This window comes from Labeo rohita, chromosome 13, assembly GCF_022985175.1.
Source record: "Labeo rohita strain BAU-BD-2019 chromosome 13, IGBB_LRoh.1.0, whole genome shotgun sequence".
Classification (NCBI taxonomy): Eukaryota; Metazoa; Chordata; class Actinopteri; order Cypriniformes; family Cyprinidae; genus Labeo; species Labeo rohita.
In genome coordinates, this window is record NC_066881.1 from 5864070 (window position 1) to 5971790 (window position 107721).

At 36.5% G+C, this 107721-nt stretch overlaps 3 protein-coding genes across 7 annotated transcripts; 2 read left to right on the forward strand and 1 right to left on the reverse strand.

The window, feature by feature from the left end:
* Positions 1-3284: 3284 nt before the first annotated feature.
* LOC127174877 (cullin-9) lies at positions 3285-62486 on the forward strand. 3 transcript variants are annotated; one of them, XM_051125507.1, is made up of 42 exons: positions 3285-3454; positions 7931-8593; positions 18857-19011; positions 21527-22108; positions 25267-25408; positions 26112-26302; positions 26441-26852; positions 29780-29972; positions 31100-31301; positions 32407-32597; positions 32685-32881; positions 33130-33367; positions 34766-34871; positions 34956-35183; positions 35452-35542; positions 35933-36104; positions 37141-37246; positions 37342-37437; positions 37540-37715; positions 37807-37940; positions 38147-38332; positions 38566-38592; positions 39578-39708; positions 40705-40887; positions 41021-41178; positions 41399-41597; positions 43206-43377; positions 43508-43653; positions 43735-43864; positions 45972-46174; positions 46620-46882; positions 51601-51973; positions 54080-54220; positions 54299-54463; positions 54596-54759; positions 54992-55085; positions 57166-57240; positions 57328-57438; positions 57532-57649; positions 60827-60960; positions 61040-61131; positions 61212-62486. In XM_051125507.1, the coding sequence occupies exons 2-42, from the start codon at positions 7936-7938 to the stop codon at positions 61429-61431; spliced, it is 7755 nt and encodes a 2584-aa protein (XP_050981464.1). In that variant the 5' UTR covers positions 3285-3454; positions 7931-7935; the 3' UTR covers positions 61432-62486. The 3 variants fall into 3 exon arrangements, with proteins under 3 accessions (XP_050981464.1, XP_050981465.1, XP_050981463.1); XM_051125506.1 differs by having other exon boundaries at positions 3286-3454; positions 38563-38592; XM_051125508.1 differs by lacking the exon at positions 38566-38592.
* A 2954-nt stretch (positions 62487-65440) lies between these two features.
* tuba4l (tubulin, alpha 4 like) lies at positions 65441-68398 on the reverse strand. 2 transcript variants are annotated; one of them, XM_051126772.1, is made up of 4 exons: positions 68366-68398; positions 67933-68152; positions 67134-67282; positions 65441-66470 (listed from the first exon to the last, which is right to left on the reverse strand). In XM_051126772.1, the coding sequence occupies exons 1-4, from the start codon at positions 68381-68383 to the stop codon at positions 65493-65495; spliced, it is 1365 nt and encodes a 454-aa protein (XP_050982729.1). In that variant the 5' UTR covers positions 68384-68398; the 3' UTR covers positions 65441-65492. The 2 variants fall into 2 exon arrangements, with proteins under 2 accessions (XP_050982729.1, XP_050982730.1); XM_051126773.1 differs by having other exon boundaries at positions 68258-68380.
* A 937-nt stretch (positions 68399-69335) lies between these two features.
* Positions 69336-99291, forward strand: si:dkeyp-121d4.3 (serine/arginine repetitive matrix protein 2). 2 transcript variants are annotated; one of them, XM_051126767.1, is made up of 19 exons: positions 69336-70169; positions 72394-72498; positions 74147-74265; positions 74387-74429; positions 74664-74789; positions 74895-74993; positions 78885-79103; positions 84488-84625; positions 84731-84868; positions 84984-85097; positions 85432-85659; positions 87868-88005; positions 88197-88301; positions 88789-88883; positions 92049-92736; positions 92821-93261; positions 93918-95990; positions 96256-96346; positions 98370-99291. In XM_051126767.1, exons 1-19 carry the CDS (start codon positions 69615-69617, stop codon positions 98993-98995), a joined length of 6141 nt encoding a protein of 2046 aa, XP_050982724.1. In that variant the 5' UTR covers positions 69336-69614; the 3' UTR covers positions 98996-99291. The 2 variants fall into 2 exon arrangements, with proteins under 2 accessions (XP_050982724.1, XP_050982725.1); XM_051126768.1 differs by having other exon boundaries at positions 98224-98513.
* Positions 99292-107721: the final 8430 nt, after the last annotated feature.

The window sequence follows — 107721 nt, forward strand, 5'->3', positions numbered from 1 at the left end:
AATTGTAAAGAAAATCCAGCACGACGTCTCTCTTATACTGTGATTGTTTTAGAGCAGCCTAATGAGATGTTTCTCATCACACTGTGTGAAAATACAGACTGGATGGCCACTCAAAACAACAAACCACTGCTTGAGCACACAATCCTCATATAGTATGGCAAGCCAGGTTAACATTTTATCTATAAACAATACTAGTATCTATTTTTATGGTACTATACTTTATGGTACTATTTTTATGGTACTATTCAAACAGGTAGGCATTTATAAATTTTGCAATGAAAATTAACGGTCATAAGGGTCACAGTTGACATGAACAGGTTTCACAGACCTGGCAACCTGCTTTCATTGCTGTCCTGCAGAGACCTATGTATGGCAAGCTGTTTAAACATTTAATCTATAAGCCGTATTAGTATTTATTTTCATGCTACTAGTACTTATTTTTTTGGACACTTGCATCTTTTCCATCAAGTACTAGTACATATTCATTAGCTACTAGTGCTTAGTCATTAGGGACTAGTGCTTATCCTTTAGGTACCAGTACCTTTTTCAGGGTTCCCCAATGCACTGCAGAGTTTAGCTCCAACCCTGATCAAGCTCACCTACCTATGATTTTCTAATGATCCTGAAGATAGTGATTAGCATTCTCAGGTGTGTTTGATTAGGATTAGAGCTAAACTCTGCTGGAAAGTAGATCTCATGGGTCAGATTTGAGGATTCCTGTACTAGTACTTATTCATTAGCTTCTAGTACTTATTCATTGTACAGAGGGTGTACAGGGGTGGCCAACGTCGGTCCTGGAGAGTCACAGTCCTGCTGAGTTTTACTCCAACCTTAATAAAAACTCACCTGCCTGTAGCTTCTAGTAACCCTTAGACTTTGATTAGCTTGTTCAGGTTTGTTTGATTAGGGTTGGAGCAAAACTCTGCAGGACTATAAAAAATAGATACTAGTATTGTTTATAGATTAAATGTTAACCCGGCTTGCCATACTATATGAGGATCATGTGGTCAAGCAGCGGTTCGTTGTTTTGAGTCGCCATCCAGTCTGTATTTTCACACAGTGTGATGAGAAACATCTTATTAGGCTGCTCTAAAACAATCACAGTATAAGAGAGACGTCGTGCTGGATTTTCTTTACAATTGTGCTGTTTTGGACTGACTGTAGAAATGCATTCTTTTACCTATAAATGCATTTTCTTTTACCACTGACCACCTTGAACATCTCACTAGATTTTACGAAGACCTTGCAAGACACAAAGTCATTCAATATGTTAGTTTTTAGAGCACAGATTAAGGTTTACAAAAATGCAAGTTAACTTTAACAGTCATGTAACGATGAGAAGCTATTGATTGTGGAAGAGACGTGGTGAAGTAAAAAACGTACCTTAGAAAAAAAGCTGATATCTTCAGACTGGAAAAGCGCATGTTCTTCAAATTTCCCACGATTGAAGAGGGTGCTAATATGCATGTGTGAAGCAAATATCACAGATCAGACTTGTTGCAGACGCAAGTTATTTAGATGTTTCAAATGTACCCCTGTACCAACTGTACCCAGTCTACCCTACTAGTTCTTATTTATTAGATAATAGTGCTTAATCCAATAGTGACTAGTATCTATGTATTATTGTGTACTAAAAAGTATGTAGCTACTAGTCACAACTGGAATATATACTAGTCAAAACTGAATAGTTGATATCTTAATGACAGATCCCAATAGAAATCAATTGCAAAAATGTTACATTTGTTACTACTAATAATAGTTAGCCTACTATTAAAATAATATCTAGTATCTAATAAATAAGTACTAGTACTAAGTAACGAATAAGTAGTAGTATCTAACGAATAAGTTGTTAGATATTATTATCTAATAATAAGTACTAGTATAAGTACGAGTACAGGAGTGGCCAACAGAGCCACAGTCCTGCAGAGTTTTGCTCCAACCCTAATCAAACACACCTGAACAAGCCAATCAAAGTCTAAGGGTTACTTGAAAGCTACAGGCAGGTGAGTTTTTATTAGGGTTGGAGCAAAACTCAGCAGAACTGTGGCTCTCCAGGACAGACGCTGGCCACCCCTGTACACCCTCTGTACAATGAGTAAGCACTAGTACAGGAATCCTCAAATCTGACCCATGAGATCTACTTTCCAGCAGAGTTTAGCTCTAACCCTAATCAAACACACCTGAGAATGCTAATCACTATCTTCAGGATCATTAGAAAATCATAGGTAGGTGAGCTTGATCAGGGTTGGAGCTAAACCCTGAAAAAGGTACTGGTACCTAAAGGATAAGCACTAGTCCCTAATGACTAAGCACTAGTAGCTAATGAATATGTACTAGTACTTGATGGAAAAAATGCCAGTGTCTAAAAAATAAGTACTAGTAGCATGAAAATAAATACTAGTACAGTTGATAGATTAAATGTTTAAACAGCTTGCCATACATAGGTCTCTGCAGGACAGTGATGGAAGCAGGTTGCCAGGTCTGTGAAACAAAACCAGCTCAATTGCTATGAAAAACTAGCCTAAAACTAGCCCAGTCAAGTTTTTTCGCTCGTTTTTTCCCTCCATAGAAAGCCCCCTCTGTCGAAATCGTGTTCCGGGGGTGGGGGTAGAGTAAAAGTAGTCCAATTCTTGGCAACATTCAATGGGAGTTACCAAATGGATGTATGGGGCCTGAGGGAAGCTTCGACCACATTACCTGAATTGATTTGCTCATGTCAACTGTGACCCTTATGACCGTTCATTTTCATTGCAAAATGTATAAATGCCCACCTGTTTGAAAACAGCCACTTTTGTTTTTGTTTTGAGACAGTTAATATGATACGCAAACTCTCAGCTGGATAAAGCAAACCAGTGTCACGCTAAATGTTTTGGTGGATGACTATATACACAACATATACACAATTATGTAGATTAAGTGCATACAAGATGTATAAAATTAAAACAATAACCTTTATGTTCACTTCAACATAAGATGTTGCATTGTTATTTTGATGATTTTTCATCACTACTTTTTTATTTTGGTCAAATCAACTTAATAATAATACACTGACCTTCTGTTGATTAAACCTAAATTTAGTTAAATTTTAGTCACTCAAAATTTTAAGGCAAATAAGGTTACATACTTTTTTTAAACCAACAATCTTTTTTACAGCATGTACATGTATTAACAAACGAAACACAAAAAAACTGAAAAATCATTGCACAACATGCACATTAGCGCTACTGTAGTTCCTCCACGCCTGTAGATGGCAGTAACGTGTTGCGGCACCCAGACATTGGCGCACAGGCGAGCTCATACCTGTTCCACAGGAAGCAGGATTGGACTACACTTAACTATACAACAGGCAGCAAAAACGACTTCAGGCTGGGCAACGATACGCTACCACGGAGAAGAAAACTCCATCCACCCAGGGGGAAAGTCGAGAGGGAGAGGAGACCCTGCAACACCGGAGGTGAGTCCAAACGGAGTTCTGGAGCTCAGTGAAGCCTTTTTTTGTGTTTTTGATACAGAGGCCGCACTGACAGCTAGTTACAGCATATGTACCCTGCTAGCGACGCGACGCAACTTAACTAGAACGCTCTCGAAGACGCACGACGCTAGTTCGCGCGGCTTTTAGTTTACAGAGTTTTGTTTTTTAAACACGTTACGGTTTGACGCGTCACGTCACGTTGCCCGCTAGCAGTGTTGACGTTAGCGCTAATACGCACTTGCACAGCTCAGCTCTTTTAACGCATCTCAGGAGAAAAAGCAGCGCGGCTGGAAGGATTTAAACGCCGTTAGATGAGAGCACAGAGCGGGGTGATGTTAGTGAAACCTCCGGGGACCGCGAATCAAACACGCATGAAGACGTCAGGCCCGTATGGCGCTATTTAGCAGCATCGCTAGCGGACTGACAGCAGCTGTGAGAAGTAATAGACTTAACCGTAAGTTTAACCGTGGGGTGACATGTAAGCTGTGTACATACGTAAGATTTCTGTATAAACTTTAAACTTCCTTAGCGAAAATAACAGTTGATGTTCTGTTGATATTAGCAAACTAACGTGTCACGAAACGAAATGAACCAAAATGAAACATCTGTTATTTTTTTTACTTCCCGCGTGTCATGACTGAGTCATGGTGAGGTGCGAGATTGAATGACTAATATCCAAGACTTGAATATAAAAATTAGGTACTTTTGGACCTTTGCAGCATTGGCCACCTTGAATTTCTTTTAAGTTTCTCTTATGGAAAAATAACAGGTTGTGGGATTGGGGGACAATAATAAACTGAGTAATCAATGGCAGAAATTTAATTTTAGTGTTAAGTATCTCTTTAATATGATACTTGATTGATTTCAGTCCTGTTTTATATAGCTTGAAATTTTCAGATATAATAGTTCACACTATATTTGAAAAAATATACGCTACCAGTCAAAAGTTTTTGAACGGTAAGATTTTTAATGTTTTTTAAAGAAGTTTCTTCTGCTCACCAGGCATTTATTTGATCTGAAGTACAACCAAAAACCCTGTAAAATTTTTAAATATTTTTACTGTTTAAAACAACTCTTTTCTATTTGAATATATTGTATAAGGAATACATTTACATTTTAAAGTATATTTAAATAGAAAACAGTTATTTTAAATAGTAAAAATATTTTTGCTGTATTTTGGATCAAAGAAATGCAGGCCTGGTGAGCAGAAGAAAAAAAAAAAACAAACAGAAAATATTACTGTTCAAAACCTTTTGACTGGTAGTGTATTTTTAATAAATCATAAAAAAATCCTTCTGTGCCTCTATTTAAAGTCAGTTCAACCATAACCTTGCTGTCATCATTTACTCACTTACTTACTTATGTTGTTTCAAAGCCATAATACTTGTGTTTATCTTAAACACAAATGAAGATATGTTTATTCAAACCTGAGAGCCACTGAAAGCCTAAAACTTTAGTTCATCAAGATGTTCATAAGACATTGTTCCTCTTCGAAACACAAATGCAAATTTTTTTAAACTGAAGCTCAAATGTGTGTTGGTGTGCAAAAACCTAACACTTCAAAAAGTTCATAGGCATCATAAAACCACATCAAATATGGTAAACAAAAACTCAGACATGCTTGTTGAAATGCGAGAACCAGTGAGGTTTCTTATTGCACGTCAAGCAAGTACAGTTAAGCTTTTGTTTGCCAACAGTGCATTGATTGTTTATATATGAATAAAAGCCTACATTAAATCTGTTTGTCATATAACGTGATCGTGTCTTTTTAAAAGACTGATTAAATTGCTCAACGTTTTGAAGCATCAGTGGTTTTAACAGTATGAGGGTGAGTTAATGATGACAAAAGCTTCATTTTGGTGTGAAGTTTCCATATAGTATTATGACCTTCAATGCTGCAACCTGTAATATTTAAATTAAAATTAATATATTTTAATGAAAAGCCTAAATTAAATCTGTTCATTATATTTACAGTTGAGGTCATAAGTTTACACACACCTTGCAGAATCTGCTAAATGTTAATTATTTTACCAAAATACCAAAATAAGAGGGATCATACAAAATGCATGTTATTTTTTTATTTAGTACTGACCTGAATAAGATATTTCTCATAAAAGATGTTTGCATATAGTCCACAAGAGAAAATAATATTTTACGTACACTTTATTCTTAGTGTTTTTGACTGAATGATCCACAGCTGTTTATTTTTAGGGATGGGCATTTTGGGAAATTTCTCATTTCGATCATCAATAGGTTTCAGAAACGATTAACCGAGTAATTGAAGGCGCGTCTTGCGTGGATGGCGGGGCATGGCTATAATGAATATAATGAAAAAAACTCTGAAGACTGTTAAGAAAATTAATGTTAAAAATAAAAATATGACATGAAAACATGAGCACTTGATTAGGACACAGTTAGATTATGATTATGATGCAGTAATGTTATTAATAAAGAAGCATCTAAAAAGGAATAGCTGCCTGAGGTGAAGTAACTTCATGCCAGTAAACTGAAGCCTACACTGTGACGCATCCTATGATATTAATCATATAACTTGGTAACATTACAACTTGTATCTGCACAAAAGAATGCAAATGCCAGTGAACTTTAAGTTACGCGCTAGAGAGAGTGAGCGAGCGAGCTCCCGCCGTGATGCGTTTTCACAACAGTGCGCTGAAACACGGGCAAGGATAGAATTTACTATAGGTTTCTATAAAGTTAACCCTTATAAATGTTTATGGCAAATTTGTGCTATATTTTCATCTACATCATTAAGTGATTCCATAAATCGCCTGTGTGTTTTCGAAACCATAGGAATTGAATTATGCCTATTGTTGAAAAAGTATGACGGAAAAAGCTCTGCTGCATTACTATAACATCAGTATTAAAAAGAAAGAAAGAAACGTCTAAAAGCAATATGATAATCTCAAATAACTCGTCAATATCGGCCATTGCATTTGAGCGTGAAACTGATGTGCAGCGCATTCAGCATGTAATATCCCAACACATCCCAAGAGTGACTTTATACCAAGTCTGTTCTATGACATATACTATGATATTAATCAGATAACTTCGTAATATATAACATAAACGTAACATTACAACTATCTGCACAAAAAATGCCAGTGAACTTTCTGTTACACACTTTAGAGAGAGAGAGAGAGAGAGAGAGAGAGCGCTGTGTGTTGCGCTTTTGTGAAAGCAGATATAATTTACTAGATTTCACATTCTATAAAGTTCTAATTAGAATGCTGTGTTCATGAAATGCCAGTGAACTTTAAGGTACGCGTTATAGCGAGAGAGAGCGAGAACAAGCGAGCTCTGTGATGCGCTTTTATAGCAATACGAATTCCGAAAACAACTGACATTGAAGTATGCATACTGTTGAACAAATATGACTAAAAAAAGCAGTGCTGCATTATTTTAATATCAGGTTTTTGTTTTTTTGTTTTTTTTGTTTTAAAAAGGAACATCTAAAAGCAATATGACCGTCTCAAACTCAGTCAGTATCGGGTATTGCATTTGAGCATTAAACTAAACACTGGTAATATGCTGCGCATTCAGCATGTTAAATGTTAATATTCCAACGCATTATAATGGATAAAGCTAAATATGCATGTAGCTAACCCAGACATCACTACGTGACTTTGAAGCCATGCATGCATCTCTCTCTTCTCACGTCGATGTTTTGGACGGCATGCTAAAAAATTATAGTTCAGGGTGCTGCCAAAAGTGCTACTACTACTTAAAAAAAAAAAAAAAAAATCCACGATCATCGTTTTCATGATCAATCATCGCTGTCACGGCTGAGTACTCGATCGCTGTTGCACATCCCTATTTATTTCTTATTTATTTTTTGTTTAGTGATAGTTGTCCATGAGTCCTTTGTTTGTCCTGAACCGTTAAACTGCCTGCTGTTCTTCAGAAAAATCCTTTAGGTCCCACAGATTCTTTGGTTTTTCAGCGTTTTTGCATATTTGAATCCTTTCCAACAATGACTGTATGATTTTGAGATGCATCTTTTCACACTGAGGACAACTGAGGGACTCATATGCAACCATTATAGAAAGGTTCAAATGCTCACTGATGCTCCAAAAGGAAAATCGATGCATTAAGAGCCAAGGGTGAAAACTTTTGAACAGAATGAAGATGTGTGCATTTTTCTTATTTTGCCTAAATACCATATTTTTTTTTTATTTAGTTCTGCCCTTCAGAATCTACAGAAGATATTTACATGTTTCCCAGAAGACAAAATAAGTTAAATTTACCCTGATGTTTAAATTCAAGAAGTTTTCACCCCCTGCCTCTTAATGCATCGTTTTTCCTTTTTTCCATTTGAAGCTTCTGTAATAGTTGCATACGAGTCCCTCAGTTGTCCTTAGTGTGAAAATATGGATCTTAAAACCATACAGTCATTGTTAAATCTTTTTATCTTCATTATCTTGCTCTTTATATCCTCAGCTACCATGGTGGGTGAGCGCCGCAACGGTAACCTGCTGGTTCAGCTGGGTCCGAAGCTGCAGGCTTACCCAGAGGAGCTTATCCGTCAGAGGAGGACCCACGACGGCCAGACGGAGTATCTGATTCGCTGGAGCCTGCTGGCTGTAGATGATAGCAGCAGTTCAGGCTGCAGCAATGAGGCAAGCGGCGGCGGTAGCAGCAGCTCTGGAGTTGGAGGCTCTAGTGGCTCCACCTCAGGAGAGAGCAAGACCGAGAGCATCCTCATGTGGATGTCCACAGAAGACGTCTACGCCAACTGCCCCACTCTGCTAGGCAAGCGCAAGGCTGACTCCCAGAGGCCTCTGCTGGAGGAAGAGGAGCGGTCCAGCGGCCAGTTCCCCACGGATGTCACCTTTGACGAGGGAGAGCTGTCGGATATGAAAGATGACGTGAAGAATCTCGTGTGCCGTGCCAGGAAACAAATGGCCAAGAACAGCGACTTCGGGATAAGCATCACACACACCATCCACGTGCTGAGCGCCTACGCCAGTATCGGTTCTCTGGTAGGAGTCTTCAAGGAGACCGGCGCTCTTGACCTGCTCATGGAGCTGCTCTGCAACAAGGAACGACAGACCAGACGCAGCGCTGGCAAGATGTTGCGAGCCCTGGCTTCTCACGATGCGGGTAAGTCTGGCTATATGCAGTCTGGTTTCTATCTATTTCATGGTTATTTTGTTTGACAACCTCTAAATGATCACAGGTCGATAGGCTGTGATCTTTTAAAACTCTTCGGGTGCTGTATTAGAGCTGTTGCTTCCAGTGGTTCAAAGTAAAATTCTCACTTCCTAGGGTATTTCCCTTGAATGAAAAGAGAAACTAAAGTATCTTTCCTTGAAATCTGTTGGTAATACTGCCAAATACTTGTATATAATTAAAGCCTTAAAAAAACTTGATCTTAATTGATACACTAAAATGAAAAACAGACGCACAGTTTTGAATGGCTGTATATTTGAGAATAACTTTCTCTTATTATTATTCTTATTATTATTATACTGTCTAATATTGCATTATTTGCATGACCATTGCATTATGCTCATTGCATTTCTTCAAACTGCATTTCTTGCATTTCTTTAAATATAGTTTTAATTTTTTTTTTTTTTTTTTTTAACAGCTGTATGTAAAAACAAAGCAAGTGTGCATGTGTTTAATATTGACTTAAACTATGTTCCAAACAAAGATAATAATACAATTGAAAAATCACAATATCACTAAGTTAACACAAAAAAAGTGTTTGCCTTTGCCCTTAATGTGTAAATTCGTTTATAATGTAGTTTATGCACATGCAAGGATATAATGTGGATTATGTAACTTGAAATAAATCTTTTGATTTACGTCTAAATTATACATAAACCTTTTGAAACAAATTAATCACAAAAAAAAAACCCACAAAACACACACACTTATGTGATAGTATAAAAATACTGGAATTTGCATAACTTTATTTATTTATTTGTCTGGCTATTCATGTTGTAAATAATGTGGCTATGTAATACCTGTTTTTGTGGCATTGGAGGTGTCACTGGATTTTAAGTATGTAAAATTATTAATTGCTTATAAAATTATAAGCATCTGAAATATTTTTTTGTTTAATATGTATTTTTTGTTAATGAATATGATAAACAGGACATGAGGTTTTAATAAATAATATATATTAGTGCTGTCAGTTAATTAAAAAAAAAAAATTAATCATACATTTTTCTGAAATTAATCGCAATTAATCCAACCTTACATTAAAGTTTTTTAATATACTTTGATAGTGCAATCATTTCACATTCAGTCTTTAAATTAATATAGAAAAAAACATAAAGAGAGTATATTTTCAATATTTATTAAATGTTTTATAATATGACTGAAGGTATCACTGATGCCTCTAGGAAATTGTTCTTTTTTCCTAATATTTAACCATTGACTATAGCCATTCAACATTACAGTATAATTGAGAGCTATCCATTTTAACATTCATTAGACTTTAAAAAATAAAAACTTCTAATTTAACACAAGCTTAAAACAATCTTCACATAAACCTATTATTTACCTGTGCCCTTCAGCAAGTAAGAAATATACAGAATTTGAATAAAGTTGTCAAACAGTAAATACTAAATTAAATACAGATGAATCCTTAAAGCTACAAAAGGTATTGATTTCCTCATTTTTTCTTTTATTCTTTGATTAACAGACATCACAGCAGCTGGGTTATTAGGTTATTTCAGGGGTTTTCAAACTTTTGGGAGCGAGGATTACAGGGGAGAGGATTTTCCAAGGACCCCCTCATTATTATAACATTGTCCACAGGAACAGAAGTCCACTTCCAAAATAAAGATTTACAAGTAATGTTCTCACCCCCTTGTCATCCAAGATGTTCATATCTTTCTTTCTTCAGTCGTAAAGAAATTGTTTTTTTGAGGAAAACATTTCAGAATTTTTCTCCATATAATGGACTGATATGGTGCCCCGATTTTGAACTTCCAAAATGCAGTTTAAATGGAGCTTCAAACGATCCCAAATGCGATTGTAAACGATCCCAGCCGAGGAAGAAGGGTCTTATTTATCGAAATGATATTATTTTCATTAAAAAAAAAATAAAATTTAAATACTTTTTAATCTCAAATGCTCGTCTTGTCTTGCTCTGCCTGAACTTTGTGTATTCTGACTCAAGACAGTTAGGGTATGTCGAAAAACTCCAATCATATTTTCTCCCTCAACTTCGAAAATCATTTCAAAATCATCCTACATCGCTGCAGAGGTACCGACCCAGTCTTTGAAAAGTGAACATGCAAAGAAGATCAAATATCCTCACAAAAAAGGGAAAACAGCGATATAGGATGATTTTAAAGTTGAGGGAGTTTTTCGGCATACCCTAGCTGTCACGAACAGGAAAAAAACAGTCCAGACAGAGTAAGACAAGACGAGCGTTTGGCATTAAAAAGTATAAAAATTATATTATTTTTTCATTAAAATAACTGATTGTTACACTAGATAAGACCCTTCTTTCTTGGCTGGGATCGTTTACAACTGGATTTGGGATCGTTTGAAGCCACCTTTAGGCTATATTCACACTTGCCGTTCACACTGCCAGTGTCTGTTTAACATTAAAATCCTATGGAGTAAACCGTGTTTTCAAAAAAAGTCCTGAGCACTTTTTTAAATGCCACCGCCGGCGTCTTTTTCTGCAGCTCAGAGCGTCTTTTCAAGTTGAAAAAAAGATAAACTTTTCTGAAAGAAAAGCGTAGCCTTAAACTGCCTTTTGGAAGTTGAAAATCGGGGCACTATATCAGTCCATTATATGAAGAAAAATGCAGAAATGTTTTCTTCAAAAAAATAATTTCTTTACGACTGAAGAAAGAAAGACATGAACATCTTTGATGACAAGGGGGTGAGTACCTTATATGTGAATTTTTGTTTCAGAAATGGACTTCTCCATTAACGCTGTTACACTGGAAAAGTGATTTGCCTGTTAACACACTAATTTTGACAAGCACTAATAAATATGAAATTATTATAGTTGTAATATGTTACATTTTTAGAAAATTGTAATAGGCTTAAATTTAGATATACTTATACTTACATTTTGTTTGGTTGTCAGCTAAGATGTTGTACTGATGTTTAGATCCTCTATTGGTCTTATGTCTACAAATTTGAAAATTTTACATGTATGCTTTCGTAGCTGTTCTCTCAGTCATGTGCATGTAGTTGTAGTGAATGAAGCACGAAGCCTGACGTGAACCTTAAGTAAAGACTCCCTGTATTGGCTTTAGACCACGGCGCGAGCTTGCTGAAGCTGTCAGATTCCCGCCAGTGTGCTGTGAGGCATCGGGTAATGTGAGTCATCATTGAGAGGGCTGTGTCATAGCATTCTAGCATTGGGAGTTGGCATTGTCTCAAGATTGTACCGATGCTTTAGGACCCTATAGGACTAGATGAGATAACACTGTGCATTTTTCAGCCTATGCTCTTTTTTTTTTGGAGCTATGTCTAAAATTAGAATAAAAAAGTTGTGACCATTAACAGATGTTACTTTTACTATGATTGTTCATGTTTTCTTTTTTTGAAAGGGAAAATGGACTCCTTACGAAGGGGGGCTTGAAGTTCCTCCTCTCATTCTTTTCAGTCTTATTCATACTCTTTCACAGGATGTACTTATTCATCTCTAGCTCCTCTGAATAGGCTGAGGCATTCGTGTCATTTACAGACCACAGGCATGTGGCTCATGTTAAGCCGCCCAAGGGATACTGTGCATGTGATTTAGGAATGTTATGCTCTTGACATATTTATGATATATCGCTATATAATAGATTAATATTAGAGGCAATATTAAATCAAGTAACACTGTTAAATTGTTCATAGAAGAAAGGTAAAATAAAAAAAAAATGAATAAGAAATGTTTTTGCTGACAATTTAAATCAAGCAACATTGTTAAATATTCATAAAGAAAAGTTCAGTGGTTACTCATTTCAATGCAGATATAAAAGTATTGAGATATTTGAATATTCAAACAAAAAAAACTGCCACTTTGCAAACAGATTGTGATTATTTTGGAACAGGTTTTCTTTCTGCCGTTGATTGTAAAAAGGTAATCCTACCTCGAACTCGAGGCCAGTGGTTGAGGCAGAATTTGGCATGACCATACGCTCAGACAAACAGAGCAATGTTTAGATAGCACCACCGTGTTTGCGCTCCTTATAGGTGACACTGCGTGTTAAGCTGGTTTAAGAGATAGTATTTTAACATCCAAATTATTATGATCAGTTGTAAGTAGTAGAACTTTAAGGAAGTAGCGTAACTACAGTAGTCTGGGCTGTACTGATACTTTGCACACTTCAGCAGAAAGCACATGAATGTTCTTTGGATGAGTTTGCAGAAAGTTGTTTCTAAGAATAGTGAAGAATCATTGCAATACTTCGTTGCTGCTGGTCAATGCATTTTGTTGTGAGTGAGATGTGGATGTTTTTCCCCATATTTGTTTCACTAATATGTTTTGTGTCATTTATCCCATTGCTTAACACTAGTCAAACAATCAAGCCTTTTTAAGAATTGTTAATAGTTAGTATTAAACATGCCTAACAGTTGTTTCACCAACAGTGGTGAAATCTTAATGGATTCGCTCATCTTAAAGGAGAAGTCCGTTTCCAGAACAAAAATTGACAGATAATGTACTCACTCCCTTGTCATCCAAGATGTTCATGTCTTTCTTTCTTCAGTCGTAAAAAAAAATTGTTTTTTGAAGAAAACATTTCAGGATTTTTCTCCATATAATGGACTGATATGGTTCCCCGATTTTGAACTTCCAAAATGCAGTTGAAATGCGGCTTCAAATGATCCCAAATGCGGTTGTAAACGATCAGTTATTTTAATAAAAATAATACAATTCAAATACTTTTTAATCTCAAATGCTCGTCTGGTCTTACTCTCCCTTAACTCTGTATATTCTGGCTCAAGACAGTTTGGGTATGTTTAAAAACTCCAATCGTATTTTCTCCCTCAACTTCAAAAATGATTTCAAGATCATCCTGCATCACTGCAGAAGTACCGACGCAGTCTTTGCAGAGTGAACATGCAAAGAAGATCAAACACCCTCAACAAAAAAGGTAAAACAGCGATATAAGACGATTTTGAAGTTGAGGGAGAACATGAGTTGGGAGTTTTTCGACATACACTAACTGTCATGAACTGGAACAAAAACAGTCCAGGCAGAGTAAGACAAGACAAGCATTTGAGATTAAAAGAATATATGAATTGTATATTATTAAAATAACCAATCGTTTTGCTAGATAAGACCCTTCTTCCTCAGCTTGGATTGTTTACAACTGCATTTGGGATCGTTTGAAGCCACATTTAGGGTGTTTTCGCACCTGTAGATCGGTTGTTTTGTTCCAAAACGGGGATTAAAATTATTACAATGTTGCATTTTATTCTTGGTGCAGTTTGCTTTCACACAGCAAAGTTTCTAAACAAGCCGAATGTGTTCATACAAGTCACGCGCGACTAAACTGTCCTGTCATTAGTCAGAGTTCCATGGTTTATTTTCCAGGGTTCCGCTCAGCTGTCATCCATCAGGATGGAAAAACAACAGCTTTGCAGGCTTATTGTTGCAATTTTTTTTGTAGCTGTCGTTATATTAATTTATAATTTTAAGCAGGAGTCCAGGATTCGTTGCAAAAACATTTTTAAAATACACAAAGAGAGCAATAAGACGGCATTATAAAATGAAAATGCGCGCTTTGATGTTAAATGGCGAAGACGTGCCCACACAGACATTCACAGGTTTATTTTAAGAGGTATTAGCAAAACAACAAAGCTACTGCTGTTCACGGAACTGTAATTACCCATTATACAATGTGATGTAGCCTGGTTCATTGGTCCATTGGATCGGACTGTTTTCTCACTACAACCGAACCGCTCCAGAGTTCGTTTTCAGTCGAGCTGAGACCACCTAGTTCAGGCGATCTCAGACCTACTGTTTTGGCGCGGATCCGAGCGCGATTGCCTAAACGAACCGAGCTAAGGGTGGAAACGCGCCAGGTTTCGAAACAAAGTGCCAGGTGTAAACTGCATTTTGGAAGTTCAATCTCGGGGCACCATGGAAGTCCACTATATGGAGAAAAATGCTGAAATGTTTTCCTCAAAATACATAATTTCTTTACGACTGAAGAAAGACATGAACATCTTGGATGACAAGGGGGTGAGAACTAGTGTTGTCACGGTACCAAAATTTCAGTATTCGGTACCAATACCAGTGAAAATCCACGGTTCTCGGTACCAATTTCGGTACCAAATCAAAACACAAAAACATGACAAATTGCTGTATTTTTTACAGCAAAATTATACAGAAACTTACCGTTTTGCCGTTTTACAACTTATTGCTGTAATTTGCAATGCATTATGGGTTGTACAGGGTTTTACAAGTGTTAACTGTATATTTCACTGTTAGCTGTAATTAATTTACAGGTAGGAGGTGCTTTCACTGTATCTTAAATGTTACAAGAATTTACTGCGCTGTGGCATTATGGTATTGCGCGGGCTGATATGGTTTGAAATCTGTTGGACTGAAGCACAGCGACAACAGCTGAAGATAAATGGCAATCATTTTTTTGGTAAGTTCAATTAAATTTACTTCCATATGTATTAATTATTTCTTTTAATGTTAAGTAATTCATATATATAACGTTATATAAGGTTTATCAGGACATTTATCTTGGAGGGATGTAACGTAAAAGTTCTTGATTACAGTGATATTCCCCCTAAACGTTATGTTTAGCTATTTTGTACAGGGATGTGTAGTTAACTTTATTTATCTGTTGCTTCAGGCAAGGAGGAGAAATGCGTTGCGCGCCATTTCAGAAAGCAGCCTAAGCTAAAAGGTAAATCGTTATCGTCATGTTAATGTTGATATATGCTGCAGTTTGTTAGCTTTATTTGCCTTTGCTTTCTAGAGAGTATTTGTAGTTTGGCAGGCACAGCATTGCTATCAAAGTGCGTGTGAGACAAAACGTGAATATTAACATCATTGGATGAGTTTCTCTGAAACGTTAAGTATATTTTGTAAAGGAATGTGTCGTTAACTTATTTTATTTATTTATTTATTTATTTATTTTTTTGTCAGGCAAGCCGAAACATCACGGAGCTAAAAGGTACACAGTAAGTTACACAGTATTGTTTATGTATTCATTCATATTATCACAGAAATATTTGGATCAAAGTTAATATTTAAGATATAAACAGTGATATCTATGCTAGCGATCAAAATAGATCTTTTGAAAGTGTCCTGGCGCTTCAAATAACGCTTGTGTCGATTTTATTGTTTCGCCACTAGGTGGGGTTAAGTGTCTGCTAAAAAATGTATTTGTGATTGAATCGAGATTCATTCAAAACCGCTGATTCATCCAGTAATGAAACAAGTGAAGTATTCAGGAGTGAGACATTAAATCATTCATTCAAACCACTTTTTGATAATTTACTATTAACAAATGGGGCAAAATATATTATAAATCCATATTAATTAAAATGTTCAATAATTCAAATTCAAATTAAGTTATTCTGAAAATTGTGGCTGCATTGCCCAAATCTGTTTTTTTTTTTTTTTTTTTTTTTTTTTTGGATGAATTATTCCTTTGTAATGCATTACTGTAGTTCAGCAAATGCTTTTGAACTATTGAACTAGTTTTATTAAATTCTGCACATGCTTATGTTTGTCTGACTGATGTTTGTGCAGATGTTTTGTTGTAATCAACCCACACACCGGCACCAAGACAGGCACATCAAAGGTTGGAGCAAAAAAAAGTGGCAAGGTACAAAAAATGTTAAAGAATGTTAAATGTTTAAAAAAAATGGCTAAATGTTTGTTAGAGTATTCTAGGTTTAATGAATCAGCACAGTCAGTAGCATTTGTGACAGTGTTAAACATTTATTTTTTAAGCAGAAATACTGTATGACTTGCTGTGAGTTTTAACTTAAGTCAGATTCGTTTTCATACCAAAATGCCATTCTGTTGTTTGAGCTTAAAGGGATTGCCATCATTTACTCACCTTCGGTTGTTCCAAAATTCTGAGTTTCTTTCTTGTTTTAAGATATTTGAAAATGTTGGTAATCAGACAGTTGACAGTAGCCATTGACTTCCATATTTTTGCCCTATTATGGAAGTCAATGGCTACCATTACTTGTCTGGTTATAAACTTCATTAAAATATAATCTTTTGTATTCAACACAATAAAGAAACTTATAGTTTCGGAATAACTTAAGGGAGAGTAAATAATGACCATTTTTATTTTTAGGCAAACAGTCCCTTTAACTTTTATTTAACTACTGCTTTATGCTTTAATCTTGAGTTGTTTGTAGTTGTTTTGTAACAGCTGATTTTTGATCAGTTTTTCTGTAGTTGCAAAAGTAAAATTATGTTACCAGTGACAGTGCTGAAGTGTTGTCAGGTGTCAGCTTTAATAAAGTTTTCGTACAACAGCTTTGAATTTGAGTGATTATTTTTTTTAAATCTTTGTTTTAATGCATTCACATCAGTACAAGAGCACAGTACAGTTCACGGTTAAAATAGTTATTTACAGGAATTTCATAGTAAAAATGTTACAGCTACATCTTGGCTTTTGTTGAATTCACAGGATTTTATTGGCAACTTTTGTTGCCAGGTAAGTACTGTAATTTAGCGTAATTACAAAAAAAACCTGTAATGCATTTTTACAAGTTTAATTTTATAATCCTGTAAAAAAAACTAAAAAATACTGTATATTGTAAACATCAATTTATTGTAAATTGCTTAGCAGTATTATACTGTAATTCATTTTACAGCAATTAGCGGCTACTTTACAGGATTTTATTGGCAACTTTTTTGCCAGTAAATTATTGTAAATTCTACAGTGTGTTCTTTACAGTGTATAACTTTTCAGTAAATAACAAACCTCAGCTTTTTATAACAAAGTTAGATAAGATTACTTATATTGAGTGGAAGATATCAATGTTACACAGACGGAAACTGTCGTATTAAAAACACTTTACAAAAAGACCCCATTTAACATGACTTAATAAACAAGTGTTACATAGCAATTATTCTCTTAATTTCAAATTGTATTAATTTATTTTAAATTAAAAGTTGTATCTGTTAACATTATTTCACGCACAGTGAACAAACATGAACGATCAAATGTTTGTATAAAACAACATTCACACACATTAATTAATGTTCACTCATCAAACTGCGCAAACTATATTTCATAGCCTAGAACTGCTTTTCTGATGGACCGATTTTAAGGCTATAAACATTAACCATACATTTGTACATTTGTTCTCTAACACACATATTTTAGCTACACAGGTCATTTAAAAGCCTCAGGTGTGTAAAAATACCACACTATCATGTCCTGTTTTTTTTCTTTATTTTTTTTTTTTTTTTTTTTTTTTTTTTTTTTAATAAACGCTATAAGAGCATTAAACACTTAATAAAGAAGTTTATTCTAATTCTCGCGTTAGCATTAGCCGCGCTTATGCTAACGATTAACTAAGCAAATGGCGATGTTTATTTAAGGTATAATTTTTATAACAAAAGCTCTAAATATAAAGTTAAATGAAAACTTACCTGCTTGAACTCTTTCATTAAATCTTGGTGTCGGTCTTTGAGGTGTTTTATTAAGTTCGATGTATTTCCTCCTTTTGAGAGAGAACTTCGATGACACCGTTTGCAAATGGGTTTCTGATGATCTATGATGTTGCCCTTGTCATCAGCCGCAAATACAAAATATTTCCACACGTGGCTCCTTGCTCCTTTCTTTACAACAAGCGGATTCAGAGCAGCCGCATCAGCAGCACCACCGGTCGCCGTGTCTCTGTGGTTTTATGAAGAAGACGCAACTGCGCAGTGCGCACTTTTCGCATAGCGCAGTAAGAACCAGGTTGACCGGGTGCTCGGTACCACCGGTACTTAAGAAAACCTGGCACCGTAACATTTAATTTTTTTTAGTACCGACTTGGTACCGAAGTACCGGGTCTTTTGACAACACTAGTGAGAACATTATATATAAATCTTTGTTCTGGAAGTGGACTTTTCCTTTAAGAAACAGCCCAGCCGTGTGTCAAGTATTCCAGCTGTTTTTCTTTTTACACATGAATATATGTAAATTCAAGCTTTCTATTTGGTTTTAAATGGTAAAAAAGTTTGAAATACAGCCATACCAATGTGGAAAACCCAGATTTTCAAATGCACTGATACTGCTTTCTTTTGTCTTTGGCACTTGTTTCTCTTGATGTGCTGATGTTCTTTTTAACATCCCTTGATTAATAGCATAACTCTATGAAGTAAATGTGTGGTGGAAGTAAATGAATACAGGAAATAAAATAGGCCTGTAAAAATAGTCAGTGTGGATAAGGCTGATGTTGTTTGTGTTTCAGGGAGTCGTGCCTATGTGCTGCTGTCCCTCAGCCAGCAGGATGGCATCGAGCAGCACATGGACTTTGATAACCGTTACACCCTGCTGGAGCTTTTTGCGGAGACCACCTCCTCTGAGGAGCACGGCATCTCCTTTGAGGGCATCCATCTTCCACAGGTACTCCTCTTCATTTCCAATCTAGTCAAAATAACTGTCCAAAACCTAGTTTGGTATCTTGTTGTTTACTGTCTACAACTTCCCTCTAAGGCAGCATTCCAACCCAAAATGAATCACGTAAGTGATGATTTATGACCGTTCTCATTGTAAACTGCTCATGGCATGTGACACATCAAGTGCTACTGAAGTATGAGATGCAATACACATTTGATTTGATGATTAAAAAAAAAAAAATGAGCTGGGTAAATAAGCTCAGACCACTCATTTGCGTACCAACGTGGTTGGCAGCTGTTAATGCACAATCATCGTTTTAGATTGACTAACTGCAATACTGTATAAGCTTGACTTTTGAACCAAACGCATAAATGTAGGCTATGCGCTGCCAGTTTCAGAGTGGAATGCAAAACGGAGACATTTCTTTCACTGACACTCTTCACTTGGCAGTGCTAAAACCAGCAGCGCATATACATACTTGCCAGCAACCCGCCAAAATAAAAGCTTGCTGATTTTAGGTTTGAAAATGTTGAAAATTCATATAAAAAGAAAAAAGAAAATGTAATTATTAGCATTGCTTTTTAGTATAAAATAATTGTATTTTTATTTAATACAATTTTTTTTATTTATAAGTGTAATAGTATTAGGGCTGTCACTAACGATTATTTTGGTAATTGAGTCATTGAGTCGATTATTCTGACAATTAATTGAGTAGTCAGATAATTATAATAATTTTTTTGTAGCAATAAAATAGTCCTAAGTGAACTGTTAAAACTGTTTTAAACAACAATGTATTATAAACCATGGAGCTAATGTACATTACGCATTATAACAAATGCCTTGCAAATCTGATGAAATGGCACATTTTGCATTACCAGATGAACGTTATAATAAATCCAAACTCATAACACGCAAAGATGGAGTTTAAGATGCTCCACACATGGAAATGATATCAGTTTGTGTAGCAGCATTTACTGTGAACGGAGCCGCTTTGAGACGCACGTTCAAAACCTACAAGCATGTAAATAATTAAAGCACATATATTAAACCTACATTGCATATATTTATTTAATTCAATCGTAGCATTTGCGAATTCTAAATAGCATTTTGCTTTATGTGGAATGGCTCACTTAAGGTATTTTGCTGATTAGTCGACACGGGCAAAATGCAGTTGATGATTATTTCTATATATATATTTTTATTTTATTTTATTTTTTTAAAATCGAATATTCAAATAGAATCGAGGAATCATATTTTAAAAAATAATTAAAAGTGCTGTAGTAGTAGTATTAATATTATTAAAAAAAAATTTTATTGTTGTATTTAATGGGTCACACCACTGTATGTGCAGGGTGAGCACCAAACCAAATCACCAGGTGCTCTCATGAGAACCAGACTGAAAAAATTATGTGTACCCCTGCTTATAAGCTTTCATATTGGGTGTGCACCTGTGCTGCCTTAGTAGGCAATTTGCTAGGTTTTGGAACAGATCATTTTTGCTTGCAGATGGTAGACTTATATGTGACCCTGGACCACAAAACCAATCATAAATTTATATATCATCTGAAAACTGAATAAATAAGCTTTGCATTGATGTGTGGTTCCAATCCAAATATTGAGAAAATCACCTTTTAAAGTTGTCCAAATGAAGTTCTTAGCAATGCACATTACTAATCAAAAATTAAGTTTTGATATATTTACAGTAGGAAATTTACAAAATGTCTTCATGGAACATCATCTTTACTTAATAACCTAATGATTCTTGGCATAAAAGAACAATCGATAAATTTGACCCATACAAGGTATTTTTGGCTATTGCTAACTGGTCTTATGGTCCAGGGTCACATATTGTTGAGCTTGTGAGCTAGTGACATGAAGCTAGCTAGTTATTATTCTTTAATCTAGTAATTTTTATTTATTTATTTATTTATATAACACTACTTAAAGCTTGCAATTCATGCATACATTCCTTAATAAATTGTATTTTAGAAATTTAAAAACATGAGGTATAATTTTTGCCCTGATATTATAAGTAAAGAAAAAGCTTCTGTGTGAAGAAATTAAAAGCAGTTTGGCATCATGTTTCATTAATATTTCTTAAGGGAAAAAGAAACAGTGAAGTAGTTTTGTTTAAATATTATAAATAGTTGAATCAATCTTGAATCAATTCTAATTTGAATTTCTCATTTTCATTTAGTTTAACTTCATGTTAAAATAACTAAAACTAAAACTGAAGTAATATTAATTTATATTAATTAATAATAACAATGACAAAAACACAGCAAAATTATTAGCTAAAATGAAAATGGAAAATACAAAAAAAAACAAGTGATACTGAAATCATACTTTGTTTTGGGGGAGTTTTTTGGTATTTATTTATTAATTATTTATGCATTTAAAAAAAAAAAATTTCTTCTGAAATTTGTGTCCAAAGATTGCATTTCTAATAACTGTTTGGTCCTTTTTTTCCAGGTTCTCTGTACAAATGTTTTTGTGTAAGAATTTGCTTTGTTTGCTGTAGATTCCAGGCAAGCTGCTGTTCTCTCTGGTGAAGCGTTACTTGTGCGTCACTTCATTGATGGACAAGCTGAACACGGCGGGGGTTGAGTCCACCTCTGAGCGTCAGGATGTCGGCCCTTCCTCCTCCTCGGCAGCCTACCAATCAGAGCACGCTCGTGTGCAGCGGGAGTTTGAGTTCACCATGGCCATGGCCAACCTCATCTCAGAGCTGGTGCGTGTCATGGGCTGGGACCGCAACCGGCAGCCGCCCCTCACCTCCATAAGTGCAAGCAGAGGGATTGAAGCAATGAATAACGAAATCCAGAAACACCCCATCCGCTCCATCTTTCAGCCGCGCTTCTCCGCTTCGTCTTCCGTCATGGCTGCTACAGCTATGGCTGCGGTCACACCACCAAAGAAGAAGAAAACGGCAAATGGTTTCAAGACGCGTTCAGACTTCACGTCACGTTCAGCTTATGTGGAGTATGTGCAGGATAATCTGAAGAGTGGCATGATGGTCCGTATGCTGGAGGACTATGAGGAGGTCAGCGCTGGGGATGAAGGAGAGTTTCGCTACAGTAACGACGGCTCACCACCGGTGCAGGTTAGTACTGTGTGAATGCATGAAGCGCAGTATCTAACACTTCATATGCTACTCGCTTTCAGTGTAGACACCGAAAAGCTTCAGGTTATGTGTGGTTTGCAAGCACTGTCGAATTTGGCAGTAATTCCACGGGAGATATTTGCATGTCACTCTGCTGTCATATCAATAAATTAGATTTTATTAAATAAATATAGCCTGAAGATTAAAATAGTAACAATAGCCTTTGTTTTAGTTAATTTTGTAATGGATACAAGTCATTTAAGGATAAGAAAAAAATTTTTATGGTTTGTTAAACTGTCCTTTTGAATTGCATTCGTAGCAAAATGTATGAATATAGAAACCAGGCAGACGTGGTGTCATCTCTTTTCTTCTCTTACTTGCACAAAACCACGGAAATGCACAATGGAAAACAATACATTTTATACAAACATAATATATAATACGTCAACAATGCAAACCTACTCTTTGGATTGAATTCTCACTTAATCTGTTAGTTAAAGTTCATTAAAAGTAAGGCCACTAATTTGCGTTTTTATTCATTCATCTGGAATTTGCTTCATTCAGTTTGTTGTTGGTGTAAAAACAATTACAATAGTTTTGGAAGGTCATGGTAATGCATCATATGTTTCCATTTTATCTTACAATATTTTACTGCTGAGCTGTTTTTGCATATGTACATTTGATTATTCGTTGAACATTGACCTGTGAATGAGCTCTTTAATAGACAGGACTTTGCAACATGTGACCAATAATGAATTTTTTCTTACTTTAAGTAATTTTATAGTATTTTTTTTATTTTTTATTTTTAAGAATATCTTTCCAACTATTGAAAAGCACTGACTGCCACTGTTTGAAAATGCCTGGAAAAGTGATTGAATTTCACTCTCAAAAATCTGCACAATTCCTGCGTTTGAATAGGAAGTATACTTATGCCTATTAAATAAAATGGGTAAATTCAGCATTCAAAATGAGGTGGCTTATCACAGGCAGAAGGTAAACAAACAAAAAGCATTCTTATTATTCAAATGGAAAACAAAAACAAGGGGAAAAAAACAGGTTTTACTTTACATGTCTGGTTTGTTCAGCGATGTTAAGTTTGATATAGTGTTTGGATGCTAGATGGTAAGATGCTTGTCAGGCATACCGACAGCGGTATCACCATTTTACCCTTACTAGTGAAGAGTGTGTCAGCATTTCGTAATAAACAATATCATAATTAACAAATTATTTGTTTGATAGCAAGGAAAGACAACTAACACTGTGAAATTACTAGATGACTTTGTTTTCTGTTTATGATTAGAGTTTTGATTGAGTACATTGTTTGTTTTTGGCAAATATATTTTAAGCAAAATACAAAAATGGTCCAGACTTCAAGAAGAAACCATGAACAGTATCTTTTCTCAGTCACATGGCCTTCTGCCATACATACGCTACCAGTCAAATGTTTTTGAACAGTACAATTTTTAATGTTAATATAAAAAAGTCTCTTCTGCTCACCAAGCCTGCATTTATTTCACCCAAAGTAAAGCAAAAACAGTAAAATTCTGAAATATTTATACTATTTAACATACCTGTTTTCTATTTAAGTATATTTTAAAATGTAATTCATTTCTGTGATTTCGAAGCGGAATTTTTAGCATCATTACTCCAGTCACATGATCCTTCAGAAATCATTCTAATATTCTGATTTGCTGCTCAAAAAAACATTTATTTTTAATTATTATTATTAGCATTTAAAACAGTTGAATACATTATTATTATTTTTTTTTTTTTTTTTTTTCCAGGATTCAAAAGATCCAAAGATGAAATCTGAAGCTTTTGTAACATACACTATAACAAAAGCTTGGAGTCAGTATAATTTTTATTTTTTTATTTATTTAAATTAATACTTCTATTTAGCGAGGATGTTTTAAATTCATCAGAAGTGATGATAAAGGCATTTATAATGTTACAAAAGATTTCTGTTGCAGATAAATGCTGTTCTTCTGAACTTTCTGTTTATCAAAGAAACCTGAAAAAATTCTACTCGGCTGTTTTCAGCATAATAATAATAATAATAATAATAAATGTTTGAGCAGCAAATCAGAATATTAGAATGATTTCTGAAGGATCATGTGACTGGAGTAATGACGCTGAAAATTTGGCTTTGAAATCACAGAAATAAATTACATCTTAAAATATATTCATAATTTTAAATAGTAAAAATGAGGTAGTGATAGTTGGGTTATTGGTACCCGAAGTGTCAGTCTGTATTCAGAAAGGCACGGAAAACAAATAACGTGTTCTAACAAATAACGCAAGCTACTAAAGGGACGTGGTTGGCCACAAATGATTGCCTGTTTCATTAAAGTACATTACATTTCACTTACCACATAAAAAGAGTAAGGAGAGATGACTGAGGATGATTGAAAATGATTTGCAAATCCTGAGCACAACTGACCAGCATCTAATCTTGTAAACTGTGTGGTAACAGGTACTGCCGCTTTAGTGTACACAGAGCATGTGCGATCACAAATCTCAAAAGTGAAAGCAATGGGCGATGGGATCATGATACCCCCTCAACATTGTCATGTCTATCAGCCATTGGCGATGGACGATGGCATTGTCTATCGGCCCAACACTATTATCCAGACCTCCGCTGAGAGGGAAATATAGAGACCAGACCTCTTCGAATAGCACTAACATAAATGCATCTTGGAATGCAATACAGTTCGCTTTATGTAAAAACATCTGCAAAATATACAAATGTAAATAGGAAATATAAGTTCATCAATCCAACATTTAATCCCAAGCTAGCTAGCATCTACTCGCTGGCAGCTTAATTTAGGATGCATTTGCAACCTTTTGTTACCCATTCTGTCATAGTTTTTCCCCCTAGTTTACTATTGGTGTTTATAATGTTTATTGCATAGTGAAAATTGCAATCATGCACGTCAGTCTTTTAAACTGTATGTTGAGATGTCCACATGTTTGGTAACAGAATTGCAAAAATTGCAAATAGAAAATAAAACGACCTCTTGAGTTTGGCAGGTAGTGATATGTGAATGTGATGCACCTCCTTTCACTACACATTTGTTGAAAACTAAAAGACATTCAGGCCCTTTTTACACTGTTTATAGAAATTCCTGTACAATCCTGTCATGTTCTGGCTTTCGCAGGTGTACTGGAACTCCCTGTCCAGGACCTACTGGGTGCACTGGCACATGATTGAAATTCTGGGAAATGGCAGTGGAGGACAGGCTGAGAAGGAGACTCAAGAAAAGGCCTCATCCCTCACAGAGACACTCAAACTCACTACTGGTAAGACAACATTCATGAAGAGCTCTCACATTCAAACACACGATCGTGCTTGTTTTATACAGTACCAGTCAAAAGCTTTTGAACAGTAACATTTTTTTATGTTTTTTTTTTGAAGAAGAAGAAGAAGTCTCTTCTGCTCACTAAGTCTGCATTTATTTGATCCAAAGTACAGCAAATATTTTTACTATTTAAAATAACTGTTTTTCTGTTTGAATATATTTTAAAATGTAATTTATTCCTGATTTCAAAGCTGAATTTTTACTATCATTACTCCAGTCACATGATCCTTCAGAAATCATTCTAATATTCTGATTTGCTGCTCAAAAAACATTTATTATTATATTATGTTGAGAATTTTTTCAGAATAGAAAGAATAGAAAGTTCAAAAGAGCAGCATTTATCTGCAGTGGAAATAACACTGGAGTAATGATCCTGAAAATTCAGCTTTGATCACAGGAATAAATTGCATTTTAAAATCTATTCAAATAGAAAGCAGTTATTTTAAACAGTAAAAATATTTTGTGGTAATACTACTTTTGCTGTATTTTAGATCAAATAAATGCAGGCTTAGTGAGCAGATGAGAATTCTTTAAAAAAAACATTAAAATCTTACTGTTCAAAAACGTTTGACTTGTAGTGTATATGCATCCATCAGTTTATATGAAACCAACAGTGTTGTCTTCTGTGTTTGTGAACGTGGCAGTGAGTCAGACGTTCTTCTCAAAGCCCCCCGGTGGGCTGTACACATTGCCTTACCTGATGGAGGGCTCTCAGGATGACGCAGGCATCCTGAGCCGTGCTGAATGGTGGGAAGTGCTGTTTTTCATCAAGAAGTTGGAACCCAAACAGCAGCAGGAGATCAACAACATCCTGCGTCAGAGTCTCGATGAACCGGTACTCACCATCTCCATCTTCCTACGCTCTTCACATAGGGTAGATTAGGAATTAGGAGGCAATGTCAATCTGAAGTAACCTGTTTGGATTATTCATGCTTTTTTTTGTTTATTCCTGCTGTCTCCTGGTATCTTTCAGATGGTAGAGCTTGATGAGTCGACTCTCATCCAGCTGTCCCTCACGAGTGAGGTGGCAAGGAAAGTCCTCCACTACCTGAAACAGAATTTGCAGGCGTCTTGTCTGGGTGACCTGCTCTGCTCCCACACTTTCATCAAGCACTATCTGAACTGTGGAGGTGCCGGCCTCGAGGATGAGGAAATGCTGATGGATAGCTCGCTCGGAGGACAAGGAGCTTCATCTTCTTCATCGCTGTCTTCAGCCACAGCGTCGTCCTCTTCATCATCCTCTTCCTGCACCATGGGCTCTGTGTCCAAGAAAGCTAAGAAAGAGATCCCAGCAGACACAGGCAGCTGTGGCAGTGAAACAGAAAGTGAACTTCCCACTGAAGACGACACCAAGTATCCTGATGACCTCGAGGAGAAGATGAAAGGTAAGGCTTTGTTTTATGCATGCTGTGGCTCTGCTGTGGATGTCACTGCTAGTGGAAACTCTTGCTTTGTTCATAATGATATGTGACCCTGGACCACAAAACCAGCCTAAAGGTGCGTTCACACTAGCATTTCACCAGTGGCTGGCAACGAGGTTGCTAGTTGGGCGTTCTCACTACTGGTTGCCTTGGCAGCGAATTAGGTTTCTTGCCGCTAAATACAAACATTTTGGAGGCAAAAGACTAAATATAATATAAATATAAATTAAATCTGTACTTACAAACAAAAACAAATGAGAAGCAGAGCCTAATTTTTTTCCATTGAGTATGTTTATCTATGGCTGAGAGGAGAATGATCATATGAGCTATTCCGTCTTCTTTCCTATTGGCTGTCGCTCCAGTAAGTCGCTCTTCATTTGCATAAAGTTGAGGAATTCTGAGCTTTGTCGCGTCGCTGGACGCGCCCCATCCGGTTGCCAACGGTCGCTGTAGCTTGATCGCTCTTGTCGCCGGAAATCGCCAGCTCTCTATTGAAATGAATGGGATCGTGTCGCTTTGTAGTGTGAATGGGGCTTAAAGGAGAACGGGTATATTTGTAGCAATAGCCAAAAATTCATTATATGGGTCAAAATTATAATTTTTTTTTTTTTTATGCCAAAAAGCATTAGGATATTAACTAAAAATTATGTTCCATTAATATTTTGTGAATTTTCTACCGTAAATATATCAAAACTTAATTTTTTTATTAGTAATATGCATTGCCAAGAACTTCATTTGAACAACTTCAAAGGTGATCTTTCTCAATATTTTGATTTTGATTTTTTTTTTTTTTTTTTTTTTTTTTTTTCTTCAGATGATGTATAAATCTCAGTTTAAAAAAAAAGACTGGTTTTGTGGTGCAGGGTCACAGATATTTTCTCAAAGCACACAAGGATGTGCCATTGAAAGGATGTTAGACGCAACACAAATGATGTTAGTATTAATGTAAAATTGCTGCATAAATAATACAGAGTTCAGCTGATTGCCATCACTGGTGTGCATATATGAAGAGTTCAGATGCAAAACCAGCTAAAAGCCATCTTGTCAAAAATGAGGATGATACTGAGTGAATGCTCCTGACACACATATGTGTGTGTGTATATATATAAATCTATAAATCTATAAATATATATATATATATATATATATATATATATATATATATATATATATATGTGTGTATGTATATATGTATATATATATACATATATACATATATATGTATATATATGTGTATGTGTAGGGCTGTACACATCAGATCAAGATACGGACTAGTGTGTGTCAACATTAAACCGCTGCTATTTAAATATGAAATCTGCATTTATATGTGAACGAGTGGCACAGTTTTGTCTACTGCACATAAAACAGCATGCATGGTGTTCTTAACATTTTCAGACAATTTTCACACAATTTATAGTTTTTAATTTAAGCAGTAAAACAAATTGGGCAGTGCTTTGTTTTCCAACAATCAAAGGAATAGTTTAAATTTGATACATTTGTATTAAATAATTCAACTAAATCAAGAAAAAATATAACGTAATTTGGGAGAAAATAAACAAGATTTTATAGTGTCTTAAGGCCCGTTCACACCAAGAATGATAACGATAACTCTAATAAGATTGATAGCTATATTTGCGTCCACACCAGTGAACGATCTGGTTTTGTTGCATTTACAACACTTCAACCAGTAGATGCCCTCAGCATGCACATTTCAAGCGCATCTATCTGATCTCTAATGTAGTAAATGTAATGGAGTAAAAACAAAACTATTTTCTACTGCAACTTTAGAGGAGGCGAGACAATGTTTTCCAATTAGCTCTGAATTCCTGAGGTGATTTTATGTTTTAAGTTTCTCTGTTTGTAGTTTCTAGCTGTCAGTGTTTTATCATTAATCAGCTGTTAAAAAAAAAAAAAGTGATCCCAACGATATCGTCCCCCTGTATCGTTATCGTCATAGTTGTGGTGTGAACTTTGAAACTATTTTTAGGACATTATCTTTATAGTTATAGTTAGCGTAATCATTCTTGGTGTGAACAGGCCTTTACTTTTGCTATTTTACAGTGACTCATCCATTTTGCACAAGTATATGTACATTAATTCATTTAACAGATGCTTTTATTCAACATGACTTTTGCTGAATGGCATGATTATTGGTGTATTTTTCTAGTATTTTTCCCTCTGCAACAGAAAATGATGCATTTCACAGAATGTGTTCAGAGCATTAGGCAGCAAAAGTTGCTAGCTGATAACAGTTTATAGTGTATAACAGTTTATAGTGTAGCTAGTATATATATATATATATATATATATATATATATATATATATATATATATATATTTTTTTTTTTTTTTTTGTATATGGGGTGCTTGAATCCTCCACTGGGCTACGTTGCAGTTCTCAGAATTTGATTTCCATTGACTTGAGGATGACTTTGTTGTGATATTTGCATACTGAATTGTAAATGGTCCATCTTCCTTAAATAAGGTTAACCATTTGCAACTGCCTGTACACTTTAAAGTAAGAAAGTGTTGCATTTAATGAAAAAGCTGTAATAGATCCATCTTGACCAGTGCTGAGAATAGTAACAAGTACTGTGACAATGCCTCCATGTGCAAATTCAGCAGATGCCTAGCAGATGATTTATAAGACATGACAAATCCTTAAAAATACTGAATAAGTGGATTATGTAGACCTGCTGTACCTGACCTTTTAAAGACAAATTGCTGTTTTGAGTGTTGTAAAATACTATGAATATAATACAGCCACATGCAGCAACATGTATCTCATCAATCCATTGGTTTGTGTCAAATGATTCATTGGATGAAAACAGTGTTTGGAGCAATTAGATGTATGTTTCTTCCTCTAAGCAAGTGTTTTCTGTTCTCTGCAGTGTTCAACAGTCCAAAGGTGCAGGGAAAGAAGAGCTCCCTAGAGAAGATGGGGGAGGTGGTGGACATCATGAAGAAGAGCGCGTCAGACTCGGGACTGCAGCTGGCTGGCATGAAAGTCATCAGTAAGATTCTGGAGGAGGAGGGACCTCAGGAGAGGAGCACCCTCCGATCAGACTCGGCACAAACCGTCCGGTGAGACTCAGAGACCATAAACACTGTCTGCTCTAAGCTCTGTTTTCTTATTCTGAACTTTAATTTAAACATCATTATTAAAAGTGCTAAGAAAATGCTGCCTTGCATTACTTCATATAATGTGGAATTATTAACTTATTTAAAATTTAACATTAGTCAAAATACATTCTGTGGAAGGGACAGCCTTGTATAGTCATATCTGAGTATAACAAATAGTTTTCCCCCTCACATAGTAACAAAGATCAATCATTGATCACTCTGCTTTTAATAAAATGGACCCTTTTCACATTTCTGGGTGTCTCAGAAGCAGTAGTAGTAAATAATATAACATAAAACGTGGTGTTATGGTATTATGATATATGATATATGGTATTATGTGTATACAATTTCAATAACTTTGTTTATAAACGGACTGTGAAAAGGGTTCTTTGTCTACATGCAATGCATAATATATTACACACTATAAAAAGTAATGTAAAGCTACGTGATTACTAGCTTTGTGACGAAAACGGTAGGGCTGCGCGATGAATCGTATTTTAATAGTGATCATGATTTTATTTGCCCGCTGGTTATTATCCTAAAATGTTTAATTTTAATTTGCCATTTGCATTATCTTGTATTGGTAACAAGTTAAGCTTTTGTGGTTGCGGTTGCCAGATTTTAAGCGTTTAAATCCCCCAATCAGAGCTTTTTTTTTTTTTTCCAATTTCTGCCCAGTGGTTTACTTACTCTTCCTATACTGGACATAGACTATCACTACATTATGGAAAAAGCACAGATGAGAGGAAAACGCCAGCAAACATGTGGTTTAGAGTTCGTTATTGATATATTCATAAAAGTATAACACAGCCAGTCTGTTTCTTTCATGCTGTCATTTGAGTTGTTAGCTGACTAAATCTGTGAGCAAACCATGCGAGTCTCTTGCTTTGTGCTTATGTTAAAGTGTAATCATTTTGATTAAAATGTGCAAAAAATGAAAAATACAGTTTATTGTGATTTTATTTTAGAGCAGAATAATCATGATCTCCCATTTAACCCTTATTGTGTGGCCCTTATGTACCGTGAAGTAATATGATTTGTAGTTTATGTTGTAAATAGTTTTAAAATAACTTTCTTGTCTTTTTTAGTGACAAAGTCTTAAAGATGTTGGTGGAGATGATTGGCAGTCAGCCCAAGCAGAACGCTGTCACTGCACTGCTGCTGACCCGCAGTCTAATGCTGAAATACGAGTGGAGGGTCTCATTTGCCACCGAGGGCGGTGTTAAAGCCATCCTGTGCTGCATGCAGGAGTATCCTGCCTGTATACAGGTGCAGCAGATTGCGCTGGCGGTGAGTGAGGATTCTTGTGACCTATATATTCTTTGTCTTCAAGGGCATATTGTATATAGGAGTTCTCTTTTTAACATTTGGTTGGCATGTCATTATGGGAACGGCTTCCGAAAATCTTTGAGAATGACGAGACGGCAGGTAGCTGAGGTTTATATACAGGGAGGCGGGACTTCGTGATCGCTTCAGCGATTGGTCTGCTGTGATTGGCATATGTAGTGTCTTTGGTGCGTCCGCAATCAGTTACGCCTGGTGCGTTCCTATTGTGAGATTCCTTACTTGTTATCAGAGAACCGGGGTTATGGTAGTAATCTAAAGTTTCTCCTGTCCTGAATTTCACTGGTCATCCGGTCATGCAAAACCATTGTTACTGATACAGTGTAATTAAAACATAATGAATGTTACAGTTGTTTTTGGTTATGTAGGATGGTTGCTGTTTAAAAAAACAATGGTGGCGTAATGTGCACAAACATTAGGCATTTAAAGGGTTAAAATTTTGAAAATTAAAGGGGTCATCGGATGCTAAGTTCACTTTTACATGTTTGAACATTAATGTGTGTTGGCAGTGTATGTACAAATCTACCCTATAATGATAAAAATACATGCAGTGGTTTTTAATTAATCTGTAAAAATAATATCCCCTTTTTGAAATCGAGCCATGTGAGTAAAGTATGAAGTGAGTATAAGGTTTTTTTGTTTTTTTTTAATGCATCTTTGCGATCGACTTTCCTAATAACACGCTAGTTAGCAAGTTTAGCGAGTAAAATGGAAAAATGTTAAAAGTAAAACACATTTTGAAGCCTTGCTAACGGTATGAAATCCTATTAAGAATGCATGATTTTTTGCTTAAATGACACTGAGATTAAATATTGTGGTTTTAATGGGGATGTTTTTGTACTTAATGTCCTGAGTGTAAATGTTTTTGTGACTAATGTAAAATAGATTTATGAAAGCAAATGAGGGTGGGACATTTCAGACAAAATAGATGTTGTTTGTATTACCACAGCCAAATTGTTAACTGGAATTGGAGCCAGAATCATTTTATTCTTTACAATGCTCTAAGTTAGTTACTGAAAAGTGTTTAACAAAAGTGCATTGTTTTCTCCAGACTCTAAAGGTCATCACAGGTGCCAGTAAACATGACCCTCGCAGTGTGGGTGGCTGTCTGCCCCTTTCTGAGTCTGGCACTCAGATGATGCTAGAGATTTTTGCAAGCATCGGCTCTGCTACACCCGAAGGCTCCAAAGGGCTCCTGTTTGCCATCCCGTCTGCAATTGACCTCATGCTCAGCACACCAAGGTAAGAGCTTTGAAGCCTGCTTTAGATATAGCATATTTGACTTTGTTTGCTGAATTCACATTCATTTTTCTCCTGTGGTTTATGCAGTTGTGGTTTGTCGGTGCGGAACGGGCTGCTGGTCATCATCATGCTGATTTCCAGCCACAAGAGCCTGGCAGAGCAGCTAGTCGCCTGCAATGTCAGTGCCACGCTAAAGAAGTGCCTTTCTGCTCAGAATCAACACAGCATGCTGGCTATTATCGCCCTCAACCACATCTCCATGGTTCACAAACTGGAGAAAAAAGGTATCATCATGCATTATTTTAACTGCTTGTCAAATTGCTTTTAGGTGCTTTTAAAAAGCCGCCTTAGCAAACAACTAATTACCATCATATTATGGTTTGAGCAGTGGGCTAAATGCACTAAAATACATGGTCGTCTCCAACACGATGATTTGTCATAATCAGTATGTTAATAAAGCAATGCACATTCATTCTTGACTTGGATTACCAATGTTTGTGCATCATTTAAAGTTCCATGTTTGCCTCTGTAGAGTCTCAAGATGAACATGACTTTAAGGACACAGAGCTGAAGATGTTGGTGGTGAGTCTGAAGGAAATGCCGGCCACTAAAGAGGTTATACTGACCCTGGAGCAGCTGCTCTGTGACGACGCCTCCCAGCTGGAGGACGAGAGAAACGAGGTAACGCGCAGCAGAGACACCTTCCAGGACCTCATCCGCCTCATGGACCAGCACAGAGTGGATCGGGCTGTACAGCTGTCCATCCTGAGGTGAGAGCTTGACTAATTTAGGTAATAAATGGGTAAAAGCTATTTCAAACTGCTTCAAGGTAGTTGCACTCACAAAGACATGTCTAGGTCACATTTTAAAAAATGTTTTCCATTAAGAAAATGCTTTTCATTATTGTCATTGTAACTTCTGGAATACTTCATTTTTTTTAAATTCTTTTTTTTTTAAAAAAAAATAAATACATAAATAAAATTATAAAAAATAAATGGCTTAAGGGCAGTACCCTTATTATCATGACCTATGTACAAGTACTTCATACATTTTTAAATAATATATTATTTCCTTTACATTACTCTTTTGACATTATGAAATTAAGTCCTGTACAATACGCTTTTTATTTTAATTACTGCTGTCAAATTGATTAATCGCATCCAAAATAAAAGGTTGTTTACATACTGTATATGTGTATTATGTATTTTTATATCTATAAATAAGTACACACATACATGTATATATTTACATTAGTGCTGATTAATCGCGATTAATCGCTTTCAAAATACATTTTTTGTTTACAGAATATCTGTACTGTGTATATTTATGTATATGAATACACATGCATGAATATATTCAAGAAAAATGTTTATTAATTAAATATGTTTATATATAATATTAATAATATTAATAAAAATGTATACATGTAAATACATGTAAATATTTTCAAATATATGCTATAAGTGTGTATAATTATACATAATAAATTTACACGGTACACATATAATATTTAAACAAACTTTTATTTTGGATGTGATTAATTGCGATTAATCGTTTGACAGCACTAATTTACATGTGCATGTATGTATTCATATTTATATACAATTTATAATATATATTAGTATAGTACATTTATTAAATGTATACATGTATACTTGTGCACATAGAAATACACACAGTACAGACGCATATTATGTAAACACAACCTTTTTTTTGGATGTAATTTAATCGAATTGACAGCACTCATTTTAATATATTTTATTCATATTTATTTATTTATTTATTATTTTTTTGGATAACATTTTAGTTACCATTCATATTTGTGTTTTGCGTCATAAAAAATGCTTTTAAGGACAAAACTGTGCAACCTTAATTTATGGCAGTGTTGTATATATTCAGCAATTTATTTTAAGAAATAGTTCAAAATAATTCTGTCATTATATGCTAACCTTGCCTATGCATTGCATAAATTACGTGACAGAGTCAAAAGGATATTTAAAATAAATAAAAAAAAATATGTTCCACACAAGAAAGTAATTTGGAAGTGTTTGAAGGCATTTCTTTAATCTACTTAAGGTCTTAGTTTCAATATTGTATTGTTGATTTCTTGACTGTATTGATGGTATTGCTTTATTTGCTAATGATATATTAACTTTCATGCTCCACAGGATTTTAAACAAGTTCTTGGATAACTACCAGGAGGATCTGCTGCCGTGGCATGAGAGTATTGAGCCTTGCCTGTCATCTATGACGGCCTTTGTCAGTGACAGAGAGGTACTGTCTCTTCTTATAAATTTAGCTTTATAAGATCATGGTTTCATAATAGAAGTATTTCAATGCCTCTTTATCTCCACTTAGGTCGTGCAGCAGTTCATCCGCTTCTTGTATCGACTTGCATCTCTGAATAAAGACTATGCTGTTGTGATGTGTCGGCTGGGCACCAAAGAGGCTCTTATCAAAGCCGTGGACAAACATAGCACCAGCCTGCTCATGGTCACGGAGCTGCGGGACCTGATCAATGACTGTGAGAAGTACGCCAGCCTCTACAAGAAAATGACCACCAGTGTGCTGGCGGGATGTATACAGGTAAAGCCTAGTCAAAGTAGATATTTTCAAAATCAACTAGTCTGAGTTCTCTAAGTTGTCTGAACAAGTCTTATATAATTAGGCTGGTTTCTGGGTCACCTGACCTCGAACAGGCTTGTTTCCTACAAGTTTTTAATGATTTAGATGGAGCGTAACAAGCAGGTTTTAATGGATGGTCCATTCCTAGAATGTTTAATGGTTTGTTAGACTATCAGGATAATTAATATACATGTTCACTTAATAACACACTCCATATTTGTATTTTTAGATGGTCCTTGGTCAGATCGAAGAGCATCGCCGCAGCCATCAGCCCATCAATATTCCCTTCTTTGATGTGTTCCTGCGGAACTTGTGCCAAGGTCTGTTACTAAAACGCTTGATGTAAAACGTATAATCATTAAAGCCATAAATCACCCCAAAATGAAATGCATTATTCGCTCGTTTGAATCTTATGTCTCTCTTTCTTTCTTCCATGAAACACACAAGTTAGAAAGTCTGAGCTGCACTTTCAAAATAGATTGCAAGCTCGCATTCATTTTTAAGTGCAACAGCCAATTGATACATTGCTGTATGGAAAAGAAAATCTCCTTTTCTACTTACTAAAGCTAAATAGTAAAACTAAAATTTTAAATATTCATTTAAAGCCTTTGCTTAAAAATAACTGTGGTATGTTACTAGTAATGGTTTAGGTATAACTTTAACAGTTATTTGAGTGTGTGATGTTTATTTACTTGTATGGTGTTCCCCAGGCTCCAGTGTGGAACTGAAAGAGGACAAATGCTGGGAGAAGGTGGAGGTCTCCTCCAATCACCATCGAGCTAACAAGCTGACAGACAAAAACCCCAAAACCTACTGGGAATCCAATGGCTGTACCGGCTCCCATTTTATCAACATTTACATGCATAAAGGAGTGGTCATCAGGTATGCTGACCTGGCTATTCTTTATTTAGTAAATGCTGCTAAAAGAAACCCTAGACTTTTATGATCAATTTTAGTTATAAATAGTAACAGTAAAAGTGAATGATTCAGCTATTATGGATGTTCAAGCAACCCATTCATAAAAAAGTCACTTGCTTTGTTCTGGTGGATTTCTGTATTCAGTATTGCACATCATTGTTCATTCAGTTGTAACTGCGCATCATGTCTTACATTTATTTAATAAGTTTTCATTAGGGCTGATTAGGTCGATTATTCTGCCGATTAATCAAGTAATCGGATAATTATAATTATTTTTTTGAGGTAATAAAAATAGACCTGAGCAAGCAATAGCCTTTAAAATGACTTACAATACATATATAATAGCAATGATGCAATAATAATTGGTTCAAATAAAGTATCAAAAGCAAATAATTGTATGGTTTTATTCAACAGACGGTTTAAACAGTTAGCGTATTGAGAAAGATATTAATGTATTCTCCTGTGTTTGCATAGGTTTATAAATGATTTACCTTACAAATCTGATTAAATGGCGCATGCTGCGTTCCCAGGTGAACATTACAATAAACCCAAACTCCCAAGCTTCTCTGAGACTCATTTAACCTACACATAAACAATTAAAGCGCGTATATTATATCTGCATCGCTTATATTATTTAACTGAATCGTAGTGTTTGTGAATTCACAATAGTATTATGATTTGTTATAATTTTTAAATGGGTTTAATATATCATGCAGTCTTACAAAAAAGGTCTAATGCATTTCATAGATGCTCGTCCATAGAACGCGTCACTTCCGGTATTTTGACATGGTTACTTGACACGGGCAATCAAGGATTTTTTTTTTCATAATCAAGTACTCAAATCAAGGAATCATGACAGCCCTAGTTTTGATAAATAAATTGGCCTTATAAAGTTACAAATTGGTTCTAGATATCAGTTGAAGAGGGCAAAAATTGTCCCTTAATGGAAAAATGTATTTCCGTCACCGCAACTGATGAAAATCCTTTTCTTCATTCACAGGCAGTTGACTGTGCTTGTAGCCAGTGAGGACTCGAGTTACATGCCAGCTCGTATTGTGGTTCTCGGAGGAGATGATCCCACAAACATCAATACTGAACTCAACACTGTGAGAAAACCCTTCTCATTCATTTTACAGAGGTGATGACTGCACATTGAACTTTAAGGTGATACTTTCTTTTCTTTTTTGTGTGTGTTGAACAGGTAAATGTGGCACCTTCCGCCAGCCATGTGGTTTTGCTGGAGAATATGACCCGCTTCTGGCCCATCATTCAAATCAGAGTCAAAAGATGTCAACAGGTCAGACCTATTGAATAAAATGTGGCAGAACTTGCCTGAAGTTCTACATAAAGCCTAAGATTTCCTTTTTCTAGTACAAATTGTGTTTCTTCCTGTCCACAGGGCGGCATTGACACACGAGTGCACGGGTTTGAGGTTCTGGGGCCAAAGCCCACATTCTGGCCCGTGTTTAAGGAGCAGCTGTGCTGCCGCACTTATCTCTTCTATACAACAAAAGCTCACACCTGGTGCCAGGAGATCCTGGAGGACAAGAACCAGCTGCTGCAGCTTTTTAACAAGTGAGACCTTCTGCTAACGCTGTAGAGCAGGATTAAGAGGCTGGGAGGTGTTATTGCTGCTGATATTTATGTGCGTCTCTCTGGGCTTTAGGTTAAACACTGCCCTAAAACACGAGCAGATGTTTGCTGACCGTTTCCTGCCCGATGCCGAGGCCGCAGAGGCTTTAGGCCGGACCTGCTGGGAAGCTCTCATCACCCCCATCGTCCAGAGCATCACTATTTCAGGTAACCAGCACTTGCCTGACTGAAGTCTGGTCCACTTTCCAGCTTCTTTTGGCCGAATACCACCAACTTAAGAGAAGGGACCATCTGATGAATACATAAACAGTTTTTAGTGCTTATATCTATTCAGTATCTTCAGATTTATGTGCAGTATAAACTGTTGGTGGTCCATGTGATTTGGATTGAATTTCTGACCTTCTTTATTACAGAGACTTCTACTCTCAGCCCTCTGTCCTGGTTGATGAAAGAGTATTTGGAGAATGCCGATTCCTCCAAGAGATGTAAGAGCTCAGCCGCCATCTTCAACTCTCGTGTGCGCCGTCTCACTCACTTGCTTGTCCATGTTGACACGAGCACAGTTGATACAGAAGAGCTCAAACCTCCCATCAAATCCAGTGAGTGCCTTTAAAACAATTAAAACTACATTACTTCATTCTAGAGACTGGAGCACCACTACTGTGGGTTACTTTTTATTTATGTGTGAGATGTATTTGTTAGTTTTATGGTGGTCCTATCTAAGTCTTTTCTGGTACCCCAGAGAACAAGTGTGCTATTTTTAAACCACCTTTTGTAGATTGTGTTAAATGAAGGCTTCTGTATTTCAAGGTATTTTTCTTGTTTTCAGAAGGTATCAACAGAAGCAGAGATTTGAAGAGTAAGTAATAGTGTAGATGCTAATGTTATTTTATTTTGACTTCATTTTTGTGTATTTTTTTTCAGCACCCCATCCATCTGCTCAGCTCAACTCCAGACTAACAATGATAAAATGCCTTTTAATTATTTATTTTTTAAATTTATTTTTATTAAATTCCGCTGTCTTTATAATTATTTTTTGAATCACTCCGGCTTCCCATTTAAATTGCTGGTAGGGCTGCATGTTTATGTTAATAAGTGTGTTAAAAACTGCTAATTGTTAATTATTAATGCCCTTTTATCTCCAACATGAAGTGTTGGACATGTTGTCCTACCAGAACAAACAGTTCACACTTGAACCATTGTTACAAGAGCTAATCATGTGCTTCAAAATCAAATGCAGTGAAAATTAACTTTGCATTTACACTGAAGACAATAAGTGAATTTCTATCTGGTTCACTGTTTATTTATTTTTTGTTCCCTAGTTAAGTTGAAATGTATATATATTTTTTGTAATGTTATATAATATAGGATTTTTATCATTGCTACATTTAATATTTTAATATTATTTTGCATTTGAAAATTTTTTTTTTTTTTTTAAATAGAAAGCCTTGTATGCTTGTTATTATTATTATTATTATTATTATTATTATTATTTATTATTATTATTTTTATTATTATTATTATTATTTTTATTATTATTATTTTTTTTTTTTTTTTTTTTTTTTTCGTCCATTTTTCCAAACATGGTGAAATGCTTTTTTGCACCCTGGTGCCATTGCTTTACATTAAATTTGTGGAATTAAAAATAAATGCTGAAATTCTTTTGTTCATAATGCATGTTAGAAGTTAACCACAGATTTAAAGGAAACCAAAATTTTGATAAATTGTGCAGCCCTAATTGCTGGCACATTGTTTTTGTTGATGTTTTGTTTGGTAACCATATGTGTGATTGTTTTTGACACCTTGTCAAGGGTCTTTATTTGTGTGCCTTTGTTTTTTCACAGATGGTAAAGAGGGAAAGAATAAGGAAACGACTACAGTAAGCTCATCTTCATCCTCGAGCAAACCGAAAGTGAAGAATACTAGCAGCATTGCAGGCATCGCTTTATGCTGGCAAGGTGTCGTTCAGCGACAGGTTAGACATTAGTTTTAGTTTTGGTGAAATGTGTTAAAGAAGAAGTCCACTTCCAGAACAAAGATTTACAGATAATGTACTCACCCCCTTGTCATCCAAAATGTTCATGTCTTTCTTTCTTCAGTTGTGAAGAAATTGTTTTTTGAGGAAAACATTTCAGCATTTTCTCCATATAGTGGACTGCCCCGATTCGGAACTTCCAAAATGCAGTTTAAATGCGGCTTCCAACGATTACAAATGCAGTTGTAAAAGATCCCAGCTGAGGAAAAACGCTCTTATCTAGCAAAACAGTCAGTTGTTTTCATAAAAATAATACAATTTATATACTTTTTAATCTCAAATGCTCGTCTTGTCTTGCTCTCCCTGAACTCATGACAGTTAGTGTATGTCGAAAAACTTCCATCTCTTGTTCTCCCTCAACTTTAAAATCGCCCTATATCGCTGTTTTACCTTTTTTGTTGAGGGTGTTTGATTTTCTTTGCATGTTCACTTTGCAAAGACTGTGTCGGTACTTCTGCAGCGATGTAGGATGATTTTGAAATCATTTTTGAGGTTGAGGGAGAAAATACAATTGAAGTTTTTCGACATAACTGTCTTGAGTCAGAATACACAGAGTTCAGGCAAAGCAAGACAAGACGAGCATTTGAGATTAAAAAGTTTCCTTGACTGGGGTCATTTACAACTGCATTTGGGATCGTTTTAAGCTGCATTTAAACTGCATTTTGGAAGTTCAAACTCGGGGCACCATATCAGTCCATTATATGGAGAAAAATCCTAAAATGTTTTTCTGAAAAAACATAATTTTTTTACGACTGAAGAAAGAAAGACATGAACATCTTGGATGACAAGGGGGTGAGTACATCATCTGTACATTTTTGGGATGGAAGTGGACTACTACACTCTGCATGTCTCAGCCTAAAATGAACTGTACTAATGCAAAATTACATTTATCAATTCCTATAATTCTGGAATAATTTTTGGCTTGGCTTTCTCCAGGTAAAGAGTTTCCTAGATTCGACATGCAGCCTCTCTGACTTCGTAGAGCGTTACAGGGGTCTGTTCCTCCGACTAAAGAATGCCATGGAGGAGCTTTTTGGCCAGCACACTGCCTTTGTGCTTGCGCTCCGTCAAGGCTTTTCTGCCGCCTTGCTCCAGCTCTCCATCCTCACCGCCATGCATGTGAGTCAACAGGGAATACTTCATTATAATGCATTATAATTAAAATTAGTTTTTGGACCATTAGGATATTTTTGAATTGAAACTAATTTAAAAGTAATTTTTTTGTATTTATTTTTCAATAACTCACTTGCAGGTGAGTGAACGTTTTGCACAGTACATAGACAAGATGATCCAGGAAAGTGGGGTGGACTCTGGAAGTGTGGACACATTGAACCAGCTTCAGCAATTCCTGGAGCCCATGCTGTTCCTCTCCGGTCTGGAGCTGGCCAACACCTTTGAGCACTTTTACAGGTATGAGAACAGCTGCTTCTAACTAGGGTTGAGTGATATTTCAGAAACTATCATTTCTATTTATGTATTTGTTCTGAAAAGATGTGGTGATCAACTTATTTTACCATTGAAGGAGCCAGTATTAAAGCATGACACAAGAAACTTCACTTTGGAAGACACTAGCTGTTTATATGGTTCTGTACACTCTGTTTTTCACATTGTCATCTCTTCCTGTGTTCAGGTACTATCTGGGTGATCGGCTGTTGGGTCAGGGGAAGGTGTGGTTGGAGAGCGCTGTGGTTGAGCAGATCGGTACCTGCTTCCCAAACCGGTTTCCCCAGCAGATGCTGACCAACCTCAGTGAATCTGAGGAGCTTCAACAGGAGTTTCATCTTTACCGTCTACAGCAGCTGGACAAAAATCTGGAGAACTTTGAGGAGGTGAGAGTGATTGACATTTTATGTAAGAGCTGCTTCAATTTTTATCACTGGAGGTCATATGCGTATGAGTAATGCATCATCAAAGTGTAGCTAGTTTAAATTTGTTGTGAAATCTAGTCTTTAATACTGACTGCTAGACTTTTTTTTTTTTTTTTTTTTTTTTTTTTTTTTTTTTTTTTTTTGCAAGTGATGAAATCAGATCAATTTGTTCAGTGTTGTCAGTATCCATTATTATGGATGTAACAATTCATTGATATGAATCAATACTAATTTTTCAGATGTATCTTATTGCCAAAGATGAGCTGTCATCAAATAATTGATATGTGCAACTTTTTTTAGTATTATTTTTCTCTGTTAATTTTTTTAATGTTAGTTGTTGTTGTAGTGTAACTATGTAAAATGTAACTATGTAAAATAAGCATGTCATAATAAGCATCGAATAAGAATCAAATGTCATAATACTGATATATATTGATCAAAGGCCCCTATTGAATTTGAAATTGAGATGTATGCATCATCTGAAAGCTGAATAAATAAGTTTCCATTGATGTATGTTATGATAGGACAATATTTGGTCAAGATACAACTATTTGAAAATCTGTAATCTGAGGGTGCAAAAAAAAAATCAAAATACTGAGAAAATCACCTTTAAAGTTGTCCAAATAAAGTTCTTAGCTATGCATATTACTAATCAAAAATTACGTTTTGATATATTTTATGGTAGTCAGTTTACAAAATATCTTAATGGAGCATGAATTTTACTTGATATCCTAATGATTTTTGGCATAAAAGAAAAATCAATAATTTTGACCCATACAATATGTTTTTGGCTATTGCTACAAATATACCCGTGCTACTTAAGACTGGTTTTGTGGTCCAGGGTCACATATCGTAATCATCGTATCATGGCAGGTTTTGAGGTAAGGTTGAAGTCAAACGTTTACATACACCTTGCAGAATCTACAAAATGTTAATTATTTTACCAAAATAAAAGGGATCATAAAAAAAGCATGTTTTTTTTTTTTTTTTTTTTTTTTTTTTTTTTTTTTTGTACTAACCTAAATAAGGTACTTCACATAAATAACGTTTACATATAGTCCACAAGAGAAATGAATAGTTGCATTTTAAAAATAACCCTGTTCAAAAGTTTACATACACTTGATTCTTAATACTGTGTTGTTACCTGAATGATCCACAGCTGTGTTTTTGTTTTGTTTAGTGATAGTTGTTCATGAGTCCCTTGTTTGTCCTGAACAGTTAAACTGCCCGCTGTTAAAAAATCCTTCAGGTCCCAGTCAAACACTCGTTTGAACCTTCTGTAATAGTTGCATATGAGTCCCTCAGTTGTTCTCAGTGTGAAAACTAAATAAAAAATAACATGCATTTTGCATGATCCTTCTTATTTTAATGAAATTAACATTTTGCTGATTCTGTAAAGTGTATGTAAACTTTTGAGCTAAAAAAATAGCTAAAAAAATCAATGTCAGATTGTATCATAATGAAATGTCTGATTGCATCCTTATGCATTATGTCTATAGTGTTGTGATGATGTAAATGTTTAAATGCTAATGCTGTCCATTTTGTTGTTCATCATGTGTTTTTGATCAGATGATGGATGAGGATGTGTCTGAACCTGAGGAAGAGAGTGACGTAAAAGTGCTGGTGTTGTCCCCGCGCTGCTGGGTTGTGTCGGCTCCCTGCTATCTCGAGAACCCCAGGAAACACTTCCCTGTTCAACTCTGCAATTACCTGGCTGAATTCACAGAGTTTTACGCCAACAGTTAGTTGAAAAATCCATTATTTATGCCAGTGAAAAAATGCCTACATGCCTACAGCCTAGTAACACATATTCTCTCTGGTGGTTCTGTTGTAGTTTGAAGTTAATCTGTATGTGTGTATCTGTCCTGTAGGTCAGCGCATGTATAGTTTGACCCACAGTAAGCCTCGACGGCTGCAGTGGACATGGCTCGGCCATGCAGAGCTTCAGTATGGCTCCTGTACTCTCTACGTCTCTACACTCCAGATGTACATCCTGCTACAGTTCAACAAACATGAGGTACTATCTGGAGAACAGAAATCTGGGCATGATATGAAGTTTTTATATGTCAGAATTGTTCACTTTTGTCATCTTCTACAGGATGTGAGTGTGGAGATGCTGCAGCAGGCCACAGGTCTCTCTCCAGCCATGCTGAGCCATGCCCTCAAACCTCTCACAGTAGAGAAGGGGATTCTCACTCAGACCGGCTCCAGTCAGGACCCCATGAAAGGTGAGAAATGATGCCTGTTTTCTTGATGCTTCGATTTTAAAAAAAAAAAATTAAAAAAATCAGTGCTTCAATGTAAACAATAGGGGTGTAGCGTTACATGTATGAGTCCCGAACTATCACAGTTCAGTTCGTGCTGTCAGATGACAAATACGGTCAAAGCCAGGGGCGATAAATCTACAAGAGGTAATGCAATGCTTTTGATTTTTACAATCTCAACAGTAAAAAAAAAAGTCGTAGAAGTGGTGCACCAACTTGCACCACTATGCACTATGCACCAACTTAAAACAAGAAGGAGAGTTCAGATGACACGCAAGAGCTCAAAGAAATGCCTGCTTGTTTTAAATCAGCAGTGTGGGAAAGTTTTGGGTTCTAGAGATGCTACCTTCCAATCATTTTCCAAAATGTAATTTGCATGGAGTTTTTATGAAGTCTGTGAAGAGGAGAAAATACTTTATCATGCCGATCAAGCTTGCTGTTTACAATGCTTGAAATGTAGGAAAACAAATATATGGGAGTTCATATGAATGTATCTCTGATAGGAACTGACTGTCTTCAGAAATATTTCAGTGGCATTTTCTGTTCCACTTACCTCCATGTAATGCATATTAAAGTAGTGTTTATAAGCTGAGCTGCTTTGTTTACAGCGGTAACCAAGAAAACGCTATATTATTGCTGTTCCATAAGCACTTCCTGCTGTCAGTGCTGAAAATTAGCATTTTCATTCAGTCCGTCTGTGTTTTGTGTGTGTGTGTGCAGGTGTCTTATATAGCATAATTTCACAAATCTAGTGTCAGACCATTCTGTTTTTGCTTTTAAATCTTGAAATTATACAATCCAATGCAAATCAGAAACAACTGCTCATGCTACATGTTTGTAGCACTACTGTCTGTTCCTGTTGTACCAAACTCGTATCAAACCGTGGCCCCAAAACTGAAGTGTGTACTGGAATGTGACTTCTGTGTACTAATACACCCCAAGTAAACAATATGGGAAGTATTTTAAAGGAGAAGTCCACTTCCCCCTTGTCATCCAATATGTTCATGTCTTTCTTTCTTCAGTCGTAAAGAAATTGTTTTTTGAGGGGTAACATTTCAGGATTTTTCTCCATATAATGGACTGATATGGTGCCCCGAGTTTGAACTTCCAAATAACCGATCGTTTCGCTAGATAAGACCCCTCTTCCTCGGCTGGGAACGTTTGAAGCTTCATTTTGGAAGTTCAAAATTGGGGCACTATATCAGTCCATTATATGGAGAAAAATCCTGAAATGTTTCCCTCATAAAACAATTTTTTTATGGCTGAAGAAAAAAAAAACATGAATATCTTGGATGACAAGGGGGTGAGTAAATTATCTGTACATTTTTGTTCTGGAAGTGAACTTCTCCTTTAAGAATCAAATATACTACTGGTCAAAAGTTTTGAATAATTAAGAGCTTTATTTTAAATGTTTTTTAAAGTCTCTTATGGTCACCAAGGCTGCAGTTATTTGATCAAAAATACAGTAAAACAGTGATTAAATATAATTACAGTTAAAAAAAAAAATTTTTATATATATATAAAAATCATTAAAAGCTGTCACTCTGATTGGCTGAGCGGATGTATCGCATTTTGCAGAAAAGGGAGACTGGCGTTTGTCGCGGTTTGGAAAAAAAGGGAGAAAACATGACAGAATAACACGGCGGATATCACATTTTGCGTAAAATTAAAAACTGCAATACTGATTTTGGCAGGAACTCAATTTTGTAAAAAATGGTGTTTGAAAAAAAAAGAGCTCTTTTATCTTCAGTAATCATTAAACCGCAATAACTGGGCTTCAGATCAATTTGTGACACTGAAGACTGAAGTAATGATGCTCAAAAAATTTAGTTTTGCATCACAGATAAAAATACATTTTAAAATGGATTAAAATAGAAAACTATTATTTTAAATTCTTATATTTCACAATTACAGTACAATTATAGTACAATTTTCACAATATCAAATAAATGCTGTCTTGGTGAACAGAAGAGACTTTCAGAATAAATGATTCCAAACTTTTGACCTGTGGTGTATATGCATGTAAAAAGTGGAAACAAATCCATTTGAAAACCATTGATGAATTTTTCAGGGGTCCTGAGACTGAACAAGAAGGCCCTCTCACAGAGCTCAGACAGACACGGTTACCATTATCTGCTTCCCAAGCAGACCTACCTGAATGTAGATGAAGATGCTGCGCTCACACTGGAGAGGAAGAGGAACTACATCTACTGTCTCATCGTGCAGATCATGAAGATTGAGAAAGAGATGCATATTGACAATTTAGTTTTCAAGGTAAAGTTTGGATCATTTTGCATGAGGCTTATTTTTTATTCATTTATTTGTTTTATTTTGAAATGATTTTTATGACGTTTAAGCAGATCTCATAAAAAAAACTCATCATTGTAATAAGAAAATAAAATAAAGGTAAATTATAGAAGGTTTATGTATTTGAAACGTGAAAAACATTTCCTGTACTGCTTTTGATACTGATTTTTACTTTGTAAAAACCCACTATATGTAAATTTGCTTGTAATTTTAAAAATTCAAATCAAATAGTCCTGAAAGTAGACTTTATTTTCTTTATGGAAAATATTATTTTGTATGTATGTATTTCTTTTTCTTTTGATTTAGTGTTAATTATGAACAAAAGTGATGGAAAATGGCTAGAAAATGGCTAGAAACCACATGTTACAAAAGATGAGTTTTGTGCTTTTTGCCATTCCCCGTACCGTTGCAGGTGTTGGACCGGTGTCAGAAGCAGGAGGCGAGCCGGACTCACGCCTCGGTTCGCTTCAGCTGCAGCACTACAGACGTGCTGTCCTGCATCATGCACGTCATCAACAAAGGCTACCTCCGCCGCAACGAGGAAAGCCCGCACATCGTGGAATTTGTGATGGAGGACCCGTCCACACCCCGAAAGGGCCAGGCGCAGTTCTCCTTCAAGATGGATGCGAAAAAAAGCTCCGCAAGCAGCAGCGACGGCGGCAAAGCCGACACCAGGTGTGCTGATGACCCTTAACCCTTGATCCCTAGACACCCCGTGCAAGAAAGGAGGCACAGATTGTGGCTTTCACTGATGTTTTTTTTTTTCTCCCCTCTCAGGGCTTTTCTTTTTTTCTGAAACAAGAGATGCACTGATATCAAACAGGTGCACTCGTCGGGGCGAGTAGCTTGTCTATCCTGTTTCTTTTTTTGTTGTAAGCTCTTTTCTCTGTTTCAAAACCAAGCTGGCTGCCAACCTAGGTGCATATAAAAGAAATGCAGCATGAACATATTATGTTTGTGTGACAGTTTGTTAAATTATGTTAGAATCTCTAGGAATCACTTTTGAGTTGAGTATCCCATGCAGAGAGCTGTATGTAGGATATATGGAGTTGCTGCTCATGTAGAGCATTTCAAATCATTCACCTTAGAAAACAACTGTCTGTGTCAGCAGTAGACAGGGAAGCAGCTCACTAGGTTTTGAAATATAGGCAAATGCAGCTTTGCTGCTTGTTTTTACCTTTTTATCTGTTTTGATCTGGTTTAAAGGAGAAGTCCACTTCCAAAACAAAGATTCACGTATAATGTACTCACCCCCTTGTCATCCAAGATGTTCATGTCTTTCTTTTTTCAGTCATAAAGAAATTGTTTTTTAAAGGAAAACATTTCTGCATTTTTCTCCATAAAATGGACTGATATGGTGCCCCGATTTTGAACTTCCAAAATGCAGTTTAAATGCGGCTTCAAATGATCCCAGCCGAGGAAGAAGGGTCTTATCTAGCGAAACGATTGATAATTTTCATTAAAAAATACAATTTAAATACTGTTTAATCTAAAATGCTCATCTTGACTTTCTCTCCCTGAACTCTGTATATTCTGACTGAAGACAGTTAGTGTATGTCGAAAAACTCCAATCGTATTTTCTCCCTCAACTTCAAAAATCATTTCAAAATCATCCTACATCACTGCAAAAGTACAGACCCAGTCTTTGCAATGTGAACATGCAAAGAAGATCAAACACCCTCAACAAAAAAGGTAAAACGGCGATATAGGAGCTGAGGGAGAACATGAGATGGGAGTTTTTCGACATACCCTAACTGTCATGAACCGGAACAAAAACAGTCCAGGCAGAGTAAGACAAGACATGCGTTTGGCATTAAAAATTATATAAATTTTATTATTTTTATGAAAATAACCAATCGTTACGCTAGATACGCCCTTCTTTCTCGGCTGGGATCATTTACAAATGCATTTGTGATCGTTTGAAGCTGCATTTAAACTGCATTTTGGAAGTTCAAACTCGGGGCACCATATCAGTCCATTATATGGAGAAAAATGCTGAAATGTTTTCCTCAAAAAACCTAATTTATTTACGACTGAAAAAAGAAAGACATAAACATCTTGGATGACAAGTGGGTGAATACATCATATGTGAATCTTTGTTTTGGAAGTGGACTTCTCCTTTAACGTCTGCAGTTGCACTATGACCTACGCAAGGGCGGAGCTAGTCCATTCCTCATTGGTCAGGATGAATATTGGCGTCGCCTTACGAGATGCTCTTTTTCTTATATTGCAGGATTTGTAAATAGCACTAAAGTTTGTAATCAACAGTAGACTGAAATTCAGTCCTGTTATTAAATGAAGGCTGCTCAGTTCCTGTCTGTGCAGGAAGGGGATAGTTCACCTGTAAATGAAAAGTGTCATCATTTAGTCACCCACATTTGTTCCAAACCCATAATGCTTTTGTTTGTCTTCAGAATGCAAATGAAAGTATTTTAATGTCTGTTTGTTTTTCCCCCTCATCCTTTTTGTCAATTTTTGTCCAAAACTTTAAAAAAAGACATTGTAAAAGTCATTTATATGAATCGGGTGGTTTAATACAAGTCTTCTAAAGAGACACAAACAGATTTAATTTGGTCTTTTATTCACATAACACACATACATGGAGCACATCAAATATGGTCAATTGCAGCTCAAACATTCTTGCCTGATTGGCAAAAACCAACGTTATTGGTTGTTGCTTGTCAAGCAAGCACAGTTATGCTTCCGTTTATCATATGTGTGCCGTTTGTGCGTTAATTAGTGTTTATATATGAATAAAAGGCTAAATTAAAACTGTTCAGATTAGTGCTGTCAAATGATTAATTGCAATTGATCACTTCCAAAATAAGTTTTTGTTTATATGTGTGTGTACTGTGTATATTTATTATGCATTTATGTAAGAAAAATGTTGTTTATACATTAAAAATATGTTACATAATATCAGTTATGTGAATAGAAATATATACATGTAAATACATGTCGATATTTTCTAAATATATACTGTATGTGTGTGTGTATTTATATATACATAATAAATATACGCAGTATACACACCAGGGCTTGGGGAAAAAAAAATAAAAATCAGTCGGTTCACTCAGAGCAGAATCGATATTTTAACATTTCTGTTTTTGCGTTCCTTTGTGTTATTAATGTTCTGAAACTGGTTTGAGTAGAAAAAATAGTTTAATAACTTTTTTTTTTTTTTTTTTTTTGCCTGTAGTAACAATGATAATGAAGTACAGTGTTTTCTTTACTCAAAAAAAATAATAATTTGGCCAACTGAACAAAAGAAAGAAAAAATCTGTTTAAGTATTTTTTTTAAATATTTAAAAATGTTTGCTGCATTGTTTAAAAAAAAAATGTTACTTGTATAAAATTAAAACATAAGTCATGTAGGCTTACGTTGCATTTTATTTTTACATTCAGAAATAATGTAGGCTAAAATGCAGGTGAAACAAAATATTTACAGTAGTTAGAAAGACGGTTATTAGTTTCCTTCTCTCCACAACAAATCCCCTAAAGTTAAGGCTATGCGTTTGGGCTATAAAAACGTCAATCCAAAAACTGATTAATTTAAGGTGATGCCTACCTCTCTAATTGAGCACGAGTCCAAATGTTTCCATACTTGCGATATATCTGGATACTAAAATATTATTTATTATGTAGGCTAATAGGCTGTGTACTTCGCTTGCATCGATGTAAAACATCATCCTTCACATCAGCTATATTAGCACAGTGAGGCGGTGGTCATGCTGAACGCAACCAGTTGTAGAACAGAGCAGTGTAACTTATATTTCACTTTGATAATGAACAGGCTGCAATGGCGCAAAAATATGTTGAGTCTGTGTGCACATGAGGTGCTGGTGTGATGGTCATACCTATGCTGGTTGGTCAAACAGATGCAAGACATCATTCAAAACTTTCAAGCTTTTGCAAAATAAATAAAACTGTAAAGCTTTTGTAAAATAAAGAAAACTAGCCTGCTTTCCGCCGTCTCGTTTTCCTTTCCGTGAACTTTGGATCGTGTCACAATTAACCGAAACACATTCAGCGCATTTCTTTCTTTCTTTTTGTTAATCTATCAATGATTTCAGTGAAATATTTTATGTATAGGCCTATATATTCCTTTTATGTATTTGTTTTGTCTGTTCACAGAAGCACTACGTGTGTGTGATCTGAATCCATCTTACAGTATCCTCAGATAAACTCTAATGCAGAATTACCAGTGCTGATCGCGGGCATTTCATTTGTTGGATGCGTCAGCTCACATTTGCATTGGCCATACTACTTAAATTTGTGATTGGCTGACGGCAAATTTAAAATATTAAATGGATCGATAAAATAACATTATTAACCGATTAATGGCTATTTCAAATTTTCGATTCTGTTCAGAACTGTAAAATTTCATTTTGTTTTTGGTTCTGTTCCTGTCAAAATTTCGTTCATTTCTGGTTTTCGTTCCTTGAGCCGATTCAGAGCCCTGATACACACGTATATTATATAAACAAAAACATTTATTTTGATTGCGATTAATTGCAATTAATCGTTTGACAGCACTAGTTCAGATATCTTGAAGAAAACTCTTAAGTTGAAACAACATCAGAGTGCGTAAATGACAATTTTCATTTTTGGGTGAACTGCCACTTGAACTGATTTGTTTTTGTCCACTTTTTAAAAATCTAGTACTTATGTTTCTTCAGCACAGAATTTTAGCGTAAACATGCTAGATATTTTGAAACAAGGCAACTTATGTTTACCACTTTAAAAAAAAAATAAAGGCATTTTAAATTTTGAATCATGTTTGTTGCTCATTTGTTCTATGTAAATAGAATCATTTTATTTCTAAGTATTTTTTAGCTACATGGTTTAGTATCTTGTCAAACATTCATACTTGTCAAAAAGAGGAGTTTCATCCCTAAATTTATTCAGAATGTGCAAATTAAACTTTTAAAACTTTTAAAAGTGATACACTTTTTTTTTTTTTTCAAAATTAACAAATTATATTTTAAGCAATGCAGAGAAATAATTCTGTTATTGCCTTATTCAAAATGGTGCATATCAGGAAGTTAAAATCTGTTTAACCAGGATAAGTTTAGTATGGTAATACATGTTGATGAGCAAGTCCACATGGAACAGCAATGCAGAGTTCCACACAATTAGAAGATTAGATAAAGTTTTTTGTTTGTTTATTAAATATTTTGGCTAATTTGATCATTCTCTCAGCTACCAATGAAGGTGTAGTATATGTTAATTTTACCACAGATTTTCCCAAATAAACAGCTCTGCAAATGTGGAATGTCTGCAGACTCTGTCTGGGCCTGCTGTTAAGAATCAAAATGCCCGTCCCTCAAAGTCACCTATCTCCCAATCCGCATCTACATAATGACGCTTTGTGTATATGTCTCCCTCTGCAGCCTGGGAGGCCTTATAGTTCCCCCGCAGCATCCAGAGGACGGCGTGCTGGAGGCCGTGCTGTTCTCCATGGGTCGCACAATGACTCAAGAGGAGGTCAAGCAGCTGATGCAGCGCACCGTCCAGCAGGTGGCAGGAACCCTGAGCCTGGATCTGGACCGGGCCGAGCACCTGCTCATTCACTGCAAATGGAACGTGGACTTGTTGATCCAGCGCTACACAGACGACCCAGACGCCCTGGTCCTGGCTGCCGGCCTCAAGATCCGCAACCCCCAGCCGGCCCCAGGCCCCGTGGCCCACTGTCCCGTGTGCCTTTCCCAGTCCAAAGAGAGTGACCCCCCTCCCATGCTCTGCTGCATGCATTACTGCTGCAGGGTGAGTGTAGGGCTAAAACCTTTCAGAGTTAAAAACTGTTGATGTGTGTCCTATCCACCTTTTTCTTTAACGTAGAAGTAAGCCTATGGGCGAGACTTATGGTTCATTAGCTGCTTTAGGGAACGAGAAGAATAACAACGGTAAGTAAACGGCAAAACTGCACAAACCATTGTGTTCGTAGTTAAGATATTACATTAAAATAATATGGTAGGACAGACCAGTTTGCAATATCAAGCAGCAAATCAAGCTGTTTTGCACAGCTAAAAATAGCTGGACGCGGATTAAACCGGAAGCTGGAGGCATAAGATTTACAAATGGCTGTGCCGACTCTTACAGGAAGAAAAAGGTGGATAGAAACTGCAATTTTAGGGCATATTTAAAGGCTTGGCTCTTTTAGCACTGTTTAAGAAAAGAAATTTTTTAGTAGGTCTCTTAAATATGTACTTGTGTCCAAAATTTTTGGTGCAATGTACTTATTCTGATCAAATTGCATATCACTTGTGCTGCTATTGAGGTAGGATATGGTTGTGGTTGGAGTCAGATTTGGTGCTATAGTTAGGTAAGTGGGTTATGGGATGGGGTAGGACCAACAGTATAGATGTAACTTCTGAAATTAAAAACAGATATAATTAAAAAAACTACATTTTTAAATATAATTATGATGTAAAAACACGTGCATGATTGCTTTTATTCAGAAAGGATTCATTAAACTGATCAAATGTGACAGTAAAGACATAACATTGATACAAATATTTCTATTTCAAATAAAACATCCTGAAAAGAATTTATTGTTTCCACAAAAATATTAAGCTTTCAACACTGTTTTCAACACATTAAGTTTTCAACACTGATGCTAATGGGAAATGACACTGACTAGAGTAATGGCTGCTTAACAGTTCAGCTGTCATCACAGCAATACATTTTATAGAATTTATTTTAAGAATATGTTTTAAAATATGTTAAAATTGAAAAGTTTTTTATAAATTAATAGACATTTAGAAATTAATACTTTTATTTAGCAAGGGTGTTTTAAACTGATCAAACATGATGATAAAGATATTTATAATGTTACAAAAAGTTGTATTTCAGATAAATGCTGTTCTTTTGAACTTTTTATTCATCAAAGAAACCTGAAGAAATTATAATCACTGTTTTCAACAACAACAATAATAATAATAATAATAATAATAAATGTTTTTTAAACAGAAAATCAGAATATTACAATGATTTCTGAAGGTAGATGATTGCTAAAAATGTAGCTTTAAAATCACATGAATAAATTACATTTTAAAATATATTCAAATAGAAAACAGTTATTTAAAATAGTAAAAATATTTCAAAATTGTACTGTTTTTGCCTGTAAAATCAAACTTTGGATCAAACAGTACTGTAAATCAGTACAAAAAAAATAGTTTAGCGCAAGAGGATCCAAAATAGTTTTATTCCATTTTCATGGAAGAGAAAAAGTATTTATGTGCTCTGATTTAATTTAGTATTTATTATTATTATTATTATTTGTCATATTGTATTATATCAGTGGCCCAGGGCTAAGAAACTAAAAGCTCAATTTTGATTTCACTTTACAAGTGCAATTATAGGCTACACGTGTAATATGTCTGTATTCATTGGCCAGATTTACTAAACAGAATTAGCATAAGACCGCAATCCCACAAAAGCATTAAATAAACATCCATAAACATTAAATTTTATGTAGTGATCTACTGACAATGTGGCAATTAAAGAACACAGGTGCACCCGAATCATTTCTTAATTAGCATAGAGTCGCAAAAATTAAATATTAACAAGTCTGAAATGTATTAAAACATGTTTTTTTGTGGGGTGTTTGCATGAAGAATTTCAGTACTCTTCTCCCATAAATTTGTTGTCTGAAAGAGAAACTCCTACAAATGCATATCTCCTACAAATGTCAACCTCAAAATGCCTTTTCAATACTTTTCACTGCGTGAATCCTGACAGTAGTTTTAAGAGAGGGTTTATGCTGTCGCAAGCTGTTAGTAAATCTGGCTAAGGTTTAGATGTTAAACGTTTATGTGAAGTTATGTTAAACTTTGTGCTTTTTGTCATGCTATTTCTGTTTCCCCTTAGTCCTGCTGGCAGGAGTACCTCACTGCTCGTATCGAACAGAATCTGGTTATGAACTGCGACTGTCCGATCACAGACTGCCGCGCTCAGCCCACCTCCAAGTTCTTTCACAACATCCTTACCGATAAGGACACCATTGCCAAAGTATGTGCCAATCAACACACATACACCGTGGGTTGAAGGAGCAGAGAATGAGTTTGTATCCTGTGCTTTCTCCTGCAGTATGACAGTGCCCTTCTGCGAGGGTTCGTGGAGTGCTGCTCCAACCTGACCTGGTGTACCAACCCTCAGGGCTGTGACCAGATCCTGTGCAAGGAGAACATTGGTAGCATGGGCACCTGCTCCAAGTGCTGCTGGTCTTCCTGTTTCAGCTGCAACTTCCCAGAGGTAATCTGGTCATTTATTTGACCATAATACAGTACTGCAGTAGTGTTGTGAGATACACACAATAAACTTTACCATTAAGCCTTGGTTTTCTAAAATGACTCATTCAGAAATGATTTACACCTGTGTAATCAGGCGCACTACCCAGCCAGCTGCAGTCACATGTCTCAGTGGATGGATGATGGAGGCTATTATGAGGGAATGAGTATGGAAGCGCAGAGTAAACATCTGGCCAAACTTATATCCAAACGATGCCCTAGCTGCCAGGCCCAGATTGAGAAAAACGAGGGTTGTCTACAGTAAGTGTACAAGCACAAATGTCTCATTTTTTCCTTTTTTTTTTTTTTTTAACTACAATGCATTTTGTTTTACCCTTAAAGTTGCATGTTTTGTTTCTAAAGAAGACCAGAGACCCAAAAAGGGTTTATTATTTATCTAATATTTATTATTAAATTGACAAGCTGTGTAACAGTTGACTTATGTGTTCCTCAGTTGACTAAATGTGTGCCTTATATCTTTTTCTCTGTGTAGTATGACGTGTGCCAAATGTAATCATGGATTTTGCTGGAGATGTCTGAAGCCATGGAAGCCAACGCATAAAGATTATTACAACTGCTCAGCCATGGTAAGAATCTTTAAAAGATGCGATGGCTTCTGTGAGAAATTACTCTTGAAGTCTTGAGGTTTTGATGCCAGAAAATAGACTTTATTATGAGAGATGATGAAGCTGAGACGCTTCTAAGGCGTTCAATACATTTCATACATGTTGTTATTGTTTATCAACTTTTTTACTTTTTTGGCTGTGACTCTAATCTGTTTTCAGGAACTAGACAGGAGGCCTTAATTTATATTAAGTGGAACAGGGAGACCTCATTATACATTTTAATCTAATGTTTAAATAGGAGGTGCAGCTTCACCATATATTTTTTTGTAATGGCTGCGCATTCCATTGTCTTCGAGGCCTCTATACATACAGGCAAATACATGATTATAACAGTAGAATAACTTGATGCCTCAATGTGACACTGGATCACAAAACCAGTCTTAAGAAGCACGGGTATATTTGTAGCAGTAGCCAACAATACATTGTATTGGTCAAAATGATCGATTTTTCTTTTATGCCGAAAATAATTAGGATACTAAGTAAAGATCATGTTCAATAAAGATATTTTGTAAGTTTCTTACCGTAAATATATCAAAATGTAATTTTTGATTAGCGTTGCTAAGAACTTCATTTGGACAACTTTAAAGGTGAATTTCTCAGTATTTTGATTTTTTTTTTTTTTTTTTTTTTACACCCTCAGATTCCAGACTTTCAAATAGTTGTATCTCAACCAAATATTGTCCTGTCATAACAAACCATACAACAATTATGACTGGTTTTGTGGTCCAGGGTCACAAATATTTTGATTAATACAAAATTTCTACAAAGACAGATTACAGTATCACTCTATTTCCAACACCTTCATTTGCTAAATAATCACAAGGATGAATGATTTTCTTTTTATATGCACTAATATAAATGCATAGTAATAAACAGCAATATTTACCAATCTATTTTTATTTAAATGTAATACACAAACAGCACCACACAAGTTTTCCATAAACATTCAGATTGCTGAAAGACTGGAGTTTTGCCTCGATTTATTCATTATGAAAAACTGATTTGCAATAATGAATTAAACTTTCGAGTTCTTACGGTTTTACCACCTACATTTAAAACCTAAAACACTGATTTTAAATAATTGCATGTTGTAATTTGTAAATATTCAAACATTTTGTCCAGCCTTAAAAGTCCAGTATATTAAAGGGGTCTTGACATGGATTTTTAAAATTATTTTAAAACATTCCTTGAGGTTTACTTATAATGTTAATAGTTTTTTGCACAAAAAAGCAAATAAATATGTGGAAAAATTATTATTTTTGACCCTTATTCTGACCCTTTGTCTGAAACGAGCTTTTTTAAGGGGCGGGTCCTTTAATGCTTGTCAGTAATCGGTCACTGTTATGACTGACTAACGTCGTTGCGTAGGAAACAGTATAAACACCCCTTGCTATTGTATGTGAGTGTTTTTACAACATGATAAAAAAAAGGCCATTTCCAGACAAAGCATTATGAAATCATTTACTTACAGTTTGTGATGCAGCTGCAGTCAGATCTAGTACCGCTTCATCTTTTAACAAGTGTTTCCTTGTGAACTCCACATGACGCTGTGCCAAAGCAACTATTCTTTCACTCCATTTGTCCTACTAATGAAAGACTTAAGTGCATGGACTCTGTCAGAAAGTGATTTCGCATCTGTATACTGTATCCAGTGTTGACAAGATAGCGCCAGTGATTATAATTTCTATTTGCTTTTGATGCAACGCGACACTCACATTCAGCATATTCAAGTGATCCGCTTTTAAGCTACTGAACGCCAGTGGGCGGTGCCTGTGGTGAGAAGATCACTATTCGTCGATGTCTTGCACTGGAGGCGGTGTTTATGCAAATGACTGCACCTGGGTGATGTCACCCTGGCACCTCAGATCCAAACAAGTCATTTTTTATGAAGCTTGATTAAATAAATGCTTTGTTTATAATGAGGACGTTTCAAGCTATGAAACTTGCAGGATGTTTTAATGGTTTAAAGACCTCTAATATGCCAAAAGTGCAAGGCAAATTTGATTACTCATGTCATCACCATTTTAAAATGCTATTACAGGTCAGTAAAGCTGCAAGGCAAGAGAAGAAGTTCCAAGACTACAATGAGAGATGCACATTTCATAACCAAGCCAAGGTTTGTCAGAGACATTCGTCACATTAATTTCCAAATTTTTTAAGTTCTTTACACGCTCAATATGTAAGTGTCTGTTGCTTTCCTCAGGACTTTGCAATCAATCTGGAGAACAAGGTGTTTTCTATTAATGAAGCTTTACAGATGAAGTCTTTGACGTTTGTGATTGACGCCTGCAAGATTCTTGCCCAAGCTCGAAAGGTGGGAATATTAAATGGCTTCAGTTTTTATTTTCGATATTTCCTGTTATTTTCTTTATTCTTATCATTTGTATTTGTGTTATTTGTTATGTAGGTGCTGGCGTACTCGTGTGTTTACAGCTATTACAACCAGGACACTGAGAAGATGGATGTGATGGAGCAACAGACAGAAGCTCTGGATCTTCATACCAACGCCCTGCAGATCCTGCTTGGTTAGTGTTAGGGAAAACTCACTCTGCACACTGCCAATTAGTCATTCTCCATTGCTTTTGGGAATGTTTTACAAGAAACTTTAAAAACATTTAGCAATACAGTACAACAGTGACCACAAACTTTGTTTTAATAGCCTCTGTTCTGGAAGATTTTTCTTTCTTATTCACAATTTCCATAGGGAAAGTAAATAGTTCTAGACTTCAAGCCAAACCAAACCAAAAAGCTCTGTTAATCTATTGTTTACAAATCATCCATGTATGCGTTTTTTTTTGTTGTTTGTTTTTTTTGGTGACATTGTAATGTTTAGTCTAAATGTCATAACTCAGTCATCCCAATGAAATGGCAGACTTTTCTCTGGAAACATATACAGGACTTCCCCAATCATTTAAAGCCTGACTGCACAGTTGACTACACTTGTGTCGAGGTGAAAGGGGGAAGATCTTCAAATGAGTATTCCCCGCTGGGTGCCTTTATAAATCTCCCTGGAGATTGGTCCTGCACAGACAGATACCAACACACATGCATAGAGAAGTGCTTATCTACTTCAAGGTTGAATAGCTAGGCTCTTATTCTTATCAGGTACTGTTCCTAAAACACAGACATTGAGTTATGGGTAAGAGTTGATTACGTAGAAGAGAAGCCCTGATGTGACCTCTTTGGTCTATGCACTGGCAGTGAACCTGAAAGGAGTAAACCTAAGCTTTAATCAATCAACTCAAGAATAAGAGATTAAATACTGATTAATAACTTGATTTATAATTACTCAGTAAGGATATAGAAAATATCTATGGGCCATTCTACAGTATTGGTTCAAAGTCAGAGTTGGAAACGTCTTTTTCCACAAACTTTGTATATATGCAAATTGTATAATATCCAAGGTATACATTTCTAGTAATTTGCAGTTAATTTTCGTATTGTATTTTCAGAAAGTTTTGGAATATGTCCTCTCCCTAAATTTGTCACTACTGAAACAGGAATATATAATTTAATAAAAATGGTTATGTTGACCTGTTAAAATTTTGTTTACATCTACCTTGTAAATATAATTTTTATTTTATTTAAAAAAAAAAATAACATTTACAATTTTAACAGTATTTCAAGTGTGATTTATGAGATTTGTTTGTTTTGAATCCAATTTTTCTTTGGAAAAGGCAAAAGGTTGGTCATACTGATATGGTCATACATATATTGAACACTATCATAGCATCTTAGATGATAATTCAGTATACTTTATTTTTGACAAAACGTCCCATGTTTTGATAGTGACCACAACACATTATAGAATTTTAACCCACATACTAAAACACTAAAACATACTTAAATACAAAAAAAATGCATAACTGTAGTAAAATTGTGTTTATTTCCCCCTAAATAAAGGATTATGCTCTTTTGTCCCTACCAAAACAATGATGACATGTTTTGATCATGACTTAGTGACAATTTAATGGGATAACACCCCAAAAAACAATGATGTCACTACAAGAACTTCACCAAATGTTTTAGTCGTAACCGTTTCAGTAGTGACAGTTTTATGGGATAACACCTCAAAAAACAAAGATGTCACTACTGAAACTTCACCCAAATATTTTGGTTGTGACCGTAATGGTAGTGACAGTTTTATGGGATAACGCCCTAAACAACAAAGATGCAACAAAGACTGTTTTGGCAGTGACAATTTAATGGTTTAACGCCCAATAAAAAAAAAGATGTCACTACTGAAACTTCACCATATGTTTTAGTCATAACCATTACGGTAGTGACAATTTTATGGAATAACACCTCAAAAAACCAAAGACATCACTACCGAAACTTCACCAAATGTTTGTTTTGGTTGTGACCATTACAATAGTAGTGACATTTTTATGGGATAACACCCAAAAAAAAACAATGATGTCACTACCGAAACTTCACCAAATGTTTCGGTCGTAACCGTTTCGGTTGTGACAATTTTATGGAATAACACCCTATAAAACAAAGGAATCACTACCGAAACTTTACCAAATGTTTCAGTCGTTTTGGTAGTGACAATTTTATGGGATAACACCCAAAAACAAAGACATCACTGCCAAAACGTCACCAAATGTTTCAGTCATGACTGTTTTGGTAGTGACAATTTTATGGGATAAAGGCCAAAAAAACCAATGATGTCACTACCAAAACTTCACCATATGTTTTGGTCATGACCGTTTCGGTAGTGATCATTTTATTGGATAACACCCAAAAAAAAAAGCAAAGATGTCACTACCAAAACTTCAACAGATTTTCAGTCGTGACTCTTCGGTTGTGACCATTACAATAGTAGAGACATTTTTATGGGATAACACCCAAGATGTCATTACCAAAACTTCACCAAATGTTTTGGTCGTGACAATTTGAGATACTTTTGGACCTAGCTCAAAGATGCTAATCAGCACATGGTTAGCTAGCACAGTTCTGAACAGTTGTACACACATAAAAACTAAATGTTATGGAATAACTCCCAAAAATGTGTGTTTAATTTTAGAACAATGGTGTTCGGCAGTTCTTTAAAGTTACACACAGATTTTTCATACTTTTGAACACATGTACCTCAAAATGATTTAGCTATGAGAGAGTGAAACAAATATTTCCTGATCATAAATGTAGGGGTCTAGTTAAAATCAGTCTCAGCCACTGTTTCGGTAGTGACATGAAAATGCGGGCCACACCTTTTTACATAAAGTTTCATAATTTACAAAGAAAATATAAATATTTATTTTGAACCTTTTTTTTTTTTTTATTAAAAAGAGTTTTAAAAAACAAGAATGGTATAAAATGCAAAAATTATTTCAAAAGCATTTTCATAAGTTAAAATTTAGGGTTTAGGGTTCGGGACAGCCACTCCCCAATTGCAGGTACCCAATAAATGATGATTAAGCTTACTGATATTTTAAATATTATTGTGAGTTTCAATAGATAATAAAAGGATTTTAGTAAACATCTAAGATTTCAATACTTAAATGCTTTTTTTGGTGGAGGGACAGCAGTTTGCACCAATTCTGTAGAATGTCCCATATATTAAGATCTGGGTGGATCCAGTATTTCACTCCTTCAGTACATTGAATTGGATTTTTTTTTATTCAATGATTTTACTCCCAAAACCTGTTGACTGTTGATTGGGTGTATGATGACAAAACTGGTTGTGCTTGTGGTTTCAGAGGAGACGCTGCTGCAGTGCACTGATCTTGCATCCTGTGTCCGACTCCTAAAACCTGAACACCTAAATACTGGCCTGGAGCTCATTCGCCGAATTCAGGAGCGTCTTGTGGCCATCCTCCAGCACTCCACTCAGGTAAATATACTCCTGTATTATTGTTTCAGGGTTTATTAAAAGCCTTCAAAGCACACATTTGACCATGTCTTTTTGGCAGGACTTCCGTGTAGGATATCAGTCCAAGACTGGACCAGACCAGGAAACTGCACAGGCCTCTAATTTGGCTAACCACACAGACACCAACAAAGAGTGAGCCACCACTCATTTACAGAGAAACACAACTGACTTTTGCTCAAGTACAAGCTTGACCTTTTTATGTTTATTTTCAGGTCCAAATCTGATGGAGGCTCAGAGTCTGGAGACTCTGACAACAACAACTACGCCGGCGAGGACCCCGGCGATGAAGCAGAGGAGGATGACGAGTACGACGATGAATACGTTCCCGAATGGCACGAGGATTACGATGAGGAAGACATCGATGACGATGACTTCTTTTCTGATGATGACGAATCGGAAAACTTAGAGAGGGACTTCAGCCCTTTTGACTAAATGATGCTGAGAGTGATACACAGTGCTTACACGATGCCTACCAATGTAAAAGTAGACAGTACGAATATCACACCCATATAGGAACGAAAAAAAGTTATGGGAATCCAGAGTTCGGAGTAAGTTTTTCTGTAACGTGGTCTTTGCTTCGCACTTAGCACCTACTTTGAGCCCTAGCGTAAATTCATGTTACACCAAAAGTGGTATTTCACGTTTATTTAGGTTTATACTGCAGTTTCATTAACTTACGAAATTGTAACTTGGTTCATGGCTGATGAGAGCGTACTTTAAGTTCAATGAAGGATCTTAATTATTGATGTTAGAGGTATTATGTTTTTGAAACTGTCCATAGTTTTGTTATTAACAAATTACTTTTTTTGGTGACACATTGAAAAAGAAGGGATGTGTAAACATTTAGAAAGCGGATTTTTTTTTTTTTTTATCTGGTCAAAGGTGTCGGCATTGTGTATTTAGTTCGAATACCAAAAGCACTTGCCTTTATTCCATTTTAAATTCCTTTAAATGCCTTCGTATATGGCGTTACGTTGGTGGATCACCATTTGAATGATTGTAAGCATTTGGAAATATTTGCAAAGATCGTGAGAAGAGAAAAACATCAGCATCCGTGTTTAAGGGCTGCATAAAAAATGACTTCAGTCCATGAAGAGGACGGTGCTTTAATGACCTGCTGGTTGTGTCAGGCACCGTAATCCTACAAACTCAAACATTTTACTTTAGCCTGTCTCATTAAGATGTAATGGCAATAAATATTTAAAAGTATTGTAGCTCGTCACATTATTTGCTAAGCAAAACATACCTTAATCGCTTCGTTCAGTTTCTTCCTCAAAACAGACAAAAAAAAGTTTTAATTCTTTTTTGGACATGTTTATGTTCAATTGTATAGAGATGGAGATATAAAATATCTTCCAAAGTCCAGTTTTGAATTGAGATACCTATATATTCATATACTGTCCATCTTCTGAAATGTTTTGTCTGTTCAACTTAAAAAGTTAAGAAGTTGCTCAACTTCAGCTCACAAAATAAATGCTTTTCTTCAAGTTCGGTGTACATGGGTTTTTATTTGTTGTTTGAATCTGTGTGCAACAGTAGCCAAAGAAAAGCTCCCAAAAATCAAGTAGAGATGGGGGAAAAAAACTTTTTGAATTGCTTTTAACATTAGAAAGCATGCTTGGTGAATGTCCCCTTAGTGCTGTAGTTCAGAAACTTGTTCATTTTATACCAGGGAGCATTAACACGTGTACTAGCCTGAAAAGGCTAGATTGAGCAAGGAGGTGTGTAATATCTGGAGAAAGCTTTTCATTAGCGTTTCCATTCTTCTCAATGCCAGTTTACACCCAGAAGTACAAGATTTTAAGTCTGGCATCTTTGCCATGTAGGCACTCTGCTGCAAAGTTGTTTTGTGCCAATCACCCAGTCTGTAAATGTCATGTCACTAATCACTGTGGAGCTGCAGAATATAAGTGATTTCCTTTTCCAGCAGGACTTTAGCACCTGCCCACAGTGCCAAAACCACTTCCAAGTGGTTTGCTGACCGTGATATTACTGTGCTTTATTGGCCAGCCAACATGCCTGAGCTGAACCCCATAGAGAATCTATGGGATATTTTCAAGAGAAAGATAAGAAACATTCGATTTAGCAATATACAGATGATCTGAAGGCTCAATAGTGCCTCAGCAGTGCCACAGGCTGATCACTTACATGCCATACTTCACTGATGCTGTAATTTGTGCCGCTGACCAAGTAATGAGTGCATAAATGAACATACTTTAAAAAACTTGAACTTTTCTGTTTTGCAAATCCATTTTTTGATTTATCTTAGGAAATATTCTATATATTTTACATATTCAATATTCTATATATTCAAATATTTTGAGATACTGGATTTTTGACTTTCATGAGCTGTAAGCTCTAATCGTCAAAATTAAAAAAACTTTAGAAATGTTTTACTTTACATGTAATGAATCTAGAATATATGAAAGTTTTCGAAATACCTTACAAACAAAAATGAACAAAAAAATGAACTTTTTCACAATATTTTTTTTAGAACAACCACCTAAATCAATGATTGAATTTTTTTTTTTCTCAAATACAGGCAATTTGTCATAGACATATATTTTTAATGTTTATGACTGTTATAGCTCCACTTGTGGTCCGATCTAGTTAAAACTTTGCATGCTTGTTTAGAATTTAGACCTGTGGCATGTGCTCACCAGGTTTAATGAAGTTTTGAGTTTTCCTTCAGGCTCTATCCACCTTATTTTTCAGTGCGGAAGTAAGCTGTTTTCTGGTAATGTGTTAGACGTCCGGCAGAAGTCACGTGACGAAAATGATGTGAAATGACTGGTGGCAGATCCAAATGCGCATGATAACTTTAAAGAGGTCATCGGATGCTAAGTTCACTTTTACATGTTGTTTGAACATTAATGTGTGTTGGCAGTGTATGTACAAATCTACACTATAATGATAAAAATCCATGCAGTGATTTTTAATTAATCTGTAAAAATAATATCCCCTTTTTCAAATTGAGCCGTTCTCAGATGCCTGTCGGTGTGGCATCACACCCACAGAGGACGCTCCAGCGATAGTTGATTGACATGAGCGTCTTACCTCAGATCAGTTGTAACTGTCCAACCTCCATGTTTTGATACTGGAGCAGGGATGTAAGTTAGACAAGAATTGAGCGATTGAGGTGTTGTGTTGCTGGATGTAATAATGATCTTTGTTTTGTCTGTCATATGAACAGCTGTATCTGAGGCAGCAAGTGCATCGCATTATGTGATTTCATCAACGTACAGCCCAGCTAACAATTTTTGGTTCCCAGAGAACGTTCCCTGTTGGTTTGCCAGGAAAGTTTTCTTAATGTAAATAAAACCTAAAGGGAACGTTCTATTTATGTTCCTAGAAGGTTCCCAGAACGTTCTGCTAACCTCTAAGGAGCATTAAATGAGATTGAATTATCCTTTAATATGTTATATTTTTCTTATTCGAAGATGGTACCATAATCCAGATTTTTATTTTTTTTAAAGCACCAAATAACGACTTCAACAAAATACTGGATTTTAAAAATGTGAATTTTATTTTTACAGACATTAAATATAAGTCTTACAAATCTGAGAAGGTTAAGTCTATAGAAGGTCTAGCCTATGAGCTATGTAACAGCGTATATGAAAAAGGTCAGTGGTGACTATATGATCTTGTGATGTCTGAAAAACAGAATAATCATACCCTGTGGTTTTCACCCCTCATGGGTACGGGAGGGACAAAGAGTTCATATATCTAAAAAAAGGCTTCTGAAACTCAGATGTGCAGCTTCTCATTTTAAAATAACAGCCCTATGCACAAGGAACGTATACTGGGCCGGAATTAAGCCTAGACATATCTAACCACAAGGGACATAGGCCGAGTATAGACTGTACATCACAAAAAGCTCACCATGTTCAGTACATCTAGTATATGATTCTTATGAGTTGTTAATACAGAATAATATAAGAATAATTCATGAACATTTGCATAGTCAGTTCATAATGGATAACTTCTATCGCAACAATTTACAGATAACTTACTCCCCACCCTATTCACTAGACAAGACCCTTCTTCCTCGGCTGGGATCTTTTAGAGCCTTTGAAGCTGCATTTAAACTACATTTTAGAAGTTCATAATATGGGGCACAATTGAAGTCCGTTATATGACGAAAAATCCTGAAATGTTTCCCTCAAAAACCATAATTTCTTTATAGCTGAAGAAAGACAGACACGAACATCTTGGATGACTAGGGGGTGAGTAAATTATTTGTAAACTGTTGTTCTGGAAGTGAACTAACAATTCTAACAGGGTTGCAGTGCAAAAAATAAATAAAATAGAGTAAAAAATAAAATGAATTAAAGTGCTGTAAATAAGCCAGTGAGGTGCAATGGGTGTGTTTGTCCATCGTTTTCTCAAGCAAACACATTGCAAATTAACTATGACCAAAGAACAAATGAAAAGGCAAAACTAGTTCACATGCTTTTAAGTTTATTTACTCAATATACAAACACTTTACATAATTAATACTCCTCTTCATCCTCCACACCTTCCTCAGTAGAATCAGCACCAACTTCCTCATAGTCCTTCTCCAGGGCAGCCATGTCTTCTCGCGCCTCTGAGAACTCTCCTTCCTCCATTCCTTCACCCACATACCAGTGCACAAAAGCCCTCTTCGCATACATCAGGTCAAACTTGTGGTCCAGTCGGCCCCACGCTTCTGCAATGGCAGTGGTGTTGCTCAACATGCAGACGGCCCTCTGCACCTTGGCCAGATCCCCACCTGGGACGACGGTGGGTGGCTGGTAGTTGATTCCAACCTTGAACCCCGTGGGACACCAGTCTACGAACTGGATGGATCGACGCGTCTTGATGTTGGCTATGGCGGCGTTCACGTCTTTCGGAACCACGTCACCACGGTATAGCAAACAGCAGGCCATGTATTTTCCACGGCGAGGGTCGCACTTCACCATCTGGTTTGCCGGCTCAAAGCAGGCGTTGGTGATCTCCGGTACGGAGAGCTGCTCGTGGTAAGCCTTCTCAGCTGAAATGATTGGAGAGTAGGTGACCAGCGGGAAGTGGATGCGTGGGTACGGGACCAGGTTTGTCTGGAACTCGGTGAGGTCTACGTTCAGGGCTCCGTCGAAACGCAACGATGCCGTGATGGAGGATACGATCTGGGCGATGAGCCTGTTCAGGTTGGTGTAGGAAGGACGCTCGATATCAAGGTTTCGCTTACAGATGTCAAAGATGGCTTCGTTATCCACCATGAAGGAGCAGTCGGAGTGCTCGAGAGTAGTGTGGGTTGTAAGGATCGAGTTGTAGGGCTCGACCACAGCAGTGCTGACTTGCGGTGCAGGATATACGGAGAATTCCAACTTCGACTTTTTACCGTAGTCGACAGACAGTCGCTCCATTAGTAGAGATGTGAAACCAGAGCCTGTTCCGCCACCAAAACTGTGAAAGATAAGGAAACCCTGGAGACCGGTGCACTGGTCTGCCTAGAGAGAAAAGGGAGAGGAAAATTCAAATCCAGCCCGGAATTCTGCAAGATCAGGGGTGTCCAAACTTGGTTCTGGAAGGCCTGTGTCCTGCAGAGTTTAGCTCCAACTTGCCTCAGCACACCTGCTGGGAAGTTGCCTAGTAAGAGCTTGATTATCTGGTTTAGGGGTGTCTAATTGGGGTTCGAACTAAACTCTGCAGGACACCGGCCCCCCAGGGACCGAGTTTGAGCATCCCTGTAGAAGCCGCTTTAAAGCAGGGCTGGGCAACTTTGGTCCTGGAGGGCCACTGTCCTGCAGAGTTTAGCTTCAACAATAAAAAAAAAAAAAAAAAACCAAGCTCATCAGCATCTTCAAAAATCACTAGAAAGCTACAGGTAGGACTGTTTGATTAGGGTTGGAGCCAAACTCTGCAGGACAGTGGCCCTCCAGAACCAAAGTTGCCCAGCCCTACTTTAAAAAGTCACTACACTCAAAATAAGTGTTCCCCGTGTGCAGTTCCCCAAAAGAACTCAGTGAAAAGTTCTTAAAAAGAACCATTTCCTAATGAAGAACTTTTCTCCACTTCAAGCATTTTGCACAGTGTAAAGGTTCCACAGATGTTAAGGGTTCTTCAGTGAACTCTAGATGCCAATTGAAAACCGTTCTAAAGCATAAACTCACCATTTTGCGCATCCGGTCGAGCACGGAGTCTACGATCTCTTTGCCGATGGTATAGTGACCGCGAGCATAATTATTGGCTGCGTCCTCCTTGCCACTGATGAGCTGCTCAGGGTGGTACAGCTGTCGATAGTGTCCATTTCGGATCTCATCTGCAAACAAAAACACGAATAGCATTTTCACAACGCATCATTAATCTGCCATATTGGCAGACTACGCCACTAAACCGAACAAAACTTGCATATGTTGTGGATGACTGCTGCTGAAAAGAGTCAGTTATTGTCATGGTTTAGACTATTAAGTCAGAGGGGGTAGAAAAAGAAATATTTGGAGTACTATAGACTGCTAAAGTTATAACAAGTCAAGGAGAAGAGTGCAAACCACGATTTCCAGGGCAAGAATCTTGACAACATTCAGGTTTGTTCTTATTTCTGGTCAGGTAGGTGAAATATTAGGCTAATATCCCAAAACTGCTGGTACCCATCTTTACCACAGATTAACTAAAGTTTGTCAAAATATTGCACCCTCTCCTGCTTAAGTCATTCTGTATATGATTTAGCAGCCTCCACACATTTTGTCCATTGTTTAGACAGCATAAATTAGCAGAGCATTATATTCAATAGTGCATTAACCGTGCAACCTAAGTGGTTGTTTATGTCAGAGTACACCAACATGGCTGTGCATCTGGGTAACTGACCAAATCGTGACAAGCGCAAAGCCTCTATATTAAAAGCTACACCAGAAGCACATGGATACAGTTCTTTAAAAAAAAAACATAAGCCTGAATAGGGTTCAGTCTTACCAACAACTGTCGGCTCCAGATCAATGAAAACTGCACGAGGAACGTACTTCCCAGCACCAGTTTCACTGAAGAAAGTGCCAAAAGAGGAATCAGCCAGTGAGCTGCCATCACCAACAATGGTTCCATCTGGCTGGAAGCCATGCTCCAAACAATACAACTCCCAGCAGGAGTTACCCATCTGGATACCTGCTTGACCAATATGTATAGAGATACACTCCCTCTGGTTTAGAGAAGATGGAACACAAACAAACACAAAAGTCACAACTGCATTTAAGTGCTAAAGTAGTATTAATAATCCAGTGAAAAAGACAATCTGTAATCTCACCATTTTGCTCAAATATCACAATAAATGAACTAAATCTGAGCCTGTAACTCCTGAAAATATAAAAGACACATTCAAGCCAACCTTAGCTCCCAAAGTTAGCGTATTTACCTTTTTAAAAGAAACCATCTTACCTCCACAGCTATGCCAAAACACTCACCTGATCTTGATTTATATTGGCTTCAAATTAGAGGGGTGTGGCTTATAATCAACTTTACCTGAGATAAAGGCCTTGTGGATTCAAAACAGAATAAGCTTTATTGCACCTAAAAACTCCTTTATTCTAGTTTTAAAAAATGGAGTGGTATTACAAGCAAATCCTCAAAGGGCTTGCTTAATTTAATATTTAGGCTGTCTGTATATGTGACCCTGGACCACAAAACTATATTTGTAGCAATAGCCAAAAATACATTGTATGGGTCAAGATTATTGATTTTATGCCAAAAATCATTAGGATATTAAGATCATGTTCCATGAAAATATTTTGTAAATTTCCTAGCATAAATGTATCAAAACTTAATTTTTAATTAGTAATATGTATTTCTAAGAACTTCATTTGGACAACTTTATTTATTTTTTTGCACCCTCAGATTCCGGATTTTCAAAGAGTTGTATCTCGACCAAATAATGTCCTAACAGTCCATACATCAATGAATGGAAAGTTTATTTGTTCAGCTTTATAAATGTATAAATCTCATTTTTTTTATTTGTTTATTTTTTTTTAAAATTGACCCTTATGACTGGTTTTGAGGTCCAGGGTTACATGTGTTTTGCAAGATAAAAATGTGATTACAACCTCTCATTCACTCAAACGGTGAACATCACAAACAGATTTAATTTGGATGAATCTAAAATGACACGAATGAGTCCAAGACCACCAATCATTAAACATCTGTCTACTAAATTATCTATTATGAATTATCTATTTTCTCTAAAAAAAATTTAAAAAAATTATGCTACATTCTTATTCATTCATTCATTCATTCATTCATTCAGACTACATAATATAAAAAACAGGCACCGTGCTACTTTTTCTGCACTCTTATTTTGAATCTATTACGTCACATCCGCTGGCCATTTGTATATCTTAAATACTTGTGTTGCTCTTGCTGAATTAGCGTTGAGTTCGAGAAGTGGACGTTGGTGTCCGTTAGTTTGCGTCAAGTGAATGGCACACAACCTAAATATAAATGTATTATAACAGTTTTAATATTTTATGTTTGCGTTGATGATGTAAACAGTACTACATCTGCATGGTTGTACGCGCACATTAACGTGGTCGTGGCACGGTTAGTCCGGCCCGCTAGCTGTTTACTGAACAACCTGAGGCCACTGACCAGTAGCAAACTGGGGAAAGAAAATGGGGAAAAACCGCAAGCGCAAGACAGCAGCTCAACCTCCAGGACCCGGACCACAACCTGGCATGCGACCACCGCCTCCTCCACCTCATGGCGGGTTTCGCGGTCCCGCTCCCGTCCGTCCGATGGGCCCACCTGGACAGAGGTTTCCTGTCCCTCATCACGACTTTGGACCGCAGCCCCCTAGAATGATGATGATGGACGATGAGCCTTTTCACCCGATGGATTTTCCTGACAGACATGAATTTCACCCGCCTTTTGATGGACCTGATCCACGTTTCCGTCATCCGGAGTTTGAGAACAGACCGCCGCACTTCTACCATCCAGAGATGGACTATGGACCGCGGTTTTGTGACAGACCTCCGGACTTCTGTCCGCCTGAGTTTGATGACAGACCTCCGGATTTCTGCCCGCCCGAGTTTCGGGGAAGACCTCCCAACTTCCACCCGGCTGAGTTCGAAGGTGGTCCTGGTTTCCACAGGATGAACCCTGGGTTCGACCCGATGGAGCAGTATGGTCCAAGAGACCCTTATTACATGCCTCAAATGGACGTACATGTAAGTACATGTTTTTGTCTCGAAAAGTAATAGCTGTCGAGTCAGCCACTTCTAAATAACGTGATTTAATGTTTGGATCAGGGATTGAATTAGATTCTGGTTAACGATTAATAACGTTAGGTCTTTAAATATTTGGAAAAAGAGAAATGCAATTTCTGTTGATTCAGTAGTTAAATGCTGACCGTCTCAAATGTCAACAAAACGGGTATATCACAAATAAATGTAATAAATGTTTTACTCAGACTTTTTGAAGGGGAATAATACGAAATGCAGTTAAAGTATTAATACTCCACAAATCTATATTAAATAAAATACCAAATGAACAAAATGTGTCATTAATTAATTCATGCTTTAAAGTATAATAATAGTAGTAGTGCATGAGAGATTCTTAAGTATTTTTGGTGTTTGAAAACCGTACAATTCAGGAGTTTGCTGATTGAATCAGTCTGACCAGTCCTTTCTGTGAACTCATGGGTTTCATCAGGACTTTCGAAACAACATCTAACAACTTTGTGAACTTTCTGTAGTTTTTGTCTAAATGTGTTGTGGTTGTTGTTGTGGTTGTTGTTGTTGTTGTTGTTGTTGTTCTTCGTCTTCTTCTTCATTAATGAACCATTATTAAAGACCGGTTCATATGACAGTGCATCATACAATTAATCCATATGTGACCCTGAATCACAAAACCAGTCATAAGGGTTTTTTTTTTCTAAATTGAGATTTATACATCATATGAAAGCTGGATAAATAAGCTTTTTTTATTGATGTATGGTTTGTTAGGATAGGACAATATTTGGCCGAGACACAGCTATTTAAAAATCAGGAATCTGAGGGTGCAAAAAAATCTAAATACTGAGAAAATCGCCTTTAAAATTCTTCAAATTATGTTCTTAACAATGTATATGACTAATCAAAAATTAAGTTTTCATGCATTTACAGTAGGAATTTTACAAAATATCTTCATGGAACATGATCTTTACTTAATTTCCTAATGATTCTTGCCATAAAAGAAAAATCAATAATTTTGACCCATACCATGTATTTTTGGCTGTTGCTACAAATAAACCCCAGCAAATTAAGACTGGTTTTGTGGTCCAGGGTCACATATATCACTCTTCTGCTGGATTTCGGGTCTTCTAAAACCAGTATGCTGACTTTGTGTGAGGGGGAGAAAAGTAAACATTAAAACCATTAATTTGGTTTCTTCTTCACTTTATATTATTATTACTATTAATGCTGTCAATTGATTAAAAAAAAACAAAACTAATTAATCACACATTTTTTCTGAAATTAATTGTGAATAATCCCACCTAACATTAAAGTTTTTAAATATACTTGTATATTACATAAAGACAGTATATTTTTAAAATATTTAATTGATTTTTTTTTTTTTTTTTTTTTATAACTGATGGCCAGTATCACTGATAGTAATACTACTGATGTCTCTATAACATTTTCTTCTTCCTAATATTTAACCATTGACTATAGCTTTTCAACAGTATAGTATAACTGAGAGCTATCACTTTTAACATTATAGCACAGGTTATAAAACTCTAAATTCTAAGTTAAATATAGATGAATCCTTTAAGCTACAAATGCTATTAATTTCCTCTTTTCTTTTGTTTTTTGATTAACAGACATCAGAAGCTGGGTTATTAACTTATTTTAGCTGATGTTACTTTAAAAGCTGCCGCTGCTGAACATGAATCGGGTGTTTTGGATGAGATAGACAGTGCTGAGCTGCTACAGGACAATTTTGAAAACCACTGTATTTCAGAAACGTGTTCTTAAATCTGACTCATATATAACAAATACTTACATGCATGCAACGTTTTAAGGAAGCTTTAATTACCTTTTTCACAAGTTTTCTGTCTTGACCTTTTAATAATGTGCAAACCAGTGTTTAGCATATAATATACTGATTTTACCTCAGACAAAACTTTGATACTTTCATTGCTTCAGAAGTTTGTATCTTAATCATTTATTGTCTGCTCAATCCACTTGTGTATGGATTATAATCCATATAATGGAAACTGACAGACAGAATAAATCGAATAATTTTTCATTATTTGGAGAAGACTGGGAGTTTCGGCTAATATTCCATGTGCTTTTTGGGCTCGTTATGATTGCTAGAGCTTGATCGAATAAACTGCTATGAAAGCACTAACATTTAAAAATAGCTTTACATAGTATTAAGTCAGTATTTTTTGTGTATCATTTAAATTAGGGCAATCATGCGTTTGGAGACAGAGGGGTGTTTGCTGGACCACCGCCACCTGATTTCCGGGGTCCGGGTCCGGTACAGCCACCACCTGAAGTGTTCAATGCTGCTGTAAGTTCACCCATTTATTTAATTTCATACTAAATGATTCCTATTGTATAAGTTTGTCATGCGCTGTAGATCTGCAACAGAGGTGGGTAGAGTACCCAAAATCTGTACTCAAGTAAAAGTACAGTAGAGTACTCAAGTAAGAGTACAAGTAACAATCTTAATAGTTACTTGAGTAAGAGTAAAAAAGTATCCGCTGGAAAAACTACTCAAATAGCTAGTTACTAGTTACTTCTGATCTGATTGATATGAAGCAAAAACCCTGTTTGGAAACTATTTGGAAAGCTTCCACACACCTCTCCTTGAAAGTCTCTTTGTTCTGCTTATATAAAACATACGCTGAAGTAAAGTAGCCTATCTCAGTCCTGTGATGGGCACACTAACATCACATAAACTGTCATTTTCAATAAAATTTCAAACACACCCAGACGTTTTTCTAACTGTTAACTCTGTCTTTATTTTCACATTCACAACACAAAATTTGTCAGCATCTGCGTTTAAACAAGCTAACAGAGAACAACAGAGAAAGTGTGTGTGCAAAGTATGTGTTTGTTATTATGTTTGCGTATGAACCGATAATATGTATATATTGTGTGATTAATGGTGCGAATGAATAATGTGCTGGGCTAAGCAGCTCTTTCTTTTCCTTTAAAAACATTTATTTACTTTATTCTTGCATTTACATGCAATTTACATGCATGCAAGTACATGCATTCATTAGATGGGAATAAATTAAAATGCAATGCCGTTTTTATTTTGTACATGTTCTGCACTTAATGTTAGGTGAGGTGTCACAAAAAAAACCCTTTAGTTAATTCCACGAATTTGTGTATAACGTCACAGTATGCACTTCAGTTTATTTAGACTTGTGGAAAATGGATATGAAAACATGCAGACGTTTAGAATGAACGTTTTTTTTACGAACGTGTGTTGTTTGTAAGGTTCAGAAGATATTTGTCATTGCTTGCACAAGCGCGCATATGAGGAAAAACATTCGGACAGTGTGTGAAATATGGTATTATAAGGTCAAAGTGCCCATAGTTACCAAATTACCATTAATAGGGTTCAAATAGGCATCATATTGACACTTAGCGCTACGTGTTTTTCAGGTAGGAGCTGGAATTTTTGTGCGCTGCGATGTCACTTTGTTTTGGTGCACACAGCCTGCATCGCATTATGAAACTATTCTTTTTGACATTTTGAAGTGAAAACATAGACTCGGTTTGAGGCCACGGGTGATCTGCCCCCGATAACTCACACACGTCATCCTCTGCTTCAGCCATCATCTTTCTAAAGGCGCGCTGAACTTCTTTGACTTAAGTGGGAGATGCGTAGCAGACTCTCGTGAAGCAGCCTCTCAAACGTCTCGCGAGACTTGAGATCAAGTCACATAAACGAATTATTTTAGATATCTAATATTTATTACAATTTTGTCAGTAACGGAGGAACGCTATCAAATGTAGCGAAGTAAAAGTAAAGTTTTTTCACTAAAAATGTACTTGAGTAAGAGTAAAAGTACCTATCTTTAAAAATACTCTAAAAGTACTAGTTACCCCAAAAATTTACTCAAGTAAATGTAACGAAGTAAATGTAATTCGTTACTACCCACCTTTGATCTGCAATGCAATGTCTGATGTACTTTATGTTTCAGAGTGTGCCTCCACCCCAACCTCCAACGAAAAACGATCAGCCGGCACCGAAAGAGACAAAGACTGAACCTCCTAAATCGATGGCATCAAAAATATCAATGTTCAAGAATATGTCTGCAAAGTAATTAGTCATATTTTTTTATTAATCCAATTTAATTAATTTTATTTTGCAACATGTTTAGTCTCATCAGTAGTGATTTGGGGAAAGTAGAGATTGTTGAAGTAAACTTGTTCGTTTTCAGCACTCCTCGTGGACGCTCATTGGGAGTAATTTCATTTATTGGTGTAAGTATTCAAAATATTATTTATTAGAAAAATGTACTTGAAACCATGAAACCATGAAAGCAACAATATATAATTTAACAAATCAGAAGCTATGGTTGAAACTGTATTAATTTTAAATTATTTCCTGACTTAAAATGTTCTTGTGCTAGAATTTGAGTGAACATTTCTTGCTTAAATCTCAAATTTTTTTGAATATCAAACATTTTATAACACTGTTTTTGATTTCCCCTTTAGAATAATTGCGGTTACATTGAACGGGAGGATTTGAAGAAATTTTCCTTTGTATTTGATGCTTTTTTTGGAAGCCGAGCTCACCTTGTGCCTGGGGTTAAAGTGCATTTCACAGTAGTGAAAAACCTGGTAAATTTTTATATAGTACAAAAATCCCACAATTTATATGAGGAGTCATTTTGCATATTGATAGAATATACTCTCATTTTTATACCCTGACTGCTTGTGTTTTAGGGAAAAGAATGTGCGGTTGACGTGAAAGTGGCACCAGGAGGAACAGAAGACATTGACAGTACAGTGTATGAAGGTGTCGTTCTCACAGCCCTTCCTTTTGTGAGTAAACACTTAAGATCTCACTTAACCACTTTTTATCAAGAAATGAAGGTTGTCTATCCATTATATCTAAGAGTCACCATTCACTTTCATTTCATGGTAAAGATCTAGATGAATCTAATAAAATGTTCTCTAGATTGCATATGTCCCGTCTCAGCTTCCAGTTAATGTGAGAAGGAAAACTGCTTTTCCACTTGTGTACTGAGAATAGAAATAAAAGATCATCTCAGGGTTGGAGTGCTAAGTTTTGAAGGAATCCTGCAGATGTGTGTGTGTCAACCTTGAGTGATTAACACTGTTACAACTTCTATTGTGACTTCTGCCTCCTCTGTGAGAGACTCTTGGGCTATTGATGTCAGAACACAGATTTATTATCAGAGATAATGAAGTCGAGAGACTCTCCAGAGTATGTGACAAGTAGAATTTATCTTCGCACACTCTTTTATACACATTTTCATATGCTCTGCCTGAAGGCAGGATCAGTATGTATCATACAGGCCACTGTTGTTTATCAACATTTGACCCTAACCTACATTTTTGTCATATGATGGCAATGCAAAGACTCACTTCATCACATGTCAGCACAAGATCATCACATTTGCACAGTTAAATACATAGTTCTAATAGTAGAATAACTGGTGACACTTTACAATAAGGTTCATTAATTAACATGAACTAAGAATGAGCAATACTTCTACAGCATTTGAAGTATTGTTAATTTCAGCATTTGCTAATGCATTATTAAAATCACAAGCTGTGTTTAACGTTAGTTAATGCACTGTGAACTAACATGAACAAACAATAAATGACTATTTGTATTAACTAACATTAACAAAGATTGTAAAATAAATGTATTATGCATTGTTCGTTCATGTCAGTTAAAGGAAACGTTCACATCCAGAACAAAAATTTACAGATAATTTACTCAAATTCAGTCGGAAAAAAAAAAATGTTTCTTCAGGAATGTTTTCCATATAGTGGACTTCAATGGTGCCCCCAAGTTTGAACTTGCAAAATGCATTTAAAATGCAGCTTCAATAGCCTCTAAATGATTCTAGCTGAGGAAGAAGGGTCTTATCTAGTGAACTGACAATGTATATACTTTTTAACCTTCAAAATCATCTACATCACTGTTTTACCTCTTTTTGTAAAGGGTGTTTGATCTTCTTTACATGTTCACTTTGTAAACACTGGGTCGGTACTTCTACAGCGATGTATGATGATTTTGAAGTTGGAGGACAAAATGAGATGAGTTTTTCAACATACTCTAACTTTCTTGAACTGGAATACACAAAGTTTGCATACGCATCTCAGAGAATAGACGAGCGTTTGAGGTTAAAAAGTATATAAATTGTCAATTTGTTTAGAAAATGAGCGATCATTTCATTAGATAAGACCCTTCTTCCTCGGCTGGGATCGTTCAGAGCCCTTTGAAGATGCATTTAAACTACATTTTGGAAGTGCAAACTTGGGGGCACCATTAAAGTCCACTATACGGAGAAAAATTCTTGAATGTTTTCTTCAAAAAACAATTTCTTATCAACTGAAGAAAGACAGACCTGAACATCTTGGAAGACAAGGGGGTGAGTAAATTTTTGGTACATTTTTGTTCTGGATGTGAACTTGTCCTTTAATGCATTAAATAATGTTAAAGGAGAAGTCCACTTCCAAAACAAAGATTCACATATAATGTACTCACTCCCTTGTCATCCAAGATGTTTATGTCTTTCTTTCTGCAGTCGTAAAGAAATAGTTTTTTGAAGAAAACATTTCAGCATTTTTCTCCATATAATGGACTGCTATGGTGGCCTGAGATTGAACTTGCAAAATGCAGTTTAAATGCAGCTTCAAACGATCCCAAATGCGGTTGTAAACGATCCCAGCCGAGAAAGAAGGGTCTTATCTAGTGAAACGATTGGTTATTTTCATTAAAAAAAAAAAAAAAAAAAACAATTTAAATGCTTTTTATTCTCAAACGCTTGTCTTGCCTTTCTCTCCCTGAACTCTGTGTATTCTGACTCAAGACAGTTAGTGTATGTCGAAAAACTCCAATCGTATTTTCTCCCTCAACTTCAAAAATCATTTCAAAATCATCCTACATCACTGCAGAAGTATGGACCCGGTCTTTGCAAAGTAAAAATGCAAAGAAGATCAAACACCCTTAACAAAAAAGGTAAAACAGCGATATAGGATGATTTAGAAGTTAAGAGAGAACATGAGATGGGAGTATTTTGACATACCCTAACTGTCATGAACCGGAAAAAAAAATAGTCAAGGCAGAGTAAGACAAGACGAGCATTCGATTGTTACACTAGATAAGACCCTTCTTTCTCAGCTGGGATCATTTGCATCCGCAATTGAGATCATTTAAAGCGGCATTTAAACTGCATTTTGGAAGTTCAAAATCAGGGCACCATATCAGTCCATTATATGGAGAAAAATGCAGAAATGTTTCAAAAAAACATAATTTCTTTATGACTGAAGAAAGAAAGACATGAACGTCTTGGATGACAATGGGGTGAGTACATGTATGCAAATCTTTTTGTAAGTGGACTTCTTTAACAAATGACACTTTATTGTAAAGTGTTACAGAATAACTTATAATTGGTATAATAATTGATCAACTCTTATTGTTATTAGTAAAAATTCTCTGCACTGAAAAAATAACATTTACATATGCATTCATCAACTCGCTTATTCAAGCATTGCTAACTAACTGTCATCACCTTCTGTATAATCTGTTTTAACCATGCTTTTAGAAATTAACATGTGCTGAACAGACAGGTTTTTTTTCCTTCTTTGTCCATGTGCGTGTTTGTGGGCGACTGCTGGCCTTGGCGAGTTAGATAAGAAAGGAATGAGAGTGTGTGGAGATTCATTTATTAAGCAACATCCCCCAGAGACTCGTCAAGGCCAGTCACATGTACAGGATGGTCACGTACACACCAGGATTATTAAAGTTTTGGAAATTTCACTAGTTTTAGTACATCATTTGTGACCCTGAACCACAAAACCAGTTATAAGGTTTTATAATTTTATGAAATTGAGATTTATACATCACCTGAAAGCTGAATAAATAAGCTGTCTATTCATGTATGGTTTCGTAGGATAGGACAATATGAAAATCTGGAATCTGAGGGTGCAAAAAAATGAAAATATTGAGAAAATCGTGAATGAAGTTGTTAGCAATGCATATTACTGATCAAAAATTAAGTTTAGATATTTACGGTAGGAAATTAAAAAAATAACTTCATGGAACATGATCTTTACTTATAATATCCTAAAGTGATTTTTGGCATAAAAGAAAAATCAAACATTTGGACCCATATGTATGCATTATGTATTGTTGCCTGTTGCTACAAATATACCCGTGCTACTTATGACTGGTTTTGTGGTCCAGGGTCACATTTGTAATTTGGTTTTCAATTGCAGCCTGTCTCTAGTTATTTTTTTTGTAACAACCTGATTTGGCTCAGATACAACTATTTGAAAATCTGGAATCTGAGGGTGGAAAAAAAAAATCTAAATATTGAGAAAATTGGCTTTTAAAGTTGTCCAAATGAAGTTCTTAGCAATACATATTACTAATAAAAAATGTATAAATCTTAGCAGTTTATCAATCTGCAGAATGATCTATACGCCTCACCTAATTTCCTTTCTAATTGGGCACAAGCCAAATAGTCAGAAGTCAGACTTGGAAGTTGTAAGAAAGAATAAAACTGTCCAGCATTGATTAAAAAAATCCATTTGCCTCTTTTTCTTTATTTTAATTTGTTTTAAAGCATATTGGTGATGATAATGCAGTCTGTAGTTGTAATGTGCAGTGGTAAAAATGTTCTGTTGTATGCACTAAGTTTAATCCAAAAACTCCTTCTGTATGTATTTCATAAGGACTCCAAGGATGCTAATCCTGGCTGCATCAGAACCATTATCTCTAAAGATCCCATTAAACTGCCCTTTGGAAAGACGGACACCAATGTGACTCTGCTGCTGTATGATCGTGTGGAGTTCCAGTTGCTGACCAATGTTATAACCAAGGAACAAAGAGCCACAAACATCAAACCAAAAACACCCGACACTTTTCAGCTCACCAAAGAAGTCAGGGTGATGGTAAGTGTCCCATATTCACTGACTGTTTTTCTACATTTGTCTGTGAAAGTGTTGAACTTGTGAATTATATGCTCATCCTGAAGTTTGTATCTGCTCATTCTTTGGTCAAGATGCAGAAAAATGCATCTTAAACAAAATGGGCATTGTCAGCATGTCTGTATGGTTCTGAAAAATGTTAAATGTATTTAAATGCCTGTGTAAAAAATAGCAAAAGTCTTGGTGCATTCACTAAGGTGTCAGCGTCAACACCTCTTGTGCACTTTGTATGGAGTGACGTCAAGCAATGCCAAGGTCCTCTGCGCCGCGACGCTGGTGTTGCTCGCGCCAGAAGTTGAAAACTTTTTTCAGCCACGCCCTCCGTCAAGCATTGGTGTGATCGCACACGCCTTGTATGAATGTACCGTTAGAGATGTCTTTGACTAGATCAGAGTTATGGTGACAGTAAGGCAGTCTGCAACAAATGCTACTAACTAAGAGCAAAGTGAGAACAGGAAGATAAAATTCTTGTGCAAGAGGAAATGAGTTTTTGTCAATATCATTTAAAGGGGTCCTATTATGCTCTTTAACAGAGGCTTGATTTTGTTTTGGGGGTGTACTAGAACATGCTTTCATGCAACTGTTAGCGCAAGCTAGATTAAAGTGATTCTTGCGTTTTAAATATCTATATTTTTCTTACAAAAACGCATCGATTCGCTACAGGAGGCCTTTATTCAAACACCCCCCATCCCCCCCACCCCCCCCCCCAAGAGATGTGTGAGACAAATTTTGATATAACTGTGATTGCATTCGTCTGAAAGAAGGAAGTCATATACACCTAGGATGCATGGAGGGTGAGTAAATAATAGGCTGTTGGGTCCCATCATCAGCCTGCGAGATCACCAATACATGATATTATCATGCTAATGTATTTAATTATTTACATACTTAGTTTCATTGCCCGAAACCAGTTCCAGCATAAGGCTAAAAGCAGCCTAACATTATCAAAGAACATCATCACTGATTAGCCTAGCCTATTCTAGTGCAAGTTTATGCGTTTTAAAAACACTGGCGTTATAAGTGAAGCTAACGTTATCTACACTGTATGATGAATAAATCTCTTACCACACACTGTACATGTCTGCGGCGCGTCATGGCTGCGACTCGGCAACCAGAGTAGACCACGGATTCGGCATGTGTTTCGACCCCCTGTACTGCACACGTCTGCGGGACATTACTGCTTTGAATCGGCTACTCTAGTCAATGCTTGTGTTAAAAGCTGTTCGTTGTAGTTCTTGAAAAGGGATTTTTTTTAAAATGAAATCTCTCCCTTTGGAATGGACTTTGAGATTTGTATCTTTGTAGATCTTTTTTATGTCCAAAGATACACACCACACACTGACCAAAATTCAAAAATTGAAAAAGCATAATAGGATGCCTTTAAATAAGATGAGGCTTTGAGTGTACAGTATACTTTATATTATATAAAAATCGTTTAAATGTGCTAAGCTTATTTTTTTTTATTAAGCCTCAAGTAGTTTCACAATTTTTAATTTTTCTACATTTATTGTTTTTTTTTTTTTTTTTTTTTTTGTTTGTTTTTTGCCATTTTTGCTTTTGTTGTTGATTTTATCCACTTCATTTTGCAATCAGTCAGGTTGAATAGCTGCTATAGGTAAATAACTAGAAAAATAATGCAGTTAAAAAAGTTCATTTCCAGAATGAAAATTTCCTGATAGTTTACTCACCCCCACATCATCCACATCAAGTCTTTCTTTCTTTCAGTCAAAAAAAAAAAATACTTTTTTGAGGGAAGCGTTCCAGGATATTTCTCCATATAGTGGACTTCAGTGGTGGGCAAAGGGTTGAAGGTCCATATTAAAGTTTCAATGCAGCTTCAAAGGGCTCTATACAATCCCAGTCAAGGAATAAGGGTCTTATCTAGCGAAACGGCTGGTAATTTTCTTATAAAAAGACAAATGTGTATATACTTTGCATTGCGTGATTACGTTGGAAAAGTCATGCATGGTTAGTTCCTCGTCTGTGTACTTTGGTTCAGAAAGGTAGGGTAGTGCAAAAAACTCAATCTCATTTTCTCCTCCCACTTCAAAATCATGTGACATGGGTGATTTTACCTGTTTTAGTAAAGGGCATTGACTTTTTGACGTTCGCTTTGTAAATACTCTGTTGGTACTTCCGCCTGTGGGCCTGTTTACACGTGTTCACTTAATGCGTTTTCTCTGATCTGATAACTATCCGTTTATGAAAAGACCAAGTGTAAATGCCCTCCGAAATGTTTTCGAGGCGCATTTAAATCTGATCGCTTAAAACACTTCAGGAGGTGGTCTGGGCCGCTTTCCAGACGGAACCGGACAAGTGTACGTGCATCTGGTTGTTGAAACCTCATATGCAAATGTTACTCCTCACAAAATATTAAAATAGTGAACGTGTGAGAGTGTTTTAGTCAGAAATGATAGCGCTAATGCAACACGCATTACCGCGGCCGAGTAGCTAAGCTGCTCTTCAGCAAGCTGACACAAATGCCACAAACTGAAAGTAAGTTGCAGACGCTCGACACACAATCATCTTAATTAAAAGTAGTGAGACTAACCTGTCTTTCCAGTGCTAATGCCACACTCTCTCTTGTTGTGGTCTTTGCTCTTTAAATTAGCTGATAATGAATAAAATGCGGTGCTTATCTGTTGCTTTCGTTGATGTGAACTCCATTCAATTTGCGTATAGCATGGGATTTGAAGACTGGATTTATATCCGTTTTGCGAAGACACGTTTAGGTGTAAATGGAAATGTTTTAACAAATCAGAGAAAATGCATGAAGTGACCTTTCCAACGTGACTACATAATGCTTGAGGTCGAGCTAGTGCAAGATGAGCATTTGTGATTGTTAATAAATATCTCAGCTCTATCTTTCGATGCCGTCCGACTATTCTCAGTCCTTGCATGGGCCCATGGAAAGAATTATGAACATAAAACCAATTGTATGTTTACAAACTTCCAAGTTTATTGTCTCCCACGTTAGATTATATAGATCCATTGTCAGGGGGTGGTGTTACATATGTGCGTCATACAAAACAAAAGATGTGCCATATAGAAGTAAAACAATTCTGGGAGAAGAATAGCTTCTTTCCAGAGGCATCCTGTTATTCAAACTATATATACTTAAAAACAAGAGGTATAGGGAGGGGGAGTACACTAGATAGGAGGAAAGAAAACACAAACAGGAAAACTCACAATAACATTTGGCAGAGAGCGTGATATAATTTAACAGTGATTTAAAAAGTGAGTTAAAAAGTTGTATTTTTCTTAGAAAATGACCATTCATTTAGCTAGATTAGACCCTTATTCCTTGGCTGGAATTGTTTAGAGTCCTGTGAAGTGGAAATCCTGGAATGTTTTCCTCAAAAACCTTTTCTTTTCGACTGATGAAAGAAAGATATGAACATTTTGGATGATGTGGGAGCAGAGTATGTGAGCGGGAGTGGAGCGGCAACAATTTCCCCTTAGCGATCCAAGCATTTAATAATTGCTCCACTCCAGGTTCACTATATAAGTTTACTGCTAAAATATTTCAAAATGTTTTGAAATACATAACACATACTACAATTAAAATACTAGGAGAGTAGTTTCGTGGCTTACTGGAACACTAGTGTGCAAACTTTTTTCCTATCAGCTTATTACGTGGTTATCAGCATTAAACATCATTGCTGCTTTTTTCAGTGTAAAGGATGTAAATAACAGCATGTTTTTGTCAGGTATTTTATCAGATTTCTGCTCATTCGAAATCAGATTAGAGAAATGGAGTGTAATGGGGCCTTAAAAGTTAGGCCCGACAGAGTTCGGCCCGAGCCCGACAAGTACATTTTGATTGACAGCTTTTTAAAAGCCCAAAGCCCGACATTATTGAAATGTGCGCAAGCACACAGCTCTTTTGTCAAGAATGAGTCATTTATACATGTTTTAACATGGACTGGAACAAACTTGGAAGTAACTTGGAAGTTGGAACAAATAAATAAAATAAGTCCTCTGTAATATCGTAACATCTCAGCACCCTAAATAGGCCTAGGCGTACACTAGGCCAACGCGCCAATAAAAATGAGTCTTTCTTAACAAATTAAATTAAGATAAATTCTAAATTAAGTTGGATATTTGGCAATAACGAAATTAAGATAAAGGCTCTGCGGGATTTGCTTCGCTACTTCTCTCCACAATCTCAACGCAATGGTGAATAGCAGCTGAAATTTAATAAAAGAATGCTAACATTAGCCTATATACTCTGTCTACATTATGCATTTAAGACTCAATTAATATTTAGTTATAATTTGAAAAACGTTTACTCATCAAAAAATAGGCTACATGTTTTTGTGGAGAAAATTTATTCCTCCTGCGGAAGAGGAAATTTATTCGGTCCTGCACTCGCTGAGGGTGCGTCCAACAGCACTGAACACCCTTTCACTGGTGCTGCTACTGGCCGGGAGGCATAGCACTGAACTGGCTAATTTTGCAAGTTTTGTAAATTTCACCAAAACGTCATTTAACGGCATTTACCGTGCAAGCTGGAGCGCAAGCCTGTGCCCAGCCCAAGCCCATGTAAATTATATAAAATAAGCCCAAACCCGACCAAACTCGTAGGGTCCTGTCGGGTTCGGGCAAAGATCTTCAGCTCTAAATCAGATACAGATGAAGTAGCACTGTAAGAAAACATTTGTTTAAATCCATTATTGAGAGAGCGACTGCATGTGTGAATGTGTGTTGTACCTGTTTAAATCATGCTTTCACCTGAAAATATACAGTATCTAGAAGGAACAAATTCCTTGAAAAGTATCCTAAAACTGTCCTCCTAAAATTCACGTTTCTATACATTGCCGTCATTTATAACCTTCATAATCTTTCTGATTTGAGTGATATATCTGTATCAAGCTAGCTGACTATATTAAACTTGCAGAATAAATAGTTATATTATGGGCCGTTGGCATGAATTGTACGTGATGGAGCGGTAGTGGAGCGCTCTTAGAGCGAGTGAAAACCACGATGCACCGCTCACATCAGGAGATTGTTATTCTGGAAGTAAACTTCTCCTTTAACGCTAAAACTGTTTACAAAACAGTGCTTTCATGGTTACAATAAAAATTAAAATGCTATGATAATAAATGGCTGCAATATCAGCAAATAATAATTACTTTGTATATAATTATGCACAACTTTGCATTTAATTGCACCATTGTGTCATGACTGATCTTTAAATCATGAGGAGAGGTGTTTGATTACTTTAAATTATTAGTATTAAAGAGACTCTGGCACCCAAAAGACCCTAAATCTTGTTTTTGCACAGACAAACACTATTCATATTTTCTTCTGAAAACATAATTTATTCAGTGTTATTTTGTCTCCAGGGTGTGATTATAAACAAGAGCGATGGAACCCTGACCGTCATGACCGAGAAACATGATAGTCTGACGGGCTCTGCTGCTGACAGCTTATCAGATGAAGAGCTGAATGTCATGGATGAAGTAGAGCTCACCGTTTTGACTGTGAGTAAAATTTTTAGCTTCTTTCTTTCACCAGTACAACACATTTGAATTCAAACTTTTCATTGTATTCAAAGCTTCATAATATACACATGCTATGTTTCAAAGGTGAACGACACAAAGAAGGCCATCCGACTCAAAAAGCTGCCTGAGGGCTCAGTGACTTTTAATCAGAAAGGAAAAAGTAATGAAAATAGTTCCAGCGCAAAGGACAATACATCCAGCACTACTCCTGTCAAAGACAAGGTAGTTTAGTCTTTTAAAAGGCCTTGTTTATTCTCAGCTATCCTGTTGGAGATATTGTTGCGCTCATGGAAATGTTCACTTTCTTCTTAAAGTACATTTACATCTTTACCTGCAGTGGAAGCCCGTGAACAGGGAGGCCGGTTCAGTCTCCTTGGACGTAAGCAGTGAGAAATACGAGGGGACGATTACCAAAATTGCCCCAAAGAAAAGCCCAACCGAAGAAAAAGTGGTAGGCTTTCACAATTCAGCAACCTGAGCTCAATTAGAACATGAAAAAATCTTAATAAATGATTACAGTGCATTTATAACATGCAACTTATTGAAAATGTAAACTTGTCCTGGAGTAAAAATCATACAAAGAATAGCATAAGACTGTAATGTTGTTTTATGACACTTTAAATCTTTAAGTACGTCTGATCTTGACATCTGTAGAGATCTGTAGACTTATTTTTTTGAAGTGCTGGAGCTGTTGGAAAGTCCCCTTGAGCTCTGCATGTTGCAATGAAAGGATGCATGAATAGGTTTGTAATTATTTATAGAATTTATTTTTGTCTTTTGAGCAGATGGACAATCAAGAGCCCGCTTTGGGTCTTCTGGTCACCACAGTGGAGGGCACAGAGAAGCAGTTATCTTTTAAGTCAGGTGATGTGATCACAAAAGCTACCATGATGATTGGTGACAAGGTCCAGTTCAACATTTCCATCAACAGTGTAACCAGTGAGGAGTGTGCCGTCAACGTAGAGATCCTGCCTGAAACTTTCCAGACAGACTCTGAGGAGCATCGTAAAATAGTAAGTGCTGTGGTCATCTGTGGTGATTTTGGCATTTAGGTAGTTGTTTAGAAGTAGCAGTAATAGTAGTTGATTAGCAGCTGCACCATAGCTTAACCTTAGCTTTTAAAGATGAAAACAGCCCAGGGTTTGCATAGTTGCACTTTTGGTCATTGTGGTTCAAAAGGACAAACATGTCATGAGCTCACAGACCATTGTGCAGTAGGTCTTCAGCTTTGATGTTCTTCCACAGGTAGATTACATAGGAAATAGTAAGACATATGGAAGGCAGTGGGAGTAATAAATAGTAAATAAACAGCTTGTAGGGGATGCACCAAAATAAAGAAAGAAAATACGATTACACTGCATCTGCTTGGATGATGCAACGGCAGACATATGCTGCATTCGGTTTACCTAGGAAAAAAAAAACAAAAAAAACCTTGTTCCTTGCCTGTGTCGAGTAACCGGAAAAATACCAGAAGTGGCACATTTCACAAAGGAGAATCCATAAAACGCATTATTAGACCGTTTTCCAAGGCTGCATGATATATTAAACTAGTGGTTCTCAACTCCAGTCCTTGAAGCTCTGCACATTTTGTATGTCTCCCTCATTTAATGCACCTGATTTAGATCATCAGCTCGTTAGGAGAAAGATCCATGAACTGAACTGAGTGTGTCAGATTCAGAAACATACAAAATGTGCAGAGCAGTGAGCCCCGAGGACTGGAGTTGAGAACCACTGTATTAAACCCATTTAAAAATCATAAAGCATAATGCTATTGTGAATTCAGTTCACTGTGATTGTTAAAAAAATATATGCACTTTAATTATTTACATGCATATTTACATATGTGCATCTCATAGTGTCTCAGTTCACAGTAAATGCTAACATTTCTGTAGTAAAGAAATTGCCAAATATTAAAGATTAAGTGAACAATTTAATTAAATGTTCAGTCAGTAGTAAACAAGGAGTAGATTGCACAATAAAGTGTAAAAACAATCATCAGGCACCCTCTGCAGATATTTGTTAAAATGCATGTACATATTGTTTATAATACGTTATGTATTTGTTCAGTACAACCATATGATTACTTGCTTTTGAAAGTTTATTTGAATAAATTATTTTTGCCTCATTGCTATTGTATATGTATTTTAAGTAATTTTCAAAGCTTTTATTCACTTAGGTCTATTTTAATGAACACAACAATTAATTATAATCATCAGATTACTCGATTAATCGTCAGAATAATCAACCAATCACTCAAATAATCATTAGTGACAGCCCTAATTCCGAGTCGGAACTCCAACTTGGGAGGGCGTTCCAGTTTAAAGTTCCCACTGGAAACAGAATTTCCAACTTCTGAGTACAAAAAGAATACAGTAATAAGAGTGATGTAGCTAATGGTGACTATTAGGACATTGTTGCTAATTAATATCCATAGGCAGATTTGGCCAGGATAACACCCCTCTGATCACAGTTCTCTGTGCTTGCATTAATATTTCATGCATGAGACTGTTGTGGTCAAAAGGTCCTGTACTTTGGTACCAAGTTGGCACTGAACTTTTATAAAAGCAATGATGCTAGTTTTATAGTTGTGGATGGTTGATTTTTAAGTGTTTCAGTGCATATTTGTGTGCACTCACTTACATCAAGAGTGATATTTCCCATAGACTTCATTGTGCTTGAAGCACACTCGTTGTCCAGTTTGAATTTTACACATAAGAGTGGGTACACGTCAGGATTTATTTACTTTTTTTGGTTCAGTAATATGCCATCACCAGCTGCAGTTTACACTATGTATAATATAACCTAGATTATTTTTTATGTTGAGTTTTCTCTAGAATTTTTCATATGTTTAGCAAAGAATTTGTCCTGTTTTTTCCCCTTCTTTCTCTCCATTTTCTGTGGTAGAAGTTTTGGTGCATCCCTACATTTTAGGATTTGTAGAAGAATTAGAACCAGTGAGGTGCTGTGTTTTGCCACAGCTAATCTTAAAGACCTTTATCCTGTTCCTGAAGATCGACCTGCCTACAGAGTTCAGATCCAACCCTGATCCAACACACCTGTCTGTAATTATCAAGTGGTTTTGAAGGTCTTAATTAGTTGTTTCAGTTGTGTTTGATCGGGTTGAAGTGAACTTTTTAAAAAGGTAGAAATGTGTGTTTTGGAGGTAATTAATAACTTTAATCACAATTTATTTTTGCTTATGACGTGCTTCCGTCTATTAGGGGCTTGTTGTCAAGCTGGATGATAATTTTGGGTTCATCAAGACACAACAGGACCCGCAACTATTTTTTGACGTAAGTGAGGTTATGGAGGACACCAAACTCACTTTGTCTGAGAAGGTTGAATTTACGGTAATACCGGTAAGTTTTCAGCCACTGAAACATTCAGATTTTCACATTTGGTTCCTGAACCTTTTGTAATTGCTAGATTTCTCCTGCCTGTATTTTGTTGTTGTAGTTTCTGGCTTTTGCTGGAAAAGTAGAGAATACATTTTGGATGCTGGTATGTCAATCCGTCTCTTTTGTTGATGTAATTGTTATACCATTTGAAGAGTGAAACAGCTGAAGGGGGAAAACAGGCATTTAGAATAAGAAGGCTGAATGAAAGCGTCTTCACGTCTGCACCAAAATTAGAGGCCTTTGGAGTAAAAGAGAAGGTGCAGTACATAACTTTTATTCATTGTATGGTTTATATACTAGGGCTTGCACAGATACTTGTTTTTACTAGCCTTAGCTGGAGGGTCAAAACAGCAGAATCAGTGATAAAACATGTCCCACTTGCTTAGTTTGTTAGGGTCATCTGTAATGTGATTTTATTAACACTTAGGGTAAAACTTTGTCTCAGTTATGAATATATTTATCCATGACAGGTAATGAATGATATGCAAGAACACTGGGACAAAAGTTGGGCTTATTTTATGTATGGAATAAGTTTAATTCAAGTCATGAAATCTGCTACTAGTTGGCAAAGATCCAGTGCATGCATGGCAGAATAGTGACTAGTAATAACTAGAACTAATCAACTTGTCAGTGCAACCCCTAGTTTATGCAAAAAAAAAAAAGTTTATTTTTTGACAATTTAGTCGTTTTTGGTTGATTGATCCTTAAATGTGGATTCTGCCACATTTGCTTGGCTGCCTGCAGAAGAAAATGACTATCAAATTGCTGAAGGACCCCAAAGACCAAGTCAAGGACGGAGTCAAAACAGAGGACAAAGGCAGTGAATCAGTGAATTTAGAGTAAGTAAAGCATGTGTAAGTAGGTCAGTCCATTAGTTAAATGTGCAGATTGACAGGTAGAAGTGAAATGTTTTGTTCACAATGCAAAAATGTGCTCCAAAACTATAGAGCAGGGGTGGCGAACGTCAGTCCTGGAGAGCCGCAGCCCTGCATAGTTTTGCTTCAACCCTAATCAAACGCACCTGAACAAGCTAATCAAGGTCTGAAGGGTTACTAGAAAGCAACAGGCAGGTGAGTTTTAATTGGGGTTGGAGCTGAACTCCGCAGAGCTGCGGCTCTCCGGGACCGGGGTTCGCCACCCCTGCTATAGACCAATTTGGAGTAGACGTCACTTGCAGCTGCGCGCGCATAGTGGTCGCAAAAAAACACTGGTAACAAGTGGAGGTAAATGGGTAAAATCCATAGAATAAGAGAAAAAATATATTTTGTGCCTTTTGATGTCAAAGTCAGAGTGTAAATAATTTTTATAGAATACTGTCATCAAAGATGCCTTTTGAAGCTAAACGCAGACTTTTAAACAGACATACTATGGATGAAAACTGCTATGATTACTCTACTTTTAAAACATAAGTTTGATTTAAACAAAGTTAACATAATATTCACATATGCCATTCGTAGGGGATGTATTGTATTAGTCCTACAGTTACAGCATGAAATATTATTTAAACCTTTTACTATTAGCATTTTTCATAGCATTTGGACTTTATAACTTGATTTAACTCAAAAACAGTGAGTTTGTCACTTCTGAGCGGAAAAAGCCAGAAGTGTGGGATATAAACTCCTATGGACTACTTGCACTGAGCCTCGTGACGTACTTCCGTTTTGAAATCGCAGGGCTCAGTTATTTCCGGTTATGTACATTTTTTAATGTGCTGCAATCATGCAGTTGACTTAAACGTCTATTAAAATGAGATTTCGTGGGATGATTTCCAGTTCACAAATTTTTGGAGACGGGAGAAAACATATTCTGATAATTATTGCGTATAGAATTTTCCAAACTCAACGGAACGTGAAGTTTTAATGCAACATAAGCATAAATAAATATAAAATCAAATTTACCTTTCTTTATAAATTCTTTTATTCCATGGCTCCATAGACTGCCACTTGAAAACCGCCCACAAATAAAACGTCATCACTGCTTCAGATCTGTAAGACTATCCCACTATCTAATGTCAATTTTGTTGAATAACAGTGATTACCGCTGGGTGACAAGCTCTGAGAACATTTTGAAAATGACATCTAATCAGTATAATCTATAATCTTTTTAAATCAATTATTTTGTACCGTATCTGTGTAATTCTCGAGCTAAAGGCTGTTTTTTGCAACCATGATGCACACGCATCCCGAATGTTTACAAACAAAATTACTCTGTTCACACAGAGTACAGTATAGTTATTTTTATCCACCTCTGAGAGTACTTGAAGCAAAAGTTAAAAATGGAAGTAAAACTTAAAGGTGCAGTATGTAGTTTTGATAGTTAGCGGTTGAAATGGGCATTTCAGTCTAAATTTAAAACTTAACACTCATGTGGTTTGCCAGGTGCAACAAGGAATAAGCGCAACTGACAGTGTTAGACAACAAGACTTATGCTTAAGTTGATGAGATGATTTACCGCGTTTTAATATGCCCCTGGTCATGGAGCTTTTTATTACGACATGGAACCAAATTTAAAAGTTGGATAACTGGCTGTAGCATTGTTTTACAGAGAAACAAGTAGGTGAACTTAGCGTGTTTTCTAAATATCTGCAAACACATTATGGCATTTTTATGCTTCAGAACAGTTAAAAAATGACATACAGCACCTTTACGTAATTGGTTTCGTGAATGCAAAACACAGTAACGCTCACAGAAAAGGAGTTAAATTATTGGTTTAAATAAAAACCATTGTTAAAATATAGCCCCTTTCACACAGTATTACCAGTAAATTGCCGTAAAATTACCGGTAAAGCATCATTCACACATTAGTTTCAAAATACTGGTAAATTCTGTGACATCATTAACCAGAAATGACTCTGCACCTCCCGGTGTTGTGTTTGTAAACATGGAGGGGGTATACGTGGTCAGTACTCTGTAATCTGTTCACAGTAATTTACCAGTAAAGACTGTATGTGTGGAAGGGGTTTATGCCTGATATTGTCAAGCTCCTGCAATGTGGTAATACAGAAACATCATGTAAATATTATATAATGATAAATTATTTTAACATCTTGTGGAGTCTTTGCTATAAATGTGTTGTATAAACATTTGATTGAAAGGCTTGTCATTGCAAAAATCACTTGTATGAATAGATCCATTTTTGTGTTGTTATTAACATTTATTGTACTAGTTATTTATAAACAGAGATCCAGTGCATGCATGGCATGCATGCATATAAACAAACAATTGAAGAGTTCCAATGCAAAAGCCTCTAAAAGTCATCTTGGTCAAAAATGAGATAACGATACTGAGTGAATGCACACTTCCACACTTCAGTTCCTCAAGTACTTTCACTTCAAATGCGCTAAATCCCAGCCTAAATCCATTCAGAAGTACCAGTATTTACATAGAATCCTATATATAGTAGCCAGAAAGAAATGCTAATTTAAAAAAAAAAAAACCTCAAATGAATGCTTTTGCATCTGAACTCTTGAATTGCATTTACCTGTGAAACCAAACAAACTAACGAAGAGAAGTAAAGTTTTGAGGAGAGAAATGAGACATTCTTTGTGCATTCCAGTAAATTTTTAATGAGCTATATTGTAATAATTCAGTCAGGAGAACAGACCGCAAATGTGCCGGATATGCAAAAGGTAAAAAGAAAATCGCTGAGCAACTGAAAAGAGCTTTTGCCATAGATATTTTTGTTATACCATGTCACATTAAAATACCAAGCGTTACGTTATTCTCATGATGTCTGGAAAAAAAAAAAACATAAAGAAAAATTGACAGCTCATTCAGTCAAAGTGATTGGTAAGCTTTATTTGTAGGGCAGCTTTATGATTTGAAATGATTTATTTCAGTCTTTTAAAATGGAAGTGCCACCCATAATTCAAAACGCAGTAGGCTCGTCAGAAATAAGGTGGATAGACCTTTTTTTTAAACTGGAGAAAGTACTATGTTGTCCTAACGTGTTATAACGTAATGCATTTTTTATTAAATTTGTTTTGACAATTTCTTGATCTTTAGCAAGTCAAACAAGGGAAAAGACAAAGCATCTATGTCATCTTCAAAAGATCTGAAGAAGGATAGCACTAAAGGTGATAGAGCACGAAGCAGAAGCAGGGAAAATAGTCGACGTAGGTATAGTCGGAGCAGGAGCAGAAGCAAAGAAAGTGGTCGACGCAGATACAGTCGCAGCAGGAGCAGAAGCCGGAGCCGAGACAGAAGCAGGAGCTACCACAGAAGATACAGAAGTTCCAGCCATGAGAGGAGAGACAGCCGACACAGGCACAAACGTAGCCGCAGTCGGAGCAAAGAGCGCGGAGAGAGATACCGACGGAGTCGCAGCAGAAGCAGAGAAAGGAGCAGCCAGAGTGCCAGGAAGAGAAGCCGAAGCCCTGAACGCTATGCAAAACAAAGCAGCAGTAAGGATCCAAGTGACAAAAAGAGAGTTAAAAGCCCAGACAATGTAGATGATGAACTGTTGAGAAAAAGGAAGGAGCTAATGGAACTCAACGAGTTGATTGCACGTAAGAAAGCTATTGTCGCTATGGAGCAGAATGCAAAGAAAATTGAACCTGAGGATGGAAAAAGTGGCGTTACAACATTTGATTATGAACATGTGCATCGTGAGAACATTTGGATGCCCGACCTAAAACCAGTGAAGTCCATCTTGAAGAAGCACTCTGAACCTCTCGCTAATTCTCAATCTCAGGTTTGTTTCTACTTGGGCTCCTAGGTGTTGTTTTATATTTGATTATCTCTCGTGTATCTCACTGTCTCTCTTATCTTCTCCAAGGCGTCTGCAAGCAAGGAAACTGCTGCTTCTTTTATAAAGAGTGAGAATCAAGAGATGCAAATAGGATACCACCAACAGACTTGTGCTTTTGGCTCAAATACACCCGGCTACTCAACATTTGAAAGTATTGCTGAGAGGACCACTGCAGGGTCTGATAAGACATCTTTAGCTCAGATTCATGATCCAGAATTGGTAAGAAAAAAGAAGCAGTTAGAAGATCTCAGCGAGTCCATAGCTCGCAAAAGAGCAATAATCGCTATGGAACAGAAGGTTAAAGTTGTTCGGGATTTGCCTGAAATGGAAGCGGAATACGAGTTTGACCCGCACACAGAGGACCAATTTGTAATGCCCAAAGCAAACTTATGGAGCTCCGAAATAAAACCTGAAGTTCAACCGAAAAAGTCCATTCTGAAGAAACGCTCAGACATTCTTACATCTCAGGTTTGTTCATTGTAAAAGATGTTACTTGAATTAGATCTCCTTGGTGGGGAAAAAACAGCTTTTGGTGTGGAAACTGGTTTTTCAAATATGGTGGCAGAGTATTTGCTGGTAATGGTCTGGATTATGCTCCTCGCCAATTATGGTGGTCTACCAGGTCTGATTTTGACCAATATGGTATACTAGGTTGACCAAGCCATCTACAATCCATTGGATTGATCATAAAATCACTAGTTTGGTCCACCTAGAAACCAAATCAAACCAACTACTACCTGAAGTTGTTTTTAGCTGGATGTCCCAGCAGGGCTTTAAAAAATACTTAAGGCTTTTCCACCATCTGGCTGAACGGTTCTGAGCATGGTACCAGCGGCATTTCCAACACAGTCCAATATGGTACATTTACCACACTTCTCAGCAAAACTCTTTATAGGAGAACACTGTTGATGGAAATGCTTTAGCAACTCATGATTGGTCACGTACACCACAAACAGGATCCATGTCATCGTGCCTGGGTTGGCACAGAACTCATTCATGAACATTAACCTTTTAGCTCAATGGTGGAAAAGTGCTGTTGGAAGCCAGAGTGTGCACAATGTTTTAAGGAAAAGCTACCTGTCACTACAATAATTTGTGAGGAAATTGTATTTTTTGCTTTGCAGAGTGACACAACCTCAGTTGATGAATATGGTCAACCAAGTCCAGATGGTTCTTCTTTTGCAAAACCACCTTCTCAGAAGACAGCAGCTTTGCCATTTAACAGGTCCTCGAATCTACAACCCATTCATTCTGTCACTTTGGGAATATTCAACCGGATCATGAATGAGTCTTCAGCAGCCTCGCAAAAGACTAAAACACCCCCTTTTAACAAGCCAGTCATCCCACAGTCGCTTGCACAGGTGGCCAGTTCAAGGTCTTTGCTTGAACAGAAATCTCCAAGCGTGTCTAAAGGTAGCAATTCTCTGGATGACCAACACAGGGCATCATCTCGCCTGGCCCAAGACCATCCCCCTAGTAGTAACCCTTCTACGAGTCAGACTTCACCATCAGATCCAAAGCGCAATCTTACAACTCAAATGGAGCGCTTCCTTAGTGCACTCAACAAGGCTGACACCAGTGTTGTTAACTCATTGTTTCAAGAGGCTAGAAAGGATCTGGCTGTAATAAACACCCAGAAACCACCTCAGCGCCAGTTAGATAGAAACATACCCTTCATGGACGAGATATACGATCCTTTTAAGGAAGATGAAGAAAATGACCAGCCTTCCTTTTTGGGCAAACAATCTGGCCGGGAACGAGTAAAGACTGAAACCTGTTTGAATGACCCCAGCAAAGATGACCTCTTGCCTCATGAAAGAGCTATTCAAGATGGTAGTGGCTTTTCTCGGCTTGTTGGAATGAAGTATGGTGTGGACCCGACTGCAAAAGCTGGGCATCCGATGGTTTCAGAAAATTGGAGTGCCCATAAAGAGGATCCAAATCAGTTCTCCGAGCAGTGGAATCCGTATGAAGAGGACACTGAGCTGTACGCAACAGGACACCAACGTTACACCGATGAACGCAGTCTGTATAAGGAGCGTAGTCAATCTGCTGAGTACCAGAAAGTCAATTCAAGTGCTCAGCACTCTTACGTAGAGGACAGAGAGATGCCAGATAGTCAGTTTGATAAAAGCTTAGCTCGTCAGGAGTCTGAAGAAAGCAGTGAGGATAAAGACAGAAAGTCAGAGAACTTTGAGAAAATCCAGAGTCTTCTTCAAACAATAGGACTTCATCTAGACACAGCAGAGGTTAGCAAATTAGCAGACAGGACGCAAGAGCGATTGTATGGTAAGATGAGAAAACCTCCTAGTGCACCTTCTCACTCCTTTGAACAAAAAAGGGAGCGATCAGTGAGCCAAACTGAGCAAAGGGGTAGTAGTAGGGCAGATTCCTCAGACTCCGAAAGCTTAAGATCCGTTTCCCCAGCTCAGTCCTCAAACCGTAAGGTTTACATGAGTTATAAGGACTCGGTAAAATACAAAGACCAGCAGAAAGTGGAAGATGTAGACTTAACTAGCATTAAGAGAACTGTAGTGAATTTGAAACCGGAATCCGATGAACAAGATCCTTACGAACCTGAGGCCACCGCAGTTTCTCAAGCTTTGTACCAACCAATGACTGCTGTGACCACAGTTCAGTCTGACAGTTCCCAGTATGCCCAAAGTTCCACCGTTCCCAACTATTTGGCTTCACAATATTCGCAATATCAAAGTAGCGGTCAGAATTCTTGGGGTTCTGTGGCCCCTGGCCTGTACCCTTATGGCACTGTACCCCCACCCCCTAATCTAGGTTATGCTAGTGGTTACCAAGCAATGCCACCACATATGATGTCTGCTTATAGTTCGTACACTGCACCAATGCCTAATCCATATTGTGTACCTCCTCCACTCTCCATGCCACATCCATATGGTCCTCCATCCTTCTCCGCAATGGCCTCTGCTTACTCTAACCAAGCGGCTAGTGAAGTGTCAACTGAATCTTTAAAAACAAAGCCTGTTAGGTGTCTCAAAACAATAGAAACCGTCCAGACAGTTCCAACAACAGTTCCAACAACCATTCAACTAGGGCCTGCCAGGGCACTTGTTACCATACAACCTACAGAGGACAGTCAAGCAAACCAAACATCGGAGGAAGCCAAGAATACACAGGTTGCTACCATAACAGAAGATGACATCAAGGCTAAGCAGAAGAAACGGGTATGACATCTTTCTTCAAACTTCTCACATGTGGAATCCTTTGTTCAGTGATTCTTAATATCAATGTTATACTTACATATTTTATACTCATGTCATACTTTGTGATTCTGTGATATCGGAAGCTATCCAAGGACAGTCTTGCTATGTGCTTATTGTCTTCAGCTTATGAGTGCATCTGTAACATTCTGAACCTGTGATAAATCTACTGATTGTTTTAGCACCATTTTGTCAGAGTTTTGTTCTTATATAATTGTGCTCTGGGCAGCTTGAACAGTTTAACCAGAGAATGAAGCTGAAGAAAGAGCAGCAAATGGAAGCCCAGCGTTCACGTGGACAAAATCGGAATTCAGCTCCAGGTATTATTATTTCCAGAGTCTTTAGGTTCAGGAAGTTATTGGCTTCAGGTGCAATTGCCTGTTTAGTTTGCTTATTCCTTGTTTGTTACCAAAATTTTACAACCTTTGTTTCCAAAAGCAATTCAGGTAGTTCTCAGATCATAATAGGGATTATATCAGATCATGATCTGTCCTTTGTCACAAGATGAAGAAACAGCATTTTAGGTTTAAAGATTAATGGGTTATTTTTAAATAGCAGACCTTAGACAGCAGTAAGGCTGCGTGTCCACCAAAGCGGTTTTTTTTTGGAAGCTGAAAACGCCAGATACTCTGCTAAAAATGCTCAGCTGTGAGTGTTTGAGCGCAGCGTTTTTTTTTTCCCATCAAGACACTGGTTGTTATGATAAGGAATATCCGTTTGAAAGTATCTGAAAGTAATGGCAGATGCATTGCAAATAAATTGTTTCTCCAAGCATTATTTTTTATAACAATAGTATGGTAGTCTGGCATTTCCATCTGGTAAAGACATAAATACTCAGAGACAAGCAGTAGTAACTTCTCCAATGTTGTTCAGTCGAAGTACAAGCAGGGTGATCGGTATTAGTCCCGCCTCTTCTCTGCTTTGATTGGTTGGCTTACTAGAAAGTGACAGTGATGAGTGCAGCGTTTTACTTTAAGTTGAAAATTTTTTCAACTCTCTGCGCCAAGAAAAAACACCTGAACGCTCAGCGTTCAGCGTGAAAAAGATGCTCAGCACTCTGCACACTCCTGGCGTTTTAAAAAACGCTGTGCTCCCATTGAGAACAATTGAAAAAATATGCTAGCTGCAGGGAAAACCGCTTTGTTGGACACGCGGCCTAATAGTTTTTAAACTGTGATTTTATGTTCTAAAGTATTGCATTTATTTAGAGAGCAAGCAGAAAACTCATGCCATGTCTACACTGGACGTGTGTAACATATGGAATGCATTTAGGGATGCACCGATAATCTGAGAATATTTGTTTTCCATTTGGAAGTAGACATTTCACTCTCGGTAGTTAATTTTCATGTCTGTAAGGCAAGTATACAGGGAGTTTCGGTTAACGTCTCAGAGTACACAAAGACCTAGATGGCAGAAAGTGCATCCTGCTTGCTTTCATTATTTTACAAAAGCGCAATGTTTCTTTGTTATTGTAAGTGCACACAAATAAACATAGTCTTTACAGATTCAAAAGATGTATTACTCCTATGTGTTTGACCAAAAATGGAGTATTTTAAGAGCAAGTGACCACACTTTGCACAAGCACTTAAATAGTGCACACTTTTCTAGATTTCTAAAGTTTCTTCTACTTGCATATTTTAGATAAGTCATATTTGAGGTCGATGAATGATGGACGAGCATTTGGGTGTCCTGCCCGATGTATTACCACATAGACCAGCCGTTAACAATCTGTCCGTCACATACTTTGGATTTTTACTGTTATTTTTTCTGTGACTAAGCGACTAATAAAATTTTGTTTGACCAAGCTTCTTTTCGTAGACTGACGGTTAGTTGACTGTAGGGGGCAGGCCTACTACTTTGCCTGCTAAATATCGCTAAATTAAACGCATCGTTAAAGGTGTGTTTTGGTGATTTTTATCCCTATGTAGCAAAAGTGGCTTTATGTAAAAAAAATAAAATAAAAAAAATACCACTGATTTCTGTTAAAAGTAAATTGGGATTTAGCCCTGATTTCGGGTATATTTGGGGCATCAGCTTCAACGCTTTTGGTTTAAACAATCTCAAGTCAATTTAACGAAAGACGCTTCCAGTGTAGACATGAATTCATACAAAATAATAGATGCAGATCAGATGGTAGATGAGATCAGTCCTACTTTAAATCTCTTTTATTCTTCATGAACTCATTTGCCCAAACTAGATTAGGCTTGCCAGGATTAGGATCAGGTCTTCTGTTATCACTTGGTAAGTCCTGAAATATTGTTAGACTATGGACCATCAAACACTTTTTCATGTGGCCAAGCCTGTTGAGGTTAATGCACACCCTATATTGTAACACATTTACAGGTAAAAGTACCCCCAATGAGATAAAGAATGTGTGGATATGTGGCCACTCTCTTGTGTTTTGGGCTGAGAAGAGGGCTACTTCCCCTGAGTATGGAGTGCAGTTGGGCATGCACCCAGACTCAGTGCGCATCTGGTGGAAGGGCGTGCAGGGCATGACGTGGCAGCAGCTTGTACCTGTGCTGCACCAGCTGAAAGACAACTGGCCCAAACCTGATGTGCTTATAATCCACTTGGGTGGAAATGACATAAGCACAACTGCTCCAGAGGCCTTTATTGAGACTGTGAAGAAAGACATGACCTCGCTGAAGAGCATATTCCCCAGATGTCTGCTGGTGTGGTCCAGCATCCTTCCGCGGCAGTCCTGGAGGGGTACGGAAGACAGCAAAGAAATGGACATTTTCCGTATGGCCATTAATGAGAGAATTTCTGACATTATGACAGAACTTGGTGGCTCTGCTTTGAGCCACAGCAACATAAGGCCCAGTTTGGGACTCTACAGACCAGATGGGGTTCACCTCTCGGGGAAGGGTATCGATACCTTCAATCTGAACCTGCAGGCTTTTCTGGAGAAATGGGAGAGTGAAACTAATAAGACAGAGACAGAGACATCCGACCCATCCGCTTGAGATGAGGAAATTTCTGTGACGGTCATTTTTGTTCTGCTAATGCGGTTGTACAGTGCCACTTCATTCTTGTATGTGCTTTGTTGTTTTGTTACTTCAAAATGGATTGTTATACGACCTATGTACAGTAAAAGCAGATTTGTTTTCTATATGTATGTATCGCAAAAAGTTTTTTGCAAGAATGTGTTAGATTTTAGTTTTTACTTGTTCTGTTTTATACATTCAGTTTAATGACAAATAAAAAGAAGAGCATTAAAATTATTCCATGTTAATACGGAATAAACTTTTTTTATATTTGAGATCTTGTGTATGATACAAACAGTGTTGTCCACACATCCACTTCCATGTTTTGAAGTGTTTTGAAGCATTGGTTTAACTGGGTGTCTATCTTTAAATCTGATCCACTAAACAGCACAGAAAATGGCAGTTGTTTTAAAGGGGTCATCGGATGCTAAGTTCACTTTTACATGTTGTTTGAACATTAATGTGTGTTGGCAGTGTATGTACAAATCTACCCTATAATGATAAAAATCCATGCAGTGGTTTTTAATTAATCTGTAAAAATAATATCCCCTTTTTCAAATTGAGCCGTTCTCAGATGCCTGTCAGTGTGGCGTCACACCCAAAGAGGCCGCTCCAACGATAGTTGATTGACATGAGCGTTTTACCTCAGATCAGTTGTAACAGTCCAACCTCCATGTTTTGATGCTGGAGCAGGGATGTAAGTTAGACAAGAATTGAGCAATTGAGGTGTTGTGTTGCTGGATGTAATAATGAACATAATGGTTGTCATTCACTTCCGACGTCTGAGCTGCTGAAGATGCAGTGGATTACGTTGTGTGTACGTACGCCTCCGATCTACATATATCCGTCTATGTTTGCGCGAATCATTCGTGATCCAGCTTCACTTACAGCAGAAGTGAGTATAAGGGTTTTTAATGAATCTTTGTGATCACCTTTCCTAATATTGTGCTAGTTAGCAAGTTTAGCGGCTAAATGCAGCTAAATGCGGCTAAAGTAAACAGGGTGTTGTTTTACACAACCATTGAGAATTTTTAACCAAAGTATAATATAGACTTTTTATTAAGACCCTAAAGAGTCATATCAACTTGTGGAAAACGGGCATCCGATGACCCCTTTAAGATCTAGTCTGGGTCTGTTAGTAACAGTCTCTTAATAGGGACAATTATTTTTAAGTTCCAATAGAAAACAGGGTATGTGTACCACAGGGAGTACTTGGGAAGATTTTTATTTTATTTTCTTATTTATTATTATTTTTTTATATATATATTAGTTGTATTGTTAAAATCACCCATGCTGCACCCATATTTATACTTTGCAGAATATATCAAAATAAGCAGAAGTTCACTTCTAGAATAAAACTTCCCTGATCATTTACTCACCCCCATGTCATCCAAGATGTTCTTGTCTGTCTATTTAGTTGGAAAGAAATTAAGGTTTTTGAGCGAAAAATTCCAGGATTTTTCTCCATATAGTGGACTTCAATGGGGATCAATAGGTTGAAGGTCCAAATTGCATTTTCAATGCAGCTGCAAACGTGTGTCCACCAAAAGAGTGCGTTTCTAATACAGTATCAGATGCTGGCAATACTACAATGACATGCGTTGGGGCATGTCAAATTTAGGGCAGAGCACGCTTCAAAACCCTGTTTGTCTTATCTTTTAACAGCAGTTCGCAAACTAAACGCTTTACTGGCCCCATCTAGGTATAACCTAAAATTCCAAATGATGAAACATAGCCTATAGAGACAGCCCTTAATAAAACATGAGTTCAGCAAACACTCAGAAACTTACTCGTCAAAATTCTGCCCGGTTGTCGCCCGGCGTTTTTTGCTTAATATTTGCATAAAGTCGAGGAATGTCCAACCTTTTTGATGCTCTTGGACGCGCTCAACGCATTTTTTGCGCTGTTTTCAATCCCATAATGCACTGTGCGAGTGTTTAAGCTCAACTTCCATAGGAATCGATTGAAAACACTCCGCTGCACTTGCTACGTGCCAGTGGAAATGCACCGTAAGGGTCATATCTAGCAAAATGAACGGCCTTTTTTTTTTCTTTTTTTTTTCTTAGAAAAATCTAATTGATATACTTTTTAACCACAAATGCTCGTCTTGCACTTGCTCAACTTCACATATTACGTAATCACGCACATGTGATGTAGGCGGAAGCGAATGTGCAAAGAAAGTCAAACGCCCTTTACCAAAAAAAGGTAAAACAGCGAAGTCAGACGATTTTGAAGTTGAGTGTAGGAGTTGAGTGAGGAGTGCACAGAGTGCATATTTGTTAGTTAATATTATTTTTTTGGACTTGAACTGGCTAACTTCCCAGGGTATACAGCTAACAACTTTTGATATTTTTTGCACTTTATTGGTGGGATTTTCCCCTTTTCTTTTTACATGTGGTGTTCTTGGTCAAAAAAAAAGACTGGCTGGCAAAAATCTGGTATTATCGAGTTTTTCATGTGAACTAGGTGAATGTTAATCTTTCTTTGTATGTCCCTCTGTATGTCTCTGTTGTCTCCTCTGTTTTTTCTTACATGCAAATATAATCAACTTGATGTAAAGTGGTTGCTTTTATGTAGGCCTGGAAAATGCAGTGAACAAGAATCGGCTTCAATCACTGTGAAATTCTCCAGGTAAGTGGTTACTGTTGCTTGATGAATATCACTTAGATGTTTGATGTAATTGTATTATTAATAATAATGTGAATATTTACTGTTAGAGCACTCAAAAATGACGTCCGCATTTAAACTGCAATTAAAACATGGGCTTTTGTTGTAAATCACTAGGAGTTGAACTATATGGCTCCATAATAACATTTACAATTATTATTTTTTTTTTTAATCAAAATTATGATTTTTCCTTGAAATGTCGTGGGAGCTAAAAACAAATTTCTGTATTATAAATGCATGTGTGTGTCAAAAATCATGCAAATTTATTAGGCAAAATTTGTGGGAACCTTAAATATTTTCTTCACTGAATCCTACTTATTTAAACAATTTCATTATAAGAATAAACCAGGAATCTAAAAAAGTTAAAACCGAAGCAGAGGTAGCAGGTAATTACGGCATTAAGGCAAGTATTTGCTGACATACCCTAAAATAAAGTCAGATTAGGGTGACTGAGACCGTATGAACTGACCAGTGTGAAAAACGCACAGTGTGTTTGTGTTTCAGATGTAGACTAGTTTAAATACAGGATGTGTCTTTAGAGATTCTCATTCAGTCATCATAGACTGTCATGGTTTTCTTACAGTAAAAATGGAATTTCAGGATCAAATGAGGTAAGTAATAATGAGAAGCTCCTGCAGTGCCACATCTAATGGAGTGATGAGAAGTACTTCTACACCACACCTGGATTCTTTATAAATGTTTTGAGATTTCTGCTTGTGAGTGGATTCATATCTGCGTGACAGCATGGTAGCAAAATGTATTGTTTTTCTCCCTATTTAGAGAGAGGAAAAAAAAAAACATTTGATTTCATTGTCGAATGTAAAAACTTACATGAAAATATGAAATAAAGCATCTAAATATGTTATGTACCTTGTTTTAAGACTTATTCAATATTTTGAATTCTGAATGTCAACATTTGTGAGATTTAGTCAGTCAAAACAGTTTTGAGGTTAGTTTATATATATATATATATATATATATTTTTTTTTTTTTTCTGGAAAATAGTCATCTATAGGATTGTATTATGTTGAATTTTAAAGGTTTTACAGACAAGGCTTATGCCTAGTTCAAGACTAAAATGTAAGTCTGAGCTGTTTAAACTGAAACAAACTTGCATTGATTCATCCTAAAATATACCAGTGCCTTTGTTTTTTCTCAAGATGCATTTATTTATTATTATTATTATTATTATTTTTTGAAGGCACATTTGTAAAAATGACTAAATTGAATTAAATGTTCTAATTGAACTATAGCCTAATCCTGGCTTAGTCTAAGCCCTGTCTGTGAAACCGGGCCAAAGTGTCTATTTGTTAATGAGGGATCAGTATGGACACTAAAATTAGGTGCCCAACCCAGAATTGTACCCAACTGGCATATAGCCAGTGCAGTATTTTTTTTAATGTAATAATTATTGTTATTAAAGGCGTTGTTATTCAGTATCATCATGAATTAGTCGTATATTTTAGACATTTTCGCTTTTCATTAAAACCTATAGGTTAATTAATTTAAATAATTCAATTTGCATTCATAATAGTACTATATTATGACATAATATTCAATTAAAATATGGGCAATTAAATATGTATATTCATATGCATGCAAGTCATAGAACAAATGAGGAATTTATTTTACTGAAATTCTGATTTGTCATTGGTTATTCAATTATTCTGACTTATTGTCAAAATACAATAAAAAGAATATTTTATGTAGTATTTTACATGAATGACACTTTAGTGGGTAACTTAGTTGAAAATGGTTTTTTCGGACACAAATAAAACAAGTTATATCACAATAAACACTTATTTTTGAAGCGCACACCCAAATGTCTTGATAACCTAATCTAACTGAAGGCAAACCTATGAAATTAATTTATATTTGAGGTAATTTTCATGCTTAAATGCAAAGTAGTATAAGCAACTTTACAAAATCAGACAGCTGAATTCCAGGGTTGTATGTGATATGAACATCATTTTTGAACAAAAGATATGGCTTTTTAACATATAGTAGTGTGATTGGGTAAAATACACTGTGTGCAGAATTATTAGGCATGTTGATATTCTGGTCATATTTTTTTTCCAAACACATTTTACCAATTCCAAACCACATCAGTCTTAGTAACTACTGTTAATTTTGTATTTAATCATTTATATGTGATGTATAATTGTCCGTGAAGGCTGGAAGTGAAAAACTCCTTATATTCAGGTGTGCAGGATTATTAGGCATGTTTTCGTTTACAGCTAAAATGAGCCAAAAAAGATATTTAACCCAGACTGAAAAGTCCAAATTATTAAATGCCCATGAGAAGAATGCAATACTAATGCATTACAAGAATTTGCAAAGTTAAGGCTTGACCATTGGACAGAGAAATGCTTGTTGAGTCTGCATGGTCAGAAAAAACAGGTGGAGAAGAAAAGATGCATGTTAACTGCAAAAGAATTAGGAATTAAGGTGAAGAATTAGGTGTGACACCATCAGGAACCGTTTAGTCTCCAGCGCCACCATTTTCCAGAACTGCAACCTACCTGGAGTCTTCAGAAGTGCAATGTGTCAGGTTCTCAGAGACTTTGCTTGGTAAAAAATCCTAAAAAATGCCCCTTACTTAATAAGAATAACAAGCTGACGTGTTGTGAAATACATGAAGACAGTTTTTTTTATATGCTTTAGAGACAGATAAGTTGAGAGTGACTCTTGAAGGACAAGCATCACATCCTCTTGTACCTCTGATTCAAGAATTTATCTTCCAAAATCTGGCAGTACATTTTGGGAGTTCATGTTTAGTCTCTTATCCTGAAAAGTCTGACTTGCAGAGATGGACTAAAATGAACTCCCAAAACTTACTGCCAGATTTTAGAAGATAAATTCTTGAATCAGAGGTACAAGAGGATGTGATGCTTGTCCTTCAAGAGTCACTCTCAACTTATCTGTCTCTAAAGCATATAAAAAAACTGTCTTCATGTATTTCACAAGACGTCAGCTTGTTATTCTTATTAAGTCAGGGGCATTTTTTAGGATTTTTTACCAAGCAAAGTCTCTGAGAACCTGACACATTGTACTTCTGAAGACTCCAGGTAGGTTGCAGTTCTGGAAAATGGTGGCGCTGGAGAACTGGAAACGGTTCCTGATGGTGTCACACCTAATTCTTCACCTTAATTCCTAATTCTTTTGCAGTTAACATGCATCTTTTCTTCTCCACCTGTTTTTTCTGACCATGCAGACTCAACAAGCATTTCTCTGTCCAATGGTCAAGCCTTAACTTTGCAAATTCTTGTAATGCATTAGTATTGCATTCTTCTCATGGGCATTTAATAATTTGTACTTTTCAGTCTGGGTTAAATCTCTTTTTTGGCTCATTTTAGCTGTAAACGAAAACATGCCTAATAATTCTGCACACCTGAATATAAGGAGTTTTTCACTTCCAGCCTTCATGGACAATTATATATCACATATAAATGATTAAACACAAAATTAACAGTAGTTATTAAGACTGATGTGGTTTGGAATTGGTAAAATGTGTTTGGAAGAAAAAAATGACCAGAATATCAACATGCCTAATAATTCTGCACACAGTGTATGCTAGAAAATTAAGCATCGGGGCTTTATATTGATAAAAATATATAAAAAAAATATTATTTACCAACCTTAGATGTACCCACAATAATAGAATAACCATATATATATATATATATATATATATATATATATATATACACACACACATATATACACAGTTGTGTTCAAAATAATAGCAGTGTTTTTTAAAAAACGTGAAGAAAGCTCAAAATCCTTATAATATTTTTTATTTCCATTCATTGGGAACACTGCACATTATATTTTACATCAAAACATGAAGAAAAACTATCAATATTTTAATTACTTTACAGAAAATGAAGGAAAAAAAATGATACTGGGCTGTTCAAAAAAAATTGCAGTGTCTGCATTTTTCATTACAAACTCAAATATTTACTCAATAAACTGAAAAAAAAAAAAAAAAACCATTAAGATTTAGCATTCCTGTGAATCACTAAACTAATATTTAGTTGTATGACCACTGTTTTTGAGAACTGCTTCACATCTGTGCTGCATAGAGTCAACCAACTTCTGGCACCTGTAAACAGGTATTCCAGCCCAGGATGATTTGACAACCTTCCACAATTCCTCTGCATTTCTTGGTTTTGCCTCAGAAACTGCATTTTTGATGTCACCCCACAAGTTTTCTATTGGATTAAGGTCCGGGGATTGGGCTGGTCACTCCATAACCTTAATTTTGTTGGTCTGGAACCAAGATGCTGCTCGCTTACTGGTGTGTTTGGGGTCGTTGTCTTGTTGAAACACCCATTTCAAGGGCATTTCCTCTTCAGCATAAGGCAGCATGACCTCTTCAAGTATTTTGATATAAGCAAATTGATCCATGATCCCTGGTATGCGATAAATAGGCCCGACACCATAGTAAGAGAAACAGCCCCATATCATGATGCTTGCACCACCATGCTTCACGGTCTTCAGAGTGTACTGTGGCTTGAATTCAGTGTTTGGGGGTCGTCTGACAAACTGTCTGCGGCCCTTGGATCCAAAAAGAACAATCTTACTTTGATCAGTCCACAAAATGTTTCTCCATTCCTCTTTAGGCCAGTCGATATGTTCTTTGGCAAACTGTATCCTCTTCAGCACGTCTTTTTTTTAACAGTGGGACTTTGCGGGGGCTTCTTGCCGATAGATTAGCCTCACACAAGCGTCTTCTAATTGTCACAGTACTCACAGGTAACTTCAGACCATCTCTGATCTCCCTGGAGCTGATCATTGGCTGAGTCTTTGCCATTCTGGTTATTGTTCGATCCATTCGAATGGTAGTCTTCCGTTTTCTTCCACATCTCCCTTGTTTGGCTTTCCATTTTAAAGCACTGGAGATCATTTTAGCTGAGCAGCCTATCATTTTCTGCACTTTTTTATATGTTTTCCCCTCTCCAATCAACGTTTTAATTAAAGCACGCTGTTCTTCTGAACAATGTGTGGCACGACCCATCTTTCTCAGGTTTTCAGAGAGAATTGCATGTACAACGTGCTGGCTTCATCCTTAAATAAGGGCCACCTGAATGACACCTATTTCTTCACATAATGAATGACCTCACTGATTGAACTCCACACTGCTATAATTTTGAACACGCCCCTTTCACGTAATTATTCGATTACACAGACTCAGGAGCATTCATATCATGAATGTTGGGTCTGTTGGTTTCTCTGACTCTACTACACCTACTGGTAAATTATTTGCCATGTAATAATATGATTTATACCAAAAACAGTGATCGATCTGGTTAGTCGACTGTTGGACTGCTATTATTTTGAACACAACTGTATATATATATATATACACTACTCACAATAAGTTAGGGATATTGTGAGAGACTCAGTGGATGTCATACATACGGTGTTTGTTTCACTTCAGACATTTTTGGGATAGGGAGGCAATTGTATTGGGGTGATAGACACACCTCATTTTGTGTTTTCCATGTAATGGTCTCATTGTGTACAGGTGTGCCTTATATTGGGGCCAATACCAAAAGACAACCCTTTTCAATGTGGCATCAATTTCAACATTCTGTGGGTATAAAAAGCTGGTATTGTCAGTAAGTCATTCCAAGTTCATCATTCAAACAGCCATGAACACGTGACGTCACTTAACGGACGAGCAGCACCACCTGGCCATGGCGCGCCTTCGGGTCGGTGGCAGGCAGTCAGATGTTGCTCGTGAACTTGGTGTGTCTCAAAGTGTCATCAGCAGACTTGCATCAAGACACAGAACTACTGGAGTGGAGCCCCACGAGTGACAGACCGCAACGATGACCAGTATCTAAGGGCCTATGCACTCAGACATCGTTATGCAACTGCCACACAGCTGCAGGCCCGTTTACGAGATGTGAGGGGTACTAGGGTTTCCAGATAAACCATTCGCAACCGACTCCACCGCTTTGGCTTGAATGCCAGACGACCGTTGCAGGTGACTCCACTGACACCAAGACACCGCCGTGAACGTTTGCGGT

Excerpts from the sequence above, each read along its gene's own strand:
- LOC127174877 (XM_051125506.1), top strand. The coding sequence starts at position 7,936 with ATGGTGGGTGAGCGCCGCAACGGTAACCTGCTGGTTCAGCTGGGTCCG. Across the intron at positions 36,105-37,140 it reads CATAAAGGAGTGGTCATCAG|GCAGTTGACTGTGCTTGTAG; the intron begins GTATGCTGACCT and ends CTTCATTCACAG. Across the intron at positions 37,716-37,806 it reads CTGCTGCAGCTTTTTAACAA|GTTAAACACTGCCCTAAAAC; the intron begins GTGAGACCTTCT and ends TCTGGGCTTTAG.
- tuba4l (XM_051126772.1), bottom strand. Across the intron at positions 67,283-67,932 it reads TCTGGAGCCGACAGTTGTTG|ATGAGATCCGAAATGGACAC; the intron begins GTAAGACTGAAC and ends TTTTGTTTGCAG. Across the intron at positions 66,471-67,133 it reads TCGACCGGATGCGCAAAATG|GCAGACCAGTGCACCGGTCT; the intron begins GTGAGTTTATGC and ends TTTTCTCTCTAG.
- si:dkeyp-121d4.3 (XM_051126767.1), top strand. The coding sequence starts at position 69,615 with ATGGGGAAAAACCGCAAGCGCAAGACAGCAGCTCAACCTCCAGGACCC. Across the intron at positions 92,737-92,820 it reads TCGCTAATTCTCAATCTCAG|GCGTCTGCAAGCAAGGAAAC; the intron begins GTTTGTTTCTAC and ends ATCTTCTCCAAG. Across the intron at positions 96,347-98,369 it reads AAATCGGAATTCAGCTCCAG|GTAAAAGTACCCCCAATGAG; the intron begins GTATTATTATTT and ends ACACATTTACAG.